Raw genomic sequence first — 144,179 nt, 5'->3', positions numbered from 1 at the left:
TAATACTGAGAGGGGGTTAAGTAACTTGGCCAAAGTTCACATAGCTAATAAGGGGCAAAATCTGGTGTCTTACGATCTCAGAGCCCCGTTTTTCTCCTATTCTAGAACAGTGTGGTAATGGTGACTTACCAGATGCCATTCCACGTGTGCACATCAGCATAGACACTTCTACCACAGATGAGAGATTCTTTAGATGATACTGAGGGGCACCGGTGCAGTCACGGAAATCCTTAATTTACATGTAAAAGTCTGTGTATTATCTTCTATGGAGATAGTGAAGTCTCTGACTCAAAAAAGATTGTGAATTGCGGCCACAGTTGGCAAAATAAACAGCTAGTCCACCAGACTAGCTCAGGTCAAAGGATTATAGCATTTGTGTGATTTGATTGTTGTTTCCTGTAGAATCTTTTGGTCATCTTTGAAATAGCCTTTTCTGCATCATCTTTAACATTTCACTGTATTTGTTTACAGGTGTCACCTGTGGGACTTTGGGGTTTTTGCTTTGGGAACAGTTCCTATTTCTTGATTTTGCTTGAATGTTGTTATGGTGTGATGGACCCAGTGTGCTTCACAGAGGCACAGGTTGCTCTTTTGTAAAATCATTCACTCTTGGTCGGAATTTCAAGGAAACGAGGGAAGGAGTCATGATGAAATGTAGGAGAAGACGGCATCACGTGGTTGCTTTATTTAAACCAAAGAGGTCTTTAAAAGTGGTTGTTAAAAGAAAAATTAGCCATAGATTTTTTTTAGAATTGTTAAAACTTTATTTCAGAGCAGCTGTACACAGGAACCAAGAAAGTAAATGACTCCTTAGGATTTTTATGGAAGGGGTTTGCTTTGGATGAGTTAAAGTATAACACATCTGCCTATATTCAGGTATAAGATTGGCTGCTGCTTAAACAGTATTGTACATCCTTTACCTGACCAGCCTTGCAACTGTCTTTTCTTACATCTTAAGGCTCCATTTTAGTATTCAGATTAGCATGGACACACATCTTCAATACAGTGGGGTTTCTTGTCTAGGATTTATTTGGGGCATCTGGGTGGCTTAGTCGGTTAAGCGTCCAACTCTTGATTTCAGCTCAGGTCATGATCTCACAGTTTGTGAGTTTGAGCCCGGCATGGGGCTCTGTGGTGACCGTGCAGAGCCTGCTTGGGATTCTCTCTCAGTCTCTCTGCTCCTCCCCTGCTCACACTGTGTCTTTCAAAAATAAATAAGTGAACTTTAAAAAAATAAAAGGATTTGTTTGATGAAGCATAGATGATGGTTATCACCACACTGGTGTTAACAGTATAAAAATTATGGTCCTTAATGTAAATGTCTTACTCCCAATAGAATCTGTGTTGCTGTGCAGCCTTGCATCATCTGCTGGCTCCTGCCTGATGCTTTGACCTTGTCTAACACCACAGTCTCCTTTACTTGCTGTGCTACTTCTGCCATATTCGCCTTCTTTCTATTCCTCACATGTGCCTCTTTCCTTTTCTGGCAGCCCTCGTACTTCCTATTCACTCAGCCTGAAAACACCTTCTCCTGGATCTTTGCCTGGCTGACCTCCTTGTCATGTGATGCTAAGCACCAAAGTTACCTGCTGAGAGAGGCTTCTCCTGACCACCCATCTAAAGTAGTTTCCCCCTTTCCTCCCACCAGCTGTAAGCACATCATCCTGGTTTACTCTGCTTGTAGTGCTTTTCACTGCCTGAAATGATTATTTACCTGTTAGTTTAAGTCTCCAAGAATACAAAGGTCATGAGGGCAAGGACCTTCTGTCTTTGATCCATCATTGCCTAGATCAGTGCCTGACACACTGATGAATTATTAAGTGTTGAATAAGTAGGCTATAATCACACGGTGTAGGGGCATGTGGGTGGCTCAGTTGGTTAAGCATCTGGTTCGATTTCAGCTCAGGTTATGATCTTAGGAATGTGAGGTTGAGCCCTGCGTCGGGATCTGTGCTGGGCATGGAGCCTCCTTGGGATTCTCTCTCTATCTCTGCCCCTCCACTACACGCACTCTCTCTCAAAAACAAAAAAATCACACAGTATAGTCTTACTATAAATCAGATACTCTTCAGGAGCTTTGTGTGTTGACCAGACAGTTTGAGGATTAAGTCCCATATAATCAACTCACGTAGTCCTTTTCCCCACTTACACTTTGTATTCTCATTTCCCCTCCCTGTGTCTTCATAACTCAGATTTTTCATCACACCAGGGTTTCAGTCAGCCCAGTATTCTTTACCTAAAGATAACCACCCAGTGATGTTTTGTGGGAGATCATAGCCAGTGACATTGCCTCTGAAGGTTAGCGAAGACCTTGTATATTTGTAGCATTTCCTGGGAACCTATTATGGATCTACTCATGAAATTATGAAAGGTCTTCTTGAATAAGTTAGAATTCTCATCCTTTCGAGTTTATGGGTCCCTTATATCTTTTACTATCTATAGAAATCAGTGGGAGAGAGTGATTTATATAGTATTGTAAACAAGACCCTTGTTAACATATATTTAGATTATTTTTAAGGAATTATTGCACAATAAGATATACTTGAACTGCACGGAATATGGTCGCGTATTTAAAAAGTACTTCAATAACATTGTGAGCTGATTCATATAATACAACTAAACTGAGCCTCTTTTTGTCTGGAATCTGAATATTGTTAGTGTTCCTTTTATTTGTATTTAAATGACCTTCATACTTTTATCCTCACTCTAGGATTTGAGATTAATTGTTCTACTATTTGCCACCTAGTTCAAGTCCTTACCTGAGGTGGTGATTGGTCTAGTGCACAGGGTTTTGAGCTTATATCTGAAAAGCATGATTTAGGCTCCACTACTGAATGTGTGATATTTGAGTCCTCTTCTGGGCCTCAGGGCTTTATCTGGCCTTGAGAATCTAAGTGTTATTTCTGTTTTAAAGGGTGGAAGGCTCCTTTCATATCCTATCCCACAGCCTGCTTCTAAAGATGAATTAATGGAGATCTGCCCTATCTATCTTGTAAGGGGGCTGGTGACGAATGAGAGCACCAAAATTTCATCACATTGAAATCAGCATTGCTGGAATAATGCTGTCAGCTGTGAACGTTCCCTTCCTGCAAGCATTATGACCCCTCTGAACTTTTGCACGGGACATAACTGACTGTAACCAAACCTGTTTGGTTCATCTCAAGAATCACACAGGACTCTTGGTGGTTTCTTAGTGTCTGATGGAGCTGATAATTGCGAGTAAGATGCAAAAACCATGAGTTTTGGTCTGTGTGTTTTCGTTTATTGGAGGAAATGGTTTAACAGATAATTATTTACTTTGCAGACACCACTAAAAAAAACCAAGGCTCTCATTGGAGAAATGGGGATGACCTTCTCCAGTGCTGTAAGTTTTGAATTTAATTTTGTGAGACTTCCTGTTCATGTTCTAGGAGGAAACCCTCTCTTTCGGGTAATCTAGTGTAATCTATGTGGTTTTTTTCCTAGTTAGATGCCTGATTTAAAGGAAGAACCTTATTTAATGTGATTTAAATTCTTTTAATTGAAGCATTACTTTTTACTGATTGAATGTTAATTGTAGATGTTGTCTAAGCCAGTTTGCTCTATAGCTCAGAACTAGAGAATTTTGTTTCAAAACGTCATTGTTGGAGGTTTGAAAATGGATGTTAGGAGTCATGTAACATTCATGCTATGTAAATTGCCTTGTGGTAAATGCTTGCAGGCCATGTTACAAAAGTCCAGTTAACCCTGATAGTCAAACCTGAGAAAGATAATAGCAACCAAACAAAACTGACATCTGTGTGTGTATGTATATTCACGTATGTGTGCACGTGAGGTACAAATATATACGTGTGTATAAAGACGGATGTAAAAATCCGTAATAAAATACTAACAAAATTCAGGAACCATGCACATAACTGAGTAAGTAGTAGTCTAGCTTAGCAGGAAATCCATTAAACACCAGCACAGTGTTGTGCTTAAGAGCACAGAGCCTGGAGCTGGATCACCTAGTTTGAATGCCATCTCTACTTCTTTTCTACCTGTGTGACCTTGGGCAGGTTTCTGGCCCTTGGTCTCCCCACTTGTAAATGGGAGTACTGAATCCTATCTCAAGGTCTTTGTGATGTTAAATTAATTGGTACATGTAACACAAGCACTTGACTCATAGTACTACATAATGGTGGTTATTATACTGTCCACCAACAAGATCAGTAGTTGAAAAATGAAAAATGTGATGTTCATGTTAATAGATGCTTGAGAGTCCTCCGAAATTTAGCATCCTTTCCTGGTAGTTTATTACGCTGATAAAAGTGCATCCTTACTGTGATGAGTATTTCAAACAAATAGCATATGACGCCTTATAGCTGAGGTGGAAGACTCAGAGCATTGCTGTTAGGAACGAGACAAGGGCTTAATACTTGTCACTGAATGCTTTTCTGAACTGTCTGGTCATGGGTATCTTGTGGAATTAATTGGAAGACTGGAAAAGACAAAATTATTATTTCTACTTCTTTGGATTTTTTACCTAGAAAACATGGAACTGTTGGAAAACTTTTTAAGTTAATTGAGTTTGGTAAAATAGAAATGAAAAAAACAAAAATAACTTTCTTCTGTATAACCAGTTAGAGAAGTACTGGGGAGGAGAGAGAAAAGATCCCATTCGTATAGCAGACTCTAGGAATAGCTGTTGGTGGCCAGTAATAGTTAAGACCTATATAAATAAAGGTACAGAACTTCATGAGTGGTATAATAAAAATCTTTAATATGTAGATACACCCATCATTTTCTGTGGGAAGACACAAGATTAATTTATTCTGATCAGAATCCCAACAAGATTTTTTTTAGGTTGAATAAAAGGATTTCAGATTTATCTGGAAGTATAAGTAGGTTAGAACAATCAAGGTAATTTCTTAAAGGAAGAAATTGCTCTTCCAGATAATAAAATGAAATATGAAGATACAGTAAACAATGTGACATTGGCCAAAAAATAGGTCAGCAAACAAAAATGGGAAAGGAATCCAAGGGTTGCCAATGTAAAGATTACAGAAGTCAAATATCTAACAAAATTAAAAGGCAAAAGTAAAAAATGGCAAGTATGTATTTGTAATGTGACTGAATCCTTCCTCAACTCAAATTTTATGTAACAAGAAGCTCATGCCCCAGGAGGAAAAAAATGTGCAAAGCTCGTGAACAAATCATTCACGTAAACATAATTGGTCAGTATGCATGTGGAGAATGTTCATCCTCACCAGTACTTAAAAATGCCAAGTCCAATTTGAAAGGCCAAAGAAATGCTGAGTATTTAAAAGAGATAGTGTGTAATTTTGGCAAGGGTGTGCTTGAATGAGCATTCCTTCCCTGCTGGTGCGAGTATAGGCTAGTATTACTCTCTGTAAAGTGGCTTGGTGATGTGTACTAAGACCTATACAAATATCGGGTAGAATGGGCTAAATGTATTGATGATAGGTGCTAACAGAAATACAATTAGAGCAGAAAAACTATGTCCAGTGTCTTAAGTGACACAGGAAATGTATAAAACTACAGATTATCCTGAAAACTGAACCTGTGCCTCTCAGCTACATTAGGTTCAAGTGATACTCTTTATCTTCGTTAAGACCCGGTTCCTACCTTGTAAATATTTCTTTGGCAGATGAGATTAGAATCACTGTTATTCTGCAGCAAGAATCCAACTGCAAAAGAAATCTGTTCTCTTGGTTTGTTTTATCTGATTTATTGTCTCCATTATGTGACTTAAAGCAGCTCTGAAGTGTGTCATGTGTTTAAAAAAACAAAAACAAAAAAACCTCTATTCCATGGGAAACTAAAAATTCAAAGTTAGAGTATTGAACAGCTTTCTTTATCCTGTTTAGAAATGCTAAGAAATCCATCTTTCTTGTGTAACTGGGTTTTTTGCTTCTGTTCCCTTTGTAGTATGTGCCAAGTGCTCTTTGCTGCCCAAGCAGAGCCAGTATCTTGACGGGGAAGTATCCACATAATCATCACGTTGTTAACAACACTTTAGAGGGAAACTGCAGTAGTAAGTCTTGGCAGAAGATCCAAGAACCAAATACTTTCCCAGCAATTCTCAGATCAGTGTGTGGTTATCAGACCTTTTTCGCAGGGAAGTACTTAAATGAGGTATGTTAAATGATCTAGTTATTCCTTAAAAAAAAAAAAAGCCTTACAAATGTGAATTAACGTAATGCATGTTGTTTTTCAATTAGTATCCATTTGAGTCATGTTAAAATGTTTTTGGTAGATGTTTTCTTCTAATCTTCCCATTAAACAAGAATTTACTTACATGAACATATTTGCATGATTTGGGTACTATAGTTATTTTTTTTTTTAAGTTTATTTTCAGAGAGAGAGCAGGGGAGGGGCAGAGAGAGAGGGAGAGAGAGAGGATCCCAAGCAGGCTCTGCCCTGCCAGTGCAGAGCCCAATGCAGGGCTTGAACCCACGAACATGAGATCATGACCTGAGATGAAATCAAGAGTTGGAGGCTTAACCAACTGAGCCACCCAGGTGCCCCAGTAATTCTTCCTTTAAGTAGCCTGATAGCATTTATTTAAAAATGGTCCTATGACTGCTGCTGTCTGATGCATCTGCCCCTTTTTCTTTAAGAATTTTGCTTGTCATGTGGCTGTTTGTCATTTTTGTTTACATTTCCCCTTTATCAAGATCAAAGTGAAGAATTTTTTCCTTCTACCATCTTTTCTGCATCATAACAACTTAAGACAACCCATGTCCTAATCTGAAAAAAATGGGAACAATATGTGGAGAGATCAGTAATGAAGGGAAAGCACTCAGAGCCTGGGATATTCAGGCCATTTAAGCATATGACTATGTGGTTGATATGCTGGCCTCTCGTGTGCCTGGGTGGAGAAATACCCCTTATAGCCTGCCAAGGCCAGATTTCATGGCCCCCACATTTACCACATTGGCCTTTGCTTTTAGAGTTCAAATTTAAAGGAATTATAGTTTATTTGAGTGTTTGGGTTGTCTCTTCTAGTAAAACTAGAAGAGAGGATGCAGGATAAAGAAAAGATGTGTATTTTCTTATACACTTTATCCATGGTTGCTGGAGATCCTAATATCTTATCTGAATTTTCTGTTCATTCTTTCCCTCCCTACAGTAATTTAGACAACTTGCAACCTTGTGAGTTTGAAAGAAGAAGAGTCTATTTAAAAAGAATCATGAGGGGCGCCTGGGTGGCTCAGTCGGTTAAGTGGCCGACTTCGGCTCAGGTCACGATCTCGCGGTCCGTGAGTTCGAGCCCCGCATCGGGCTCTGTGCTGATGGCTCAGAGCCTGGAGCCTGTTTCAGATTCTGTGTCTCCCTCTCTCTCTGCCCCTCCCCCGTTCATGCTCTGTCTCTCTCTGTCTCAAAAAATAAATAAACGTTAAAAAAAAAAATTAAAAAAAAAAATAAATAAAAAGAATCATGATAAATAAGTACAGATACTAGGTTATCGAGATAAGGATGTGGAACATAAACAGAACATGTACTACTTTGCATATCAAAGATCATATAATGTATATAAAATTAGGAGAAATTCACTAAAATATGAAGATCTCTTAGGGCGCCTGGGTGGCTCAGTCAGTGAAGCGTCTGACTCTTGGTTTTGGCTCAGGTCATGATCTCACAGGTCGTGGGATTGAGTCCCCAGTGCAGAGCCTGCTTGGGATATTCTCTCTCTCTCAAAATAAATAAATAAACATTTTTTAAAAAAATACGAAGATTTCTCAAGGATTCTTCCTTAAATGTAAGGCAGTAGTAAACCTTGTCAAGGAAAAAAGGGATGATTCTATGGTTATTTATTCATCTCTTCAAATAAGTTGAGCTCCGAAAGTAGATTTCATCATCAGCACAACAAGTTGTAGGCTGAGAGCTCATAATATTATTTTGGCCTTGTGAGCCACAAGGTTAGTTGGAGTATTCAGTCTATGCCATCAATAGCTCAGGAAATGAACCCTGTGGTGTAAGCCACATGGACTTTTTCTGGAAAGGGCCAGAAGTAAATATTTTAGGCTCTGCAGGCCATGTCTTTTTTGTGATGACAGAATTCTCTGCCCCCACTCCCCATCCCCTTACCTATGGGGGATATTTTCCCAGACCCCCGATGGATGCCTGAAATTATGGATAGTACTGAACCTTATATATACTATGTTTTTACCTGTACATATGTACCTGTGATAAAGTGTAGTTTATAAATTAGGCACAGTAACAGATTAATAACGGCTAATAAAAGAACAGTTATAGCAATATAATGCAATAAAAGTTATGTGAATATGGTCTCTCTCAAAATATCTCATTGCACTGTACTTTTCTGGCATGATGTGAGATGATAAAATACTACGTGATGAGATGAAATGAGGTGAATGACGTAGGCATTGTGACATAGTGTAAGGGGGGACTTCTGTATTTGACTCTGCTGTTGTAGCATGAAAGCAACCATACACATTATAAAAATCAACAGTGAGTGCAGCTGTGTTCCAATAAAAGTTCATTATCACTGACATTTCAATTTCACGTAACTGTCACATGTCACAAAATACTCCTCTGTTGTTTTCGTATTTTTTTAATGTTTGTTTATTTTTGACAGAGGATGAGTGGGGGAGGGGCAGAGAGAGAGGGAGACACAGAATCTGAAACAGGCTCCAGGCTCTGAGCTGTCAGCACAGAGCCCGACGTGGGGCTCGAACTCACAGACTGCGAGACCATGACCTGAGCCGAAGTCGGACGTTCAATCGACTGAGCCACCCAGGCACCCCTGTTTTTGTATTTTAAAGGTTTTTTTTTTCTTTTTCTAAATGTTTATTTATATTTGAGACAGAGCAGAGAGAGAGGAAGACAGAATCCAAATCAGGCTCCAAGCTGTCAGCATAGAGCCTGGCATGGGGCTTGAACTCATGAACGGTGAGATCGTGACCCAAGCCAAAGTCGGACACTTAACGTGCTGAGCCACTCAGGTGCCCCTGTTTTTTGCATTTTTTAATGGTTGGAAAAAAACTCCCAGCTTGCTGATCATATAAAACAGTTGGCAGGTTAGATTTGACCTAGTGGCCATTAGTTTGCAAACTCCTTCTTCAGAAATTCCTAGGATTATATTCTTTACTTTTAGACTGGTTTATGTTTTAGGAAAATTGAGCATCTACCATGTTTCAGTTTTTATATTTATTCATTTTTGAGAGATACAGTCGAGCAGGGGAGCAGCAGAGAGAGGGAGACATGGAATCTGAAACAGGCTCCGGGCTCTGAGCTGTCAGCACAGAGCCTGAGCCTGATGCGGGGCTCGAACTCCCAAACCGTGAGATCATGACCTGAGCTGCAGTCGGATGCTTAACTGACTGAGCCACCCGGGCACCCCACATCTATCATGTTTCAGGCACTGATTTAAAAGGATTTCTAGGGGCGCCTAGGTGGCTCAGTTAAGCGGCTGACTTTGGCTCATGTCATGATCTCACAGTTAGTGAATTCAAGCCCCGTATCAGGCTCTGCACTGACAGCACGGAGCCTGGAGCCTGTTTTGGATTCTGTGTCTTCCTCTTTCTCTGTGTCCCTCTCCCACTGGTGCATGCTTGCTGGCTCTGTCTCTAGTAAATAAATAAACGTTTAAAAAAATTAATAAAATTAAATGTGCCCATCTTCAAAAAAATTAAAATAGAGTAAAAAGATTCTAAAAGTTTCCTTTCTTTCTGATCTGGTCATGTCTAAGGATTTCTGATGCCCCACTTGTCTTGCTTTTCAGTATGGAGCCCCAGATGCAGGTGGACTAGAGCATGTTCCTCTGGGCTGGAGTTACTGGTACGCCTTGGTGAGTGATTACTGAAGTCATTGGCAATTACACGCAGCCCTACAGATGTGAAATATATTTACTCTCTAATTTAGTTCTGATTTTTCACATAAATTGCTTTGTGTTTATGAGTAGCTATTTTATCTCCTTAAAACAAAGTCTGTTGATTTACAAGTCACTCCCGGCAGGATATTTTTCCTGCATCACACAGAGTTTAACTACATTTTGCTGTTCTACCTGACCTACTGTGGCATTTTAAACTAGGACATGTTACTGAAACTATGTTAGTAGTTCATAAAACTTCAAAGAATCCGATTCAGTATTGAGATAATGTAAAATCCGATTCAGTATTGACTTAATTGCCTTTTTTTTTTTTTTTTGATGTCCTATCACTAATTAAACAGTATAGGTTAGCCCAGCACGATTTTGACTTTTGTTTGGGGTGCTGACCTCATAACAACTTTTACTTTCCTGTCTTAATAGGAAAAGAATTCTAAATACTATAATTATACCCTCTCTATCAATGGGAAGGCACGAAAGCATGGTGAAAACTACAGTGTGGACTACCTGACGGATGTTCTGGTGAGTTACTGAAGCCCTGTCCTTGCAGGTTTGTTTTACAAATGATTGAAGGCTCTGCCTAGGAAACCTTTGGGTTTGGTCATATTGAGTATGTGAATGAATAATAACTTCTTTTAACTGCCAAGGAATATTTCCAACTGATTAAAAACTCCTGAGGGTATTATTCTTTGCGTATAAGCCAGGCTCAAAGCTAATGTTCGTGAAATTCCAGCAACAAATCCCTTTTCCAAAGGCTAATCTCTAAGACTATAGAGATTACTTTGAAGAGGTTTTATTTTAGAGGTTTTTACTCTTGACCGCCGTTTCACTCACCAGCTATGAGATGGCAGCTTCACCATGAGGGTGGGGAGATAGGGATTGGGAGTTCTTAAGGCATTATGTATTAATATATCAAAATTACTGAAACTGGGTGAATTTAGGACTTTCCTATCTAAGGTGTTTCTTTTTTTTTTTTTTTTTTTTTAATTTTTTTTTTTTTCAACGTTTATTTATTTTTGGGACAGAGAGAGAGACAGAGCATGAACGGGGGAGGGCCAGAGAGAGAGGGAGACACAGAATGGGAAACAGGCTCCAGGCTCTGAGCCATCAGCCCAGAGCCCGACGCAGGGCTCGAACTCACGGACCGCGAGATCGTGACCTGGCTGAAGTCGGACGCTTAACCGACTGCGCCACCCAGGCGCCCCTCTAAGGTGTTTCTAATGACACCCCTCCATAGAGTATTCATTCAGCAAATATTTGAGACCCCAGCATAACATGTGTTCAGTAGATGAAGCAGAGTCCCTCTTGGTGATCCGTTAGAGAAATAAGGCAGGATATGGGGGTTACTTAGATAACACTGACAGAGGTGAGATTGAGCTGTGCAGATCAGGAGAGAGGTTGCCGCAGACAGAGGGAACAACAAGTGTGAGGGCCCTGAGGCAGGAGTATGCTTGGCATGTTGGAGAAACCACAGGCTTCTGACAGGGCTCAAGCAGGTGGGTGGGATGGTAAAAGGAAATCGATGCAGTCAAGTATCCTTTGACTTTAGTGATGGGGATAAATGAAAACATAACAACTAGAACAGTTTTTTTTTTAAGTTTATTTACTTATTTTGAGAGAGAGAGCGAGTGAGCAGGGGAGGAGCAGAGTGAGAAAGAGAGAGAGAATCGCAAGCAAGGTCTGTGCTGTCAGTGCAGACAGAGCTCAATGCGGGGCTCAAACTCACGAACCGTGAGATCGTGACCTGAGCTGAAGTCCAGAGTTGGATGCCTAACCGACTAAGCCAGGCACCCCTCAACTAGAACAATTAAAAGCATAACATGTATGTGAGATGTTTTCAGTTTCGTGATGTATCTCCAGATAAGCAAATGAAAAATATAGGTCAACATAAATTAAAAACCTGGTGTTTGTATTTGGATTTAATGTTGTTCATACAGCTTAGCTGCTTTCACTGGCATAACTTACGATATCTACGCTCTGTGTATTTTTTATAAGATTAAGGTAACTTGATCCACCTGTCCCACTGTTGTGAATTAGGTTGGCTCTTTTTGTATTCTTCAAGGTATCAAAGGAACACTCTAAGCTGTTTTAATATAAGCTAATACTTGAATGGCCAAAGTACTATTTCTTTTCTTATGGGAAGCATAACAATCTTTAGATCATGTAAAATCATTAGGATCTTCATTCCTTTCTTAGGATGGTATATCTTTACATTTTTTGAATAAGTATTGCCTGAAACCTAAATATTTGTTCTAACAACACACTTGTAAGTAACTGTGACATAGGTTATGTTTCGATTAAGATTGTTAAAATTCTTAAGATTGTTTAAAAGTGACTATGACTGTATACCTCCTGTTTACCTGAGAAGAAGCATCTCTCAGGTCCTCAACTGTTGGATAGGGTCGATGATGATGGATTTTATGTATCTCAGGCTAATATCTCTTTGGGCTTCCTGGACTACAAATCCAACTCTGAGCCATTCTTCATGATGATCTCCACACCAGCACCACACTCGCCTTGGACAGCCGCACCTCAGTACCAAAAGACCTTCCAGAATGTCTTTGCACCAAGAAATAAGAACTTCAACATCCATGGAACGGTAGCTTCCCCCAATCCTTGAATTAAACCATACTCAATATAAGTAACTTGTCAGGGAGCCATTGAGCCAGTAGTCAGTTTTCCTTCCAGGTCTTTTAAAGGTAATTGTACCTGTCTCAAGTACAATAGATAGTGTAAACTTACTTCTGAAGTACGGATAAGCTTCCTGCCGCATATGCAGTTAGCAGCTGGAGCGTGCACAGGGAATATTAAAGAAATGCCATCTTTCCTGACTACAGGCTCTCTTGATAATTTAAAAAAAAAATTTTTTTTTTTTAATATTTATTTTTGAGAGACAGAGATAGAGCATGAGCAGTAGGGGAGCAGAGAGAGGGAGGGAGACACAGAATATGAAGCAGGCTCCAGGCTCCAGGCTGTCAGTACAGAGCCCGATGCGGGGCTCGAACTCCCCAACCGTGAGATTATGACCTAAGCCAAAGTCAGACACTTAACCGACCGAGCCACCTAGGCGCCCCACTCTCCTGATGATTTCTGTGCTGGTTCTCCTCAGTGTCTGAGGCACATCCGTTGGAGCTGAGCTAGGCCTGCAGCAGCCTCCTATGGGTGGCCCTCACCAGGCCTGAGGCATGGGAAGGAGGGGGTGACTTAGTGCAGAATGATTGGAAGGGGAAGTTGAATGGAGAAATGAGCCAGAGCAGGGAATGTAATTAAGGACCACAACCTAAATATTTGCTTTATATGCAGGATACTTATACATTCCTTGGCACAGGGGATAGGCAGTTCACTGATTCAGAGACAGAAGTGCTCAACTGTCTCCTGTGTGTTACCCAGAAATCTTCATTGTTTGTGAACCGGTAGACAGAATGAGTCTTAGAGTAGACTCAGCATTACCGTTTTCTAGCTAAGTGACCTGAACATGAGCAAGATGCTTCACTTCTGCTTTTCTGTCTAAAGTGGGACATGCTCATTCCTCATGCAGCTGCTATATGGATTAAAGAACCTAGAAATGAGTAGCATGTTGCCTGGCACATTGTAGGCAAATGCTTAAGTATGATTTTTAAAGCTGAGAGAACAGAGTTTTGAACTAGAGAGTCATTCTCAGACTGTTTCAAAAGCAGTTAATAGAAGTTCCCATGAGCAAGTAAGTTGAGGAATTTTAAATAGGTCACTCTTACAGGATTTCTCAGAGATATTCCTGTTCTAACATGAATTCCCAGCAGGACGATACGCTGTATAGCATTTCTCAAACACGTTAACTAAGAACCTTTTGAGGATGGTAGTTTGGGAGATGGTGGCTTGGGACTTTATGAACAGGGAGGAGAGAATTAATGATGTATGGGAATGTTTTTGTTTTTTAGAACTGTGAGTGTTTTGTTTAAATGAGAAGAACCCTCTAGATTTGAGTTTGAAGTTTTAGGAAATTGCAATGATGAGATTTTTCCCAAGGCTCTAGGATGATCATCTTGGGTAGGAAAATAGAGGGTGATAGAATGATGGCTTATGAGGACAAAACTTAATGGAAGGTAAAGTTAATATTTACCCTTTTGGAGTTTGGGCAGTAGACCCAGAGCATAGACTTAAAGTTACAAATTCAGTCTCCTTTTAGCCAGTAGTTTCTCAGTATTTTTTTTTACTGAATCTGTTTTAATGCTGCTAACAAGGAGTCCAGGCCTTCTCTCATTAGGGTGGTAGTAGGAAGAAGCTAAAGAACAAGTGATGATCTATAGGACGTGTTTTTACAAACACATGGGGCAGGGGAGAGGAAGTCTGAAGTTGCTTAAGTGTTCCTCTTTGCTGAAGTATAAAACGGTCCTTTTCATTATCAACTCTGGTAGTTTATTTGATTGTAGTAACTTGGTGTTAACATTTTTTTTTCTTTTAAATTTTAGAACAAGCACTGGTTAATTAGGCAAGCCAAGACCCCAATGACTAATTCTTCAATACAGTTTTTAGATAGTGCCTTTAGGAAAAGGTAAGAGCTGCTGCTTTATCAGTCTGGATGGTCTTTGAGGACCTTTCCAAACCAGCCCATGAACAGGGGACTGCACAACATGGTTATCTTTGAGATAAAGTCAGAAGGTAGACTTTATCTGGTTGATGGGAGAAACTTTGGTTGGGGGTCCGCTGCCCCAGAAGCAGACTGAGATTCCTTTACATTCGGGTGTATAGGAGATGGTCTTTGGACCGCAGGACTAACATGATTGCAAACTGGAGCCATTTGGTTAAAAAAAAAAAAAAAAAAATTCCATTTGTCTGAAGAAAAGGTCACTTTGTGAGAATCAGGCCCAATATTGGTATAAGACCCAAAGGCTTAGACTAGAGCAAAGTATTTTCTTTGCTATTTGGAATTCCAAGGAATTGCATTAACTCAATTCTTAAAAATCAATTACACTCTCTTAAGATGTATTTGGATTATACCAGGGATTAGCAGACTTTTTCTATGAAGAGCCAGATAGTGAATATTGTAGCCTGGCAGGCCATACAGTTTTTATCACAGTTGCCCAGCTTTGCTGTTGGAGCCCAGCTAGGCAATATGTGAATTAATGAGCATGACTGTGTTCTAATAAAACTTTATATAAAAACAATTTGTTGTTTAATGGATACAGAGTTTCAGATTTAGAAGATGCAAAGGTTCTGAAGATCTGTTTCACTGTGTGAATATACTTAATACTACTAATTGTATCCTTAAAATTTGTTAAGATGGTAAATTTTATGTCGTGTATTTTTTACCACAATTTAAAAACAAACAAAAACAGTGGGCAAACTGTGGCCCATCACCATGGTTTGCCAACCCCTAGTTTAGACCCTTAAACTTTGTTGTAGCATAGGTCTGTCTGAATTAATCTGTATTCATCAGTGCTGAATTGACAATTTTCTCTTCCAGTTGCTTCTGCTGTCATAACCAGTGATGATAAAGCTAACTGGTTATTAAAAGCTCCATTTATTTCTCTAGAAATCATTAAATTTGTAATGAACTAATTACATTCTGGAATTTTTTTTTCCCCTTCTGGAATTTTCTAATTTAGAAATTAGAAAATTATCTCTGGTTTTTTCCAGTGAGGGGTTTGAGGAAAGGAAGTTTGGGATTTGAGCTTTTCAGGGGTGTGGTTTGGGGGCTTTGTATTGTTTTGTTTTGGACTTTGCTCCCACTCTTTTGGCAAAAAAGCATTCCCTCAGTCATTGTTTCTGAAGTCCCATTGTCACCTTCTGTTTACATCCAGGTGGCAGACTTTATTGTCAGTTGATGACCTTGTGGAGAAACTAGTCAAGAGATTGGAGTTCAATGGGGAACTTAACAACACATACATCTTTTATACCTCAGACAATGGCTATCACACAGGTAAGGGGCAGGCTGGGGTATTCCTGTGACCTTGATGAGGTGCCTTTCCTCTTTCACCCAGTCAGCAGCACTGGCAGGCAGCTCTGGTCTGTTATAGGGGTGCCCAAGCCTGGAGGGTGTTGTCCTCAGGACTCCTCTGCTTAGAGGCTCTTCTCATTAGCATGGAAAGAGGAGGTTTCGTTATTTGCTATTTCATATGCTAAAATACGTGTTGTTCTAGGAGTTGGGAAAGGAGAGTGAGCTTGCTGGGTTAGAGGCAGGCTTTATGAAAGAGGTAGGAAACAGAACTAGATTTAAAGGGCAAGTAGACCTTAGAGAATACAGGCGTAAGAAATTTTACGAGGAATGACCAAGATAAGGTTGTCTTGTGAAATTGTGAAAGAAGTTTTACTGATTTTGTGTGTGTGTGGTTTTATGTCTTGTCTTTTCAAAAGTGTATATGAGTCAGCCCTAGATCTGTGACTTTCCTTTTCTCCACTTGGATGTTCTTAAAAACCAATGGCTTCTTTCCCTACGTATAAATTTCACAAACTTCAAACTGCTAACCTGAGACTTGCTTGCATAGTAGCAGATTGATTAGGCATTTAATTTTTTTTTTAAGTTTATTTATTTTGAAAGAGAGAGAGAGAAAGCAGGAGGGGGTCGGGGGTCGGAGAGAATCCCAAGAATGCTCCTCGCTGTCAGCACAGAGCCCTTACTTGGGCTTGATTCCACAAACCGTGAGATCGTGACCTGAGCTGAGATCAAGAGTTGAATGCTTAACTGACTGAGCCACCCAGGTGCCCCTAGGCATTTAATGTTTTGTTGTGAATATTTTGAAGCACTCAAAGTAGAGACTAGTAAAATAACCCTCATTATCCAGCTTCAATTTTTAGCTACATGTGACCAGTTTTTTAAATTCTTCTTACCTTCCCCTTGTTTTTCTTTTTTTAGCTTGGAAGGCTTTGGAAAAACTTCAGACATTGTGATTCTGTACATCAATAATTGATTGTGTATCTGACTGGTCTGTTATGTATTGGGATGTAGACAAAGTCCACATGCTACCTGTACTTTTTGTGTGCCCTAAGGTTGTCATTGCCACTAAATTCATTGTGGAAAAATGTTTTTTGTTCTTTAACATCTCACATTCTAGATCTGGCTAATTGCGGTCTTGTGATGCTTGTTTATCTTTAGTCAGCGTTTTCCATAGATTGGTAATTAGGTCTACCATCTTAATAGAAATTCACGTTTCCAGTGAGAATGCTTTCTTTGGTGATACTGACATGTACTTCCTGTTGGATCACGTCATGAGGGTGTCTGCTTGGCCCACTTTAGCAAGGCTCCTAATTGATGGCTCATGTGGTATCAACCTGAGCCTCTCTTATGAACCTTTTGTGATTGAAGCTTCCATTGATGATTGTTACTTTAATCCATTCTCTCAAAAATTGCAAAGTGTTGACTTCCTAACTCTGTCCTTTTTGCATTTATTAATTGGAATTCCTTAGAAAAGAACTTCCTCACATCAACTGTTTGGTTATCTTGAAATTGATTCAGGAAAGGCCGAATAAATGTTTTTGTTCCTTTATTTACAGTTTTTAGAGTAACCTCGTTCAGTTGTGGTCAGGTTGAGTAACATACATAAATTATATTTGTTACAGTACTTTCCAGTCATTCTTTTTGCTGAATATGTCCTATGTTAGACCAACGAGTCCCCTGAGACATTTGTTTAAAGATGAGCTCATTTCCTGCCTTGTAGTAATAAGAGACCTGAGCGATTGTAAACTTTCCATTAAAGTGCCATAAATAGTAGGACAAAGTTGTTTTCATTCTTACTATCAATTAAATGAATCAGTGACACATCGATCCTGGCTCCATCTTTACCCCATGTGTTTTGTTTTCAGGACAGTTTTCTTTGCCAATAGACAAAAGACAGCTGTATGAGTTTGACATCAAAGTTCCACTGTTGGTTCGAGGACCTGGGATCAAACCAAATCAGACAAGCAAGGTAGGTGCCTGAAAAAATGATGGTGTTCACAGGTAGCACTTGCCTAAGAAAAGAAGGTTATTTCTCTGGAGAAGAGCCTAATTAGATTTCTCCCGCTATGAGGAGGAAGTCTGATTGGCTTAAGATCTTTTAAGTGTATTTATAAGCTTTGGAAATAGTGATTTCCCTTTTTATTTTCTGGCCACCTTCCATTAACTGTATTCCCCCCACCCCCATATATACACATCATATCAGGATAAATAACTTTTATTTGTCCTTCAAGATGTAAATCTTTTTTTTTTAATGTTTGTTTATTTTTGAGAGAGAGAGAGAGAGAGAGAGCGCGAGCGAGCAGGGGAGGGGCAGAGAGAGAGAGAGACACAGAATCCAAAGCAGGCTCCAGGCTCCAGGCTCCAAGCTGTCAGCACAGAGCCTGATGCAGGGCTCAAACTCATGAACCGTGAAATCACGACCTGAGCTGACGTCACATGTTTAACCGACTGAGCCACCCAGGCACCCCTGCAAGACTGTAAATCTCTACCTTGTCCTAGAACAGTGACTCTCCCGTGCAGTGCTCCTCAAAATCACTCTCTGAAATTGTGAAAGGTTCAACATCCACAATGGTTCTAATGGACTCACTTGGATGGAATAGAGACCCAGCCTCTGCTTTTTTTTCTTCAGTTCACAGATGATTCCGAGAGGCAGCCCGGTTTGGGGCCCACTACCCTGTAGATCAGAACTCCTCAGGCAGATTTCCCCTGAGGACCTTGTTAAAATGCAGGTTCTGACTCTGCATTTCAGACTTCCCAGCCGATGTCTGCTGCTGATCTGTCCTCACTTTGAGTAGAACATTCTAGAAAGCCTGTCTTGTAAGGATTTCGTTCCTCTCTCTGTGGGACTTTTCCTTGCTAATGTGTTTCTGCTTTACTGATTTTCCTAGAACTGTCATAATGTACCACTTTCTTTCGTTGCCATTTCCATTTGGTTTCATTGTCTTTTTCCAAACTTGGTACCTCATACTGAGGTACTTTGTTCCTAGATCCAAAACACTTTGTGGCACCCTGATTCAAAACACTTTGGTCTAACGCTTGGGAGATAAGAATTGATAAGCTCTACCAGTTATGTCTTTTGTTCCCTGATAACAGCTCTGTGAGGCAAAAGGAAATGAGCAAATACATCGTTTAAGCTAAGTTTGGAAAGTGGGCCAGACTTTCTGGGTATACTAGATACTTTAGTTTATTTATTTATTTATTTATTTATTTTAATTTTTTTTTTTTTAACGTTTATTTATTTTTGAGAGAGAGACAGAGCATGAACGGGGGAGGGTCAGAGAGAGGGAGACACAGAATCTGAAACAGGCTCCAGGCTCTGAGCTGTCAGCACAGAGCCCGACGCGGGGCTCGAACTCACGGACCGCAAGATCATGACCTGAGCCGAAGTCGGCTGCCCAACCGACTGAGCCACCCAGGCGCCCCGATACTTTAGTTTAATTTGGAGGTTTAATGTTTACTTTGTTTAAATGTCTGTAATTCACTTATTTCCTTTTGTAATGCTCAGATGGAATTCTGTTGAAATTCGTTCAGAAAGGTAAAGTGGCCTTCATAATTTCCTTTGGAGTTTTCTTTTTCTCCTAAGACCTATAATCCTAAAGCCAGTCACTTCCCAGTACAAATTCAGTTCCCTATACATGGGCCTTTTTTCAAAGGAGATAGGCGAGTTTGGAGGACCATTAAATCTTAAAAAGCATTTTATTGATCTCAATGTTGGGAGTTGATTCAGGGATGTGTCTGCAGCTGTGTACATTTCTAAGGAGCAGGGCTACTGGGGCCACTTCTAACCAGTGTGCGGAAGGAGGCTGAATGAGAACAAAGTGAAATGTAACAGCCAGCTGCCCATTGAACAAACCATTCCTTTTGTCTTCAAGTTAACAGTGGCAATGAGAAAAGTTCACCTTCTCTAAGCAGTCTAAATGAAACTTGGTTCTTAGAAAACCATTTCAATGATAACTATGATTTGTTGAATGCTTCATAGGTGACAGCTGTTATTCTAAGTGTATTAGCTATACCGACTCATTTAACTTTCACGGCCTTATGAGAAATATAGCTATCCCCCTTTTACAGATGAGGAAATTGAGGTACAAAGTTAAATGGTTTGCCCAAGAAAATGTAGCTAAAAAGTATCACAGTCTGGCTCCAGAGTCTGTACTTAACCATTACAGTATAGCTCAGAAAATATTTAAGAATCTTCTTGTGCCAGCAGCCCTGGATACACAGTACTGAGCAGTCAGGGAAGATCAGTCCTTAAGTCCCTGTGTGCAGGAGAACGAGATACTTTAGCTACACTTGTTAGAGCCTCGGACGCATTTGAGCAGAGACCTGAATGTTGAGAAGGATATAGTCCTGCAGAGATTTGTGGGAGGTCATTCTGAGCAGAACAATAAATGTGAAGGCACAGATATGAGAATGAGCTTGGCTTGTTCAGGGGACAGAATGTGGCAGTTATACGGAATTACTTTCACTTCCTAACTGAACCATCTCTCTGCCCTCCTCACCTTTGTATGGCTGATTGCTCCTTCTGTTTGGAATGCCCCTCTTGAGCACCTTCCACCTCACTAATTGTCCTTTAGAGCTTCGGTTTTGGACTCCTGTCTGGAAAGTCTCTACAGACCCCTGCCCCCACTTGGGGTAGGTGTTCTTCCCATGTTCTTAGCTGGCCTCACACTTACCACACCCTACTGAGTTTGTCTTTTATCTGGGGAGTTCCTAGAAGAGAAGCACTGTCTAAGCTTAGACTACCCAGCCCTTACACACACTGGGGGACATCCTTGTTGCTTGAATGGTTAATTAATTACCAAGGTCACATAGTAAGTGGCAGAACCAGGACTGAAAATTAAGTGTGTGGTTAAAATCCGTGTGTGTGTGTGTGTGTGTCTTGCACTGCTGTGCTGACAGATGTAGTTGGAGACGTGTGAAATGCTCAGCTTCCACCGTGCACAAAGAATGTCAGAGATGGTGGGTAGTTCATCATGTGTTGACAACATAGTTGTCTCAGTGCCAGTTGTCCCGTGTGAGTGGCACAGGGTTTTGAGTTGGGCATAATAAACTGAGCCTCCAGAAGCTGATGGCCAAAACAGGGCACGTTTGACCAGTGGGGCTTAGCTGTTGGGAGATCAGAAGCAGGTGGTATGTGTGAATGCCAAAGACTGGCTTATTGAGGTTTTCTCCCCTGGCTGGAAGTTAATCTAGCTTTAGATTTGGTGGTAGAAATTCTTCAAAAGGGTTTTAAGCAAGAAAAAGGTTAGCAGGAAAAAAATGACCAGCATGATCCAGGGGAAATAGAACTGAACCGGGAGTCAAGAAGACAACATAATGGCTTTAAGACTGGACAGAATAAGCCTTGTTTCCCTACGTGAAGTCGGGAAGACGGTAAATGAAAGATTCTCAGGTGTAACTTAGTGACACCCTGGCTTCATACTTGTAGGGAAGCTGGGGTTGAGGCGTCAACCCAGATGAAGCAGCCCAAGATGGGGAGAGTTCTCTGCTCTCTTACATGGTTCCACTGCTTTTCTCTACATGGATTTGGGGTGTTCTCTGGCATGCTTTGAGTCTTCCCTTGATAACTCTACGTGAATTCTTGATTCTCAGGGCTTAAATGTCTGTTTGGAAATCCGATGTATCCTCCTGAGAACCCTCTTTTTTTTTTTTTTTTCAGTAATTCTGTAGCACTGTCATTTTTTTAGAGCTAAAAAAAATAAGCAGCTGCAAGGCATGATATCCCTTGATTTCATGCCCCAGAATTTTCTCAGAGCTTTTACTTGATCAGAATGTCTGTATACTTCAAACCTAAGAACATTACCAAACAGTGAGGCTGTGATTTATGAAATAATTTACTTTTGGTCTTGTCAGTGCTTTTTTGGTTTCAGTCCATAAATGAATCTTTATACTTATAAAAGCAGTACCATTTTAGGAACTTGAATGCTAATGTTTCTAGAAGTCATTATGATCATGGGTCCATAGTGTCCATTCTAATTTTTATTTGTAAAAACCAGAGCTAGGTGTAATTCTGTGGAATTCTTTACTCCCATTTCCACTAGAAGTCTACCATCTCCTGACATAGTATGCTAATTTTGAGACTCTTTACCTCTTAGTCAAATAAAAGTCTAGAAGGTAATAGAATTTGTCCATTATTTTTATGAAAAATGTGATTATTGTAGATACCTAGGAATGGAGAGTCCTGGGATGGTGTTTATGGCACTTGGGCCAAATCTTAGGGACTCTTGATTTGTACTGAAACCTAAAAGACCTGTCTCCCCATAGAGCAGACTCACTCGAGAGAGGCCCCGCACCCCCGGTTCATACAGCTGATGGTTCTTGAGGCAATTGCTGTCACCATTTAAAAAAAAATTTTTGTTTAATGTTTATTTCTTAGAGACAGAGAGAGACAGAGCATGAGTGGGGAGGGGCACAGGCAGAGGGAGACACAGAATCTGAAGCAGGCTCCAGGCTCTGAGCTGTCAGCACAGAGCCTGACGTGGGGCTGGAACTCAACAGACTGCAAGATCATGACCTCAGCTGAAGTCGGACTCCCAACCGACTAAGCCACCCAGGCACCCCCAGGCAGTCACTATTTTATATCTCTACAGGCTTTATTATTTTGGTGTTTACTTTTTTTTTGTTTTCTTATGAAACTGCCTTGGTCCTATTACTAATACCTGTGGAATTGGCTTTACGTCATTTATGTTTTAGACATGACTGAAGATCTTTTAGTCACGTGTCAGGGTCTTGTTGCCTTGATCTGATTCCGAAGGTAACATAGGTGCTGCTCTTTCCTGACACGATCTTTTCTATATTCATACCCAATCTTCTTGACTGTGTTCAGAGCAGTTCAGTCTGTCTGGGAGTCTTGGAATTAGGCAAGATATTTCTTACACTGGGTCTTGTTTAATCTCTAGAGACGTCATTTTTGTGGGTTTTTTCCCCAGTAACATAGGATTGCCTTTCCCGTGAGTGGCTTGCCACTGAGTGGTAATTTCTGACAGCTGCAGCATTACACTAAATGATTCACAGCCAAGATAAGCATTTTGGTCTGCCCTATAAGAGCCATCATAGCCACAGGAGAGCTGGCCCCTGGATATTGCCCTGAAGATGCTTTCTTGCCTTTCATGTCTGTACTTTTGGTTTTGTTTTTAAATTAAAAGTTCCTGACTTGGTAGGAATCCCCGTTTGGCCTTTCCTAAGACGCTCTAAGTTTTCTCAACAATGTTGAAGACTTAATTTCCTTTGAGTAAATGGTAGCTTTTCCAGTTACGAGCTGTTGGCTTTGTTTCAGTTACTTCTCTTTCATTTTCTCATCTGTAAAATGGGGGAAATATACTGCATCCTACAGTTGTGGTGAGGATTAATTGAGGATAAACGGTAAATACTGGCACAGAATAGGTGCTCGGTAAACATTAGTGCCCCTAGTTTCCATGGTGGATTGTCTTCACCATTCTAAAAGGTTTTCCTAGCCTGTGACTGAAGTGACTTCAGGTGTATGCTTAGGTCCTGTATAGGCCTACACTGTCCCCTACAGTAGCCACCAGCCACACGTACCTATTAATGTCAAGTTAAATAAAATATATACAATGAATTTCCCCCTTTTTTTTTTCACTTTAATGTGGTCACTAGACAATTTTAAATTGCATATGTGGTCCCATTGTATTAGACTCTTCTGGTTTAGGTCCTAACAAGGATTTGTGTACAGAAAGAAAATAGTCTAATAAACTAAAGGAATAAGGCAAGGTATAAATGCAGGACAATAACTTTAATTTCTAGAATGTTTATGTAGCACATTTAAGTTCTGTGCTCTTTAAGGAACCTTTTATCAGTGCACTGTTGGAATAAGTTTTCTGTGGTCTCCAGCCTATTGCAAACATTTTTTAGTATGTGTTAATCACTTTAAGAAACTATGAAAAGGGCTAATATCCTCCTTGGTAAAAAGTATTTAACTTTTGGGACACCTGGTTGGCTCAGTCGGTTGAGTGTCCCAACTCTTGATTTCGGTTCAGGTCATGATCCCAGGGTTGTGAGATTGAGTCCCATGTCAGGCTCGGGACCCCCATTCCTGCTCCCTCTCCTCCTCCCCCTCCCCTTCCGCCCCTCTTCCCCACTCGTGCGTGCTCTGTTTTTCTAAAAATAAAAAAATAAATTTAAAAAGCATTTAACATTTGAGACTTTTAAAAATGTCAGGAGTTCATTTGAAATCAAATTTAGTGAACTATAGAAATAAGTTGTAAACACTTTGTATAAATTAATTAGCCCAACATTTTCTCATAATTCGTCAGACTTCAGGCAGTCCCAAAGAAGTTTTGAAAAATGTTTTGATCAATAACAGTATAGGTTGAATAAATACATAACTTCCCAGGGGCTTATATTACAAGTCTTATTAAACCTGTATGTGTTGTTGTTGTTTTTTAATTATTGTAGTTATGTTTGAATCAATAAGTCAGTAGACCTCAGTAAGTCTAGGCTATACAAAAATAATAATAGTAAATGCTGTTTGTCTTCTGGATGGGGTGGGGAACAGCTGTATTACAGGTAAAAAAGAAAAATCAGACAAACTGTGTTCTAGATTGCTTCTTTTTTCCTCATTCTCATAGATGCTCGTTGCCAACATTGATTTGGGTCCTACTATTTTGGACATTGCTGGATATAACCCAAATAAGACACAGATGGATGGGATGTCTTTATTGCCCATTTTGGTGAGTATAAAGCCTTCAATCAGGCCTGAGCCAAGACTCTGAAATAAATTCCAGGGTGTACAAATTTAGACTTAAAAATTTAAATCTTAAACTACTAAATTTGGGGAACAAAATAGAATTTTTCTCTTCTCTATGGTGGGAAAGAGTTTTCTAAAAGACTGATTGGACCACATATAAAGAGTTCTGTATCCTCCCTTCCCTCCCCACTGCCCCAAAAAGAAACCATCATAAACAAAGTGAAGACAGGTGACAAACTGAGAAAATAGTTGCAACATACATGAAAAAGGGTACTTGGTCCTAATAGATGAGTTCTTAGAAAGCAGAGATTAATATCCCAGTAGAAAAGTGGGCAAAAGAAGTAACAACTCATGGAGAAATGAGAAATGGCCACAGTAAATGCAAAAACATTGCTCCAGTGCTCATCCAAGAAATGCTTAACCGAAGAAGGCCTTTATTGCCTACAGTACTGGCCAAGATTACAAAGATTTATACCCAATATTTTCAGAAGTCTGAGAAAATAAAAACTACTCAGACTGTGTTCACAGAAGTGTGATCAGTATGAGCTGTCAGGAGGCTAAAGGTCTTTAACAAGACCTTTCACTTCAGAATATACACATTAAGAGGCTCCTGGCTGGCTCAGTCAGTGGAGTGTGCGACTCTTGATCTTGGGGTTGTGAGTTCGAGCCCCATGTTGTGTACAGAGATTACTTGAAAATAAAATCTTAAGGAAAAGAAATACATTAAGCAATTCCATCTGGGAATTTATTCTAAAGGAAACACACTTAACTCAAGAATATTTGAGCACCTCCTGTGTGTCTGGCACTGCACAGAGCTAAGGATATGTGGAAGGATCAATATTAAGTTGGGAGGATCAGTATTAAAATGTGCTGCGGTTTACGGTGACTCATTATAGGTGACTCTTACTGGTCTGAACCTGTTACGACATATTATTAGGTAGTATATGCTTCATATGAGAGGACTCCTGTCACTCACATAAGTTATGAGATAGAAGAAATCCCCGTGAACTCATCACCTCGTTTAATAACCTCGTTTAATTCCCAGTGCTGGTGCATCCCCCTGTATGCCTCTCCCCATCCTGCCTACCTACCTTTGTATGCCCTGTGGGAGTGATCCTTTTCCTGAATTTCATGGTTACCATTCTCTGCATTTTAATTTTTTAGTAATGATGTACATATTCCTAAATGAAATACCTTAGTTTTGATATTGTTTTGCACTCTAAAAATTATACCCTACTGAATGTAGTCTGGGACTTTTTTCAACTCAGCATTGTTTCCAAACTGATACGTGTTGTTCACAGATGCCTAATTTCCATTGTATGAATGCATCACAACTTAATTACCTGTTTTGTCAGTGGATAAACCTTTCTGTTATGCTAGTTTTGTTTTAGGAACAGTGCTGTTAGAGCATTTTTATATATTTCTTCCAGTGAACATGTGTGTATATACCAAGGTATGGGAACTGCACATTGTTCTCTTCTACAGATATTACCAAGTTATTTTTATAAAGAGGTCATCAGTTTACCTTCCCAGCAGCAACGTATGCGATTTCCCTTTGTTCTATATGAAACTGTCAGCTTAATTTTTGCCAATCTAGTGGTTTAAAAAGACCAAAACTTTATTTGGTCCTACTACTGTGTGTGCATTTCTTTATTTATTAATGAGATGAATCATTTTAACAGCTTACTTGACTTAATTCATACAGTTTACTGAAGTTGACAGTTCAGTAATTTTTGGTATATTCACAGTTGTACAGCCGTACATAATCTAAATTTAGAACATTCTCACCATCCCAAAAAGAAACCCCAGATATATTAGCAGTCTCCCCCCACCTTCGCTCCCTCTCCCAGCACCAGGCAAGCACTGATCTACTTTCTGTTGCTATAGATTTGTCAGTTGTGGCCATTTTGCATAAATAGAATCATATGTGGCCCCTGTGACTCGTTTCTTTTCCTGAGTATAATGCTTTCAGAAATCATGTTGTAGCATGTATCGGTATTTCATTCCTTTTTATTACCAAATAATATTCCATTGTATGGATATGTCACATTTGTTAATCCATTCCTCAATTGATAGGTTTTCCCTTTTTGGCTACTGTGAATAGCGCAGCTGTGAACACTGTGTACAAGTTTTTGTGCAGACAGATGTTTTCAGGTCTCTTGGGTATATACCTATACCCCTGGGAGTAGAATTGCTCTTTCGTATGGTGACTTATGTTTAACTTATTGAGGAACTGCCGGACTATTTCTTAAGCAACTGCACCAACGGTGTATAAGGTTTCAAAATTTGCTGTATCCTTGCCAACACTTGCTGTTATCTTTTTATTACATCGTAGCGGGTGTGAAATGGTATCTCCTTGTGGTTTTGATGTGCACTTCCCTAACGACTGATGATGTTGAACATCTTGGCATGTGTTTATTGGACATCTGTGTCTTCTTTGGAGAAACGTCTGTTCAGATCTTTTGCCCATTTTTTAATTGAGTTTTTGATCAGTGAATCCTTTTTCATTTATGCTTTTTATGTTGCTTCCCTTGTGAAGTGCATCTTTTTGCCCGTGATGTCCTCCCTGTTTGTGACTTGTCCTTGCTCTACATTAAGATATGAGAACACAGGAGTTAAATGTATAAATCCTCTCTTTTATCATTGGTGTTCTTTGTATCTTGTTTATAAAAAGGCTTCTGAACCTCGAGATCAAAAACAATTCTCCTAGGTTTTCTTAGAATAGTTTCATACTTCTCCCTCTTACACGGAAGTCTTTGGTGTATCTAGAATTGGTTTTTCTGGCATGGTATGAGGAATTCAGTTTCATTTTTTTCTCTATAAATACTCCGTTTTCTTTTCTGTTCCACACATGTGTCTTTCCTTGTACCAGTATCATTTTTGTCTTGTTATAAAGCTGTGTAATTAAATCTGTAAAGGCACACCTCTGTCATTGTCCTTGTGAGGATCTTAGCCACCTCTCATACAAACTTTAAAGACCACTTTTCAGATTAACTGAAAAAATTCATATTGGATTTTTGGTTGATATGCTGAATCTATAGATCAGTAAAAGGAAAATTTACATCTTTTAATGTTCTCCATACAAACTTTATACTATATGTCTCCTTTCTAGTTAGGAAAAAAAACACTTCACTATGGGGATGAAATTACTATGCAGTTGACCCTTGAATGAGTATGAATTGCGTGGGTCCACTTACATGCAGGTTTTATCCAGTAAACATTGGAAAATATTTTGGAGATTTGTGACAGTTTTTAAAAACTAGCAAATGAACTACGTAGCCTAAAAGTATTGAAAAAATAAGAAAAGGTTAAATATGTCACACATGTATAATTTATATGTAGATACTATTTTATTACTTACTACCATAAAATATATACAAATCTATCATAAAAAGTTAACACTTATCAAAACTTACACAGGGGCGCCTGGGTGGCTCAGTCAGTTGGGCGTCCAACTTCAGCTCAGGTCATGATCTCACAGCTCATGAGTTCGAGCCCCACGTTGGGCCCTGTGCTGACAGCTCAGAGCCTGGAGCCTGCTTCAGATTCTGCGTCTCCCTCTCTCTGCCCCTCCCCTGCTTGCATTCTCTCTCTCTCTCTCTCTCCCTCTCCCTCTCTCCCTCTCCCTCCCTCCCCCCACCTCTCAAAATTAAACATTAAAAAAATAACTTCCACAGAACATACATGACACCATTCGAGACAAGTGTAAAAAAATTTAACAAGGCAGGATTAAATCATAAGTGCATAAAATTAACTGCAGTACATACTGTATTTTTGTATAATTTCCTAGCCACCTCCAGTTGTTGTTACAGTGAACTCAAGTGTCATGAGTATCTGCTTAAAATGCCATGTGGTGCTAATCATCTCTGCATGAACAGTTTGTCTCTCTAGTAAACTGGGTATGGTGGTAAATGATTTTGGTTCTCGTGTATTTTTCATTGCATTTAGTATAATACCATAAGCCTTGAATAACACCATGGGACTCTTACAAAGTGCCACCTGGGATGCTAGAAATGCTCCCAAGAACCTGAGAAAAGTCATGACATTATAAGAAAAAGTTGAATTGCTGGATATGTACTGTAGATCAGGTCTGCCACTATAGTTGCTCACCATTTCAAGATAAATTAATCTAGCGTAAACACCACTTGGAAAAAAAATAAAAAAGGAAATTCGTGAGGCCATTACTGCAGCCATGCCAGGAAGCATGAAAACTTGACACCTTTTGCAAAATACCTTTTTATCTGGTATTGAAAATAATAGCTTTTATGTGGGTACAGGATTGCTATACGAAAGACATACCTATAGACTCTTAAAGTGATTCAAGAGAAAGCAAAGTTATTATGTGACAACTTAAAGCAAAAGGAAGTTGAAGGATCTAAAGCTGGAGAATTTAATGTCAGCCAAGGGTGGTTTGATAATTTTAGAAAGATATGTGGCTTAAAAATGCCAATGTAACAGAAACAGAAGAACCTGCTTCTGTCAACCAAGAGGCAGCAGACAAGCTCCCGATGCCATTAAGAACATCCTTGAGAGTATCTGCCTACACAGGATTTTAATGCAGACAGAGGTTCCCTATTCTGGAGAAAAATGCTATGAAGGACATGTATTAGTAAGGAAGAGAAGGAAACACCAAGATTTAAGGCAGAAACGGACAGGCTAACTCCTGCTGTTTTGTACAAATGCAGTTGGGTTTATGATCAGGACTCCTGAGCCTTGAAGGGAAAAGATAAACACCAGCTGCCAGTTTTTTGGTTGTACAACAAGAAGGCCTGGACAATGAGAACCTTTTCCTGGATTGGCTCCATCAATAGTTTGTTCCTGAAGTCAGGAGAAAGTACCTTGCCAGTAGGGGACTGCCTTTTAAAGTAAAGTTCTTTTGATATTGGACAATGAGGATGACCACCCAGAACCCCATGAGCTCAACACTGAAGGCATTGAAATGGTCTCCTTGCCCCCAAACACAGTGTCTCTAATTCAGCTTTTAGATCAGGGGGTCATAGGACCTTGACCTTCAGGGCTCATTACACACATTACTCTGTGGAAAGGATTGTCAACACTATGGAAGAGAACCCTGCCAGAATATCATGAAAGTCTGGAAGGATTACACCATCAAAGATGTCATTGTTGTAGAAAAAGCTATAAAAGCCACCAAGGCCAAAACAATAAATTCCTACTGGAGAAAACTGTGTCCACATGTGCCTAACTTCACAAAATATACAGTAGAAGAAATTGTGAAAGAGGTTGTGTATACGGCAAAAAGGAGGGGCAGGGGGTGGGCGGGTCAAGGGTTTCAACATATGGATCTTGGAGCATTGACACTGGACAATCTGGCAGAAGGGTTTCCATTATTCAAGACTGCTTTTAACGTCTTCAATGGCATGGACCCTTCCATGATACAGGCACTGAAGCTAACGTAAACAGTGGAAGAAGGATTGGTACCATATGGAAACGGTTTTAGAGAAATGGCAAGAAAGACAAAAATTACACTGTATTTCATAAAGTTATACTGAGTGTGCCTGCCTCCCCTTCTACCTCCTCCAGTGTGGAGACAGCAAGACCGGCCTCTCCCTTCCTCCTCCTCAGCCTACTCAACAAGAAGCTGGGATGAAGACATTTATGATGATCCTCTGTACTTAAATAGTCATCATGCCAGACGTTAAACTTGTGTAGGTTTTTGTCTTTGTGTAAAAATCTAGTAACTGTACAGCAAGAAATGTATCAACAGCATCACTTAAGTATTTACTGTGTGGAGTGTTGTGTACAAGGCTTCTACGGATGTGGATGGCCTATCCTTACATAGGCATAAGGTGAGTGATATTTAAAGTAAAATTAATGTGTTAGTTTTCTTGCCATTTGTGCTTTCAAAGAATAACGTTACCATGCTGTGTGCCTCTCTCAAAACTGGAGAAACTGGGTGTCAGCCTGTCACCACTGGTAAGAGTTTTTTAATGTAACCATGTTTTCAATGCTGTGTTATGAATATGCCTGTAATACTGTGTGCCATAAATTTTGGCCATAAAAGTTATATAATCATCCATTAAGCTAGGCTACTGTGAAGCGTTCGTGTCAGCTGTACTAGGTCACCATAAAGCAGCCACATTACATGTTGCCAATGCATAAATCATTATACCCGTAAATAGGAGGGGTTTTTTTTCACATTTTTTCATTGTTGTTAAAACTTCTAAGTTTATTTTGAGAGAGACCGAGCTGGGGAGGGGCAGGGAGAGAGGAAGAGAGAGAATCCCAAGCAGGCTCCGTGCTGCCAGCGCAGAGCCTGATGCAGGGCTCCATCTCATGAACCAGGAGATCATGACCCAAGCTGATATCGAGTCAGACGCTTAACCAACTGAGGCACCGAGGCGACCCTCGTTTTTTCTTTTTTCATGTCTAGTGTTACCAATATGTATTACGTGTACAGTGTGTTATATCCCTTAAGGTGCTGACAGATCATCTCGTAAACAGATGACAGGCTTACGATGCGAGAAATACAGTACCATAAATGTATATATTCTCTTCCTCGCGATTTTAATTATTTGCTTTTCTCTAGCTTACTTTACTGTAAGAACACATCATATAATAGGTATATACAGCATGTTAATTGACTTTGTTGTTAGTAAGGCTTCCGGCCAATAGTAGGCCATCAGTAGTTGAGTTTTTATTTATTTATTTATTTATTTATTTATTTATTTATTTTTAACGTTTATTTATTTTTGGGACAGAGAGAGACAGAGCATGAACGGGGGAGGGGCAGAGAGACAGGGAGACACAGAATCGGAAACAGGCTCCAGGCTCTGAGCCATCAGCCCAGAGCCTGACGCGGGGCTCGAACTCCCGGACCGCGAGATCGTGACCTGGCTGAAGTCGGACGCTTAACCGACTGCACCACCCAGGCGCCCCGTGTAGTTGAGTTTTTAAAGAGCCAACAGTTACACGCAGATCTTCAACTGTGCAGGGTGTCAGTGCCCTTAACCCCTGTGTTGTTGGAGTGTCAGCTGTCGTTAATTTCTCTGCATTCTTGTGGAAGCACTGCTTAGGATTCCACCCTTCTCTTTGTTCCTGTTTTGTTTTGGAAGTTACTCTGGTGAGACCGCTGGTGTATGAAGGTCGCAGAGCAGCTCGCAGCCCTAGCCTGCCCCGATTCAGGAGCTGCTGGCTGCGTGCGGCTATTTAAGGTCACAGGAATAAAGCGAGGATTCAGTTCCTATGTGTCACTAGCCAGACTGTTGAACAGCACAGATACAGTACATTTCAGTCAGAAAATTCTGGATGGTGCTGCTAGAGATGGGAGGTTGGCACACCCGTGAGCCAAATTTAGCCCACCCCCATCTTCCATAGATAGTGTTATATTAGAATACAGCCACGTTCATCCATGTATGTATTTTCTAGGCCTGCTTTCCTGTACAACAGCAAAATCAAGTAGCTGCAGCAGAAACTATATAACCACAGACCCTAAATAGTATCTGGCCTTTGGCAGAAATGTTTAATGACGCTTCCAGACCATTAGTATCACCTGGAGACTAAAATACAGTAGTCACCCCTTATCTGTGGTTTCACCTTCCACGGTTTCAGTTACCCATGGTCAGCCACGGTCTGGAAGCAAATGATCTTCCTCCTGATGTGTTATTAGAAGATCAGTAGTAGCCTAATGTTATGTCACAATGCCTGTGTCATCCCCCTCAGTTCATCTCATCACGTGGGTATTTTATTCCAAGAAGGGTAAGTACAGTACAATAGATATTTCAAGAGAGAGACACCGCATTCACATAACTCGTATTACAGTATATTGTATTCGTTCCATTGTTATTGTTAGTCTCACTGTGCCTTTTTTATAAATTACATTTTATCGTAGGTATGTATGTAATAGGAGTAAACAGTATCTATAAGGTCCGGTACTATCCACAGTTTCTGGCATCCATGATGGGGGAGGATCTTAGAATGTACCCTCCACAGATGAGGGCGGGACTACTTACTTTTGCTTGGGTCCCATCCCCAAGATTATGGTTGATTGACCAGTGATATAACCTGGCTGTTGGGATTTTTAAAGCTCTCCTTGTGATTTTAATATTCAGCAAAATTTTGAGACAACTGATGTAGACTTCTCAGATACTCTTTTCTCGTCTGCATATTAACGATGCGCAAGGGTGGGGTTTTAAAGTCCACTCGAGTTTGACAGATAAGCTATTCCCCTGACTCCCAGCTTCCACAGCTGAGAGTTGGTAGAGTGGGTACCTGCAGAGGAGTTGATGGCTTCTGAAATCCTGTGACTTAACGATTTCTGAGACCTTGACCTGTGTGGGATTGTTCAGGCTTCATTATAGGATAGTGGGTTAGTAGACGCGTTCCTGTCTATGCATCCCACTTTCCAGGCAGCTGTGGCATTCTGAGGCCTTGAACAGGCTACCAGTCCTTCCCACTGTGGTCAGCAAGTTAAGTGGGTGCACTGAAGTCCTTAGAGCAGCAGTTTTCACACTTGCATTCATCAGGAATGGTTTCCCGCCCCAACTAGGAATGAAGAGCTTGCATTTGCAGTAAGTTCCCACCTGATGCTAATGCTGCTGGGGAACACACCCTGAGAACCACTGTTTCAGAGTGTGCTTCTCAAGTTTTACTGTGCATATGAATCACCAGTGGATCTTACTGAAATACAGACCATGGCTCATTAAGGGTAGAGTAGGGCCCGAGATTGTGCATTTCTAACAAGCTCCCAGGTGTTACTGATAGACTGCTGTTAAAAATTCAGCTGAGTAAAGGTAAAGATCAAATTGGTTTCATTCAGTGATTTATTGCTTGGGCAGTGGCTCATCTGGTAATAGAAAGGAGCTCCACCAAGCTATAAAAAAGCAAAGGTTTTTAAAGGCAGAAAGAGGGCAGAAAAAAGTCGTTAGCAAAGAATGCATCGTTTCAGGCATGGTAGCCCTCCTAAGGGGAATGGAAGGGCCCAGTGGGCAGATTACCTCACTAGTACTGACCAGATAATTCCAGGTTGACTGGTTACAAGTACAAGGTAGGGGGGAGGGGGGGCTGTAATTAGGTATTAAGTCTTGGTTTGCTGACGTGGAGTTTATCACAAGTGACTCCATTTGGGGCCTGTTGTCTGTTTTTTTTAATTTTTTAAAAATTTTTTAATCTTTATTTTTGAGAGAACTGTTGTCTCTTTTTAAATATGTGTATATATATATGTATATGTATATATATTTTAATCTTTGTTTTTGAGATAGAGAGTGTGAGCGGGGGAGGAACAGAGAGAGAAGGAGACAGAATCCGAAGCAGGCACCAGGCTCTGAGCTGTCAGCACAGAGCCTGACGTGGGGCTCGAACTCACAAGCCGTGAGATCATGACCTGAGCCAAAGTTGGACGCTTAACCGACTGAGCCACCCAGGTGTCCCTGTTGTCTTTTTTTTTTTTTTTCTTATTAACAGTTACCCCTTTTTGATCAGACTGTCAGCTTAACTGAGAGTGATAAGAATTTAAGGCATTAGTGTTGTTCTCAGATACTGCTCTATAGTTCTCGCAGCTTTTGTCCATTCTTTATGTGATATTCATAGGTCATGACATCTTTTGCTTAATCTCTGTGATACTCACCAGCCACAACTTCAGGTTCATAATCTTTTTTTTTTTTTAATGTTTATTTTTTGAGAGAGAGAGAGACCAAACACAAGCAGGGGAGGGGCAGAGAGAGGGGGAGACACAGAATCCGAAGCAGGCTCCAGGCTCTGAGCTGTCAGCACAGAGCCTGATGCGGGGCTTGAACTCAGGAACCGTGAGATCATGACCTGAGCCAAAGTCGGATATTTAACCAACTGAACCACCCAGATGCCCCCAGGTTCACAATCTTTGAGTCAGTCATTCATTTCACTCCTTTTCTGACATTCCAATCTTGGAGAGATCATTTGCTTGATGGTTAGTGGCTGTGAACACACATTTAATGCTTTTGAGAGAATACAGTGCACCAGGAAGATTATGATGATTATTATGGACAGGATAATTCCCAATGTTTGTAGTCCCCAAGACCCAAACCAATCAGAATGTGTCAAAAAAAAAAAAAAATCCCACTGAAGGAGTCACCTTTTTGAGCAAAGTGGCTTGTTCAGGAATCTTACACAACTGAGTTTCAACTTCCCCAGAAGTGTTATTCCAGCTACAGTATAGCCATAGCACAGAAACCTCTGTGTTAAGCTAAAATACAATCAAGGGCTATTCTTTTAACAAGAACAACTTTAGCCAGAGAGTCTAAGGAGCTTTTTCCGGAAGCTATTGTTTTCTGCTTTCTCTGCCCCTCCCCTGCTCCCATTCTCTCAAAAAAAAAAAAAAAAAAAAAAATTTTTTTTTTTTTCTTGAAGAGTGGAGAGGTTTCTGTCGTATTCTAACTTATATTTACTAATAACCAGAAAAGTATCTGCCAAAGGAGGTGATTTCTGAGTCATGAATGTCTCCTGGCAATTTCTTTCTAACTTGATGTATAAATCCAAGAGAGTCAACCAGTGAGGTGTCTTAGTTCACTGTGGAAAGTCAAGGGCACAGTTAGATAATCTAAGACATTGCCTGGCTGTGTGCCAGCTCTCTCAGCATTCATAGGCCCAAGGAGAGTGAAAACCACCACAGACAAAGACAGACTGGATCAGGGCACAGATCATCTCCGTTTAAGTGGTAGTGTTAATGGATCATTCACAGGATTTGCTGTGTGTACCTGTTCAAACCAGGGGACAGTTAGGTTTTTAGCACATAGGGAAAGAAAATCTCCCAGCCTGAAATAGTCATTCTAAATGCCTTGCAGAGGTGGGTGCTGCTGGTGAGATATTTCCGTGAAAAGGGACAGGTCTGACCTATATAATCATGAGAACGTGAGGGAGCAAGTGTACTAAGATTTACATAAATACTTGGGTCTGAATCCGGCACATGACAGTCATAATGGAGAAATGTGAAACAAGGCAGAGGATGTTCTAGCTCTAAGAGTCGAACTTGGTAAAAGGCTTCTTGAAGGGGTGGGGGGCTTGATCATGGTTTGTAGTAACATTGGGAATAGAAGAGAAATTGGTCACAGGGAACACCAGAGGATCTCTAGCATCATGGGTAGATCAGAATCTTTGATGACAAATCCCGCAGTCTGAAAGGTTACCTTCCTTAGCACTTCCCTGAGAGATAACAGATCAAGCATGTTATTTTTATGGGCCAAGACAAGAGTAAAGGAAAGGAGGGGAAGGTAAAAAAATTTCATATTTGGTTAAAAGTATGAAGTCTCGGTCCAGGGGGAAGCAGTCTACTTTGATGTCATTTGCTTGTCTTCCTCATCAGTTTGATTTGGAGGTTTCCAGTGTCTGTATATGACCAGATGTCAGGCGGAGCCTTCTTAAGCTGTGAGGTGTATACCCAAGGCTCAGTGCCTTCTAGTTTTGCAGCAGTGTTAGTGATCAGGAACCACTTGGTGAGGACCTTTCCAGTGGGGTTTGAAGGCTGTTTTCTTATGATGTTTCCAGGACATTCAATCACCAGGCTCTAAGACTGTGACTGACAGGATCCTTTGAATTGGGATCCAGGAAAGCTTCATTAACCTATTGATAATAGGCTTTAGCAAAAGACGTTAAAGACTTAAAGTATCATGTCAGGCTAGCTTGAAACAAGGCATCAACAGAAAGTTGTATACCAATAGACATTGGTCTACCAGTAACTGTCTCATGTAGTAGAATGAGTTCGTTTCCCAAAGTGGGTGCTGTGAATAGTCATCAAGGCCAGAAGCGACGCCTTAGGTCAAAGGAGTCCAGTTTTTCAGCACGTTTAGGGATTTGTGAGTTTGAGGATCCCATTCATTCTCTCAGTCTTGCCTGATATAATCGAGGGTGATTGGGACAGTGATCATTTCAAGAGGTTTGCAAAGCTTTCATTAATGCTTGTATGATTTGCCCATTGAAGTGGGTGACTCAATCACTGGTGATTACAGAAGGTATACTCGAAGTGGAAAACAAGTTTTCTAACAGTTTCTCTGCTGCTGTAAGGGCATCAGCTTTGCAGCAGGGCAAGGCTTCAACCTATCTGGAAGACATACATACAAGAAAATATAACCCATGCTAGGTGAAAAATGAATGAAATTCAGTTGCATTTCTGCACAGGGTCTGGAAAGAGGAGGTTTGAGTTCTCTGAGAACAAAAATAGTTTTTTCAGGATTATGGTCCTGATAGGTCAGACATTTATAGTTCTTTAAAGAAGTTTCACCACCGATGTTTTTTATAATTTGCGTCATCTTAAATGCACCATGGTTGGGGAAGGAATGCAAAAGCCACAAAATGGGATTTGCCAGGGAGCCAGGAAGAAAGGTCTTGATTTTCCTGTAACCCCAGTCGTTTATTAAGTTTACAACCATTGTCTTCCAATCTTAATTTCTCTGTCTCGGGAACAGAATGTTGCCACGTTGCAAGGATGAGACCTCACCCTTTGCCCCACATGGCAAACTTCTGGCAACAAGATGTCATTTTTTGTAGAAGCAGAATAGACTTGATCCACATATGCCACAACCTGTACAAGTTCTGTCGCTGCTACCTTTGCATGAAAGCCAGCTAGGGTATTTCCCTGATACTCAGGTTCAGTCTTTTTAGTGAGAGCCTCAGTTTTGATGACAGCAGTTTCAGAGGGTAAAAGAATGGCAGTAAGAAGTTTACTTGCCCATTTTTGATTGGGGTCCCAGTGGACATAAGAAAACCCCTTTGTCTCCACAACATCCCCAAATCATGGGCCTGCTGGCTCTCAGTGTAACAGTTCTACCTTTCAGGAATTCGCATGCTGAGGTGGGGGCATAGAATAGAGCTCTGCTTATTGGGCCGAGTGAGCTTGTGGGAGATTAACAGCATAACCTGCTTGGAAGTTCCCTTTCTCGTATTTATAGTGTGACCCATCAATAAATAAAACTACTCAGGACTAGTCAAAAGGGGGATGGATGTCTTGTAAATCAGGATGCAGTGTCACAGAATGGGACATTACTACCCCACAGTCCCAGGCTCCCTTGCTCAGGCAGGGGCAGTAAATGGAGCAGGATTAAGAATGTCCTGACACTTACGATGCAGGTGAGGGGGTAGGAGTCGAAAGAGTTCCTAGGAGGTTAGTCTGCTTGCAGAAAAGTGTTGGAAGTGTGAGTCCTTTTGGAATTACGAAGGCTTTAAGCTGTGTTTGGGGTGTGTAAAGAAATGTCATTTCCTAAGGTTAAATTCACCGAGGCTTCTAACTGCTGCTGGAGCTGGAGCGTGGCTGCACAGGCTCTAGCAGGGGAGTCGAGCCGTATGCTGTAACAGGCCTGTATTTATTGCCTTGTTCTTGCATCAGCATTTCTTTCTTTTTTTTTTTTTTTAATTTTTTTTTCAACGTTTTTATTTATTTTTGGGACAGAGAGAGACAGAGCATGAACGGGGGAGGGGCAGAGAGAGAGGGAGACACAGAATCGGAAACAGGCTCCAGGCTCCAAGCCATCAGCCCAGAGCCCGACGCGGGGCTCGAACTCACGGACCGCGAGATCGTGACCTGGCTGAAGTCGGACGCTTAACCGACTGCGCCACCCAGGCGCCCCTTGCATCAGCATTTCTTGTGCTTGATGATCTCCTTCACACACAAATAAGACGTAAGGGTTTTGCTTTGGTTGGTTTGGTATCTCTAGGGTGGGCGGTTCTTCTGGTGCTTATTTTAGTCTTAAAAAGGCCCGTTCATGTTTATCTTCCCATTCAAGGGGTTCAGGGACTGATGTCTCGGTAAATTCATAGAGTGGGGAAGCCAACAGAGAAAAATTAGGAACCCGTAATGTGTAATAGCCAGCTAGGTTAGAAATCCACAAAGCTATGCTTAGCTTAATCCTTTTTGGAGATAACTGGATTCCTTTCGTGCTTAGATTATGACCTAGGGTAATCAACAATGTCTAGAAATGAGATTTTTTTCCTCAGAGACTTTATGTCCCTTTTCACCTAACTGCTACAGCAAGTCCGTGGAACTCTTTATGGAGACCTCTTTGGTAAACAAGCATAGAAAGAGATGGTCTGCATATTGTAAAAGGATCGATTTCCCAGGAACTGGTGGAGGATGAAATCTTGGTGGAATACATGGGGGAAATAAGGGACCTCAATGAATCCTTGAGGCCTGACTGTCCAGGTGTATTATTGATTGTTCCAAGTAAAAGCAAATGGATATTGGCTGCTGGAGTTCACAGAGATGCTGGAAAAGGTTGAACAGGTGTATAACATTGAACCATTTGAGTCTGGTAAAACTTAGGTATTTGAATTTGGGACAACTGGGAAATGGGGAAAACTTGTTAATAGCTCTCAAGTCCTGGACAAGTCACCATCCTCTCCCGTTGGGTTTCCAGACTGGCAAAATCTGCCTGTTGCAGGGGCTGGAACAGGGAACGATTAACCCCTGGGCAAGGTGTGAGTCCTTGGATAGCCTAATGCTTTAATGGATATTGGGGCAACATAAGAATAAGTTTAGTCCTATCTGTGAATTTCTGTAGGCTCTGCACTTGTTATCCTCCCAATGTCAGAATTAGAAGTGGCCCACAGATTTTCAGGCATCTCAGTTAAAATAGGGGGTTTTTGTTGGAAGTCTTCCTCATTTATATCAAGGACAAAGTATAAAGAATGGAAGATCAGGTTCAGGTTGGTCAGGAAATTGTAGGGTGAGGTCTTATTAGAAGCAAAACTTATTGGCCCTTTAAATTTAGAAAGGAGGTCTCTACCTAATACATTGGGGCTATATCACAGAGCCAAAAAGAAGGCTTTTTAGTAAAAGGTCACAAAGTCATTTGTCCTGGTTTGAGGTAGAAATTCTGTCTAAACTTGATTAGATACCCCTAGTATATAAACTTTCTTTTCACTCTGAGGAATTTGATGTCCTATGAGAGTGGGGTTTAAAGTAGAAAGTGTAGGGGCACCTGGGTGGCTCAGTCAGTTGAGCATCTGACTATGGCTCAGGTCATAATCTCGAGGTTTGTGGGTTCGAGCCCGTGTCAGGCTCTGTGCTGACAGCTCAGAGCCTGGAGCCTGCTTGGGATTCTGTTTCCCTCTCTCTCTGCCCCTCCCCCACTCACCCTCTGTCTCTGTCTCTCAAAAAATAATAAACATTAAAAAAAATAAATTTAAAAATTTTTTTAAAAATTAAAAAATAGAAAGCGTAGCCTTGTTAGCTATAGAATTTAGCAAAGTATACTTCATTAATTTTAGTTTCCCCTTGGATGTTCAAGGGTATTACTGGTAGGAGTTTCCCTGTCAGTTTTGGGAAGGGCCCCACATGGGAGCTCTCCCTTGGGAGCATCGAGGAATTTGTGTAGGAGCTTTCAGGACAGTTTCTCTAAAGTTTCGTAGTTAATTACAAGTGAGATAATGGCCTCCGGACCAGCCATTTGATGATGCACTTCTAGGAGGGTATGATATGGAAGACCCAGTAAAGGCCATTGGTTTGGCAGACTTCTGTTTATGATTTTGGTCCAAAGTCCTCTCAAAGTGTTTGGCTATGGTCACAAGTTCAGTCAGGCCAGTGGCCTCTCATCCTGTCTTTTTATTAACCCACGAATCTCGGGAAATAATCCATTTACAAATAGGGCAGCTTGAGCAGATTGTACAGAGTCAGAAGTGCCATAGAAGAACATTTCCAAACAGACTTCCGACTCTGCCATGGATTCATCTTTTATTTTCATATTTGATGAACAGACCAACTAGTGCAGGCAGGGAAGACTCTAGGAATGGCTTTTAAAATATCAGTTGGTGAGGGCACCTGGGTTGTTCAGACCGTTAAGCAGCTGACTATCGATTTCAGCTCAGGTCATGATCTCACAGTTCATGAGATTGAGCCCCAAGTCAGGCTCTGCGGTGACAGTGTGGGACCTACTTGGGATTCTCTCTCCCTCTCTCTCTCTGCCCCTCCCCTGCTCATGCATGTGCACTCTCTCTCTCAAAATAAATAAGCATTTAAAAAAATATCAGTTGGTATATTTCCAGCTCTTTATGGTCCTTAAGAGAGCTATGCTGGTGACCGAGGACCCTGAATATCATCATCCTTGGGATTATGCCATTCTACTTCCTGCATCCATTTTTGGCCTTCACAAGGTCCTGCCAACATATGTGGAAGCTGATAAATATAGCAGCCTGGGGTCATAGGCCCTGGTAAGGATTCTAAACTCTTCAAAAAAAACTTCGGGCTCTTCCCTGGCTTTAGGAAATTCTTTAGCTATGGCACTTAGTCTGGTCTTTGACCAAGGAATGAAATAGATCTGAGAAGGATCACTTGCAACCGCAGGTAGGTTTATTTTAAGTAACTTTTAAATCTCTTCAGAGTGGAAAGGCAGTTTTGACAGAATTAGTAAAACAAGAGTACTACTATAAAGAAGGATAGAAGTGTGGGAGTCAGGTCATTTGTGACGTCTTTTATTTGAGGTACCTTTGTCTTTAATTTTCCTTGACCTTTTGAAATGAATCTTTCAGTGAGGCTGTTTTGGAATCTTGAAGCCTTTTGGAAACCTACATATCAATTAAAATAGGTATCCCATTTTCATTTAATTCAGGAACCCTTTCAAGTACATCTCTTTTTTCTTTTTTTTTTAATTGAAGTGTAGTTGAGGTACAATATTATATTAGTTTTAGGTGTTCGACATTTATATATAATACAAAGTGATCACCACAATTCATCTAGCTGTCTTCTGTCACCAAAGTTATTAAGTTATATTTCCTATGCCGTACATTGCATTTCTGGGTCTTGTACATGTGCTGCCAAAGCGAGCACTCTGTGTCTTATTTAATAACCTGTAGTTGGTACCTTTTAATCTCCTCGCCTCTTACAACCACCAAACTGTTCTCTGTATCTTTGGGTCCATTTCTGTTTTGCTCATTTGGGTTTTTTTGTTTTGTTTTTGTTTTGTTTTAGATTCTACGTATCAGTGAAATTATATGGTATTTGTCTTTCTCTGACTTATTTCACTTGGCATAATACCCTCTAGGTCTTCCTGTGTTGTCTTAGATGGCAAGATTTCATTCTTTTTTTGTGGCTGAGTCGTAGTTTATTTTATATAAATATATGTATGTATGTATATACGTATATAAGCTTCATCTGTCCATGAACAGTTAGGTTGCTTTCATATCTTGGCTGTTGCAAATACTGCAGTGAACATAGGGGTGCATATATCTTTTCAAATTGGTCTTTTCATTTTCTTCGCCTAAATACCCTGAAGTGGGATTACTGGGTTCTAGAGTAGTTCTGTTTTCCATAGTAGCTGTGCCATTTTACATTTCCACCGACAGTGCATGAAGGTTCCCTTTTCTACACATCCTCACCAATACTTGTTACTTCTTATCTTTTGAATATTAGCCATTCTGATGAGTGTGTGGTATCTCATTGTGGTTTTCACTTGAATTTTCCAATGATGAGTGATGTGAGCATCTTTCATGCATCTGTTGGCCATCTGTTTGTTGTCTTTGCAGAAGTGTCTGTTCAAGCCCTCTGCCCATTTCTTTAAGTTTATTTATTTTGAAAGAGCATGAGCACAAGCAAGGGAGGAGCAGAGACGGAGGGAAAGAGAATCCCAAGCAGGCTGCATGCTGTCAGCGCAGAGGGGCTCTCACGAACTGTCAGACATGACTCGAGCTGAAACCAAGGGTTGGACATTTAAAACTAACTAAGCTACCCAGGCTCCCCTGCCCAATTTTTAATTTTATTTTTGCCTTCTTGCCCTTACCTAAGGAGACCAATCCAAAAAAAATATTCCTATGTTTTTTGGTAGCTGTTTTATGGCTTCTGGTCTAACATTTAAGTCTTTGATCAATTTTGAGTATATTTTTGTATATATGGTGTAAGAAAGTGCTCCAGTTTATTCTTTTGCATGTAGTGTCCAGGTTTCCCAGACCATATATTAAAGAGACCATCTTTTTCTTATTGTATATTCTTGCCTCCTTTGTCAAACATTGACTGTACGAGCATGGGTTTATTTCTGGACTGTCCTGTGCCATTGATCTATGTGTCTGTTTGTGTGCCAGTACAATGCTGTATTGATTACTGTAGCTTTGTAATATAGTTGGAAATCAGGGAGCGTAATACCTCTAGCTTTGTTCTTTCTCAACATTGCTTTGGCTATTTGGGGTCTTTTGTGGTTCCATACAATTTTAGGACTATTTATTCTTGTAAAATGCTGTTGGTATTTTGGTAGGGACTGCATTGAATCTATGGATTCCTCTGGGTAGTATGGACATTTTAACAATATTAATTCTTCGAGTCCATGGGCACAGTATGTCTTTCCATTTATTTGGGTCATCTTCGATTTCTTTCATCATTGTCTTAGTTTTCAGAGTATAGATCTTTCACCTCCTTGGTTAAATTTATTCCTAGGTATTTAATTCTTTTTGATGCAATTGTAAATGGTACTTTCCTAATTTCTCTTTCTTACAGTTCATTATTAATGAACAGATTAACGTGTATTAATTTTGTATCCAGCAACTTGACTGAATTCATTTATTATAATACTTTCTTGGTGGAGTCTTTAGAGTTTTCTATATCCTGTTGCCTGTAAATAGAGACAGTTTTACTTCTCTTCTAATTCGGGTGTCTTTCCTTTTGCTTATCTGATGTGGCTAGGACTTCCAACCCTATGTTGAATAAGAGTGGCAGGAGGCATCATAGTCTTGTTCCTGATCTAATCTTCTCTAGTGTATGTGTGTATGTATATGTGTATGTATATATGTATATATTTTTTTCATTTCATTTAGTGTATTCTTCAGCTCTGATTGGTTCTTGATTATATTTTCTGTCTGAAGTTCTCATTGTTCATCCATTCTTCTCCCTACTTTGGTGAGCATCTTTATGACCATCAGCTCTTTCTCTGGTAGATTGTTTACCTCCATCTTCTTTATTTCTTTTTCTAAGATTTTGTCTTGTTCTTTTCTTTGGAACATACTCCTTTGTCTCACTTTGCCTCTCTGTTTCCACGTATTTGTTCTGTTAAGTAGATCGGTTATATCTCCCAGTCTTGAAGAAGGGGCTTTATGCCAGAGGTATCCTATGGGGCCCAGTAGTGCCAACTCCCCTGGTCACCCAGGCCATGTGCCCTAGGGATGTCCCCTGCATGGGCTGCATGCACCCTCCTGTTATGACTGGCCTGCAGTTTATGTTAACTCACTGGTGTGCAAGGCAGTTCTCTGGTGCAGCTGGCTGTGGGCAGGGCAGCCTTCGGGTGCTGCTGGCTACAAAGTCCAGCTGTAGCTGTTGCGGGCACCAGGGCAGGGGCGCTCATGGGGAGCTCGAGTGCTAGACAAGGCAGCCCACTGGGTGTGGCGTGGCAAGAGGTCACTGGGGAAAGGTTCTGGTGCTGGCTGAGGCTGCCAGCCAGGTGTGGCAGAGTCAGGTATGTTTCTTAAATGAGTGATCTTCTCTACTTGTCCACATAAGGGCCATTTTAAGCCTGGGCTCTGGGTTGTTTTTAGGAAGATTTTGCTATTGTTGTAGATATTACCTCAGGTACCATAGTTGTTAGATATAAAATAAGCACATGTGCCAGAAGGTGGTACACTCGACTTAAAGTTTAAGATGCCCATTAGCTAAGGCTTTGGATTTCTCTGAGCTAGTCTAAATACCTAAATGGGATGTACCACTGGGTTGGGGCTTGGTGTTTTACAGTGTAGCTCATTGGATAGAAGTTGGTGGGTGACCACCTGTCCATCCAACCCATTCCGTGACCGGTTTATCCTATCACAGGAGTCTTCTTGAGGTGGCAGGCGCTCTAAAATACTTGTGTCCACCAATTTTTCAGGCTATTTGGCTTCAAAGATCCTCATTAGCAATAGTTTTTATCTACACAAAAGACGACAAACACACACCTTAACATAACAGCAGGAACCACGAAATGTTTACTGCAGACTGGCCAAGAGAAGGCCATATGTACCACCAGCGATTCCCAGCGTGGACTCAACCAGTAAACTCCAGTAAATGGGGATTATGGACTGGAAAGAGATTGCAAATAACTGGGGAACTGCAGATTGTACCAAGGGCTGGGGAGTTGGGTTCTGAATGGAACATTCTGCTGTCTCAGGGTGACCAGCTGAGCCCTGGACTAGAAAGCCAGTTAGACCAGGAGCTTAAGTCAGACCCTCAGCCCTCAGAAATGGCGAAAAGATCGTGAACTCAAAAATGGATTTGCGATTATCACGCCTGTGGCTTTCATGGTCCCTAAATGCTGTCAGAAGTTTGCTTCAGCTCCTGGCACCTACTACCCAGTCTGTTAAAAATTTATTCAGTGATTCATGAATCAGGCAGCAACTTCTCTACAATAGAAGGGCACTCTGGAGAGGTGTAGAAAACGAAAGGGTTTTTTTAAGGCAGGAAGGCAGCTAAAGGAAATTATTAACAAAGAATGCATCGTTTATGCGTGGTCACCCTCCTGAGGAGAACAGAAAGACCCATCGGGCAGATTACCTCCCTAGTACTAACCAAGTAATTTCAAGTTAACTGGTTAAATAAAGGTTACATTCCTGGAGGGTTGACACTCAACTGGGTTAGGGTAAGTATTAAGTCTAGGTTTGTTGATGTAGGGTTTAGCACAAGTGACTCCATTCTGGTACTGCCGTCTCCTCTTTAACACCGCAAAGCAGACTTTGATTAGTAAGGCTGAAGACCATCTTAAGAGCACATTCTAACCTGATCTCCCTAGCTCCATCTCTCCACCCCACCTCTAGACTCTGCTACTGGGATGACTTTTCTAAAGGACAGCCTTGATTGTGTTACTTCCCTGCTTAAGAGCCTCCCGCTGCTTCCCACCACCTGCTGCTGTTTACAGAACAAGTGGGCAGCCTCCTGTCCATGCCGTTTTCTGTGTGGTTGCCACCCTTGTCTGAAAGCTGGATTTGGAGAAACCTTACTAGCCCATGTTCTTCCTTCCAGTACTCCTGTTGTCCTTTTGATCCAGAACTTTTTACTTCTGTCGCCTTCCTCCTTTCACCATGTGTGAGCCTGTCTTCAGCGCTATTTCAAATGCTGGTGCTTCTTTCCTTTCACTACACGGATGTGCAGTGAAGACTAAATGGGTTCATTTACGTATGGTATCAACATTCTAACCAAGAAGAATTTTGAACCTGTTATAGCCCTTAACGCATAAGCTGTGTTTAATTTTTGTCCTTGTGTGTATTAGCCTGTAAATTTCTTCAGATGAGTTAAGAATTCTTAGATATCGTTTATAGTTTCCATTCCTGACCTGCTTCTCAGAAGTAGTCTTGGGAAGTAACTACTAAATGCTCAAAGTATTTGACCATCACTTGGAAGGGCTCTGTAAATACCAAACATGATACTCAGAAGCCTTCATCTGCATTAGTTTTTGTCATTCTCTTTAGGTGCCGAATGCACAGTCCAACGAGCTTTGACTCACGTGTCCCCTGAAGTAATAGAATAAAACTTTGTGATCCTTATCACATTCTGTATGCCTCATAGAAACCATTTTTGTTCTTCCTTCCAGAGAGGTGCCAGTAATCTGACGTGGCGGTCTGATGTCTTGGTGGAGTATCAAGGAGAAGGCCGTAATGTCACCGACCCAACATGTCCTTCCCTGAGTCCCGGAGTATCTGTGAGTTGGCTTAGACGGTTTTCTTACCAATAGCACAGCAAGGCATTGGTTCAGGCATGTCAGGTACTAAAACCCCAAATCTGAGTCTTGCTCCTCTTTCACTCAACTTTGGAGATTAGTAGATGAAGAGTAAATTCAGTAGTCCTGAAAATGATGCTTCTGATCTATTGGCAGAATGTGCTCCTTGAATTCTTGCAGTTTTTATAACAAGTGCATGTATCTATCTGCCCATATTCTTATCTATACCTCTTCCCAATAGCAGTACCGTTTTTTATTAGGGAAGCTATCTATCAGTGGCACTCAGTAGAGAAGTGGGGTTGCCACGGTTCTGTGTAACTGCCATCATAAGTGTCTTGCATTGGTGGCGGTCAGACTGGTGACGGAGGTGGTAAGAGCACGTTGGCTCCACTTTGGAGAGTGGGAAATAGGAGAGTCGACTCTAGATAGAAACCTAATACCAACGTGTAAGGATGTAGTGAAGAACCGACCAGAAGTTGGTAAGGAAAACATGAAAAAATAACTTACCTGCAACTGGTTCCACAAAGCTCGTTTAGCCTTTTTATCCAAGTGTTTAGAGCGAGCGCTCTTTAATATACCATAGACACGACTCACAGGAGATTGATTCTGTCTCCTTACCATCTGTGCCACCCATTTTACAGTCGCTCACTACCACGAATTCTCGGCAGGAGATTAGCAGACAGGGATGGCAAGAGTACGAACAGAACTACCACCAACACATGTTCCTTAGGTTGGCCAAAAGAAACAAAGCCCCATATCTATTGATTTGCTTCTCCATGGAAGGTTGCCTGATTTCGGTCCAGTTGTAGGTCTGGCTTGAGCCAACTTGGTTGCCCCTGTAGGCCGGTATTACATATTAGAAGAACTGTTTTCATTTAACTCTTTTTAAATCTCCCTACAGCAATGCTTCCCAGACTGTGTCTGTGAAGATGCTTACAATAACACCTATGCCTGTGTGAGGACCATGTCAACACAGTGGAATTTACAGTATTGTGAGTTTGACGACCAGGAGGTAAGAAGGTCCCCACTTCCCCCACCCCCTTGTGTCTCGTGCCAGTGCTTTGTTGGCTGGACCTGGTAGCAGAAGAGCAAGTCCAAGGATGTTCCCCGGGGAAGATAGGTTTCTTATCTGTACTTCCATTCAGGCTTCCTTCAGTGAAGAACATGGAATCCACGAGGCCATACTGCGCCTCTGTAACTGTGATCTTTCCGGATGGGATTCTCTCCACGCCTACCACCACCCAAACACCCTTTAAATGCACAGTCCACTTTTTCAGATTGTTGCATGCCTGGTCTGTTTGCTTCTCTGATAGTTTGGGGTCAGAGTAAGACACCTCGACTTCTGTGGAGCTGTAAGGAGTTTGGGACATTTCCTAGAAGGCTTACTGGCAGCTAGCTTGTTCAGAAACTTCTGTCCCCACAACAGCACAGTCCAGAGCTGCTCATTTAAATAGATGAGCAGTGGGGGGCAGGACCAGGAGTTTCCATCCTCATAAGAAGGTGGCTTTTAGGGGCACCTGGGTAGCTCAGTCAGTTAAGTGTCTGACTTTGGTCAGGTCATGACCTCGCAGTTTGTGGATTTGAGTCCCGCCTGCCTCAGGCTCTGTGCTGAGAGCCGGGGCCTGCCTCAGATTCTGTGTCTCCCTCTCACTCTGCCCCTCCCCTGCTTGCACTCTGTCTCTCTTTCAAAATAAAAACATTAGGGGCGCCTGGGTGGCGCAGTCGGTTGAGCGTCCGACTTCAGCCAGGTCACGATCTCGCGGTCCGCGAGTTCGAGCCCCGCGTCGGGCTCTGGGCTGATGGCTCAGAGCCTGGAGCCTGTTTCCGATTCTGTGTCTCCCTGTCTCTCTGCCCCTCCCCCGTTCATGCTCTGTCTCTCTCTGTCCCAAAAATAAATAAACGTTGAAAAAATAAATAAATAAATAAAAACATTAAAAAAAAAAAAAAAAGGCAAGGTGGTTTTTAGCCAGCACAGATCAGTGTGGGTCGTCTGAGGATCTCCTGCACTGCAGTCCCTTGTGCTTTCACACTCTATCTGCCTGTGCTCACCTGCCTCATCGGCAACCCACATCTTGCCACGGGGAGCCGAGGCTCATTGTGTTTCTCAGAAATGGACTTGCTCACCATTTGTAGCTCCCGAGCACTTTGAAAGAAGCTCTGTTGCCTATTGTCCAAAGCCCATTCTTGTTTCTCCTTCCCCCATGATGTTTACCTGTCATCTTCCTAGCCTATCACTTAACTCCACTTAGGAGAACACAGTACAGAGTGGGGGGGATGGTGATATTAGATAGAGCTAATGTTAGAAACAATAGGGTTAGATCCTTCCCCACTTGGGAAGCCATCCAACACTGCTTTTAAAACAGGAAACTTTAGCATCTGTACAGCACGAGTGACTGTACTTTCAGATCTGTTCTCATTTGAATCTTAACAGTTCTAAGGCAGAAACCCTCAAATGTCAACTCTCACTTCTATAACAATAGTACTGTTAAGTCTAGTTTCTGAGACTCGCTCTTTGAGGGTCCTCCCTTCTGTTTTGCTTTTATTACATAAGGTCATAAATGTCCCCTCCTGCCTCTGCTTGAAGCCCCAGGGTGTGCCAAAGGCTCCTCTCCAGCATGGGCCACAGACATGAAGCATTTTTTTTTTTTTTTCAAAGTTTATTTATTTTTGGGACAGAGAGAGACAGAGCATGAACGGGGGAGGGGCAGAGAGAGAGGGAGACACAGAATCGGAAACAGGCTCCAGGCTCTGAGCCATCAGCCCAGAGCCCGACGCGGGGCTCGAACTCACGGACCGCGAGATCGTGACCTGGCTGAAGTCGGACGCTTAACCGACTGCGCCACCCAGGCGCCCCGACATGAAGCATTTTAACATAGTCTCATGTATACCCATGGGCTCTTTTAGGATCTTGAGACCAGAAAATGTTCTCCTGGGCGCTGCTCTTCCCTTCCCACTTAGAAATAATTCACACGAGGGGCACCTGGGTGGGTCGGTCAGTTAAGGGTCCAACTTCAGCTCAGGTCATGATCTCACTGTTTGAGAGCTCACTTTTCAGTGAGTTCAGGCCCCCTCATCGGGCTCTGTGCTCACAGCTCAGAGCCTGGAGCCTGCTTCGGATTCTGTATGTTCCTCTCTGCCCCTCCCCCGCTTATGCCCGCTCTCTCTCTCTGAAAAGTAAACATTTTTTTAAAAACTCACATGAGGAATATTTCAAATATAATGCTTGCTCTTCTCTTTCCTCCGTCTTCATTCTTGTAGGTGTTTGTGGAAGTCTACAACCTGACTGCAGACCCAGACCAAATCACGAACATTGCTAAAAGTATAGACCCAGAGCTTTTGGGGAAAATGAACTACCGGCTAATGATGTTACAGTCCTGTTCTGGACCAACCTGTCGCACTCCAGGTGTTTTTGACCCGGGGTAAGTTCCCATTTTCTTCGATGGCTTTGTCAAGCTGTCGGTGGCAGGGTGGCAGTCGTGTGTGCTTGAAGGCAGAGGAAGCCTGAGGGGTCCTTTTGGCTTTGAGCTAAGCTGTGTTTCTTGTTCTTCTGCTTTGTAGTAGGAGTACTGTGTGTTAGTGCGTTTGCCTGTTGTGCTGGGGAAATGAGCCCTTTGAAACTTCTGCTCTGTGGTGCCAGTAGCTGCTTTAGCTGGAGGCCTAGCCCCGCTCCCTGCCACATGGGGCTCTTCTTCCTCCCCTTCCTCCTGTGACTCTCTTCATGGTACCCACTTGATTGCACTGGTGACAGATAGAGTTTCTTTAAAGTGAGCTGACTACCTGCTACCTGTCTCCCTAGCGCCTCCAAGAGGTTATGCCTTCATTTCATTTCTCAGAAACCCTGATTAGAGGAACTTGAATGCTTGCCAGTAAACTTAGTAGGCTGAACACACAAAATAAATTAGAAGGTACAGACTTCAAATGTTTAAATATGTAAGCCCACTGTAGTATATGAAGGCAGAAAAGGTTATCACCTACTAAGCGGGCTCTGTCCCTCCCACTCATTCCTCTGGAACAGTTACCCTTCCCCAGTGACGTGGGGTCTCAGCACACCATGCATTTCAGCTGCATGTAGCAAGAAACCTGTCATTTTGGGTTTAACATTATGAAATTTAAAGTTGAATTTTCACCAGGAAAGGATTATTTTAGTTCTTACATTGATTGTAGGAGAAATGGGAGATTGATGTCCTAAGCTGATGGAAAAGAGTAATTTGAGTAGTAACTTAATTATTTAGCCAGCCTTCTGTGAAATATTTTCAGTACACATTAGAGAGTAATAGATGTGAATGAGTAGAGACACTGGATAATAGACTTTTGATGAAAGAAATGTAATACTTTTGCTTCTAAATACGGTATACATAATTCTAAATCCATGTCGGTCAGGAGCTCTTCTGCAAGATAGTGAAATGCATCCTCACTTACACCAGTTCCTTGAAGCAGGAAGGAAGTTCAGTCTCTAAAGTAAAAGGCACAAGACTTTTAGTTGACACATGCTGATTTTGCAGTTTCCAACAACTGTGCTCAGAATGTTTTATCAAATCAAATTAGATGTCTAGGGGCACCTGGCTGGCTTAGGAGGTAGAGCATGTAACTCTTCATCTTGGGGTCGTGAGTTCAAGCCCCATGTTGGGTATAGAGATTAGTGGAAAAAAAAAAAAGTAAAATCTTGGTAAAAAATAACCTCAGATGTTTATAGCAGTCTCTGGATGACTTATGAACTTAGATGATGGATTTAATCTTTTAATGTTTATTTTTGAGAGCGAGCACAAGTGGGAGGTGGGCAAAGAGAGAGGGAGACACAGGATCTGAAGCAGGCTCCTGGCTCTGAGCTGTCAGCACAGAGCCCCACATGGGGCTCCAACCCACGAACCATGAGATCATGACCCGAGCCGAACTCGGATGCTTAACCGACTGAACCACCCAGGTGTCCCATCCTCTATTTAAATCTTGAATGGAGAGTCAGGACTTAACACCTCTTGAAGTACGGTGTTTGGCCAAACAGTCCCTGACCGTGCTGCTTCTAGAGCGTGGACCTGCTGTGCTGGCAGCCGGTTGGCCAATACGGCAGATCCCTTCGGTCTTCTGAGCATCAGCCCTTAAGTGTTAGGACTTAACCACAGAATTTCCATACAGTCTTTAGAGCCCAGAGGTAAATGTGCCCAAGGGTCACCCTGTTAGGACTGATAAGCAAGATCTGACTCCCAGGCAGGCTTTGTTTTGTAACTATAATTTAATTGTCTTGTTGATATTCTAAGAAGCTTATAACCAAGACTCTAGGTACTGGCTTTACTAATGTCAGCCCCAGCTATTTAAACTTTTTAAATTCCTTATCAATAGCATATTCCTTCCCACCAAACATTTAGGCTTATACACTCTCTGAAAATGGAGGTCAGCAGACTAGGTCCTCAGGCCCAATCCAGCCACCACCCTTTGCAAATAGCCACATTCATTTACATACAGCAACAGAGTTGAGACATAGTTAGGACAGAGACTGTATGGCCTGCCCTTGTTCAAAAATAATGCTAAGTAAGAATGAGTTTATCCCTAAAGATTGCAGGTAAAAGGAAAATACAACATTATTTCTAGCCTGCCTGTGTAAAATGTCTTTGCAAACTACCCTCTTTAGTTTAGTAAATGCTGACTGATAACGTGACACTGGGCCGACTGATATTATGTGCCAGACATATTACGTGAATTGAATTCCCTTAAGATTTTATTGGTAGCTAGAGAGGTTAACGACTTACCTGAGTTCATAATGAGCCGGACGGAAACGTCTGTCTGAGGTGCACACCTGTGCTCTTGCCTGTTGGTCTGTGTGAACTGTGAGAGAAGGAAGGGCTCTGAAGCTGCTGGTCAGGCTCCGACAGGGACTAGCCTCTGCCATCAATTACTTTACACCTTAGGGAGTCCTCCTCCCCCTCAAAAACCAGCTCAAATCTTGTCTCCTCCTAATGCCTCTCAAGATTATTTTACATCATTTTGTGCTTGCTTGCTTGTGATGGGAATGCTCTTAATTAGTAAGTTCTTCTGTTTTGTACTACAGACTTTGCCACGAGATTCCTTTCTGGGGACTTAATTGTTCCTTTTATCTTCCTTCCTGCCATCCTTTCCACCGAACATTCTGAATGAGGAACATGGCAGCTAACTGGAGTTGATGTAACATCCTTTTTCTTTTTTTCCTCCTCAGATACAGGTTTGACCCTCGTCTCATGTTCAACAATCATGGCAGTGTCAGGACTCGAAGGTTTTCAAAACATCCTCTGTAGCGACCTCTGCAGTTGGGTCCCAGCACACCTCTGTCTGATGAAGTGATTGTAGTAGGTTTCTGTAGCTAGTCCTCAAGACCACGCCTTGAAGAGTTTCTGGACTGGCTCTAAGTCCTGTTTGAAAAAGCAACCCAATCAGCTGACTTCCTTGTGCAATGTGTTAAACTGTGAACTCCGCCCACACGTCAGGAATGGCTGTCCCTTCATTCACCTAATAACGAATGCTCCTGAGGTCTTTGTCCTCACCCACCCCCTTTCTGTCCTGGGGTCACAGTTCTTGATTATTCCCCATGTGGTCATAGTCTGAATTACTTGCTTGGGGGCAGAGGGGTGGTTTACAGCTTAACCACTTCACTATCAAAAATACCAACATCACATGGCTTGAAGAATAACCCTCAGAGCTGAATCATCAGAGCAAGAACACGTACCGCCATTTTCAGATTAGTAGAAATACAGTGTGTATAATACCCATCACAATGTGATAAGGTCACAAGTTCAAAACCTGTCAGCCAAGCACGGTTCGTGTTGTTTTGGTTTTTTTGTTGTTGTTGTTTTTTATGCATTCTGGGCTGATGCTACACTTAAATAGAACAGTTTTTGGTACAGGCTAATAATTCGAGGTAGTTCTAAAAGTGAAAGCCGTGGACTTCCTGGTGGCTGCTAACCACATGGAGTACCAGTCAACAGAGGTATCAAGGGAATGTTTCTTCTCCTGATAATTACTCCTCTGAGATCCCAAAAACAAAATGGCTTAGGTATCCTATCCTAATATTTCTCAGTAGAGGAAAAGAACTTCCAAGGGTTGGTGAAGGTTGCATTTTCTGAGGGCCTTCTATAGACGGGGCTCTTGGGTGGACAGGTTGAAGGGCTATTGTTGGGATTTAGTAAGTGCCTGTCTAGCAGGGAGCCTGGGTTTCAATTTTGACTCTCTGCATTTTGTGGACATTGTGTTCATTTGTTACAGTTTTTACAAAGTTCCAACTGCTTTACCCTACCTTGTTCCCTTTTAGAGAAGTTCTGCTGGAGGGTTTGGAGTCTTGCATAATTTGAGCCGCATTCACTGTTCCCCCTGGCAAAGCCAGACCTTGTTGAGGTTTCCTGTATAGAACACCTACATTTGTATGTTTCTGGGCTCAAAGACCAATCCCGTTTCTACTGTTTTCTTCACAAGAAAGTTATCTGTGGTGGGACAGCAGGGGGAGGAGGAAGAGCTGTGGTTTATAACCTGTTCAACTCAGGCATTAGTGATTTTAGCTTTATGTAAGGTCTTAGGTTGAGCTTTAAGCACTTTGTAAGACATGGCTGTAAACAACTTCTCTATCAACTCTAGAGAGCCATGTTGGGTTAATAGCCATTGGGTTTATTCCTTTACCTCATGCAATCCCAGTAACTGTGGTGGTATTTAGAGGTGAAAGAGGCAAGTGAAAGAACACCTCTGCTGTGAATGTTTTAGGGAAAGAAATTCTAAATATTTTGTAACTAAAAGCAAACTACACTGTTAAATATGGGTATTAGCTTTATTCTACACTTTGATTCTTAACATTAATCAGTCAACTTCTACCTTAATGAAAGTTGACCATAGTTATTCCCGAATAAAAAGACACCAATACTTACCAGGTCTTATATTGTGATGTCCTGTTATTCAATTTTAGGTTGCTGGTTCCTGAGAGCAGGTAAAGTTGTAAGAGCAACACAAGTCAGCTGCCCATAGTGTCCCTGCCACACTGTTCTTACATTCAGCGATTTCTGTTTGGGTGGGGGGATCGGGTGCCCTCCCTGTGTACCTCTCCTATATGTGGTGCACCTCCCACTAACCTTGGAGTGGCCTATAATTTCACTTTCTCTTAGACTGGCTTCATTCTGGATCTGTGCTAAAATCATCTTTTGTGAAGAGGCCTCAGTTTATATAGCCTAGCAGACAACAAAATGCACTGAACTTTTCAGAATGTATATGTACAAGGAACCCACTGCAAGAGGTTTGGCTTGTTTCTCTCTCAATTGTATGAATTTGAATTTTGATTATTTTCTCTTTTAAAGAAGGCCAGGTCTGGACTGGTTGGTACCCTTCAGAGTAGAAAACTAACCCTTAGGAGGGATCCAAGGCCATAGGAATGAATAGAGATTCTGCCTTACAAAATTTCCTATTACAGAGGTCTCCCTCAAATACAAAGTGGGGAACCCCTTTTTGAGTATCTCTGAATTTGACCAGTGGTACTGTTACAAAGTACGTTTTTAATTCACGATACTAAGGTTTTTGTACAAAATCGTAACAGTAGCCATGGAAGTCATAGCCTCATCTCTGAGAAACATTCTTAAATTTATTTTTAGCATCTAAATTAAATATTAGTGCTTTAAAGCACTAAAGAAGGATTTCTCCAGGGTCCTTATTAAGAGGAAGCAAAGGGTACTTCTGATCCACCAGTGACCTAGGTGGGAATATTTGGGTTTTCTACTTACACCACCACTTGGGTCCCACACTGAGTGTTGTGAATTCCTGCGTTTGCATCTTCTGTTCCCAGAAGTTATTCTGCCTTGGCTTTGTGTCATCTCAAGTCACCTGACTTAGAAAGTGCCCTTCCAAAGACCCTGTTCACTGCTGCACTTTTCAATGAATTAAAATTTATTTCTGTTCTAGTGGGAAATGTGTCCTTTGTTTTAGTCCACAAGTAATTTTGACAAGATTTTTTTTCTTTGTCATGCTGGTTAATGTTGTCATCACTCACCTAGGACTGGAGAATGAGCCGTTTCCTCTCTAGGTGCTGTAGTCTCTACCTCGAAAGCTCTTTTACATGTGATCTGCTGACCAATACCCCTGAACGAGCACCCCTAAATGAAAAAAATAAGTCTTTGTGCATTTACGGCTTTGCAGGAAAAAAAACCTTGGCAGGCTTTAAATTAGATAAAACTAAGCTTAATTTCCAGGGTGCTTTCTCTTGATGTCCAGTCATGTGATCCACTGCCCTAAACAAAGAAGGACTTTTTTTTTTTTTACATTTATTTTTGACAGCACTCATCGGGGAGGGACAGAGAGAGGGAGACACAGAATCCAAAGCAAGCTGCAGGCTCCAGCCTCTGAGCTATCAGCACAGAGCCCCACGAGGGTCTCGAACTCACAAACCGTGAGATCATGACCTGAGCCAAGTCAGATGCTTAATTGTGCCACCCAGGCGCCCCATTAAGGACTTTATACAGGTGTTGACAAACATTCACTTAAAGGGAGGTCTCTGTCAGAACTACTTACCACTGCTGTAACACAAAAAAGTACTCAATACTTAAATGTATGAGTGACTCTGTTCTGAGAAAATTTTACTTACCAAAACCGGCCAGGATTTGCCAACAACCCCAGACCTAGTAGGTTGCCTCGTATCTTACAAATCATAAAAACCTGGGGCACCTGGGTGGCTCAGTTGGTAGAGCATCTGACTCGATTTCAGCTCAGGTCATGATCTCACGGTTCGTGACATCAAGCCCCGTGTTAAGCTCTATGCTGACAGCACAGAGCCTATTTGGTGTTCTCTCTCTGCCCCTCCCCCATTTGTGCATGTGCTTTCAAACATTTTTTAAAAATTATGAAAACCAAGTAGAAAAGATGTTAGAGGACATCCGTAAACTTGCCAGATCACTATACAGAAAGTAATTTGAAGGGCGCCTGGCTGGTTCAGTTGACAGAGTATGCAACTCTTGATCTCAGGGTTGTATGAGCCCCATGTTGGATGTAGCAATTACTAAAAATCTTTAAAAAAAAAAAATGTCCAGGGGCGCCTGGGTGGCGCAGTCGGTTAAGCGTCCGACTTCAGCCAGGTCACGATCTCGCGGTCCGTGAGTTCGAGCCCCACGTCGGGCTCTGGGCTGATGGCTCAGAGCCTGGAGCCTGTTTCCGATCCTGTGTCTCCCTCTCTCTCTGCCCCTCCCCCGTTCATGCTCTGTCTCTCTCTGTCCCAAAAATAAATAAACGTTGAAAAAAAATTAAAAAAAAAAATGTCCAAATAAAAGTGTATTTCTCTATGCTTTCCTAATGCTTGGCTAAACTATAAAAATGTAATTTGTATCAAAAGGTGAGGCCAAAAAGAAAACATTTATTTGTACAAAGTAAGGCTAAGTACAGACTATACCAGATCATTTTTCTACCTTATCTCACCTCCCAAGGAGACTACCCTGCCCTGTAGAACCAAACTCCCTACAGAATTAATCTTTGTTTCATTTTCTTCCTCCATTAGCAATGGGCTTGAAAGGCTGGTCACAGGTATACCTTTAAGTCTGCTGTGGGAACAGCAGACTCAGAGAACCCGAAGGCCCCAAGCTAAAGCCCCTACAGAAGGGCTAGGAATTCCCACAGAAGAGCTTTAGATGTGGGACATGGGTGCCTGCTTCTAGACTAGCATAGAGCACATAAGCATTCTAACACTTCATCTTTCAGAGGAAACTTCCATGACCACCTTCTGCCCAGGAGAACCGAGGTCCACAAATATTCCCATAACCTGCAGGTCTGACTGATGCTGACAGGATAGAGAGATACAAAGGATGCTTATAATTAGTACTTATTGTAATAAAGCACATCTGCAGAGTAAGTGTTTTTCCTTCAGCTGAATTTATCCAAGGTCACATAGCTAATTAAAGAATCAGGATTTCAAAGAAGTTCTGGCTTCAAAGCCAACTTGGCTGTCTCTGATCTAAGAAGGATTTTTCCCTCCTCCATTTTACATCTGAGTACCTACTCACTGCCTGGTAGTGAGCTTGGTTATGAAGTGGAAGTATTCTATTCCTGAATATTCTATGTCCTGTCTATTCTAGGACAGTATATAGGTTGGCAAAGGTAAATATATAGTAAATGTAGTAGATTAATTCATAAAGCTAGTATAAGGTTAAAAGGCAAAGGTAGTAAAAAAAAAAAATAGTACAATTAAGGGATGCACCAAAATAAAATGTGACCTCAAAAACATTAAAAAGTGGGGGGGGGGCAAAAATGTGTTCAGCCTATCAATTTAAAATAGACTGGTATAAGTTCTTTATAAGCCTCATGGTAACCACAAGGCAAAAACCAAAAGTATATACACATCCCACTACAGAAAGTCATCAAACCACCAAGGAAGAAAGCAAAAAGAAACAGCTATAAAACAGCCAGAAAATAATTAACAAATGACAATAAAGATAAAATTAAAAAAGATTTTAATAGCAGTAAGTACATACCTACCAATAACTACTTTAAATATGAACTAAATTCTCCATTCACAAGACACAGAACAGCTAAGTGGATTTAAAGAACAAAACAGGTGCCTGGGTGGCTCAGTTAACATGACTTTGGCTCAGGTCATGACCTCACAGATCGTGGGTTTGAGCCCCGTTTCAGGGGCTGGAGCCTGCTTCAGATTCTGTGTCTCCCTGTCCAACCCTCTTCCACTTGTGCTCTCTCAAATATAAACATTTAAACAATTAAAATTAAAAATAAAGTACAAGACCCATCTACATGCTGCCTACAAGGGACCCACTTCAGCTGTAAGGATACAGACAGACTGAAAGTGAATGGATGAAAAAAGATGCTCCATACAAACACAACCAAAAGTGCCCGGTTTTGGGCTCCGTGCTGAGCATGGCGCATGCTTGGGATTCTCTCTCCCTCTCCCTCCCTCTCTCTCTCTCTCCCCCCAACTCCCCTACCCAAACTCTAAAAAAGCAGGGGCAGCTATATATGCATACTTTGTTTCCAAGTCTATTTTGTCTAATAAGAAACAAAATAGGGCATTACATAATGATAAAAGGGTCAAGCCAACAAGAGGATGTGTTCCTAAACATTTCTACAACATCTATGCACCCAACATAGAAGCATCTAAATACATAAAGCAAATAACAGACTGCAAAAAAGAGAAAACTTGTCCCTGATACCTGTATTTACAGGGAAACGAGTTTCAGACTAAGACGAGGAGGTGTCGCTACTGTGCAGGTGGTTTCTTAATCCCATCCCACAGCATGGCTTTTGGAAAAGAAGTCAAAACGGAGCTCCTCTCTTCACACCTCACGTAGCTATTGCAGAATGGCTGTGGTAAGCCAGCAGCCGAGATGGTTCCTAATGACCTTGTGTAGTATCTTTCCACGACGCATTGGGGTTGGCCCACGTGACCAGCAGGATGGGAGATGGGACGTATGTGACACTGTGTGACTTCAGGACCTGGATCATAAAAGACGTGACCACTTCCCCTTGCCCTCCAGTGGTTCTGGAGGAAGCCTGCTGCCACATCATGAAGGCACCCAAGCAGTCCTATGGTTAGGTCTGTGTGGAGAGGATCTAAAGCCTCCTGCAAATGCCCAGCCCCAGCTTGCCAGCCAGCCATGTGAGGGAGCCATCTCAGAAGCCTGTCCTCCAGCCCCAGTCAAGACCCACCACTGACCTTGGCGGCAGTCGTCTGAAGTGTGATCTGAAGAGACGCCCAAGCAAGAACCATCCAGCTAAGCTGCTCCCAAACTCCTGACGCACAGAAACCAGGTAACATAATAAGTGTTGAATGTTGTTTTAAGGTGATTTTGAAGTAATCTGTTGTGCAGCAATGTATGACTAATATAAGGACCAAAAAAGCTGGTTATCAAGACAAACTGAGGCAAGCCTTTTGCCAAAACCTATTCAAAACCTATTCAGCCCAGGCCCCGCGAAAGCTGTCTAGTGGTAGAGGTTCACCTTGTCTCCACAGCGGGAAAAAGTCTTAACGTGTGTTACATACGAGAAGAACATAAACCAACACTGGCTCCCAGCTATCATTCCAAAACCAAGTAGAAGTTTCTCTGTTGGAATGGTCGCTTAAATGTTCTCTCATGTTGTCAAAGACTTTAATGGATGCTCTTGGCTGGCGGGCTCCAGTCACAAATCCAATCCTCCCTCCAGCAGGTGTCTGGAACCTCCAGAAGCTGGCGTGGGGGAGAGAGCCCTGCACGGGGCAGAGCGGCTCTCTCAGCTACAGCAGCAAGCCCACATTCCGACTTGATGCGGGAAGCGCCTGTTGTCAAAACCAGATCGGCACTCACCACTGCCTTGCTCATCCCAATGCTAGCAAAGTAGCTCAGAAGCAAAATGCATTCTGTTCCTGCTGAAGTCTCTGAGAGAGCGGCTCCTTCGCGTATTTTTCTTCCCCTGTCCCCCCATCTCCTAGCACCTCCCAGATTAGGTGAGCCGTAACTTCACTGGGCCTGAGATCAACATGACAGCCTGGATTCCTTTAACAAACTTTGTCACCTATCCGGGTAGCCTTCAGCCTTTGGCTACGCCTTTATGGATGCTCCCAGGGAAAATGAAGCCTGGGGTGTCAAGTCTGGTCCCCTATGCAGCACAGGAGAACAAAATCTGGGGGCCCCAGTCATCCCGCCCTGTTATTCCTGTAGTGCTGCCGGAGGCCCTAGCTAAGTTCAGCCAAGGAGCTTAGTTCTGCCTGCATACGAACACCTGCCTGTCTCAAAGCTGCCCACGTGGCTGTTTCCAGACAAGACTATGAAATGTTGAGTCTTCCAAATGTTGTGCCCTGCAGCTGAGAGAGCCTCAAAAAGTAAGCTGAAGATATGGTCCAGCCCCCAAGGAGAGTTGTATGGAAGGGGCGGGTGGAAGAGCATTCACATGTTTGACCACGCTGACCAGAAAGAAGGAGAGGCCCCAGAGTGCACCTGCACGTGGCTCTCTGGTCAGGGTGTCTCAGCATCACTCGCCCCACGGTGATGGTGACAGGTATCCCTCGTCTTAGCTACTCTGAGCATTGTTACTCTAACTTGTCAGGGAAGAAAGACAACATTCTGCCACTGTATTTACGGGGAGCGCAAGGGGAAGTCAATGAATGTTGATTTCATGGTCTACCAATTGCCCTAGAATCTTGGGTGGTTTGCTTAGTTTTGCTTTAACTGTTATCTTTCCGAAGCAGGGGTTTCAAAAACAAAACAAAACAAATGTTTCTGCTTGGAAAATGTCCCTTTTGGAAACAGCATCCTAGGTGACGCTTCTAGATGAATTTTAGTGTCAATGCCATAGGTAAGCATCTTAGCCTAGTGGTAAAGCAGCTATTAACAACACTGCAGGACCAAGAACTTGGGAAAATAATACCACCTTATAGGACATTAGGCTTTATGGCCTAGAGACTACCTTCACAGTTACCATTGTATTTGGTCTTCATATCAGCCCTGGGGGTAAGGGGGCAAGGAGCAAACAGGTGATGCTCTATTTCATAGGGAAAAAAAAAAAAAAAGAAAAAGAAAAAAGGTGTGATCCAAAGCAACTGCCACTGTAAATTTTAACTCTGCCCTTGCCAAATAGAATTATTTAATCCTGAAGTTCCTGTCTCAGAATAAAGGAAAAACAGCAAGACTGATGCTGATAGAACATGCTGCCGAAAGGACTTTAGAAACCAGCCCCCACCGTGTAGAAGACATTCATGTAAGTTATGGAATCTACGAGGCAACCCCTCCTCATCCTTAAGATCTCAGGTCTAACTCACTCTCACAAGGAGGCCTTCTCCAGCCGTGTAAACACTCATAACAGTCTGTACTTTACCATCACAACACTTACCAGTCTGTATTACACATGGACTCTGGGTTCCATGGAAGGGCCATGAGGTTATTTCTCATCATAATCCACCCAGTACCTAACATCTTCAGGGTGATCTATACAGGTACGTTGAATGAAAGAAGTTAAAACAGGGGCACTTGGGTGGGTCAGTCAGTTAAGCATCCGTCTCTCGATTTCAGCTCAGGTCATGATCTCACTGTTCATGGGTTTGATCCCCCACATCGGGCTCTGTGCTGATAGCACGGAGCCTGCTTGGGATTCTCTCTCCCTCTCTCTGTACCTCCTCCACTTGGATGCACACACGCCTCTCTCTCCCAAAATAAATAAATGAAACTTTAAAAAAAAAAAAAAAAAGAAATTGAAACACTTCATGTTCTATTCAAGTTTCTTTTTCTGCAAAGAACAGAATAAAGTAAAAGGTTAAAAAAACAACAGGTAATTATAAGAATACAGATATCACAGAACCCAACAGTAAATCAGATTTTAAAAAATAAATAAATCATTTTTCTTTTGTAACTTGTTTTATTTTTTTAAGTAACCTCTACACCCAGTGTGGGGCTTGAACTCACAACCCCAAGATCAAGAGTCACATGCTCCACTGACTGAGCCAGCCAGGCGCACCAGATTAACTCACTTCAAATATAATTACAATTAATTCCAAGCTGTTGACTGAGAAAGGAAAAAAAGGAGGGAGGAAGAGGAGGAAGAAGGAAGAATGGAAGAGAGGAGGGATGGGGAAGGGGGGCATGTAGAAGGGATGGAGAGAAGGAAGCAACCATAATCATAATTCTCATTTTAATAAGCATAAACCCTACTGTACTTCCAATAATATGAAAGTAAGTTTAAATGTTAAAGTAGAAAATTACTGGGGAACCTGGGCGACTCGGTTAAGTGCCCAACTCGATCTTGGTTCAGGTCATGATCTCACGGTTCATGAGTTCGAGCCTCACATCAGGCCCTACCCTGACAGTGCAGAGCCTACTTGGAATTCTCTCTCTCCCTCTGTCTCTGCTCCTCCCCCCCTCTACTCTCACTCTCAAAATAAATAAAAGAAAAAAAATATTGGTCACATGCATAAAAGTTACATACTGCAGATAATTCCCAAGGAACCAATATGTTGGTAGCAGTAGTATCATCTGCACTTGTCATTTAGCAAGCATTTCAGAAACTAGGCAAAATTGTAGGCAAAATATGTAGAGCTCTTTTTTTTGCACACAATTTTTTTTGTTTATTTATTTTGAGAGACAAACGGCATGAGTTGGAGAGGGACAGAGAGAGGGGGAGATAGAGAGAATCCCAAGCAAGATATACACCATCAGGGCAGAACCCAGTTCAGGGCTCAAACTCACGAACTGTGAGATCATGACCTGAGCTGAAGTCAAGAGGTGGACACAACCAACCAAGCCAGCCAGGTGCCCCACAAAAACAGCAATTTTTAAGGAAACATTTCAACACAAGAACCTAAAACATGAACATCTCGAGTAGATCTGTACAATCTGTAGTGATGTCACATTCGCCTCTTATTCCTGATATTGGTAACTTGCATCTTTCTTTTCCTGACCAGTCTGGTTAGAGGATATTAACTCTGCTGATGTTCTCAAAGAACTGGCTTTTGGTTTCATTGGTTTTCTGTTTTCTATTCCACTAATTACGACTCTTTAGTACTTCCTTTTTCCTGCTTACTTTGGGTTTGCTTTCCTTCTTCTAGTTCTTAGGGTGGAAGCTGAGGTCTATTTGAGCCCTTTCATCTTTTCTAGCAGGAATTTAGTGCTAAAAATTTCACTGTTTCCACTCTTGATCCCATTGTAGAAATGGGCACATTAGTATAGAGCTCACATAAACAAAGATGGTTCTTTACTGGAGGCAGAGGGATAGCTGAAAAATCCCGGGTAGCTTCTGGATTTACTCTCCATCTCACAGAGACCACAGAGCCTCTCCTCTGCTTCCCTCTGCTCCGTTCTCCTGCTTTCTCTGCAGTCTCTCTCCCCTGCTGACACAAGGTCCATGAGGTCTGAGTACCCACTGCTGACTAACTAGAATCCCTGTGTTTACTTTAAGATTTTGAGAAAGTTTAATTGATCAACAGCCCATATCAGAGGTCTAAGATCCAACTAGCCACAGTCAGGGCCCAGGGTCATACTGTATGTAAAACTGTCCTTTCCAGGGCTAGGGAAGGCAGGTCAGGGAGCCTCCTCTCAGGCTAGCCATTACTCTCAACTTAAAATCAGTTTGTTTAAACACATGCCATGTGTTTAACACAAAATAAATGAACAAAAAAGCAGAAACAGACTCATAAATACAACGAACTGAAGGCTGCCAAGAGTGGAGGTGGACAGAGGATTGAGCAAAGTGAGTGAAGGGAGGCAGGAGATACAGGCTCCTAGGTATGAAATGAATATGTCTGGGGAGAAGAGACAACATAAGGAATATAGTTCCTGGTATTACGATAGTATTGTATGGTGCTACATTTGTGGTGAGCATAGCACAACTATAGACTCGTTGAGTCACTATGTTGTACACCTGAAACTAATGTAACATTGTGTCAACTACACTAAGTGTTGTGTTTTTGGGGGGGCGCCTGGGTGGTTAAGTGGGTTAAGCGTCCAACTCTTGATTTTGGCTCAGGTCATGATCTTGAGTTCAAACCCAGCTTGGGATTTTCTCTCTCTCTTCCTCTCTCTAAATAATCATTTAAATAAATAAACTTAAAAAAAAAAACAAACCACAGAACATTTATCTGGAAGAAAGGCCGTGGAACTTGGACTTTTCTGAAGGCCAACACCTGAGTTCCCCAATCACTGTGGCTGCCCTTGCATCCTTTATTGATACGGCATTAGATGATATGCCTGATTTTACCTAAAAATCGTGGACTCTGAACATTTTTCTTGAGAGATTACACATGCAAGAAAAAAATATTTGAAAGGTTTGCCATTTTGAAAAGAATTTGAAGACCCCATTTATGTGTAGCTCAGAATCAAACATCTGAGTTTAAGCTGTTGCCTTCCAGCTGCCACAGTAATAATTCAAGGATTGTACTATATGTACGGTTTGATGCTCCAGAATTCCTAGAATTTAAGCAAATCTTAACTGCACTTGAAAATCAGAAAGCTCTGGAGAGCAAAGCCCCTTGAACTCCACTTCAGAGAAGAGGAAGCACACAACAGGATTTCATTAATCTCTCTTGCCAGTAAAGGTGGCGAAAACAAGGGGAGGCTGCAAACACCCCCAATCTGTGCCACTAAAGCCGCATTCAAGGTAAGACTCATTTAGAAAGATTAAAAAGAACTACTCTGGTTAAAATAACTCCTTTCCAAAAACAAAGCCGAAACCCCAACTTCTTTGGAAGTTACAAAGAGCCCTGGTGTTCTGCTGTTTGTGTGCAAACGTTTAAAAATTCCAACCTTCACGGTTCTGTTTGGAGAGGAGCTTGTGGGGTTCGGCCGCTGCCAAGTGCGACCTCAGCCAAACAGGAGTCCTAAGTGTCTTTGCAAACCGTTATTTAAGATCAAAAGGGCCCGTCCTCTACCCTGCCATTCTCTCTCACCTTGTAGAATTATAGGGAAAGGTCTGCCAAAAAGCAAAATGAAACCAAAAAGCGCCACCCAAAAACCCCAAACAAAACAAAAAACAACCTGCAGATGACATTTCACCTGAAGGCTGTTATTTAATGCTGCCCACTCCCCTCCCCCTCCCCCATTTCCTCCCCTCACCCCTGTACAGAGCTGTTCCTCTGCACGCTTGAACATGTGGCGATTCACACCACACAAGTGTGTGCTCTAAGGACTTTGAATAATACTTAGTGCCCTGGGTTCCTGTGGAGAGAGGCTCATCCATCCTTGATGGGGGAGTAAAGCTCCAGCCTTCTCCAAGGGGAACAGTGAATTCTCCCTGAAGCTATTCTTCCGGTGGTTCCAGGGAATTGCCGTGCTAATTGCAGTGAGAACGCAGGCCTGGCTACCTGCCCTGTCAGTCTCCAGCACAACAGAACCTGCAAATGAAAACACAGGCAGACGGTTCACTCTAGGTAACTTGTAATCACTTCAACGGAATGCTAAATGCCCAACAACAACAAAGGAGGATAAAGCACTCTGACATCAAGGCCGTCCTTTCATTTCCCACAAATCCCAGCTGCACCCGGACGCCTGGTAGCAGACGAACTGCCCGTTACAAGCAACATAAGTGGGTTTTCATTGGCAGTTGAACTGGAAGACCGCATGGAACTTACAGGAAGACCAGAGAGGCGGGGCAGCTCGGCTGCAGGGAGCCAGCTCTGCCACCCTCGGAGAGGCCATGGGGAAGCTGCGGGACCTCAGCGCATTTCCTCATCTGTAAAATGGGGATGTTGACGGCACCTACCTCACGGAGGAGAAAATGAGTTAATATGTATTAAGGTTTTGGGATAATGCCTGGCACATCGTCAACACTTTGTTTGAATTTGCTATTATAGTATAGAGACTTTCCCTCTTCTTTTTTTTTTTTTTTAGTTTTTTTAACGTTTATTTTTGAGAGAGAGAGAGAGCGCACGCGCGAGTGCAACAGGGGAGGGGCAGAAGCGAGATGGAGACTCCCAAGCAGGCTCTGCACCGTCAGCACAGAGCCTGATGCAGGGGCTCAAACTCACGAACCATGAGATCATGACCTGAGCTGAAACCAAGAGTTAGATGCTTAACCGACTGAGCTACCCAGGCACCCCTCCCCCTTCTTTCAAACACAAAATGCAGTATTCACCATTCTTGAGGATTTTTCAAAATAAGAAAATTTAAACAAGTTATCAATTGGTAACTAATTCTGAAAAGGAAGAAAAAAAAAAAAGCGCCTACGGCAGGCAGCTAACTCCCTTTAAGTGATAAAAGTTCCAAAAAATTCCCCCTGCACCTTGGGTAGTAACCCAGGCTGAACTCCTAAATTCCTTTGGATGGTTCATCAAAACACACCTTTATCTGAAGCCATCATTTTGTTTTTATTTTAGAGAGAACGTGAGCAGGGGAGAGGGGCAGAGAGAGAAAGAGAATCTTAAGCAGGCTCAGCACAGAGCCCCACGGGGGCCTCAAGCCCACAACCCTGGGTTCATGACCTGAGCCGAAATCAAGTCTGACCCTCAACTGACTGAGCCACCCACAGGCGCCCCACACCATCATTTTCTACCATAATATTTTCACTTATAAAAAAGCTATGGTACTTGGAATGTTTCCCCCTCACCAATGGGTGCAGCCTCGCTATTTCATCAACGCCTCTAGGGGGCAGTGTAGCAGAAAAAAAAACACTTGCCTCGGCGGGCATGGAGGTCTGCACACAGAGCATATTACCCAGTCACCATTGCTGACCACCAACCACTCACCATCCCACCATACCGTGTAAGACAGTCATGCTGGCCAAAAAACACAAATACCTTTAATGTTAACAGTGGTCTGTTTCAAGGACAGGAGACCTAAAGGCAGGAATGGAGGGTAGAGGGAGAGGATTTCTAAGGAACTGATGATAGCCCTCCCATTTGGTCGTGGCCACAGGCTGCCCACCTCGTGTCAATTCTTTGTTCACATGCTTTATATGCGTTTGTGTTTTGTTGTCTTTTTTGTGAGAGAGCGAGAACGCATGCACGTGAGCCAAGAAGAGGCAGAGAGAGACGGAGAGAGAGAATCCCAAGCAGGCTCTGATGCCAGGCTCGAACTCACAAATCATGAGATCCTGACGGGAGCCAAAATCAAGAGTCAGACGCTTAACCAACTCAGTCACCCAAGTGCCCCTTATACACTTTTGAGTGGATGTACGTTTCACAATTAAAATGTGCTGTATGGGCAGACACTCGGCTAGGGTTATTTTCCCCAGAGGATAAGACAAATGAAACAACCCCTGGGGGAACAAATGTGCCCCGCTCAAACCCAGTAAATCATTGCATTCCCGTATGGTCCTCACATATCTGCAGAAGTTCGCCCCACCCCCGTGACCTTCTTTCACCTGGCATATTATTAGCCATAAATAAAAACACATGAACAAACATCAACAACTTCGACTTTTAATAATGGAAACAATTTGCCATTCCAGAAACAACTGTAGGGAAGAAAAATCTTCCCTATAAAAATAAACTCATCAAAATTATAAATATTATAACTTTTTACTTCTGCGATTTAAAATGCTCCCCTGCAACACTACGCCCTTCATTTAACAACATTCCTGTACCATCACATACTGAAGAGAAAACAGTATTACAGCAAAGCTTAGTTTAATTTAACGTAAGAATTTGTACAATGATTTTTAAAAATCTTTGGCCTTAGTGGCCTTTCTTCTTTCGCCCATGAAAAACGCTGCTGCGGTAACCAGTGTTTGGGAGAGAATATCAGTATTCAAACAACTGCATACTGACAGAATTTCAATACAGCAACTTTTCCAAATTGCAAATTGTAGTGCACACGAGAGTGAGCGAGGTTCCGGGTACTGCGGATGAGGATGCCTATTTTAGACAATCTAGTTCAAGTAAAAAAAAAAAAAAAAAAAAAAAAAAAAAAAAAAAAAAAAAGTGTTTTTGTTTTTTTTTTTCCTTCACAGATAGCCATCAGCTACTACTTTAGGTTCTAACAGTGTCTTAATCGGAGAAACAAAAGCTTCACAAAATATAAGCTTACTGGATGGGCGAATAGAAGACCAGGTGGTTGATAACAGTACGCTCAAACCCAAGCCACAGTCTTGAATAGTAAAACCAGTATAAAAATCACGAAGGCATTCCCTGAACAAAAAAGGTAAAGTATTAGATGACAATGTCACTAAAACCTCATCGAGGCACTAAAAAGAAGTTACATGCAAAATTAAACAAGTTGTGCCATACATATTTTATAGCTAGTTCTACTTCCCCACCCCACCCCCCAACTCTCCTTAAAAAGCTTAGGAAGATACGATTGTCGCAGTAACATGTGTGGCACAGCATGACCGCCACTTACACCTGCCTCCAACAAGATGGGTGTTCTCTGAAAAGTCAGAAGTGCCACACCAAGAGGGGAACAGAAATGCGATAAAAGGCACAGTTCACGTAAGAGGCAAAGAAATGAAGCACCTTGGAATTTCAAAAAGAATCCATTAGGTGTCACCAAAGTGTTGACAATTCCTTGGGAATTTATAAACAAAACCTATCTAGACTAAAATAGACTACAAGGCCCCTCTAGAACCAAAGCACACCTTTCCCATTGTTTTCAGATTGCTGAAAAAAGAATGGGGTTATTTTACCTGCTTTCAGGAAGGCTCCTATTGCACATGCCTTTCTTTGGTTGGGAGGAACATGCACGTTTGTGAAAGCATTTCCAGAAAGAACCCCTTTTGTGTGATCAGCTGCGGGGCGGTGGGGGGTGGGGGTGCGGGTGGGGTTGGGGGTTCCCTCCCTTTCTCGCCACCCTCCTCCCTACAGCCAAGTAGTCCTAGGGTCTATACAATCCATATCCCGATTCTACCTTATGTCAGAACAGACTGTAAGAGGAAGGGGGAAGGAAAAGAGGGGAGACGGAGAAGGAGGAAGGGAGGGAGGGGAAGGGGAGGAAAAGGGGAAAACGGGGAAAAGAGGGGAGTGATTGTCACAAAAGTATGCTTCTGCGAGCTCTCTACCTGACAAGCCGCTCCCTACCCAGACTCCTTTTCAATCCAGAAAACAGCTGGGGGGCGGGGGCGGGGGTGGGGGTGGGGGGGAGGACCACAACATAACAGAGTTAGCAAATGGTCATCGTCCCACCACCCTGAGAAGAGAGCACTGGGACCGTCCACAGGGAGGGCAGCCCCAGCGGCGTGACTCCTGTATGTATGGGTCTGCGAGGTCCACCTGCCGGAATGTTCTGCTCAGCTGCAGACTTCCCAGGTCCCTCCTTTTGGTCTAGCTGCTACTTTCTTTGGCTCTGTTCCCATATTTTACTCACCAGGTAATCAAGCAATACTACAATGGGTTTAACATCTCAAAACCGAATGCGTCCACCTCATCAGCAAATACACCTTTCTCCCCTACCATCAACACCTCATCCAAACCACATTCCTGCAGAGCTCCCCAACTTCCACTGTCGCCTTCTTGCAAACTTGCTCTTCACTTCCTTTGTCAAACTCCTACGAAACCCTTCACAAAGTCCTCAGAGTTCCTAGCTTCCTGTGCCTTACAGTTCACATGGATTGCTTCCTCTGACATCTAAAAACAAAACACAAACAAAAAACACACAAAAAACAAAAAACAGGTAGTTTCAACACAGGACAAGTGTTCAGATAGATTCCTTGTTAAGCCTTTAAAAAATCATTTGCACATCCTTCAGCTTAACAGCATCATCACATAATTAAAGTAACTAAAGGAAAGTAAGGACTTAAAAACAAAAACAAAAACAAAAACCCCAGAGTCCATGCTTCAAAGCAGTCTGGATGGCTCCAGATGAGACTACAGATTCACAGCTTGCCGAGAGGTAACACCGCAGTGCCGTAACAGAACAAGCTTGCCGAATCCCTTACAGAAGATGCCTAAGGTGCGGGACGCTGCGTGACCAGGTTTTGGGAACTAGATCTAGCGATCGAAGAGGGAAGACCCTAGCGTCACGGGGCAAGAAGACAGCCCTCCGACGAGAGAGACCCTTGCGCCGGTTTGTACACAGGTCCTGCGCCTTTCCTTCCCGAGCGGCAGGGAACCCGGTGCCTTAACCGGGTTTCCACACCTCACTGAGGGCTTCTTCCAGCTTGTGTCTGTAGGCTGCGTAGCGCCTCTTCAGACTCTGCAGCTGCTCATCTTCCTCCTTGTCCAAGATCCGCAAGAAATTCTGTAGTTCTGGAAGGCTGAAGGCTTCCCACTGTGAAAGGACACAAAAGAAAAATGCCAGGTGTTGAAGTCAGAACTCGGGAATGCTGGCCCAGAGCAGGCGGGGGTGTGGCTGCCCCTCCTACTCCAGCCAGCGTTTCGAAAGGCCTGTTTTACAAGGTTACAAGGTTTTAAGGCTGTCTTACGCAGCCCTCCCACGGAATGCGGCCCCTGCCCTCCAGATGGCAGCCAGGCCAACCCCCACACTCTCACCCCGAGTCCTTCCCTCTTCCCACTGGCCTCCACAAGGGCTCCCACAAGAGCCAAAGTGCTCTAGACACTTTCACTGCTGATTTGGCCCCTCTTCCTCTGACCCCAGAGGCTCCCCTACCCGCCCCCTCTCCCTGGAGTCACCACTGTCACTGCCTTCTTCCTCACCTCCCACAATCTTACCGGCGCCTAAAGCAGCTGTCCAATCGGCCTGCTTTTCTCTACCTTTACTGCCCCCGATTTATCCGCCATCCTTTTCTCCATTCCTGGGAGAGCCTCGCCCATGTCCTTCTTACTCCGGTCTTAGGTTCCCCACTCTGTTCCCCCAACAGTGAGCCTCAATACTCTGTAAGACGCAAATCTAGGCCTCACCCTGCCCTGCTAGAATCATTCGGTGGCTTCCCCTAGTTGCTCTTGCTAAGTCTGAAAGACTCTAACCCCTCTAGCACCCTCCGCACCCCCTCCCCACCCCACCCCGCCATGCTGTGGCCCTCACCCATAACACTACCCTCCGTGGCTGGGCACATGTTCTCCACTCTGCCTGGCGAACTCAACTCAACCTTCAAGCCTCAGCTTAAATGCCACTTCCTCTAAGAAGTCTTCCATAATTTCCTCCCTCCCTTCCCACCCACAACTACATCCCTTAGAAGCTCTCACTGAGCAATGACAGCCACGATCACAAAAGATTTAAAAGTTATGACCATTATTTGCTTAGTACCTCCCTCACCTACACTTTACCTACACTGCAGCTGCTGCACCTCTCACTATTTGAGGTTTGTCTCTTGCCCTCGAGTCTCTGAGTTGTTTCCCCAACAGCACCTGGTACCTAGCAGGCACAAAATAAACACCGGTGGGGTTTAAATTTTGTTTTAATTAAAGCAGTCAAGAAAGGTACTTGGCATCATGGGGTAGTTTTTGTTTGCTTTTCGACACATCCTCCCCTCCCAAAAGGGGACCCTGGGTCTTCTGCTGAGAGTCACTGCCTCCGTCAGGAACAATTTCCAACGGGGACCTCCCAGGAGTGTGGGGAGGAAAAAGACTGGAGATAACCTAATACAAGTAGAACAGATGGATCAGAAGGAATAAAACCGCCAAGTGGACACATGGTAGAAGGCTTTTTGGAGAGGAATCCTGACCTGGTTATTAAAGAGAATAAGAAACATGGAGTAGGAGAACAAAATTTTCTACATTAGAATACGCCATTAATTAAAACAGCACTGTCAGGAAAAAGGGTGGAGGAGGGCGCCTGGGTGGCTCAGTGAGTTAAACGTCTGACTCTCGATTTCGGCTCAGGTCATGATCTCACCGTTGGGAGATGAAGCCCAGCATCCGACTCGGTGCTGAGAGGTAGAGCCTGCTTGGGATTCTCTCTCTCCCTCTCTCTGACCCTCTCCCTCACTTCTACTTTCTCTCTCTAAAATAGATAAAATGGAAAAAAAAATTCCTTAATAAAATAAAACTGGGGCACCTGGGTGGCTCAGCTGGTTAAGTGTCCGACTTGAACTCACAAACTGCGAGCTCGTGTCTGAGCTGAAGTCCTGCATCAGGCTCTCTGCTGACAGACGAGAGTCCACTTTGGATCCTCTGTCTCCCTCGATCTCTACCCCTCTCCCACTCGTGCGTACGCTCTCTCAGTCTCTCTCTCTCTCTCTCCCAAAAATAAATATTTTTTACATTAATAAATAAAAATAAATAAAATAAAATGTTTAAAAGAGCTCCTGGGTGGCTGAGTGGGCTGGGCGTCCACTTTTAATCTCAGCTCAGGTCATGGTCTCACAGTCATGAGATCAAGCCCAGCATTGGGCTCTGTGCTGAGCATAGAGCTTGCTTGGGATTCTCTTTCTCCCTGTCTCTCTGTTCCTCCCCCGCTCACACTTTCTCTCTCAAAATAAATTTAAACAATAAAAAATAAATACATCTGGGCGCCTGGGTGGCTCAGTCGGTTAAGCGTCCGACTTCGGCTCAGGTCATGATCTCACGGTCCGTGAGTGTGAGCCCCAAGTCGGGCTCTGTGCTGACAGCTCAGAGCCTGGAGCCTGTTTTGGATTCTGTGTCTCCCTCTCTCTCTGCCCCTCCCCTGTTCATGCTCTGTCTCTCTCTGTCTCAAAAATAAATAAACGTTAAAAAAAATTTTTTTTAAATAAATACATCTTTAAAAATAAAAAATTTTAAAAAAAGCACTGTCTTCCTAAAACCCCCCAAATAAACTTCCAATTTAGACATATGAACATAATTTACAAGGCACGTTTACATACATTTTTAATTTGTGACTCAAAACCACCTTTTAAAATCTTTAGTCCCACTCTACAGATTTTAAAACTGAGGACTGAAAAGACTGGAAGATTTACCCAAGGTCATGCTCCCAATCTAACAAGAGGAACAGTAGGAAGCTGAGAGTTGGTTTCCTTTCCTTTTTTAAATTTTTTTTTAATGTTTATTTATTTTGGAGAGAGAGAGAGAGAGAGAGCGAGCTCACGAGCAGGGAAGGGCAGCAAATGAGGGAGACACAGAACTCAAAGCTCCGAGCAGTCAGCACAGAGCCTGATGTGGGACTTGAACTCAAGAACCGTGAGATCATGACCTGAGCTGAAGTCAGACACTTAACTGACTGAGCCACCCAGGCACCCCACTGGTTTCCTAATTTTAACCTGGAAACTATTCTCATTGTATCACATGATGTTCTACATGGATAACATTTCCTGTTCCAGACAGAAGACGGAGACCCAGGCCTTGCAAGATTTACTCAAGCATCATTTTAAACCTGACATTTGATCTAGAAAAATGGTATAAAGTGCTTTTTCCTTCAACAGAACTGGCCTAAATTCAATCCTCCCTGGAGAGAAAATGGCAAATGATGCATATACCAACATAATTTCTAAATCATTCTGGCAAGAGGGAAAAAAGATTCTAGAAAGTTAAAGGTCTTTCATGGTAAAGAGATTCCATTTCCTTTTATTTCTCTTTAAATGAATAAGCCTGCAGACGTTTGTTAGTAGCAAACATATGGAGAGTGTCGACTTTCATAGTTTAACTGGATTGGGGCAATTTGGAGGTAGAAGGGGTGATAAGCGCTCTTTAGGTGGGAGGCAGCTTTCTTTCTTACTCTCTTCCCACCTCTGAAAACTACACACCAAGAGAATGGATATTGTAAAAAAAAAAATTATATCGTAAGCTAACTTCGGGTCTGTTTCTGAAAACTGAAAAACACAGGGATGCCTGGGTGGCTCAGTCGGTTAAGTGTCTGACTCTTGCTTTCAGCTCAGGTCATGCTCTCTCTCGGTTTGTGGGATCAAGGCACACGTCAGGCTCCACAGTGATAGCGTGGAGCCTGCTTGGGATTCTCTCTCTCTCCCCATCCCGAAAGAAAGAAAAGAAAGAAAAGAAAGAAAAGAAGGAAAGAAAAAAAGAAAGAATGAAAGAACGAAAGAAAGAAAAAGACAAAGAGAAAGAAAGAAAGAAAGAAAGAAAGAAAGAAAGAAAGAAAGAAAGAAAGAAAGTTAAAACACACACACACACACCACACAGAAAGGTATCGTCCACAGACCAGCTCTCCCCCTCCCAAGAGGTACAGACAGCCAGACACTCATGCAGAGACACACACATTCTCTCCCTTTGTCCCCCTCCCAAGTGGATAAAAAATCACTCCACTACAGCAGTAAAACAGGACCGGCTGCTCCGTACGGTTTAAAGCAAGAATGAACAACTACTCACCTCTCCGATTTCGTGCTCACGAAGAACAAAACTAAGGGTGTCTGTCCTGGGCCCAGCCACCAAACGCAGGTAGAGCGGATGTTCCCGGTCTGAGAGCTTACAGGCATAGACTGGGTGAGGAGACAAGCGGCATGTGACAGAGTACTGAACCGTCCCCTGGACCATACGCCCCGCTTACCAGCCCCTCCTCCAGATCAACACAACAGCCCATGTCACCCAGCTACCAAGTCACCGTCCTCCTCCTCTTGTGACCAGAAACAGCCTATAGTGGAATGAAATCTACACTATTTCCACCGTATAGACAGCTGCACAATATACGCTGCGCCTTGATCAAAAAGGAAATAACTCTCGGGGCACCTGGGTGGCTCAGTCAGTTAAGCGTCTGACTTCGACAGTGCATGAGTTCGAGCCCCGCGTCGGGCTCTGGGCTGATGGCTCAGAGCCTGGAGCCTGCTTCGGATTCTGTGTCTCCCTCTCTCTCTGCCCCTCCCCCGTTCATGCTCTGTCCCTCTCTGTCTCAAAAATAAATAAACATTGAAAAAAAAAAAAAAAGGAAATAACTCTCCAGAATGAATTTAAATGGGTCTTAGTTAGTTCCCAAACGGGCTTAAAATTCATTCTGCTCCTCCTTTCAAAAAGCATCTGCAACCCCTTTCAGAAACCGTAAAAATAATACACCATCCAAAGAACACAAAATTGGAGCACTAGGAGCAAATCAGTCTACAGATCTAGAATTTTAGCAGCTGCAAATAAACCGGGCGGTCAGGATGCAAGCTCTGGTGACTTCAGGAGCACAGCTGTATGTGTCTCCTCCCACACACTCACACCGCCCGCCCCCCGCCCCCTCCAGGGTACCAGCACTGCCTGCAACGCTGGACGATTTCGCCAGCCGTCAGGGTACTATCTCAACAGGCCGCTATCACACTATTACTGCCCGTGTGTGCCACTCCAGTCCAGGTGGGCAGGCACAGCAGCTGGCAGGATAAAATGCCATCTGAGCTCTTTTACGTTATTTTGGCACTTCTGGAAACAACTGCATCGCAGGTCCTGATTTCCCTGCGGACGGAAACCCCCACAACTCTGAGCCTGGGGCCTCTTGAGGGTAGGTAGGAATCTTGGCCTGCCCCTCTTCGTATTCTGCAGGTGGCCTGTGCTCAAAACAGTGCGTGCATACCTAGCGACTAGCTGGATTCCATCCCCATGCAACTGAAGGGCAGTTCTCTCGTGTCAGGTTAGTGTATTTTCCTCCATGGCTCTGCTGGAGGCTTTACCCCCCAAAAGCACAGTTTAAGTACCCGATCACCCACACATGGTTACCATGTGCAAACGAGCTCTTGGTGAATCACTGGATCACAGTGGTTATCGATTTCTGCTTCGAGTGCCTGCCCTCGACTACTGTGTGTTCAGGTTCACGCAGTTCTTTAATATTCTCTTTCTATCCACTGAACGTGGGTATTAAGTTCAGACAGGCAGACCCCAGATCGGAATGTCATTCATCCAGCGGAATGGCCTCTGGAGAGCTACGTACCAAAATGCCCCAGTGTCAAGGCCAGTGTGGCAAGCTAAAGAAACTGAAGAACTCAGGGCTGTGCCACTCCAGGCTGATATGTTCAGGCACACGTGTGCCTCCCACCCTCAAAGTCTCTGAGGACGCAGCCCCCCCCCCACGCCACTCCATGTTCGGATGCACATCAAATGTGGGATGTGCTAATGAAGCCTTCAAGCACAGAGGCATTCCTTTTCATCCTGAAGAGCATCAAAATCAAGGCGGGGAACAAAAAAAAAAAACAAAACAAAAAACCAAAAAAACGTCAAAGCTACCCCCCTGTGCACACATCACAAACTCCTCCACAAAGGCCCATCACATGTGGCTGCCTCGGGGCTCCTCAAACCCCCAACTAGCCAACTCAAAAATACGGAAAGCCAGCAAACATCAGGTGTACCAAAGCTTCCAGAACCATCCCAGGGCTCTGACACCACCGAGGTACAGACACCCAGCAGTGTCCTTTCTGCGAATGAGGACAGAGACCTAAAAGCAGAGACCTTTTCATCTCACGCGCGGCAGCATACCTTGGTCTTCCCTGTGACAACGCTTATAAAGTGCAAACTTGGCAGGGCTCTCGGTCACGAGAAACTTCTTGAGCAGGGCCTCGATCACTTCCCCCACGGTGTTCGTGCTGCTGATGTGAAGCGTGTTTGTGCAGCCATTGCTACTGGGAGCAAGCTTTCCAAGGCTCGGAGAAGTCTGTGGGGGTCTGCAGAGTTCCATCTGGACTTTAATGAAGCCAGTGTAAATCCCATTTGAGTTCTGAAGCCGGAAGAGAAGCACACATTTAGTTGCGCTGACTGTGGCATTCGGCATTCTGTGGCATTCAGCATTCGAGGGAAGCACCCCGGCAAAACAAGAGAAAGAATGTCTCGCCTTCCTTCTCTTGGTCTTTGTTTTTCCTGCTCTGTGGCAGAACTTCAGTAAAGATCACCCCTGAGGGAATGATCTCAGAGGGAGGGAACACCCCCAACAAAGTGCTTCCAGAGCAAGGTCTGTAGGGCAGATGTGGGACAGAAGCCTCCCCCTGCTTTGGGGACCCGACGTGCCCGGAGCTACATGTGAAAGGTCAGGGCCCGTTGGAGAGGTTACAATCCCCTGGGGCAGTGGCCAGCCAAATCCCAAGACGCCTTCACACATGGGGGCCGCCGTCCTTCCGCAGCTGATGGCCAGCTATTACACAGAAAAGGAAGGTCACTGGGGGTCTGGGAGACACACCCAAGTAACCTGGAGTGGTCAATGAACAACCTATTTCATTCCCAGTGGCTTTATGGTATGTCCTCGATTACCGATCTCACTCAAACTTTTGTACACAGCACACATGCCATATACAGCGTGGGGTACACGATGATGTGATCCCGGCACCTTGAGCGGCAAGATGTGCAAAACAACCTGAAGCTACGATGTGAACTACAGAGATTGTAAGGACTTGTCTTTCTGGTCTGACTTATACCTCCGTCTATATACTATTTCCTAACAGTTTTACTGAGGTATAATTTTTATTACCCCCCCCCCCAAAAAAAAATCACACATATTTATACAGACAACTTGTTGAGTTTAGCGTTTAACCGAGAGCAGAATTACTATTTCTTAGTCGCCAAAAATAGTAATAACGGTCTGGTCTTCACTTTTTCTTTTTACAGCGGATATATTTAGAAAAAGTTTATTCTAACGTTTTATTAAAACAAATCTTCAGGTGTTATATCGATAAATGAGACAGTTAAAGTCAAACATTAAAAACCTCCTTTTTGGTCCATATATTTCTTCCTTTCCACAAGGTCAACTTACAATGCCAATTCGTGTGTTCATTCCTGTGGAAAGTATTATACGACACTTAAAATTTCTATCTATGAAACGAATGGAAACCTGCATGTTTTAATCTCCATGGCGGGAAGGGAAGAAGAAACCATGGCAAGTGGACTATTTCTCCTCTGATGAAAAACGCGTTTGAAAACAGAAATGTGAGCGTTGGAATGACGAAGCTGGGATCGTCTGTCCCACCCCCCCTTCCGGGGGAGTCCGCTGGGGAGGGGTTCTTTATCACAAGGGCTTGGATTTAAAGGCTCCTCCCCAAAGGTCAGAGATCTCAGTAGGGCCTGTCCTAAACGGGTCAGCCTAGTCTTTGCTCAGCTGTCAGTTCACGGTCAACAGACTGACAGGCCGAAGTCCAAGGGCCCTGGAAACCGGCAAAGGGATGGCAGGTGCCTCGAGGAAAGTCACCAAATGCGAGGACGAGGCACAGATGCCAGTCCAGTCTGTAGGCACATGAATACTGTGGCTTTGTTGCTGGCTCTCCTTGTACTGTCACTAAGCCCTGGGCCTCCTTCCTCCTAAACCCTCACCCCCGCTGAGCGTCAGCATTCAGTACCACACTGTTGAAGCCCGAAACGGCAACGTGTAGGACGCTGAGCACGACCTCCCTCATCTTCCACAACAACCAGCTGAGAGAAATCTTAGTTCAAGTATATTCTGAGCCATGGGCACGAAATCCTTTTGCTGACACTTCCAAACTTATCTGCACAAGATAAAACTTATCTAAAGCCTTATTAGAATCTGAGTCACCACCTGTATGTGAAACAGACAGCGGTTATACTCAACGCTAAACATCCTTTGGGGGGGGGGGGTCACAAAAACGTTTACAATAAAACTGTAAAGTGTCCACCGATGTTCAGCTACTTCAACATAGAACTTTACTTTGAAAGCTGCGGAAACACTCCACTTTACCGTCCTGCACACCTTGGCCATTCAACCTCTACAAACGCTACTCGGAGATTTTATTTATTTATTTATTTATTTATTTATTTTTTCAGCATTTATTTATTTTTGGGACAGAGAGAGACAGAGCATGAACGGGGGAGGGGCAGAGAGAGAGGGAGACACAGAATCGGAAACAGGCTCCAGGCTCTGAGCCATCAGCCCAGAGCCTGGTGCGGGGCTCGAACTCACGGACCACGAGATCGTGACCTGGCTGAAGTCGGACGCTTAACCGACTGCGCCACCCAGGCGCCCCTACTCGGAGATTTTAAAACACGTAGACTGTAGTACCAACAATTTACATTTATTTGCCTTTCGACCTGTGCCAACGTAGACAGTACTGTGGGTGCTTACCAAAGTCATCTTCAACTTGTCTGTGACGGCTAAGTTGTATTTGTGAACTTTCTCTTTGATTTCCTCTTTGCTGAGGTAATTGTGGGTTTCCTTCTCTTTCTCCACATCCTGGAAGGAAAACAAGGCATGCCACACATGAACAATCATAGAAAAAATGCAGGTAAGGCAGGATTCTTTATACAGTCCCCACAAGAACTCTGGGGCACTTCACCTCGAAACACACACGCAGACACGAACACACACACACCCTCTCACTGTCAAACTCTCAGGGTCATCCACCAAATATGGTTCTCATTCCTTCAGACTACCATCTTCCTGAGGGCTACAACTAATTTGTCAGCAGCTAATGGCAACGCTTCATTCATTATTATTTTGTGAAACCGCCTTTGCTAAATTTCCCTTCTGCACAAACACCATTCTCTCAGAGTGCCTGTAGGATTGACTACTTCCATTTATTTTATTTTTTTGAGAGAGAGACACAGAGAGAGAGTGCACACGCACAAGCAGGGTAAACGGGCAGCAGGATGGAGAGACTCCCAAGCAGGCTCCATGCTCAGCGTGGAGCCTGACGTGGGGCTCGAACCCACAACTCTGGGATCATGACCTGAAGCGAAATGAAGAGTCAGCCGGCTCAGCCTCAACCAACTGAGACACCCAGGTGCCCCAGGCTATTTCCATTTTAAACAATATTTAAAGACACAAACCAAAAGCTCCTCATTAGCAAATTCTACGAACTTTACGGTCTTTACAGCTTTATACCATATTTATAAGCAAAAAGTATGGCAATTAATCATGTTAACTGGCACTAATCAATGACCTAATTACACACAACTACCACAGGGTAATTGATCTTCCAAACAAATCGTCATGTCAAGATACAAGTAGCCAGATTTCCCCTACTCACCCACTCGCAACCCATCCAGTCTCGACCCCGGCTTGGACTGTCCACACTGTGGACGGGATTATAGTAAACCCTCTTTCCACTGAAGAATTCCATAACGGTTTCTCGTCTAAAGAGCTCGAGCAGTGCGTGATATGATGTAATGGCTAGATGCAATCACAGACGGCCAGACTTCAGTGTGCTGTGACCCCCAAGAAGCCAAGCATACAAGACACCTGGCTTGTGTTGCATTTAATTCTCCCAACAACCTAACCGAGTAGACATTATTATTCCGGTTTCCAAAGGAAATCAAGTTCTAAGTAAATTCACCTGCCAATAGAAACTTAGCGGTTCTGTGGCAGTGACAGAACTTCCCTGAAGCCTGGTTCCAAAGCCTACCAACCCTCAGTAACTCCAATTCCTGAGATCCCTCGGGAAGTGTGTGGTTTGTCCGGGGACACCTCAACTAGTTAAGAGATCAAATTTAATTTTAATCCGGGTCCTCTATGTTGCTTCCACTAACAAGAATAGGGGGCGCCTGGGTGGTTCAGTCCGTTAAGCGTCAGACTTCAGCTCAGGTCATGATCTCACGGTGCATGACTTTGAGCCCTGCATCACTCTCTCTGCTGTCAGCACAGAACCCACTTCGGATCCTCTGTCTCCCTCTGCACCCCCCCGCCACCCCACCCACCCCCCCCCATGCACTTGCGCATGCTCACTCTCTCTCAAAAATAAGTAAACATTAAAAAAAAAAAAAGTAAAAAAATAAAAAAATAACTTTACAGAAGCTTCAATGACCATTTCTAAGGAAATTCAAAACATATATTGTAACTCTCGGCTTGGCCCTGCTCTTTCCAATCCACAATTAGCTGGCCATGGGCCATAGCTGAAAAAAGATCATGAGTCTTTGTGTCGACTTTGATTTTTCAGTACAGACTGTCCAAAGACTCTTCAGAGCAAATACTAAACAGTGAACCTAAGAGATTTCCACTTCCTAACGGGTGAGATGTGGCACTGGCAGAGCTAGAGGGTGCTGTGAAAACCGTGCCCAATTCCAGCAAGATGGGGGCTCTGGTCCAGAGTCTCTCACCAACTAATCCCGTGCCCTCCACTCGTTGACCTGAGGCCACTCCCTCATTTCCTAGGAAATAAAGGGACCAGAGTGAATCATCTCAACGGTGCTTCTTGACCCTAACAGGACAATTTTGCAAAAATCTGACACTGCTCTCACTGGTGGGACCTATGGGGCAAAATGGTTCCATTTGAGGAATCAAGGCAACCAAAGACCCACCATTAAAAATATACAAAGTACCCAACTACACAAATACCGTAGCATACGTCCACCCTAGGGGCTTACCCCCTAAATAAGAGAAGGGGGAAATGGAGTGATTAAGAGCAAAGAGCAAGGTCAAGTCCATTTAGAATTTAGTGAGGTTTTTTTTTTTTTAAGAATCTGTGTGATTTTTTTTTTTAAGATTTTTTTTTAAGTTTATTTATTTGGGGGGCAGGGAAGGGCTGCAGAAGAGAGAGAGAGAGAGAGAGAGAGAGAGAGAGAGAGAGAGAGAGAGAGAGAGAGAATCCCAAGCAGGCTCCACGTTGTCAGCACAGAGCCCAACGCAGAGATCAAATCCACTAACTGTGAGATCATGACCTGAGCCAAAACCAAGAGTTGCTCAACTGACTGAGCCACCCAGGCTTTCCACACCCAACACGGGGCTCAAATTCACAACCCCAAGATCAAAAGTAGTATGCTCTACTGACTGAGCCAGCCAAGTGCCCCTAGTGAGTCTTAACTGTCCCTAGGCCACCTCATGTCAGCATTCCCAGCAGCTTGAAGAAAACCGAAGGCACTAGCTGGCCTGCAAACAGAAACTCACCCCAGCTTGCCCACAAAAGCATAGCTGAGACATACTTGTGCAACAGCTATCCTTCCTTCTCAGAGATTAAAAACCAAGGAAACTGAAAGGAACAATAACAGAAAAGAGTTGGGCCCAAGGACCTCCACGATCCTTTCAAGGCAAAACACCTTGTTATTAAAAGATTAACTGGAAAGTAAATCCCAGAGAAGCAGCTAAACCCTAGAAGGCTGGGACCCTGAGTCTTTTACTGAGATATAATGGACATATAACACTATTTGTTTTAGGTGTACATCATAAGGATTTGACATATGTATATACTTCAAACCAATTAGCCCCAGTTTAGTTAACATGCATCATCACTTCACATCATTAGGATTTTTGTTTCCTGTAAGAACGGTTAAGATCTACGCCATCTTTTTAAGTCAACTGACATAGCAATTGCCCACAAAGGCCACAGACCAAGGCCTGCTCACTGAGCAAATATTTACTGAGCTCCTGCTGTGTGCCAAGCGCTCGCCTGGGCGTGGGGACGTCAGGCACCACACCTCCACCCTCATGGCACTTATTGTCCAGCGAAGCCCGAGTCTCAGTGAAGAATGTCAAGGAAAAAAAGCTTCTGAAATGATAAAAGCAACGCTCTGAGTGGAGTGTAGAAGCAGGGGGAAAGGCACAGAAGTCACGAGCTCAGGCTGTGGAGTGAAGGACACTGGTTCCTGTTAGTATCAGAATGGGAGGAAGTCTCTAGAGCTGGAAAACTTCCAAATTGTTATCCCTTTAAGACCCCCCCCTTCCTCTCACATAGGGAAGGATCCCCCTGCCCTTCCTCCAAATACAATGTCTTTGGGAAGCTGGCCTTACGAGCAGAAAGAAGGAAAAAAACATGCAACACTGAAGGGACAAAGTAGGTACAAGGGTGCAAAAGGTAAAAATAAGGAGGAGCTTTTAAAAACCTGTGTGGCAAGTGCAAAACAGATCAAATAGTATAGACGTTAACCTTGAACTGCGATGGCAAGGACAGGAAATGGCATGGGGCGCAGCAGTCTGAAGTATCCTTATTGTTCTTGGCGGCCGAGGCGGTGACGCCACACCCAAGTACTTTCTGTCTGGGTAGTTACAGGTCCTCTTTTTTATAAGCCACCTTTCTTTTATAGTCTCCCAACCCTCCAGTTTCTCAGTTCTTCCATGAAAAATTATCAACCCTAGACTCTTCCCTAGTGTGTTCATCCTGCAAGCCCGAGGGCTGCTCTGGGGTTCGCTTTGGTTCCTGGGTGGGGTCACCGAGACGTTTCTCCACCGGTGAACTTTCTCACAGGGCCACACCCTGCCTCCCAGACGCGGCGTGGTCCTCGTGCAGCGTGGCCCCATCCCATTTTAAATCAAGACTGTCTGAGAACGAACGCACCGCTTTACAAACCTGTTTATACCCTTTCTTGCTAACTCTTCTGTAATTCGGCATTTTATCTCACCTTAAAATTTTAAGTCCAAAATATAACAACAGCAAAACAGAAAGCATCCAGGAGGACTGTGACCGCGAGCGGGGAACGAGGGCTGGACCCCTTGCACTGGGGAAGGCGTGTGGCCTCCGGCGTGGGCATACACGGGTCTGATTCACAGCTTCGCCACGTCCTCGCTGTGTAACCCAAGGCAAGCTCTTTAACCTCTCGGAGACCATTTTCTCATCTCTGTAAAACGTGCAAGCCAATACGTACTTGACAGAGCTGCGACGAAAATACGATACAACTCATTATCCGACAATTCTACTGAGTGCCTGCGGGCGGGCCACGCACTTACGGCTAGGACAGACGGCCGTGGCCACTGCCTTTCTACCTTTCGGTGGCTGACAGCCTAGTCAAGTTTGACCCTCTCCCGCCCCACTCCCTCACGTGTCTTCTTTAAAAAAATAAAACTACTGACCCTTTAAAAAAGCAACTAGCACAGCTTCTCTGATTGGGTAGGGGACGCCCCGGTAGACGCACGGTGCCTGATGACAGACGCAGTAGATGGTGTCAACACCTCCCAGTCCCACGGCTCTCGTGTGGAGCTGCTCTGACTCCTGGCCGGGTTTGAGGGCTAGCGCGTGTCAGTGGGAAAGGGTGAACTTACCGGGCCAGCAGGCGCTTACTCTAAGTGACGCTAGATTCCAAACTCACGAATTCCTACTTTCAAGCTCATCTTCCGGTGGTGGCAACTGGCAGTCACCTAATGATGTCCCGAACAGACGGGGATACCCAGTGCACTACACACGGAACCAGTGCAGGCCTGGGTATGGAACAAACCACAGGGACCCCGCAGGCTGTAACCGCACTGTCCGGGGGGCAACGGGCCCCCGCTGCAAATGGAATGCAGGGACAGCTCGAGGGGAATGGAGTGCTGGTAGTGACTTCTTTAAATGTCCTCCTCCCAGGCTCCGTTCCCACAAAGACAGCAAATAAAGTGTTGAGGACCTAACCAAAACAGAAAAATCTTCTCTGGGAGAGATCTTTCCACTGCGGTCACAGACAGACCTAAAAGCAAACCAAAGCAGGCTCGCACTTAAGCACCAGTATCAAGCAAGTGATTTCCAGCAGCTGGTGAGCAAGCAGTTAGGGGACTCCAAGGCAATTTCCAGAAGGTCCAGTTAGATGCTCCTGAACTAGGTTTTAAAGTATAACTAGCAGGGGGCGCCTGAGTGGCTCAGTCGGTGAAGGGTCCAACTCTTGTTGTCAGCTGACGTCTTGATCTCATCAAGGTCGTGAGTTCAGGCCTCAGGTTAGGCTCCACGCTGGGCACAGAGCCCACTTAAAGATTTTAAAAAATTAAAAAATAAAGGGGCACCTGGGCGGCTCTGTTGGTTAAGGGTCCAACTCTTGATTTCAGCTCAGGTTATGATCCCACAGTTCGTGGGAGCGAGCCCCACATCGGACTCTGCACTGGCAGCGTGGAGCCTGCTTGGGATATTCTGTGTGTGTGTGTGTGTGTGTGTGTGTCTCTCTCTCTCTCTCTCTCTCTCTTTCTCTCTCTCTCTCTCTCTCTTTCTCTCTCTCTCTCTGCCCCTCCCACTCCTGCTGTGTCTCTCTCTGCCCCTCTAGCTCCTGCTGTCTCTCTCTACTCCTCTCGCTCCTGCTCTCTCTCTCTCTCTCTGCCCCTCTCTCACTCCTGCTCTCTCTGCCCTTCTCGCTCCTGCTGTCTCTCTCCCTCTCTCTCTCTGCCCCTCTGTCGCTCCTTCTCTCTCTCAAAATAAATAAACTTTAAAAAACTAATAAAGTAGAATTAGCAGGGAAAAACTGTTCTGAAATGTCTTTTAGGTGTGCAGAACGGAAACCCTGTGAGGAATGTAAGAAAGGCCGTCACACAGAGCCAACCCCGCCAAGTCCTTAGAGGGTCTTTTAGGCTAGGATCGTGCCCGGCGAGAAGGGTCACAGGGGACAGTTGTGTACTTACATTAGATGCCTGTTGGGACATTCTTCACTTTTGGTACCACAACCTCTAAGATATAAAAGTAGACAGAGCAGACAGGGGAGCTGGGTGAGCCCAGAAAGTTCTCTCAAATAAGGAGCGGCACCGCTGAGAGACAACAGCACTTTCCACAACGAGGGAAATGTCCTATAACTGCTGTCCAAAAGAATAGTCACTAGCCACATGTGGTATCTGAGCAAGTAAAGGGAGACAATGAATTTCCATTTGAATTTTCAATAATTTAAGTGTAGGTAGTTATGTGTGGCTCGTGGGACTCCACCCGGCCATGTGAATCTGGACTGTAGTGGGCGCCGTGCAAACGAACAAGGTGGGGAAGCCCACAAGAAAGCAACGTGAACTCTGTGTTTTAAGTAAAAAGACAACCTTTCTGGGACAAATGAAATTCTCTTCCTGAAGAAAAAAGCAACTGTGTCCAGGGGGCCTGGTGCTGCCGTTCTTGACCTTAAAAGTACAGGGTGCTGCTTGCTGCCACGTTCTCACGGCACCAGTGTTGACAATCGGCTGGGTGCCACGTCTAGAGACTCGCGCTTATCTTGGTGAACGGCCTGCTGATTCACCCTGGCCAGTCCAGAGTTTTTTCCCCTGCCGGATGAGAAGATTTTTTTTTTTTTTTAACTGCGGGATATAGAGCTGGGATATATTACGTCCCATTAGGTGAGGTTCAGGGATTCACCTTGCCCACTGTAGGCTTCTCTGCACCCATAAAAGAGGTCTGCTGTTCAGGTTTCCGACGGCAAAGAAAAGGCAAGGGAAAGATGTCCCAGCCCCCTCCATCCTCCTGTTACGGAGAAACGCATCTCTGTTATCTCAGGGGAGGAAAAGCAGGTGGAGGGACGGGAGGGCAGCTAAGAGGACAAGGTCAATGCGCACAGTGCTGCCCAGTGGCCGGGTGCCAGGCTCCCCGAGTGTCCCCCCCAGAACGCTAATCCCTCAGCATGTTCTGTGGGCAGAAAGGGCTCCTCGCCTCCCTCTCCCACCCCCCTAGCGAGTCCCAGAGGGACCGAGATCTGAGAAGACCCGAAGGTTTAAAACGAAACAACACACACACAAAAAAACCCTGTATCAGTACACAGCAAGAAAACTTTGAAGAAAACAGGCCTGTCACAATGTTGTAACTGGGACATTCGTTAATTATGAGCAAATGGGTACATTACACAAGAACAGATACTTCTTTTCTTAATTATTCACTTAGTGAGTAGATTCTGTACTCAATTCTGGGATATTAGCACACATGAACCACATCTGTTGAACTTGACAATTTTAAACAACTTCTTTGTCCCAAGGCTACTTGTTAAAACAAGAGAACAGCACGAGAGCGTCGATGTGGGCATTTTAGAGGAGTTTTTAAAAAATGGGCTTCAAAAATAGAAGCAGGCAGCACCCTTATAAGGATGGAACACCATAGTAGGCTCGTCTTCCATGCACTTGAGAGGTCACTGTGCCACCCACTGCCTTTAAATTCTCCCAGCCTCACCCCTACCACTCCGCCACAAGCCACTGTGCCCTGAGAACACCTTGTGGGCCGCCTCCTCGAGGCCCACCCCCCCAGGAAGCCATCCTAGCCACAAGAGCCCTCACTCACCCCTGTATGTTAGGAACCCCTGGGGTACCCCATCCCTGCCAATTTAGCACTCACCACACACACCTCCACAGTTTGCTGTTTCCTATGTTTGCTCCTGCCTCCCCATGACCTGACAGCATTTTTAAGTCTTCCACTCACTCTGGAACACGATGCTGGAACTAGCTCGATGTTGGGGGGGCGGGGAGGGGGGGCGGGGGGGGGGTTCCTTTTCAACTGATTGATTCTATCTGGTCACAGAACCCGCATCTACAAGATTGCATTTACAACCCAGCCTCGCAACATCTTATCTGCACGAGGTTTTCTGTTTGCTTCTCCAAACTAAATGAATCTGCAAGGGCACACAAAAGGCCTTTATAACAGCAGATACAAAGTTTTACACGCTTCTGTTATGCATCTGCACCATCAAAGGAGACAGTCCTTCAAAGCCGGCCCCTTAAATACCCTCACACACCCGAGGCAGTGAGAGCAGGCACGGGCCCAGGATGTTAATAAGATTAATTGCAGTTGTGATCCACGCGAAGAGAGTTCCATCTGGGCCTTCCATGACCTCACTTTTTAAACCCCCTGGTTCCCAGTCCGCAATACCCTATATGGCTGTGCTTTCAAAACCCGGGTCGCGTGCCAATCGTCAAACAGCCACTCGTTTGTTTGGAGCCAGAAAACAAAGTTGGAGGTGGACGAGTCTCTTCAGAGTGCCCCAGCCTGAGCGCCCAACCTCAAGGGGTAATAGATTACACTCAACCTCAGCAATCCCAGTTTGACGTGCTTTCAAAGGGAGTCAATTAAGATGCTGTTCATTTCTGAAAGGTGATACATTTTCACAACTGGTTTAACTTTCTCAAATTCTAGGCGAGCTAGGTAAGAAAGAAAGAAGATTATTACAGCCCTCAGAGCCAAGCACATCCAAATCCAGCTAATCAGCTCTGATAATTAGAAAAACAACATGGCCGCAGGTGAGTCAGCAGGCCTGCCTCAGGCCCAGCTCTCTGAGGTCTCAGAAAGGAAGCCGCAGTGGATTCTCAGGTTTCCAAAGGAAGGTGGGTCCTCAAGGAGTTTCCCTGATTATTAAGAGAACATTGGACTATGGTCCCTGTCCTTTTCAGCAGTGAGTTTTCTAATATTTTTGTCTTCATTTAAGTAACCTCTACACCCAACGTGGGGCCTGAACTCACGACCCCAAGATCAAGAGCTGCACACTTTTGTAACTGAGCCAGCCAGGTGCCCCAGTTTTCTAATATTCTGTATTATCTATACCACTGTCCTAATCAAGTACCTACAAAGTCAGTCCACTGAGTATTAGGAAAATTAACTGGAACAATAATATGAGCGATCGCTGAGAAGCCAGGAGAGAAGAAAGACACTACAATGGCAAACGGTGACACAATGTCCACCCTAAATTCTAGATTAAATCATCTCACTGTTCAAGGTTCTAAGGGTAATTCAGCAGCCAGCCACTTCCTTTGGCTAAGAGCAATTACAATTGTGGCCTTGGAGCCCATCGTCACTAGTTCAGGTTAGCCCAGGGGCACTAGAGGCTCTTCCAAAGGTCAGATCTTGTGACTTCCACATCATTTGAGTGGTCATGGAACCCTTGTACCTTGGCTGTAAGGGGAGGTAGGTTCCGGAGAAAGGAAACAAGCAGGCTCATTTGGAAGTGAGCCAGACAGGAAGCGCGAAGGAATGCTGAAGCCACCAGGACCGGGCAGGTGGAGCCCATCTGGGAAGCTGAGCGGGCTCCAGCTCCACCTACGGCGGGAATGTGAAAATCAAGGGCAGAGGCTTACAAGCAAATAGGAGTCGTCACCTAATCTGAACAGGGACAGAGTGTCTCAAGAAAATCAGAAGTGCCTATAGGCCAGCACTCCAAGAGAAGTGATCAGAAGCAAGCTTATCTAAAAGATACCTGGTGTTCTTCCTTGCCATCTCTAATAGGAGTCTAAGTTGCCATCACATAAAAGATTTGAAAGCAACTTAAAGTTCTATGTTTTCATGTAACACAATTAAAAAGTGTGGATGACAATTTGTTGAGGAAGAGAATGTCCAGGAAGTCACATTTGACTCCGTAGGGTCTGGATTTGCAAATCCTCTATTCTTACCCAGTGTAGCCTTACTAATGCACTAGTCCAAACACACTTGTAAAGCTCCTTTCTCATATCGTCTGAGGAATAGGGAGAGACTCGTCGGTCCTTTCAGGCCAGATGTCCAGACCACGAAAGATTTTAATTAGACAAACTTAAAAGTCTGAAGGGGGATGCAAGCTTCAGCTATTTTCTATCACTCTTGTTCCCGTCCCCCCATCCCCTCTCCTGAAGTCTCCTTCTCTATGCTCCACTCGAGGTGGCTCTTTTAAGTCTGTTCCTAGCCCTTAAAAGGCTTAGCTGAAGTACTACTGTGTGTATGAGGACTCACTCTTCTACACCACAGGCAATACACAGAGGACAGAGAAAGATACCCCACTGCTGCCCTCCGTTCTCAGAAAGACACCTGTACCTCCAGCTCCACCTCAGCGGCCCCAGGTTTTGGTTTCATTTGAGGAATCACCTTCCTCCTTCCTACCAGGGAGGCGAAAGCACTCTGGAGTAATTAAAAGATGATAGAGCAATTCAAATAAAAATCTGGTGGATTATTACCTCGAAGGGTTTCACCCAGGAATTTGTAAAGACACTCTTTTTCTACAGAAATCCGCTCCTGCCCTCCTGCTTAGTTGTAGATGGGGTGAGAACCACAAAAGTCACAGGAAGTGTGTCAGGGATACAAGGCTGGTCACAGTCAGAGGTGTGGGGTGAGTTAGGACACCCAAAGAATGACCAGAAGAGAGCCCAGGGAGGCAGAACCCCGTGCAAAAACGCCCAGGGGCCTGGCACTCCTGGCCAACCTCACCCACCTCACTGAACCCAACCCCAGCAGTAGTGGGGTAAAGCAGCACCACTGCCTTTGAGGGTTCTGGCAATCTCTGAAACAGTTGACCTTTCCCTACACTTGGGTGGGGGGGAGGCCTTCTCGATACACCGCCCCCCCCCCATTCCGCTTCTCCTTCTCTTCTGCCCACTCTTCCAAAACAGGACAGAATTAGCCCACCCAAATCCCTAGGAGGGGCTGAGGCGGGGAGGAAGGTGGTCAGCAAAAGCCCTTAGTGAATCTTGTCACCAAACCCCAGACACCGTGCCACCCCATCACAACCTGACTCGGGATTCTTAGAATAAACCCAAAATTGGGTACCACTATTCTCCCTATTTTGCAATTGGAAAACAGAAGCTTACAAGGACACGAGGTTGGTTCGTGTAGAAGCTAAGTAAGGGTTGTGCCGGGTCCATCTGATTCAAAGCCCATTAAGCCAGGAGGAGGGGGAAACAACCAACCATGTGCTGGGACAGAGAAAGTGAGTTGAGAGACCCTCAGGTCTAGCACCGCTGGCTCCTGGAGGCTTAGTTGTTGTTTTATTTATGAGAGAGACAAAGAGAGAGAGGGAGGGAGGGAGGGAGGGAGGGAGGAGAGAATCCTAAGCAGGCTCCACACTGCTAGCGTGGACCCCCACGCAGGGCTCGAACTCACGAACTGTGAGATCATGACCTGAGCTGAGGTCAAGAGTCAGACACTTAACCAACTGAGCCACCCAGGCACGCCTGCTTAGTTGTTTTAATACACTGTGTTCAACTTGAATTGGGGTGGGGGGCGGCTACCAATACAACCCAGCAATTTATCAGGGAATTAGTAATCTGGCCAGGACCACAGAGAATTCGTTTAAAAATCAGAAACTGTATTCCCAGCATTAAGAAAATAGCTAAGTAGGGGCGCCTGGGTGGCTTGGTCAGTTAAGCGTCCGACTTCGGCTCAGGTCATGATCTCTCGGTCTGTGAGTTCGAGCCCCTCGTCGGGCTCTGTGCTGACAGCTCAGAGCCTGGAGCCTGTTTCCGATTCTGTGTCTCCCTCTCTCTCTGCCCCTCCCCTGTCCATGCTCTGTCTCTCTCTGTCTCAAAAATAAATAAATAAACGTTAAAAAAAATTTTTTTTTTAAAAAAGAAAATAGCTAAGTAATACTTCCAAATGTCAAGATGGACCATATAGGAGCTGTTAACATGAAGCCTACAGAAGAGTTTTTAATGGGAGGAGGAAAAAAAAAAAAATCAGAGGAACTGTACATCCACTATGACAAACTATGTGCCTGTTGGAAAAATGGAGTCACTTTTGCTAAGCCCAAGTCACCAAACTAAGATTTCATACCTAACTTACAGTTTCAGCTCCCCCTGCCCCTCCCCCCCCCCAGTGGAACCTCAAACTAGTCAACTTGGAATTACCTGGTCAGCACTAGTGAAGTCAGCAGCATGATAGATCCCTGCTGTCCCCTAAAGGAAGGTGACCTTGCCACAATCTGCTTTTTGCTTTTGTAACTTCCCTGTTAGTGTCCCCTACGCCCTGCGTGCCCCCCCCCAACCCCTGAAAACCTCTCATTTTGTACAGCTCTTTGGAGCTCCGTTCTATCTGCCAGATGGGATGTTGCCCAATTCATGAATCATTGACTAAAGTCAATAAGATCTTATAAAATTTACTCCGTTGAACTTTGTTTTTTAACATGCCTCAAAGACTAGAAAGAAAGATTCCAAAATGTTCACGGCGCTTATGCCAGTCTGGTGAGATCGGAGACGGTTTCTTCTTTCTACACAAAACTTTCACAAAATTTTCAAAAACTTCTCCGAGGTCTGCATAACTGTTAATCGTTAATCGGGGTGGGGGCAGGGCGGGGCAGGAATCTAGCAAGGAAATAAAAGACTTCCACGTATAAAAAAAAAATTCAAAATAACATTAAAAACAAAAGTAAACACAATGCAATTCAGCCCCCATCAGCATAAATGGACACACTTTGATGTGCTGACTGCGCCTGGGGGGCAGGCCACCTCTAGATAAACAACCCCACATTAAGAACAGAGGCACCAGTGTGGCAAGGCTGTTATCCATTTTCCCTAATGTTGGCAGCCAGCTGCACAGACACCAATGTAGGAAGTTGCTAGAGAGCAAACCAGAGATCTCCTAGGTAAAAACAGGCTTGCGGTCTGGGGAATTAAAAAAAAAAAAAAAAAAAAAAAAAAAGCCCCTCCAGCCACTCACAAAAAACGAAAATCTGCTACTGCCAAAGACTGTCAAAAAGAAAGCATAGGTTTTTAACATCACTCGACCAAGTCAACAATTTATAAATTAAAAGCGACTCTCCAAAAAGGGGGGGGGGGCGGGCAGGGGGTTCAGCATTTCAGTCGTCTTTGTTGTGGAGGAGTGTTCGTGTTGTTGGTATAACCTGAGGGTTCACACACCCTCCAGCTCTGTTTTCCTCCAGGCTTGCACAGGAAGCCCAAGGCCCGGAGGAAGTGCCCTCCCGCCCCACCTTTCCTCAGTGCTGGGGGGGGAGGGGGAGGGGGGGTCAGGGACCCAGCCGGCTCCACCAGCCACCAGCCAAGACCAGGTCGGCTAGGCCTGCAGGGGGGCGGGCAGGGAGCTCTGCCTGCCAAGTGTGGGCTGGAAACACACAAAAAGCAGAAAGCAGACTTGAGGGGGAAGAAGAGACACCGAACGTAGTTGAACGAACGTATGTTAGCATCAGGGGTCGAGACAGATGTGTGTGGATCACGGTGGCGTGGACTTCAGAGCAGCATTCACTAACCTGAAGACCTGGACAGGAAGCAAGTAGCGGACACGGAAAGAGGAGGTCACCGCACAGTGTTCAAGCCCGGATGTGCGCCTGCTTAGAGCTGCATTCTTTTCCCTGTGTGGGGCATCGCCTGCAGCAACCGTGTCCCTGAGGGCCCGGCACAGACTGTTTCATCCAGGACACCTCAGGAAACATGGAGACAGGACTCCATCACATTCCACATGTTCTAGACCAGCTCCCCTGCCCACAGATCTGAATGTTTCCCCTCTCACCCTTTCACCTAGCCCACCAATGCCCCCCAACCAGGAACCTTTTAATAGACCACTCGTACGTTTAACAAAACAACTTTAACACAACAACAAAAGACTTAAAGAACGTCCTAGAAAAGAAGTACGAACATTTAAGACTTGAAAGGCATTTGTTCCCCAAAGTTAAACAGGCCACACTGTTCAGTTCCTGACTACAAATCAATTCCAGGTGTGACACAAGTTCTTCTACGGTGGATAGGACACATGAAATTCTTTCCAATTTAACACTGTACTTCCTTAGGAACAACTGTTTTCCTCCCAAAATATCAAATTTACAATAGTCAATTTCCAGGACGCCTGGGTGGCTCAATCAGTTGGGCGTCCGACTCTTGATTTCGGCTCAGGTCATGATCTCATGGTTTCATGAGTTCAAGCCCCGCAGAGGCTCTGTGGAGCCTGCTTGAGATTCTCCCCTCCCCCTTTCTCTGCCTCTCCCCGCCCCCCCATCTCAAAATGAATAAGCTTAAAAAAAAAAAAAAAAACCCTCAATTTCCAAGTCCCACTCTGAGAACCACCTCCCCATCACCAAGTTTCCCAAGACTCTAAGCCAGGATTTAAGAGAAATAACTCGTGGACAGGCCTGGGGAGATTTGCATTGCTGATTAGGGGGAAATGGAGTACTGGCCCAGGCTATTAAACATGGGTTAGATCTACTGTAACCCTCCCAAGAGGCCTTGAGGTCGGAAGTCAAATCCCATTGTTCAGATACATAAACCAATGCAAAGGTCACAGAGGTAGCATGTGAACATGAGGCCTGGCCAGCTCCAAAATCATGCCCTTTCCATGCATTCCAAATGGCTTCTAAAGCCCAGGAGAAAAATCCGTTGCCAACTAGCTGTGTGACTTTAAGAAAGGATATCACCTCTGTGGGTGCCATTTTCTTACCTCTTAATAGAAAAGGAAGGCCTCCTCTCTCCACCCATGAGTCTGCCTCCTCAACAAGGGAGGAGAACAGCATCAGTGGGTCTGGAAGGAGAAAGCAGGAGTGCACGCGGAGTCCCCCTGTCCCTCTGTCCTCACCTGGGGGCTAATGTTCTGCGCTCACCCTGCAGAGGGGGCTACTACCCCCAGCAGAGCACCAGAGGCCAGCCTTGGGAAGGCCCTCTGCCCATAAGAATAAGCCACATTCTGCACACCAGCATCCTCTGCCGTCAGCCATGAAGGCAAACTTTGGCCTCCACCTTCCTTACCCCAGTCTTCCTTCTCAACTAACTGATCCAGAACTCAGGCCGGGAAATGGGGTGGCACATGGTCCTCCGAGAATATACCAAGAGCTGTAAAATGAGAACATTTCTAAGACAGAAATTCTACTCCTTAAAAGAGAAGCCAGGACCCCTCCCTTCAAGGAATTTGTAACACAAAGGGCACACTTTCGCACAACTGGAAAACAGTTTCAGAAACGGACAAATGCAAACTGTTGACCAAGTGTACCTAACTTTCACCAAGTCAATGTTTCCCATATGAGGCAGGGAAACCACATTTTTGGAAAGCACAGACAGTATTTTACAAACATAAACACACCTCAGAAAGGCCCAGTGCTATCTACGGCCCAGGCAGAGGAAAGGTAGGCAGGGAGGTGTTCTCAGGAGCCTCTCGGTCAGGCAACAGGCTTCTGTCACTACACCCTGACGCTGGCCACGATTCTGAGCCACTCCCAGCCCAACTAGCTTCTCTCCCCCTTTCTCTTCCGTTCCCACTTCCTTAATTTTCATGTGAAGAGACAGGTCTCTTTGTCAACACCACCAACAAATAATATTTCCCTTTCTTTCTGCTCAGTAAATGGACCAACTTTTTAACGGTGGACAAATATTTGTTAGGCGCCTAAATATTAAGCAAATAGTTGTATGAGGCACTGGGATACAACAGCAAGCAGAGCACAGGTTCTGCCCTTCGGGGTAGGACAGGGGTGGGACACAGAAAGCTGAGCTATTGAGAACGACAGGTGAGATGAAAGAGAGCACAGGAGGGGTGCGGGGTGGGGGGGGGCTCAGTCTGTTGCTTAAGCGTCCAACTCTTGATTTCGGCTCGAGTCTTGACTGAGCCCCTTGTGGGGGTCCATGGTGAATGCAGCCAGCTTGGGATTCTCTCTCTCTCTCTGCCCCTCCTCCCCACTCCATCTCCCCACCCCACCCCCGCCGCCCCCTCACTCTTTCTCTCTTTCATAAGAAAGCACAGGAAACACCTTGGGAAGGCCTCCTGGAAGAGTGAGCCCGAAGCTGGAGCTCAGGTACTTGTAAATTTTTGTATAAAAGATAAAGTCATTCCTAGTTTGCATCCCCCAAACATGTTACCCACAGCTCGTAAAACGACAGAGAGAAGCGGCTAGAGCACCTGATGGAAGGATTTAGAAAACCAGACTACATAGCTCAAATCAGCTAATTTTAGACAGAGAAAATACTTGCTGTGCTAACGGGTATTTTTAGAAGTCTGTTTCAGTTAACCACTCTGAACATCTCAGAAGACAGAAAAAAGAAAGGAAGAAATTTAAAATTCACATAGCAAGCAAATGGTTTTCCTTCCTTTGTGCTCCAGCTCTTTCCTCCTAAACAGAAAATAAACAGCACTCTGTAACGAATTCCATTCTATGCCTAAACACTGAAGGTACTTGCTTAGCACTTAGGGAAGAAAGTTCACTACAGCTATCATTTCACGTTGCATTTCTTGAGGGGGGAGAAAAAAAAGCACTGAACAATGTAAAAGAGTATGAGCAATAGGCAACAAATTAGCACAAAATGGTAAATTTTCCTTCCCTTCCCCAAATCACCCAACAGCTTAAACAACACTTCATAACCTGACAGCAATCCCAAGCCTACCCACTAGCCTCTTAAAGCCTCTGGCCCAGCCCAAGAGCAAACCAAATTCCAAAGTTTGGGATGGGAAGTTCCAGAAAGCTCAGCTTTCACTACACACAGTGGCACCTGCTTATTTTCTGCAAAAATACATCAGTCTTGGAGATCTGAACTGGACCACCCAATGCCCTGCCGCTCCCTTGTCAGATTTGTAACAAAGTCGGCCTTATTTTCTGAAAAAACCCATGAGGAGCCCAAAAGACAGAATGCCCCCCATTCTTGGGTTCCTGCCAGTCAGTAAGTCTGCAAGGAAAACAAAACAGCTCACTTTGAAATGGTCACTGCTATTACTTTCAAATGGTGGTGCTATTCACATTTTTCCCATTCATTCGACAGAGATTAAATGAGTGCCCAGGACTGCGCAAGGTGCTTCGGGAAGATTCAAAGATAGACCCTGCCCTTGAAGAGCCCAGGGAAGGGGAAGAAGCAGGCGAAACGGCGCTGGCTGGTTTCTGGGGAATGGCTTCCCGCTCAGCAAATACTATGCGTGCTACTATGTGTCAGACGATAGGGCAGATGTGGTCCCTGCCCTCCCTGCACTCAATTCCAGCCCTCTGTAGGGAGTGAACGTTATTTATTTTGCAGAACCATTTCTCCATTGCAGACATGATGACCCTCTACCCCTCCATCCCTAAGCATGCATCTCTGAGGAAGGCCATTCTCCTACATAATCAAAACCACCTCCATCATACCTAAGAAAAATCGGTAAGAACTTCTTAATATTCCTTTCATAGTAAGAGTTCCCCATCTGTTCCAGAAATAATCTTTTACAGCCATTTTTTATCTACTCAAGGGGCTCATATTGGTATGTTATGTCTCTTTGGTCTTATTTTAAGAAAAACTGTTAAATCAACTTCTCTCCATATTCACTAAAATGTCAACATTCAAAGAGGAAGCACAAAAGGAGACAAAAAATAATGTTGCATTCTAGAACTTAGAATTTTCCTTTCCAGGTAACTAGAGTATCAGGTGTATCAAAAGTTCTAAATTGCTAGGTGTAAGGACAGCCAATTGCTGATTCACCCCAAGTTCCCAGCTGCCTGGAGAACCCCAACATCAGGAATCCCGAAGACGGAGAAGGTGACACACATCGTGACCGTCTCAGGCCTGCCCAGAGCGTCTGGTGACCAAGCTGTCTGCTGTCATTTTCCAGCCTACTTCCTTCCCTGCAGAACAGAGATTACAGGCCCGGCTCTCTCGTTCCTATGGGAACTAACAGCCATAAGCCAGTTGTTTCCCGGGTGGACAGATCAATTTAGAGGAAAACACAGAAACTCTCCGGGAATTTTCAGGGAGACCATGCAACTACACCCAACCTGTGGGATTCCGTTCAACTGGCATTCGAAAAACCCAATACTGTGTGCATGAAGCACGGTTAGCTGTTGTGGGGGCAGGCAGAGCAAAGACCTGGCTTCTGTCCCGCAAAACACTGAACTGCTTCCAAAAGAAAGTTCTTAACTGCCAACTGTTATCAGCAACCTCCCATGACTTTTTAACTCATGTTGTCTGGACCAACAAAAAGTGATCTCTTAACATTTTTCTTTCCTTACTTTTCTTACTTTCTAAATCTCTTAATCGGCTTCTTGTCAGCAAAAAGATCATCACAGAAATACATGCCCTCAGAGTGTCCCTGTTTCGAGCCACCGGGGTAACTAACACACATGAAGCCCTTCACAGTGTCAGGCTGCCTACGGCCATCATCATTCCCACGACAGCGATTGGCAACATTCTGTTTTAAGATTTTATTTTTCTGGGGCGCCTGGGTGGCTCAGTCAGTTAAGCGTCCGACTTTCAGCTCAGGTCACCATCTCGAGGTCTGTGAGTTCGAGCCCCGCGTCGGGCTCTGGGCTGATTGCTCAGAGCCTGGAGCCTGCTTCCGATTCTGTGCCTCCCTCTCTCTCTGCCCCTCCCCGGTTCATGCTCTGTCTCTCTCTCTGTCTCACAAATAAATAAACGTTAAAAAAAAATTTTTTTTTTAATTAAAAAAAAAAAAAGATTTTATTTTTCTAAGTAATCTCTACAACCAACGCAGGCTGGGACTCACAACCCCGAGATCAAGAGTTGCACGCTCTACCAACTGAGCCAGCCAGGTGCCCCCGCTTAGCAGTATTATTAAAGCCAGTGTTTAACGGTAACATTAGATTAAAACTGAACATTAAAGGGGCACCGGGGTGGCTCAGTCAGTTGAGCATCCAACTCTTGATTTTGGCTCAGGTCATGATCCCAGGGTCATGGGATTGAGCCCCGTGTCGGGCTCTGTGAGGAGTAAGGAGCCTGCTTAAGATTCATGCTCTCTCTCCCACTGCCCCTCCCCACCCCCAGATAAAAAATAAAAACCTAACATAGGGGCGTCTGGGTGGCTCAGTCGGTTAAGTGTCCGACTTCGGCTCAGGTCATGATCTCACGGTCCGTGAGTTCGAGCCCCGTGTCGGGCTCCGGGCTGACAGCTCGGAGCCTGGAGCCTGCTTCAGATTCTGTGTCTCCCTCTCTCTCTCTGCCCCTCCCCCACTCATGCTCTGTCTCTGTCTCAAAAATAAACATTAAAAAAACATTTTTTTTAATCTAACATAAAAATTAATGTTTATCAATGGGGCAACCTGACTGAGGGCTTTCAAAGTCAACATCAGGAATGAACAAATTTCCTTCCTCACAAAAGCCAAATCAACCAGATTTAATTTTAACATCTACCTTGTGTCTCACACTTACACCTACATTAACCCATCAAATCATCGCCACCACCTTTTGAGATCATTACATTTACTTCACGTGTGAGACAACAGAGACGCACTAAGATTAGCCTCAAATTTTATACAATGGTTGAGAAAGAGGCTGACATCTAGATCCATGCTAAACTTTCCACTGTACTTCATTGCTTTTCTAACTGTAGAGGATACTTTAGCTCGCAAAATACCATAACCAACAGAGAGCACTGTGTCTTTTAATTCTGGGCCTCTGATTTTTTTAGGGAGAGGGGATAGTTCTAATATTTTCTTTCTTTTTTTTTTAAGTTTATTTATTTTGTTAGAGTGAGACAAAGATCATGAGTGGGAGAGGGACAGAGAGCGAGAGGGAGAGAGAGAATCCCAAGAAGGCTCTGTGCTGTCATCACAGAGCCCAATGCAGGGCTGGAACTCACAAACCGTGAGATCATGACCTGAACCGTCAAGAGTCGAACGCTTTAACCAACTGAGCCACCCAGGTGTCCCTGTAATATCTTCAGTGGACATTTATTTACTATTAAAACTGACTTGGTGACCACTACTAAACTGGGGCAGACATGATGTATAGAGAACTGAAATAATTAGCAGTAACCTTCAGTAAAATTTAATTTGTTAATACCAGTAGTAGAAATCCTTACTTCTTTTTTTTTCTATTTTTAAAAAATTTTTTTTTATTTATTTTTGAGACAGAGAGAGACACAGCATGAGCAGGGCAGGGGCAGAGAGAGAGGGAGACACAGAATCCGAAGTAGGCTCCAGGCTCCGAGCTGTCAGCACAGAGCCCGACACGGGGCTCGAACCCACAAACCGTGAGATCACCACCTGAGCTGAAGTCGGACGCTCAACTGACAGAGCCACCCAGCCGCCCCAACCCTTATTTCTTAAACTAAAAAAGCATCACTGAGAACGAGAAATTGATGGTATACCATCACACAGAATAAGCTCACATCCCTGAATGGAATTCCGTTACTCTCCAAAACCCACATTTAGTCGCTCAATAAGATATGGCTCAAGTTTAGGAAAAGCACTGTTCTTGTCTTTCCATCAGTCAGCATGCACCACACCTTTACTACAGTCTCTTATCCTCATCCCTTTATCGAAGTACATTTTTAGAAACTTGACTATGCTTTGAGAATGTGCTTGTTCCTTTCGCCTATTGATTCAACAGACGTTAAGTAACACACAGCCTCTGTTACATACATTGACCATGGCTCCTGCCTTAAAAATTTAGTCCTCCAAATGGCCGCAAGGGCTGAAAGGGGAAAAAAGATGAGAGAGTGGGAAATCAGGAGGAGGAGGGTCCACATCATATCTGTGCTCCAAATCTAACACTTGCGTAATTACTGCTTCTAGCACCAGGCACTTTTTCCAAGAAAGCGGCCCCTCTGGTTTCTATTTAAAACTTTTGAGTTTTGGGGCACCTGGGTGGCGCAGTCGGTTAAGCGTCCGACTTCAGCCAGGTCACGATCTCGCGGTCCGTGAGTTCGAGCCCCGCGTCAGGCTCTGGGCTGATGGCTCAGAGCCTGGAGCCTGCTTCCGATTCTGTGTCTCCCTCTCTCTCTGCGCCTGCCCCGTTCATGCTCTGTCTCTCTCTGTCCCAAAAATAAATAAACGTTGAAAAAAAAAAAAAAAAAAACTTTTGAGTTTTATAACAGGAGACAATAGCTAAACAGTGTTAACATAATAACTAAAATTTATTGAATGCTTGACACTATTCTAAGCACTTTCCAGGATAGATCCAAAGACCACACATACACGTACCTCTCAAACCCTTCGTTACTAGAACCTGTACTCCCAGCCAGGCAGATCAGAACTCACCACTTCCTCCCGAAAACACCATGCCAGGGGCATCAAGGAAGTTCCACCTCAACAAAGGGACAAGTTCTGGCCTCCAACTGGAGTATCAAGATCCCTTACACATGGAAACAACATGCAGCTACATTACAGGTTAAATAACTGAATTATTTCCTCCTTTCCCCTAACACCTGCACACATACACAGACTCCTTCCACGCTTGTACTCTTTTCTCCTTAGTACCTATCACTACTTAATGTATCATATATTTCAGGCAATTATCTTGTTTATTACTGCCTTCTGAGCTCCCTGTGGACAGGGTATTCTTTTCTCCGTTTTGGTGTCCAGTACCAAGGGCAAGGCCTGGCATGCAGGTGATGCTCCACAAACACTGCTGAATGAAAGAAACAGGTTTTGGTGGGTACACCATCAATGGAGGTAGCCTGTTATGCATCAAGTCAATCACATAATTTTACCTAAAGAACGCCATTATTAATGAGAAAACCAAGTTGAGCTTGTTTGTCACGGCTACAATTCCAGTGCATCGTGGAGCCAGAATCTGAACCCAATGCCTACCACTGGAGGGCTCTTCCCTTGTACAGAAAGCCTTCTGATTGCCCCAGATTTAGAAACAAACCCCGAGAACACACATTCGCAAGTACAGGGTTGCTGCAGTATATTCTGTTGACTTCAATGGGTTGGTTTGTTGTTGTTGTTGTTTAAGATTTTATTTTTAAGCTCTACCCCCAAAAGGAGCTCAAACTCACAACCCCGAGATCAACAGTCCCGGGTTCCAACGACAGGTGCCCCCTGTTGACTTTAACATTTAACAAATGCAAAATAAAGCTCCTTGTGCACCCATGGAGAAGACAGGAAGTTGACGGGGTAAGGCCAGGTGACTGCCTCCCAAATCCTCCACATTCAAGAGACCAGACAGGAGGCAGGAAAAGGACAGTGGTATACCCTGACAAGCCCTTCTCCAAATACATCCTCCAAAGCAGAAGGGGTGGCTAGGCTGGATGAAAGCAAACCAACAGGGAATCAGCTTGCTCAAAATATCCCCAGCAGTTATCCTGAAACAGACTGCCTGAAAGGAAGAGATTTTCCAGAAACTTCTCCATTTTTTTCCTAACTTCCAAGTATTGTGCATTGAGCATGTATTATCTTAGTCACCAGGGAAAACATATTTTAAAGATGTTTCCCTGCATTTAAAATACAAAATAAATGACAGTATCATAGCCTGTTTAAAAAAAAAGAACAAAAGAAATGATTTGTGACCTACTCCTTAAAGGTCAAGAAATCAGATTAATGACCAAGTAGAAACTTACTTATGGGGGCGCCTGGGTGGCGCAGTCGGTTAAGCGTCCGACTTCAACCAGGTCACGATCTCGCGGTCTGTGAGTTCGAGCCCCGCGTCAGGCTCTGGGCTGATGGCTCGGAGCCTGGAGCCTGTTTCCGATTCTGTGTCTCCCTCTCTCTCTGCCCCTCCCCTGTTCATGCTCTGTCTCTCTCTGTCCCAAAAATAAATAAACGTTGAAAAAAAAAAAAAAAAAAAAAAAGAAACTTACTTATGAAATATGAAATTGTATCTGTCCCTAACAGTACCTAGCCAGGTTTAGGCAACAGTTTCCTTATAATACAAGCCAACATAGACTCAGTATTCATACCCTTAAACACAATAAGATAGCTCTTTAATAATTTCCTTTTAAATGCCTGTTACAACAGCTTCTAAATATAACTGTGAATGATAATGGAATTAGCAAGTGGAAAGAAGTATTGCTTTTAGTGTAATTATTTTCTAGTGTCCCTTTTCTAGGGAAAAAAAAACAATTTGTTTACAGGAGCATTGTTAATAATACCTAATTCTTAGCGTTTTTCATTCCTTTTTTTAAAGTTTATTTGAGAGAGAAAGCGAGCGTGATGACAGAGGGGCACAGAGAGTGGGAGAGAGAGAATCCCAAGCAGGCTCCACAGAGCCCCACAAAGGGCTCAGTCTCATGAACCGTGAGATCATGACCTGAGCCAAAGTCAGGCGCTTAACCAACTGAGCCACCCAGGTGCCCTAGCATTGATTTTTCTATACTTCTTTTCAAAATTTGCTCTACTCTGAATAAGTGCTTTTCCATATGGAAAAGTGACAGGGAAATTTACTTATGAAATTCACAAACAAATCAAATCAAAATAAAGTACTCCACAAAAACTGATGCCTCCCTGATCCAGAAGTGAACTTCAAGTGGGCGTAGGACATGACCTGGGAATTCAGCACAAGAGCTAGGGACCCAGTTTTTCTAAGCCTGTCCAGTTTGCGTGGACTTCTTCATTACTAAGAGAGTGACCACAGTTGGGGTTTCGCTTAAGAGGAACTAATCTTATCAGGAAATTACTTTGTATTTCAAGCTGTTCCAAAAATATCACATCCTTGCCTCCCTTCACCTCCCTACCTCCTCCCTCACCTCCTCCTCCTCCCTGATAAAGAATTTATTTAACAGATGAAGACCGCCTCTGAGAATGAGCTCTCCCTAAAAACACTGACAGCATATAAAGTGTGTTTTGAAACTAGACTGTCCAAGCTCATGATCAATGACCCATCAGACTTTCATGTTTCCCTTCCGTCATTTGTTCTTAGCAAATCAATTTTCAACTAATTATATATGGCTTCTGTGCTACAGACTGAATGTCTGCATCCTCCTGATACTTGTATGTTGAAGTGCTAATCCCCAGTGGGATGGTATTAGGAGGTGAGGTTGTGGGACTTGATCAGGTTCCTGAGGGATTAGTGCCCTCAGAAAAGACTCCAGAGAGCTCCTCCGCCCCTGTGAGCACCAGGGAGGACACAGCAAAATACTGCTGTGAAGCAGGAAGCAGGCCCTCACCAGACACCCAATGTGCACGGCCCTGGTCTTGGCCTTCTAAGCCGCTAGAACTGTGAGACATAAAATCCTGGGGTTTATATGCCACCCAGTCTACGCTATGTTGTTACAGGACACTGTAAACATGTTTCGTCTCGGGTTTGTATTCTTGTGTCCTCCACTGACTGCCCCGTCAGTTCCTGAAGGAACTAGCAGTGTGTCTGGCCTTGTATTGCCCCCGGGAAACAGGAGAGCCGTCAGGTAAGTCTGCCTCTTCCTCATCCTGGTGGCTCCTCACAAAAGTGCACAGCTCCTGTGGCACCATGAGGACTTCTTTCTTCCATGATGAATTTTCAGGCTATAAACAAGTCTTACTCTTCTACTGACACTGTCTTTTTTAAGAGTGCATCTGTGGGCATCAAATGTCAGCTATGTACTGATTTGACTACTTTAAACCGGGTTCCAGACATTTCACTGCCACCCCCCAAATACTACCTAAATAGTGCCACCCACACTTACTACCACAGATGAGCACACTATGCGATGGGACACTCAGCAAAAAGCAAATGCATCTCTCCCAACCTCCCTCGGGATTATCAACGCCTCGGGGCACACGTTTACCTTTCTCCAGGGCAGAGCTCAATTTCTGGGACACAGGAGATGCTCCAGGAATGACAGGTGGGAGGATCAGAAGGAAGGTACAGTAGGCGGAGACCTCGCTGAGCATCTGGTTCGTCCCTCACACATACTCGGGATAGTGGCAGAAGCTAAAGCTACTGGAACCAGTGCTCAGTCTGGTGGAGAATTCAGATGCCGTGTCCCACTCTCTTTTCTTCCAAAGTGATTTTACTCTTAATTAATTTCTCTCTGTGTGTGCGAGTGTGTGTGTTTAAATATACATAACATAGAATCTAAAATTTTAGGGGCCCCTGGCTGGCTCAGTGAGTAGTGCATGTGACTCTTGATCTCGAGATTATAAATTTGAGTCCCATGCTAGGTGTAGAGATTACTTAAAAGTAAGTCTTAGGGGCGCCTGGGTGGCTCAGGCGGTTAAGCCTTGGACTCTTGGTTTTGGCTCTGGTCATGATCTCACAGTTCGTTGAGTTTAAGCCCCGAGTCAGGCTCTGCGCTGAGAGCATGAAGCCTGCTAGGGATTCTCTCTCTACCTCTCTCTCTGCCCCTCCCCTGCATGAATGTGTGGGCTCTCTCTCTCTCTCTCTCTCAAGATAAACATTTTAGGGGCACCTGGGTGGCTCAGTTGGTTAAGCGGCCGACTTCGGCTCAGGTCATGATCTCACGGTCCGTGAGTTCGAGCCCCGCGTCGGGCTCTGTGCTCACAGCTCAGAGCCTGGAGCCTGTTTCAGATTCTGTATCTCCCTCTCTCTGACCCTCCCCCGTTCATGCTCTGTCTCTCTCTGTCTCAAAAATAAATAAATGTTAAAAACAATATTTAGGAAAAAAAAAAGATCAACATTTTAAAAAGATAAAAAAAATACTTTATAAAAAAAGAATTTAACATTTTACCCATTTTCTTTTAATTTTAGGTAAGCTCTACACCCCATGTGGAGCTTGAACTCATGACCCCAAGATCAAGAGTTACCAGCTCTACTGACTGAGCTAGCCAGGCACCCCACATTTTACCCATTTTTTAAAGTAAACTCCAAACCTGACATGGGGCTCAAACTGACCATGAGATCAAGAGTCACACGCTCTACTACGCCAGCCAGATGCCCCTCATTTTACTGATTTTTAAGTGTACAGTTCAGGGGCATTAAGTACAGTTTCACACAGCTCTGCAACATACCAACACCCATCTCCAGGCTGCTTTCACCTTCCCGAACTGAAACTCTGTATCTGTTGTATCTCCCTATTTTCCTCTCCCCCAGCCTCTGGCAACCACCATTCTACTTTATAAATTTCACTACATTAGGTAGCTCATGTAAGTGGAATCCTGTAACATTTGTCTTTTTGTGCCTTAGCTTAAGGTCTCCACGGTTCATCCACATTAGAGCATGTGTCAACTTTAGACAACTACTTTGTTGACAGCCTGGAATGGTCCGTAAATTAAGGGACCAATATCATGAAGTCCCAGATTTTCCAACGGGCAGACAGGCCCATTTCTCTGATCGCTTTTTGCTCAAGCGAGCCTTCAGCCTGTTTTTTCTGGTCTCTGGGCTAAAAGACACAGGCTTGTGTAAACAACATTCACTGCACAAATTCAGGGCCACTCAGCATTTCCTTACCACCAGAAGATAAGAGCGTTAAAGGTTCTTTATCTTTCATTTCAACTACTTTGGGAGATCTGGCAAATGGAAAAAGGAAAGCAGGAAATCACAAGCAATTTGGGAATCTTCTCTGCGCTAAAAATTAGTAACATCTCTTTTTTAAAGTTATTTAGATATAACTCACATAACCATAAAATTCACCCACGTGAAGCACACAAGTCAGTGGTTTTAGTATACTCACAATGTATACAACCATTCCCAAGATCTAAATTTACAATATTCACAGACCCAGAAATCCTATCCCCATTAGTACTTGGACCCCACTCCTTCCCATTATGCCATCTCAAAGTTAGTATCTCGTCAACAGTCTTCCATTCCAGGGGCACCTGGCTGGCTCAGTCAGTGGAGTGTGGGACTCTCAATCTCAGGGTTGTGGGTTCTAGCCCCACGTTGGATGTAGAGACTACTTTAAAATAAAATCTTTAAAAAAGTCTTACATTCCTTCTACATCTTCCAAAGTACTTAGCAAGTACTTAAAAGTCCGGTACATACCTGTCCATCACCATCAGATGCATATACACCTATGCCACAAATAACCTCAAAAATAATTCTGTCTAGTAAACATTACATTCAGAAATTTTGTAAGTAGGCATATCCCAAGATCTCCTCCTCCGACAATGAGATTCCAGTTAAAAAGAGAAAAATTGGGGGGGGGGTGCACCTGGGTGGCTCAGTTGGTTAAGCTTCTGACTTTGGCTCAGGTCATGATCTCAGGGTTCATGAGTTTGAGCCCCGTGTCGGGCTCTGTGCTGACAGCTCAGAGCCTGGAGTCTGCTTCCGATCCTGTTGTCTCCCTCTCTCTCTCTCTCTCTGTCCCTTCCCCACTCATGCTCTGTGTGTGTGTCTCTCTCTCTTGAAAGTAAAAATCTTTTTTTTTAATTTTTTAATTTTTTTTAAAATGGAAGAAGTTTTTAAGCTAGATGTATGTTCCTAAAACAGCACCATGTTCTGTTTTTTGTTTTTGTTTTCTACAATTAAATAATTTTAGAAGACATAACAATGGCTAAAACAAGCATTTCAGGAGTGGACTCCTCTCCATAGCATCCAGGACTCTCTTCTCAGTTCCCTGCCTCGCCACCACCCCAGGAAACTAGATCCGGCCAGCTGTTCCATGAAGATTCGGCCTCATTCCCTCCAAAAACAACACATACAGACCACTGAATACTTCATTTGATAACGTGCATTTTTTTTTTTTTTAAATTTTGATACCGTATCCTCTTAAATGAAGCCGTTTCGAAGAAATGGGATATCGCAGGGCACCTGGGTGGCTCTGTTGTTAAACACCTGACTTCAGCTCAGGTCATGATCTCACAGTTCGTGAGTTTGAGCCCCACATGGGGTGAGCATGAGCCCCACTTTGAGTGAGCTCGTGCCCCACTTCGGGTTAAAACAAAAACAAAAACACAAGCCCTGCTTTCTCTCTTTCTGACCCTTGTGGGATTCTCTCTCTCTCTCTCTCTCTCTCTGCCTCTCGCTCACTTGAGCGCTCTCTCTCTCTCAAAAAAGGAAAAAAAAGAAATGGGACATCACAAGATTTTAAGGTAAACTATTTGGTCACAGAAACACTAAATACGAAATAAAATACCTGTGGGCCTTATGTAGATCTGAACACCTCTACAGATTTATACCAGTGTTGCTCAGAGGGAAGCATGTGCTTTGTGCACAAACTACTTTATTAAACAGTGAACCATCATGAACCTGTAGGTCATCCTTGGGCAGGGGCCGTGCTAATCTTCTCTGCATCATTCCAATTTTAGTGTATGTGCTGAAGTGAATGTGTCCACAAACCATCTGTGAATTAAGCATCTCCCCTTGCTCTCACTTCACTCTGGAGCAGATTTCTCCTGGGACGGGTATCGGTGTCATTAGCTCTTAAGACAAGTAAGTCATGGCACATAAGTAGTTTTGTTTTGTCTTTTGAATAGCATCCATGGAAGTTAATGCAAAAACAAAGATGCACATGACTGAAATCATTTACTTGGAAATGAGAGAAGGGAACCTTGGTGAATTAGTTTCAGATGGAAGATAGTTTTAATTAAAAATTGGACTAGTGGTGGGGCACCTGGATGGCTCAGTTGGTTAAGTGTCCAACTCTTAATTTTGGCTCAGGTCATGATCTCACGGTTCATGGGTTTGAGCCCCGCATCAGGCTCTGTACTCATAGTACAGAGCCTGCCTAGGATTCTCTCTCTCTCTCTCTCTCTCTCTCTCTCTCTCTCTCTCGCTTTTTGCCCCTCCCTGATTCTCGCACACGCACGCTCTCTCAAAATAAAATGTTTAAAAAAAAAATTAGACTAGTGCCTAGATGATTATGCCAAGGTAGAAAATACTCCTCCTAGTGCTACTAAAGTGATTTTAGCGGGAGTCAGAATTGAGAGAACGGAGGGAAAATGGGCAATCTGACACTGGAGCGATAATATCCTTCTCCAACATGAATTTGCTCTTGGATCCAGAGGAGCTCCACTAACAACTGCCCTCTACCAACCTGGTGATCCTGGAGGGTGAACCGGAGTTAGGACCCGGTTAGGTCATCCTCAGTCATCACTCCACAGACATGCTTCTGGTTGAGTACTGAAGACACCAAGACTTTAAAGAGAATTTGGGGCCCCTGGGTGGCTCAGTCGGTTAAGTATTCAACTCTTTGATTTTGGCTCAGGTCATGATCTCATGGTCATGGGTTGGAGCCTGCATCTGGCTCTGCACTGACAGCATGGAGTCTGCTTGGGATTTTCTCTCTCCCCCCCCTCTCTGCTCCTCCCCCGTGTGTGCATTCTCTCTCAAAAAAAAAAAAAAAAAGTCTGAGCACCTACCATGAAGCAAGCACTGTGCTACAGCATACACAGAAAGGTGGAGAAAGTTTAAAAACAATGCCTTTAAAGAAGTCACAGATCTGGTTGTACAAAGCAAAACAAAAATATGTCATCATTCAGAAAATTATACTATTCAAGAAACCTTAAGATTACACTGTTTATTTTGCCATTAGAACCTCAGCTAATTTGGAGTCACGATGCCACTCCTCTTCATCCCTATTCAAAAAGGATATTGCTGATACACTGAAAAGCATGATAATCTAATGTCTAACCACCAACTAGTCTGTTGTAAATCTCAAGCTGCTGCCTTAGATCTTCCAATATTTCAAAATAAGAACGTTTGGGGGTGCCTGGCTGGCTCAGTCAGTGCTATGTGCAACTCCAAGTCATATAGTTTACAGGACTAAAAGTAAATACTCAGAGCAGGGACTTTCCAAGAAGTGCGATTTACTGTAAGCAAATACGTGTAAGAATCCATAGGAAGCACCCAAAATGGCAAATCACTTTGGTGCAAGTTTAGTGTAACTGCTTCTGTAAGGTACAGGAAGAGGCAGGACCCCTAAAACTCCCTAGTAAACATCTCCTGGGGTGCAAAGGCAATTTTATTTTAGCCACAGAAGACAACTCATTAGCCAACTATTGATTAAATATTTGAATCTGATCTTCTCTGTCAGCTCAGAACTCAGCACATTATGGGAGTCGTGAGATTGGGACATTGAGGCACTGCTTCAGCCTGGCTCGGAGGCTCTGCTTCCTCTTCTCCTTGGGGAGGATCAAATTTGCTCATCACGCTGGCGAAACGACAGCTGGGAGGGTGGGACAGATCAAAGTTAACATCCAGGGGCTCAAAGAATAGGATGAATCCAAGATGAACTAAAGGCACATGTAAGGTCTACACTTGTGATCCCTCCACTCCCCCTCAAAAAAGACAGAAGTATATTATTATCTTTGTAACAAGAGAGGAGTAAATGGTCCCACTCTACTTCGTGCTCATCAAAAAACGCCTAATTTGGGGGATGCCTTATTTAAAGAGCAATAGTGGAAAGAGGACCAATTGACAGACGATGGTAACAAAGGCTCTGAAAACTCCACAGGAGGAGTAAGCACTGGGGAGGTTCAGCATGGGAAAAGGAAACCAGGGAGATATGAAGTCCACTCTGCAAAAGCAAAGCCCACTCTGTGAAAGCTACACAAGGAGACAGTTTGGCTTGTTTTACCAAAAAGCTTTTCCGATCTTCCAAAAACGGCTGCCTGGGAAACTGGCAAGCTCTCTGTTCTGGAAGTGTTTAAGCAGGGACATCATGACCACTTTGGAAACCAGACACATTTAATACCGCTCTCTTGCCTAGCCAGGTGTCAACATTTCCATCTTCTGACTCTCCTGGGATCTGTGTCCTAGAGGGGAGCTCAAGACCCATTTTCCTTACTGATTCTAACCTGCAGCATGGGGAGGGAAAGTACATTAGAATAAATAGAGGCATTTTTAAAAATCCAAATAGCAGGGCGCTTGGGTGGCTTAGTCAATTAATAGTCCAACTCTTGATTTCAGCTCAGGTCACTGTCCCCTGGTTTGTGAGTTTGAGCCCCACATCACGCAGATTCTCTCCTCTCTCTGCCCCTCCCCAGCTCACATGCTCTCTCTCTCTCAAAATAAATAAACAAAAATCCAAGTGACTGCTGTGACCCCAGAACACCCATCAAAGCTTCCAGGTAGGCCCAGCCACTGTATTTCCACGAGTTTTATGAGCAATTCTGACAACCATCCCGGATGAACCCCACCACTCTAGAGTTCCAGCCAGGAGCCCCAGTCCACTTCCACAGCTACAACCAGTTTTGTGTTCATTTTCTCCAGCCCAGATCTCCCTCCTGACCCTCAGTTCTACATGGCCAACATCCTACTGCAATGCCATACCCGCTGCCCAAAGAACCTTTCCAAAGTGGGAAATATCTCAAAGGTTGCAGGGCCAGACATTCAGGAAGTGCCTCCGTGACCTGCTCCAGGTTTGAGGACCAAATTTATTCCTGCCATCAAACACAAACACCTGTTGGGAGCCCAGATTCCATCCCTTAGCCCAAACTCTAGTGCCCATCTGCCTGAGGTCCAGCCACTTTCCAAAGTACAGGTCTCATTCCTTCTACACAAAGCCTGGTACCAGAGCAGCCACAGCACATCATCAGGAGTTTTCCTCTGCACTCTCTATGTCATGGTCAGCCATATGCATTTCCTACCTTCAGTACCTCACACAGGACTCTTAAAACTGGACTGATTTCTCATGTACTGTTTAATACTCCTAAAAGGACCTAAAAACAACCCCACGAATAAAACAAATATGGGCTTCATTTATTTTTTAAGTTATTTATTGAGAGAGAGAGAGAGAAAGAACGAGCAGGGGTGTGGCAGAGAAAGGAGGAGAAAGAATCCTAAGTAGGCTCCACACTCAGAACAGAGCCCGATGTGGGGCTCGATGCTACCATCCTGAGATCCCGACCTGAGCCAGAACTAAGAGTCAGCCCCTTAACCCACTGAGCCACCCAGGCACCCCAGATTTCATTTACTGTTGACTAATGATAAATCACATGTGGATGAATCACATGACATTGCATTGGGCAAAAGCTGTCAGCTACAGAAAGAGACTATACTCCAGATTTCATTTATATGAAGCACACAGCCTGCTTCAGATCCTCTGTTCCCCTCTCCTTCTGCCCCTTCCCCACTTGCATTCACGCTCTTAAAAAATAAAGAAATAAACTTTAAACTAAAAGTACAGTGGTTCTAGCGGAGAGGTGAAAATATTACTGATTAGGAATGGATACAAAAGTGCTCGCTTCAGCAGCACATACACTGGGGGGGGGGGCTGGAATGGACACAAAAGAACCTTCTGGGGTACCAGAAACATACTCTATTTTGAGCGGGAAATAGCTGGGAGTTGGGAGGGGCAAGAGGGGAGGGAAACTGAGGGGAAGAGACACACATTTAGCTGTACAATTAAGATTTATACATTTTACTTTATACTAGTCATACCTCGATTTTCAAAATTCAAACACCTACACAAATAAAGATGAGGATTCTGTGTCTGAAGATAAACCACACTCCATTCTTAACCTCAGGAACAAAATATCTTTTGTTTTGGGTTTTTGTTGTTTTTTGTTTTTGTTTTTTTTTTTTTTGGTAAAAGATGACAGAAGGCTAGTAACAAAAAGTTTTACTTAATAAAACAACACAGCTAAAGAACACAAACTTTCAAAATGGCAATATTTAAAAACAAAATTTTTTTAATGTTTATTTTTGAGAGAGAGAGCACAAAGAGGGGAAGGGCAGAAAGAGGGAGAGAGAGAGAGGATCCGAAGCAGGCTGCAGGCTCTGAGCTGTCAGCACAGAGCCCGACGTGGGGCTCAAATCTACAAACCGTGAGATCATGACCTGAGCCTAAGTGAGACGCTTAACTCACTGAGCCACCCAGGTGCCTCAATAAACATTTTTTAAAAAGGATAAATTCATCTGTAATACACCGTCCTGTAAATGGTGGGTAACAATACCTATCTCACAGGGTTGCTGTGATAGTTGACTGAGGAGATCACAAAATAAAGCACTTAATACAGTACCTATTCATCAATAGGGTCCATACTCATCACCCTTGATTTGCCATAATTATCTGTCCATCTCCTTCAATCCCTTTCAGCCCATCCCTCAAAAATTCTCAGCCCAGCAGGCATTCAGTATCGGCAAAATAAACTCAGAGGCTCTCTCGGAGCAGGCAAACCATCAACAACTCCCACCTGATTCCGCAAGAAAATACAAAGCTGTTGAGGCTGTGCTTCTGACACCAGTGTCTATACAAACCTCGGGGCTTACCAAGGTGTACTGGAGGTCAGGTAAATATGGTATATGTACCGGAGGCGGTCTCACTTAAAACCTCGAAGAAAACGTAGGTGTTTTTAAGCAGACGTTAAGAAGGCTGCGACGTTCGCCAAGGCAGCACAAAGCACTGCTGAGAAGTCTTCGGCGCCCAGCCGCGGGCACTGAAGTGTGGTTCGCTGGCCCTCATTCTCTCTGACCCACCCCACGTCCTCTCCTGCTCTCCCCACCTTCATTTCAGGAACAGTTTTCACAGCTCGGGCACCAGGAATTTAGAATATTCCTGCTCTCTACCTTATAAAACTCTAATCAAGGTACTCCTGGCTTCTTAAAGCAATTTTAACTGATGATGGCTTGGGCTGTTTCCTTGAATTGTCAACACCACTCTGTCTGGCTTACTAACCCAGTAAAACAAAATATTTATTTTCAGCAAGTCGACACGCAAAAATCGAAACAACAGGAAACTACAGTTAAGAGAAACAAAATACCACAGTAAGATTAACAAACGATATGCACTTTTAAGGATGCTCTTAAGAAGTCGCCATTGTATGAAAGTGTATTTTGGACACAACCATATGCATGCCACAACGAATGGTAACTTTATTTAAATAATTAGTCAATCAAGGGGAACAAATGAAACTCTAAGAGAAACTGAAAAATCAAACTGTCCTTTTTAGGATTAACCTGCAGGAACCTCTGGCTGTTTCTACCCAGAATAAAATTCATATGCAAATTTTTTTCATTTACAAAAGAAAAACAAGACAATTATAGGAGGAAAAAAAACCAACAACACAGAAGCCAAATGAGATTTATCCTATCACCCAGAGAGGTAAACCCTTTGGGGTTTTCTTTTTCCCTCTCTATTCTTGCATTTAACCTATACATGCCTTTTTTTTTTTTTTAATGTTTATTTTATTCTTTTTTTTTAATTTTTTTTTCCAACGTTTATTTATTTTTGGGACAGAGAGAGACAGAGCATGAACGGGGGAGGGGCAGAGAGAGAGGGAGACACAGAATCAGAAACAGGCTCCAGGCTCTGAGCCATCAGCCCAGAGCCTGACGCGGGGCTTGAACTCACAGACCGCGAGATCGTGACCTGGCTGAAGTCGGACGCTTAACCAACTGCGCCACCCAGGCGCCCCAATGTTTATTTTATTCTTGAGAGACAGAGAGTGACAGAGCACAAGCTGGGGAGGTGAAGAGTGAGAGGGGTACACAGAATCCAAAGCAGGCTCCAGGCTCTAAGCTGTCAGCACAGAGCCCGACACGGGGCTCGAACTCACGAACCGTGACCTGAGCCGAAGTCAGATGTTCAACCAACTGAGCCACCCAGGCACCTGTATACATACCATTTTTAAAATCTTTTCCAATTAAAAAATGTCGTGAAGATCTGTGTATTGAATACTTTAACAACTGTTAATGTTTGTTGGTCAAAAGGTACAAAGTTTCGGTTCTGCGAGATGAGATTAAAGAGTTAACGCACAGGCAGGATAGGATGACTATAGTTAATATCATACTGACCCCAGGAAATATGCTACAACAGATTTCAGGTTGCTGGCATCACAAAAATAATGGTTAACTATGAAGAAATGACACATTAATTAGCTTGACGGCGATAATTCACTGTGTATATCAAGTCATGATGTTGTAGGTCTTAAATACGTAACAATTTTTATTTAAATGAAAATATATATAATATTTTGACATCTGAGTATTACTAGGGACTAGGCCATGACTATGCTTTTTACATGCATGACCTTCTTTGACATTCAAAACAACCTCAAGAAAGCCGCGATGACAATGATCAGTTAAGAAACTTGCCCGCACAACAATGTGAATACACTTAATGTCACTTAATTATACACTTAAAAAGTGTTAAAATGGTAAAAGTTATGTTATGTATATTTTACCGTAATTTTTAAAAGAGAGAAAGAGACTCGCCCAAGGTCACACAGCTCTAAGGGGCAGCACCAGAGTCAGAATTCACAGTCTGGCTCTAGAACCTGAAGTTCTAGACACTGTAGCCTACAAATATTTTTTTTCCGATATAAATATTTTCAAATTGTTGAATGTCTATATATTGGACAGGTTTGATGTTGGACCTTTACTCTGTTTCCAAATTTCCCACTATTAAAAACAATGCTTTGATGAGCCACCTTAGAACAGATTTTTCATACATCCTTGAGTTTTGGGGGTTTGATTTTGTGGTTTTTGTTTTGTTTGTTTTTTAATTTAAGGGTACGCTTTTAGAGGTAGAACTGGTAGGTCAGAGCAGAAAGCAAACAATTTAAATAACCAGGTGGATGAGCCATCAACCAGAGCTCATTTTGATCAGCTTACAAAGAAGCCTAATACAGTAAGTAGATGATTTGCAACAAGTAACTGTAATTCGATGGCTCTAAGTCTCAGGGTAAGAATGGGGGGGGGGGGGGAGGCAGACAACATGCCCATGTGGCTCAGTTGGTTAGGTGTCCCACTTCGGCCAGGTCATGATCTCGTGGTTCATGAGTTCAAGTCCCGCGTCGGGCTCTGTGCTGACAGCTCAGAGCCTGGAGCCTGCTTCAGATTCTGTGTCTCCCTCTCTCTCTGCCCCTCTCTGCTCATGTGCGTGAGCTTGCTCGCGCACGTGCTCTCTCTCTCTCTCTCAAAAATAAATAAACATTGTAAAAAAAAAATCAATAAACATTAAAAAAAATATTTTTAAAAAAGGAGAATCACTAGAAATTCAGAGAGTCACAAAGGAGGCTGTCCATGACTAAAGAAATGCTGCTATTGAAGAACACATTAACTGCCCATGAAATGTCCCTTGGAGTCCCCACCCTGACAGCTGTTCAGACTCGTGGGACCCCACCTCCACAGGGGTTCCCATTTGTTCTCTACTTTGACCACCACCTGCTTTAAAGTTCTTAGTTCAAACTAGCAGGACAGTGAAGAATATGTAAGAGGCCCTAAGATTAATCAGTCGGTGATCTGATCGACATTAAATCCGCATAAATGCAAAGCTCACCCCTCACCCCCTCTCCTACAATGGCAAGGAGACCTTTCATGTTGTATTCCGGCATAAAGTTTCTGTCCATAATGACTCATCATAGAACTTGTAACCAAGATCCATGAGAAGTAGCTCTCTTACGGATTCCTGCCAGAAGGAAATAAATGTTTGGGGAAACAACTAAACCATAATAGCAAATGGTTTTAGGATCTTACTGAAAAGAAGAGTTACATAAAAGTTCCTTTAAGAGACGTGGGGAAAACATGAAGAAACTGATATTATCAGCCCAAAGCCAGTCCAACAGGTCTCTTGGAAACCACAAACTAAACCTAGGCAGCTTGAGGAAGACTATAAGAAAACCTAACCGAACCCCCCACCCCCCCTTTGCCCAAAGGGAGCACTCCCCAGGTTATTCCAAAAAGATGCCATCAGGATTTATGCCATTCTTCATTCCCTTCTACTTGATCACTTTGAGACAGAAAGAGGACTGAAGAAGTTTTCAGTACAGCATGGACACTAAAGTTAATAATACTGCAGCATATATTTGAAAGTGGCTCAGAGAGGAGCAGTTAAGGTAGTTAAGTTCTCCTGACAAGAAAAAAAACAAGGTACTGCCATGTGATGATCATTTTGCAACATATACAAATAATGAATCGTAAATTACCAGTCTACAACTGAAACTTACACACATCAGTTACACCTCAAATATGTTTTTTAGTTTACAAAGACAGTTTCAAATAAATTATAGAAAATTTAAACACCACAAAAAAATGTTATTATCTACTCAAAAGTCTCCCCTGCCCCACCAAGCCATTCTTTTTTTTTTTTTTTTCAACGTTTATTTATTTTTGGGACAGAGAGAGACAGAGCATGAACGGGGGAGGGGCAGAGAGAGAGGGAGACACAGAATCGGAAACAGGCTCCAGGCTCTGAGCCATCAGCCCAGAGCCCGACGCGGGGCTCGAACTCACAGACCGCAAGATCGTGACCTGGCTGAAGTCGGACGCTTAACCGACTGCGCCACCCAGGCGCCCCCCCACCAAGCCATTCTTCCTGTACCTTCAGGTGAGCACAGATAACCAAAGAAATACAGTTTAGGAATTTCTTTTTTATAGTCTTTCTTTGCGATTTTAGGTGAAGATATGCAACCATATATCCAGTTAAGTGGAATTTTACACAAATCACTGAAGTTACCAACCATGAACACATAATAAATATTATCTTCTGTATTCCAACTTGTCCCCAAACCACAAGTTTCCACAGGTCCATTACAGTTTCAAGAAAATATTAGCATACAAGTTAAAAAGAAATAATTAAATCCTCAAGCTTCCCAACTCAAAGATGGAACTGAAGTACTAACCCAATGAACATGAAGATACACATTCCCCTCCCTGTGACTAAGCGATTCCACTCCTGGGGATGACAACCTACAGAAAAGTTTCGCATACACGTGAAAGGAGGCACGTAAAGAAGTGTACTGCAATGTCATTTGTAATAGAGAAAAATGGGAGGAAATAGTAATTAAATGTACATCAACAGGAAAATGGACACACTGTAGTGTATAGCAATTAAAAAGAATGAACTAGAGTAGCAAGAATCTCAAAAACAAAGCTAACAATAGACGTTGAGCTACAGAAGAAAATATGCAATAGGACACTACAGCCAGAAGTTAAAAAAAAAAAAAAACGTAAAGTAACACTCAACTATTGATGATTAATATTTACATAGACACCAGTAATTAAAGTATTAAATACATGGACAGCAATGATAAACAACTGGAGAGAAAGGGAGGGGGAGAAAACATGGAGCTAGGAATACCCAGGGGCTTCAACTACATCTGCAATGTGTTATCTTTAAAGTTGGATGATCAGCGGGGGCGCCTGGGTGGCTCAGGTCATGATCTCACAGTTTGAGCCCCGCATCGGGCTCTGTGCTGACAGCTCAGAGCCTGGAGCCTGCTTCGGATTGTGTGTGTGTGTGTGTGTGTGTGTGTGTGTGTGTGTGCGCGCGCCCCTCCTCCACTCATGCTCTGTCTCTTTCTGTCTCAAAAATAAACATTAAAAAAAAATTTTAGGTTGGACGATCAGCTATAAAGGCATTCATATACTTTTACATAATCACTGTATTCTGAATAACTGTATTGTGAATTACTGTACTATGAATTACTATATTCTGCATGAATTTATTTTTTTTAAGTTTATTTATTTACTTTGAGAGAGATAAAGAGAGTTGGGGAGGGGCAGAGAGAGAGGGAGAGAGAGAATCCCAAGCAAGCTCCTACTTACTATCAGCATTGCTGAGCCCTGGCATGGGACTAAAATCCATGAACCATGAGATCATGATTTTAAGATCTATCCCAATCTCACAGATACACTTTGTAGTGTTTCTAGAAAGCCACCACTCATTCTGTGCACCTATCCCTGGAGACCATCCCTATTAGAGACACATGCCATTTCTGAAAATTCATGTTTTTGAGGCAATCTAAACCTTTTCCAAACACACATCAGTGCTTCTTCTACAGAAAAATAAGTTGCACACCCAGTCACTGGCTGAGCTTCTACCCTTCCAAAACCCAAATCCAAGTGTCTACAACCTCCAAGAAGTACTCCTAATTAGGTCTGCCCTTTTCTATTCAGCCTCTTGGTGCCACTCACCCAACAAGAGTTGTACAAAACAAATAAATCAAGGGTACTATTGTATTTATTTTAAACGTCTCTTAAATGTATTTAATCTCTTTTGAGTTGTTCTGTGCTCATTTATTACAGCTGTTACCATTCACAAACTGCATATTATATGTTGGTCTCCTCATATAATCCCAGAGAGTTCCTTATAAGGAAGGGAGAGTCTTTTATAATAACCCAATTGTATGTAGTACTAAACCCTGTGCATGGTCCGTGCTCAACAATACGTACTGCAAACATCTGAGCAATCTCAGTGTGCCAATAAGGATGTGAATGACTCAATTTTTGGAACTCACCCAGATCCTTTACATTTTCTTTCTGAGAATATACAGCAATATAGAACCAGCCTCTAGAACTTCATTTTCCACTCCTTGAAACAAATCTCCAAAGCTTATTAATTGCAGACTGCTCTTTAAATCACAACAAACCACGGAGAAATCCCCAATTTCTTACAAGTTGTGACATTCATTACAACCACTATCATTTACACCCGTGTAGTGCATATATATGTACTTTGTTAGATGATAATGAACGCAACCGGTATGAAAACAAGAATGCTAGAAATTCAAAAGGTAACGTAAATGGGGCGCCTGGGTGGCGCAGTTGGTTAAGCGTCCGACTTCAGCCAGGTCACGATCTCGCGGTCTGTGAGTTCAAGCCCCGCGTCAGGCTCTGGGCTGATGGCTCAGAGCCTGGAGCCTGTTTCTGATTCTGTGTCTCCCTCTCTCTCTGCCCCTCCCCCGTTCATGCTCTGTCTCTCTCTGTCCCAAAAATAAATAAAAAACGTTGAAAAAAAAATAATAAAAAAAAAAGGTAACGTAAATGTACAATATATGCAAATCTATACATACATTTGTAGGGATTTCACAGTAAATCTTGATATGCAAGGAGACACTGCCTTATCTGGTTCCCATCCCCCTCTCCTATTCCACTACTTGAAACAAGTCTACCCAGGCTTAATTTAACCATAAGCCTATGACTTCCCTTCCCATTGTCCCCCCCAACCCCCGGCCCAAGCTCCAAGCACTAAGCACTGACTTTTGCTAATGTGGCACAGTCACCCCAACGAGACTGCTGCTTTCCCTATTCTTCATCGCTTTCTTAAAGCATGGGTTCTCACACCAGACTGCCCATTTTCTAACCCTAGTTCCTCTGTTTACCAGCTACTGTGACCCTCTCTGTGCCTCTTCTCTACAAAGAGAATATCCACGCCTACCTCACTGGGTTAGTGTGAGGAGGAAATGAACCAATAAATGTACAATGCATTGAGCCATCGTTGTTATCAACAGTAAGAGTATCCCTTCCACGTGCACGGTCTCTTCCAACAATGGTCTCTTTATAGCTGAAAAGAAAAACTGGACTGTCTACTCCACTACTCACAACACTTCGCTTCTGACACCAGAGATGCGGGGCTTTCCCTCACACCAAGCAAGCAATTCTTCGGTTCTCTGCAGACACCCACCCGGTGTCCGTCCTACAATTCAACTCCATTCTGACACCATCCACCTGGGGTTAGCATAGATACCACAAGTGAATTTAAGAGCTTAGTCCCACAAGACACCGTCTACACACACACTTTACGTGCAATCGCAAATCCAGATAGTTATCTGTGCTTATAACTGACCAGGTATAAATCAGGGATTCCCCTGACGCCCTTCTCAGGTTCAACCATTTGCTAGGATGGCCCACAGAACTGAGGTAAGTACTCTAATCACTATTACCTGTTTTTTTTACAAAGGATACAATTCATGAACCGGCAAGAGATACTTAAGAGGAAGTAGGTGGGAAGGGGCCCAGAGCTTTCATGACCTCCCCACAAGTGCCACTCCCCCTTCACCTCCCGTGTTCACCAACCCAGAAGCTCTTTCAAATTCCTTCCATTATATATACTATACGTCACAATATCACAATGGCTCTTTATGACTTTCTACTAGACTGCATGCTCTGGAGGTGGGATATTGGCCTTCCTTCTCTTTAAATCCCAGGGCGAAGCACAACACCAGCTATAAAGCAGGCACCCAATAAATGTTTGTTGAGACCATGGAAGCAGGAAAGTAATCTCTCTGCTACAGCATAAACCATACAGTAGTTGCAGATAATTCAGAAAAAAGTAGGAGGGGGCTAGGGAAAATAAGCGGAACCACCCACATCCCCATACAAATTCTAGAGCACCCACCACACTATTGGAACTTCCAAAGGATCTAAAACGTTTGCTTCTGGGCGCCCGGTGCCTCAAGCCGGTTGACTGTCAGATTCTTGATTTTGGCTCAGGTCAAGATCCCAGGGACGTGGGATGGAGCCCGCGTTGGGCTCTGTGCTAAGCATGCAGCCTCTTTCTCTCCCTCTGCCCCTTTCCGCAGGCTCATGAGCTCTTTAAAGACTTTATTTCCCCCCTCCCCCCAAAAAAGGGGGGGGCGTGCCTGGCTGATTCAGTGGAAAGAGCTTGAGCCCCATGTTGGGTGTAGAGATTACTTAAATAAAAATAAAATTAAGAGAAAAAAAATAAAGACTTAACTTCTCCTTAGTAAACATTTCCACAGATCAACAGGATTGTGTGCTTCTACATTTTGGGAAGGAAAACAGAAAAACGTGGATTTTATGGAAGATCCAAAGTAAAGGTCTACAAACCAGTATTGAGCTAAATATAAATTGTAATCAGCATATTTCCCGAAAACCACTTTAGTTTGGGGTTTTTTTTAATCCATCTAAGGACACTGCATTAGAATATTAATTATTAGGTATCCATTGATGTCAAGCCTGAGGAATACAATGCAGTGATACCACACTCAAGACAGTATATTTCATATTCAAAGAGGTTTCAAAAATACAACCAGCTAGTCCCCAGTTTTCTCAAGTTTCTTATCAAAAATAATAAACACAGATTAAGAAAGCGATTTTGACCTGATAGAAAAAAAAGAAAACGATCAAGATAAAAACATTTCTATCGAAACTTCTTGAATTTATTTCCTAACATCTTTTTGCCATTAATTTTGAGCTATTTGGGGGGCGGCGGGGGGGGGGGGGGTTGGGTCACATCCACATTCTGGTCATCAAAGGCTTTATTCTAAGAAAGTTAATAATACACTGAAATGGTCTAAGAAGTTTGCTTTCACAGTCCATATCCACATCAGGATTTATTTTTCTCTTGTTCCTTCAAATAAATCTTAACCACTTCCAATTCAAGGATGATGACCTCATGCTTCCGATCTCTCTTGCAGGGACCTCTGTCTTGAGCTTCAGAATCCTGATTCTCGTAGCCAGCTGGGTGCTACACAAACGCTCTGTAAATGTGCCTGAAATTGAACTATCCCACCACCTGGCTAGACCTGCCTCTCTTCCTCCTGTGTTCTCCAGTTCCCCAACGGCAGGGCCATCCTCTCAGCTGTCCCCTTCCCCCCCACACACACACCTTTTTCCTCCTCTCTCCCCCCGCTTGGTCAATCAGTCAATCTCAGGAATCAGTCAACCTCAGAAATCCGCACCTCTCCCACTGCAACTGCCCCATTTCAAGCCCCAATGACCGTCACCCAGGTTACCGCAATGGCCTCCCGAACAATACCCCTGCTTCTCTCTAAACTCTTCCATAAACTGCTCTCAGCTCCCAAATCCTAGATCTGACCCTGTTACTTCTCCCTAAGTGGCTCCTCCCCACCCAGGAGATGCAGTCCAAAGTCCTCAGCCTGACAAACAAGGCCCCTTTAGAGCCGGCTTCCTTTCCCAGTCGTTCACCACACCCACCACACCCGCAGGTGTGTCCTTCCCCGACAGCTCCACCCAGGCCACCTGGTCCTCGAGACACACCACAGAGCTCCCCTTCTGCTTCTGTGCCTCCGGCTTTCTCTCCACACAACAGCACTTGCACACGCATACCCACCTGCTTGGTCAGTGCCCAACGGCCAGACTCAAACTTCTAGTCACCCCCCACCCCCCAACCCCGTATCAGGTACAAGTTTACCAGACTTAACCCTGCCCACCTTCTCTAAGAGGACCTACCCGCTTTCTAAGCAGTCCACCACTTCCGGTCCAAACACCACCCCTTCCGCTGCAAAGGCAGCCATTTTCTTGAGGGAACCCTAGTGCCTCACCTGTATCCCCATCCGCCTTCTTTCTACTGAGGTCTCTCATCTAAAAATGATGCCAACACACCAAAGACTCCCTCGCCCCATGGACTCATTTTAGGGCACTATCCTTTGTAAGAGCGAGCAGTTTGCACCCACTTTTCCTGTCTCTTCCACAGCTGTTCAGTCCTCCTCCCTCTGCAGTCCGACTGCCTCTCCAGTTTAACGAAGAGGCTCTCCTCAAGGCCTCCAGAGGCTCCTACTGGCTCAACTTCAGTCCCTGGCCTTTCTGAGTGCCGCACTTGCCCTACTGACCACATGCCTGTTCTTGAGGCGGCCCGTCCCTGGGCTCCCAGAACACCATTCTCCTGGCTTTCTTCACCTCTCAAGTCACTCACTTTGGTTATCTCTGGAGACACACCCTTCTTCTCTGCCTACCCTTTAAATGCAAGGGGCACCTGGAACACTCAGTTGGTTGAACATAGGACTTTGGCTCAGGTCGTGATCTCACCGTTGGTGGGTTTGAGCCCTGTCTGCGGCTCACCACTGCTAGTGGCAGCCTGCTTGGGATTCCTCCACCCCCACCCGCCCTCTCTCTCTCCACCCCTCCCCCACTTGCATGCTTTCTCAAAATAAAGAAACTTATAAGCAAACTTATGAATGAACGAATGCATGCTGGTGTATCCTCCTTGCTTGGGTCCCCCTCCTCCCATGGCTTCAACAAATCCCAGAGCTCTCTCCCCAGATCAGCTATACCGCCAAGAAGCTCAGGGAACACTGACACCCTACCGACAGCTCAAAAAAAATACACCCAGATTCATTCATTCATTATTTATTGACTGCCTGGAGTCAATACACGGTCTGAACTTATCCTCCCTCCCCAATCTCATCTTTCTTCCATATTCCCTTAATTGGCAAGTGATGACATCACCTTCCCAGTCACCCAAGCCAAGAAACCCACAACTCATCCCTGTCCTCGTTCTCACCACCCCCAGTACCCACATCCAGACCTACCCCATCCCAATTCACCAATATCTGCAACCTGGCCCCTCTTCCTCTTCATCCCCACTCTCACTGCCTTCCTTCCACCTCAATAACTGGGCAGCCACGGAGGCCTATCTAGAAGTCACTCCTGCAAGTCCCGATAGCCACAAAGAACAGGTCAGTACTTTGTACGGCTTTTTAGCTTCATGTGTCTACCTTTTGTGGGGGACATAAATTATGCAGCTGGGGAAATCCACTGCTTCACACTTCAGCCCACATTTTCTTTTCTGATCACTAGAATTGTTAAAATCAATCACTGCCTAAATGAATGTAATGCCTATATGCAAATTCAGAGATACTTCAAATAATGTTTAATAACTGTAACATTAAGGGTCTGGAGTCTTGATACTCTGCTTGCCACAAAATGGTAACGCAACATTTTAGTTCACCTAAACCATTTTGACAACACTCATTTTCACAGAGCCTACATTTCAAATTAAAATGAACACAAATGTGAGCAGCTACTAAATGTGCCATCTCTTTGTATTATCGTATCACACATTTTCCAAATCTAAAATGCACCACAGGGGCAGCAGGGTGGCTCAGTTAGTTAAGCCTCAGACTTCGGCTCAGGTCATGATCTCATAGTTCGAGAGTTCGAGCCCCGCATCGGGCTCTGTGCTGACAGCTCAGAGCCTGGAACTTGCTTCAGATTCTGTGTCCCTCTCCCCCTGCCCCTCCCCTGCTCACACTCAGTTTCTCTGTTTCTCAAAAATAAACAAAACATTGAAAAAAAATTTTAATAAATAAGTAAATAAATAAAATGCACCACAGAATTTCAGGGACACTACAATGTGCTTAATGAAAAAAATGGGAGTCGCTACAAAAATAATTTTTTTGTGATTTCCATTCCTAAAAACAAAGCTTCCTATAATTATGTGTTTAAGTATGTTCCTTCTAGCTAATTGCAGAAAACCAGACTCTTCACATTAAAAGGAACCATTCCACCCAGGCCATTCCTTTAGAGATAGTTATGTCTTTCTAAATTATCAATAATCCCTCAAATGTTTAAAAGTCAAATTTTAAAGAATTATCTTTCCCTATGGGGTCTTGCTGAAGTATCTCCTGAAGTCTGTATGAAATTAGAAACAGATGAAAGTTCTAAATAAATTGCTCAGATTGAAAATAATTCTTCTTGGGAATGACAATGTCTCAATTATGAATCAGGTTAATCATCACATTCACGAATCATTCAATATGGCCTCTATAAAGCAAAGATCCCTAGCCCTCAAGACTTTTCATTCTTGTCAGGAAGGCGATACTTAAATATGCCTGTAGCAATCAGAGGACAAGACATTGTTGTAAGAAATGAGCCTTGAACTGGGTATCCATGGATCTGTGAATGGAGAAGCTGAGTAAAGCACTCTACACAGGGTGTGGGCAAGGGGATAGAAGCCTCTGGAAGTCTCACATTTGGATATATTGTATTAGGCAAAAGACTCTGAGGTTTTATAATAGAATTTAAAAGAAACTGATTTGGAACGTTTACCTGGCAAGGGTCAATGCAGACCAACTGGAATACAAGAGACACTGGAAACAAAAGACAACATTTAATCTTCCAAAGGAAATGAATACACTTCCCTCACTCCCAAATGTGAATGCACACCTGCCTGTAAGCACTCGTCCTTCAGTAAGCACGGGGGCTAAATTACCCACACTACCCTAGCATTCTCTGTAAGCACAAGACTCTCCTACATTCACCCTGCCCAGTTTCTTGCTGGTGGGCTCCTTCTTAAATAGTTCTTGACATCATGTTTACAACTCCTGCAATAATTAAGGCTTTCCTTTGGCTTGCATGAAACCCATTCTTGTTGGAACTATATAGGGATGAATTCAATAAACCATCAGGACCCCCTTGATTTCTTACCCAAGACATTCCCTCTTTAGGAAAAGGGATAATTCATATTCTGCTCATATTCCACATATTCTACTCATTTCTCAAACACCCATGACTAACCAATTCACTTAAGTTCAACCCCACCCAACCAGATATGACCTAATGCAGCTATTTCCTAACTAATTCATTTGGCATCGCAATACATTTCATGGAATCCCTTTCAAGCCCTTTATCACCGTTACTTTCCCTCCAGTCAAGAATTCAGCTCTAGAATAAATCAGCCATTAAATTCCAAAGCTACTTCTTTGGAACAAAGTAGAGGCCTTGGACCCAGGTCTCCACATCCCCAGCCCAATATATGTTCCGTTTCGCCTAAATGGCTCACTTTCACATGATACAGAATCTATTACCATTATTTATTTTAGGATTACTCCCCTTGAAAAAAAAAAAAAGAAACATGTTTCACCGCTTTCAACCAACTTATTTTTCTTGATTAGGATTCTGACACAAATCTGACCAAATGAAAACCACATGGTCAATTAACAAATAATGACAGGGCACCGGGCTGGCTCACTCAAAGGAGCATGTGACTCGATTTCAGCATGCGGGGAGTTGGAGCCCCACATTGGGTGTAGACATTACTTAAAAATAAAATCTTTAAAAAACAAATAAAAACAAATAACAATAGACCCCACTTGGTGCCCTGTGCCAAGTACCACACTAGCAATGAACATCTAGTGGTGAACAAGACAGAAATGGCCTGCCCTCATGAAGCTCACAGACAGGATAATCTGGAAGGACTAAAACTAAATTTACTCAAAGCCCCTGATGCATTCAATCAATAATAAGAATGGAATATCGTCTTTCTCCAAAGTATCGGAGTGCTTCATAAACACAATTCATTCATAAGGTAATTTAAACTTGCTGCTTAGATATAAAATGCTCAGATCATCCAGGGTGCCTGGATGGCTCAGTTGGTTGAGAGTGGGACGCTTGATTTCGGCTCAGTTCATGACCCCAGGGTCGTGGGATCAAACCCCACATCAGGTTTCATGCTGAACATGGAGCCTACTTGGGATTCTCTTTCTCCCTCTGCCCCTCGCCCCTCTCCCCAGCTCGTGCTTTCTGTCCAAAAATATTACCAAAAAAAAAAAAAAAAGTTCAGGTCCCCAAATACAAATCACCATTTTGCAGATAAAAAGAGACATACTTGGGGGCGCCTGGGGTGGCTCAGTTAAGCAACCAACTTCAACTCAGGTCATGATCTCGCAGTTGTGAGTTCAAGCCCTGCATCAGGCTCAGAGCCTGTAGCCTGCTCAGATTCTGTGTCTCCCTCTCTCTCTGTCCCTCCCCTGATCACACACTGTCTCTCTGTCGCTCTCTCAAAAATAAACAAACATTAAAAAATGTTTAATGAGGGGCGCCTGGGTGGCGCAGTCGGTTAAGCGTCCGACTTCAGCCAGGTCACGATCTCGCGGTCCGTGAGTTCGAGCCCCGCGTCGGGCTCTGGGCTGATGGCTCAGAGCCTGGAGCCTGTTTCCGATTCTGTGTCTCCCTCTCTCTCTGCCCCTCGCCCGTTCATGCTCTGTCTCTCTCTGTCCCAAAAATAAATAAACGTTGAAAAAAAAAATTAAAAAAAAAAAAGTTTAATGAAAATCAAAATTAAAAAAATATACATGAATGAGATGGGGGAATAAATTCATTTTTCAATAACCATTTATCAAGTATCACCTCCAATACTACCATAGGTTGAGAATTTAAAATCAATTTATAAGACACAATATATGTTAAGAAAACAATTTTATACTAGTCTCTAAACACTAATATTTGCAATTATGTAACAATTCATAACTTGGGAGTACTTTCACACACATTATCTTATATAACCCCTCTAGAATATCTGTTTTAAAGATTAACAAGCTGATACTCAAAAAGTTAAGGAACCTCTTCAAAGCTCCCAGAGCTAGTGAATGACAGATTCAAAATCAAGATGATTTCCCAATTCTAGATCCCTAGACTTTCCCATCATATCACACCATCTTAGAGCTCCTACGAAATTGTTTTTAATGAATAATGCTAATACTACTAGAAATAATAGTCAACATTTATTGACTATGTACTCACATGCTGGATAATGTCCCAAGTCTTTTATATTAACAAGAGAATATTTACGTAGGAGTATCAGTAAAATTTACGGTTCAGCTAAATTTACAATTGAAGTGATTAAAAATATTCACAATGGCATTCAGAATATAAAGCCAGCTTTAGACAACCAATTTATTGTAAGAAACACAACCAAAGGAAGGGGAGGCGGGGGACAGAGAGGGAATGGCAAACCCCAAGAGGCTCACATGGTCTGAAGGAAGAGGTTTCCCACCAGATTCCAAAACCCATGCCAGTTTTATAGAGCATAAATGAACTCTGAAGAGTTAGCCAAACAGATCACGTGACTCACTGAGCTTCTTTAATGCCTGTGTTCAAACTGTGCACAAGCAAAGCTTACTTCCGAACTGTGGATGTGTCCAGCAATGCTCAAACACTGAGTGGGAGACCAGAGGGCTGGGAGCCCAGCCACGGCGCGTGGAAATGGATTCAAAGGACAGCAACACATCCCCTTTGCCATGAGTTACTCAGTTCACATAAATTGCCCCATTCAATTTGATCTCATGAAAACCAGAAACAAGACAGTGACTAAGTCCCTAAACAATGAGCACAAGGCAATTTACACCTTCTGGAGGAAAAAGGGAAGCCCCCCAGGAAGAAGCAAAAATCTGTCACCAGGTCAAGCCAGTAGCCTCCAGCAGAAAACTGCAGCCAGAATCCTGCAGCCAGAGGCAGATAAGAGAGGGAGAACAAAAAGAAGTTGAAAGAAAAAAGGAGAAAAGAGGAAAAGAGGAAAAGAAAAAAGGAGGAGAAAGAAAAAAGGAGGAGAGTTGGTATACACCAACTCTTGAGCAAAAGAACCACATTTTCCTATGTCTGATCTCTCTTTCCACTGGGGTGGCTAACTTTAAGGGGGAAAAAGACATTAGTAAAGACTTTGATAGGTGGCCTCAGGCTTGGTCAGGAGACAACAACTCCTTTGCCAGAAAACAAAAGCACTACAGTGAGACTGAAAGTGGTTTCAAAAAGAAAAAAAAAAAAATTTTTTTTTAAGCCTCCAGCAATGACTAAAGCTTCCTCCTGATCAAGGACATTGAGATTCCCAATTCCTTTTGGTCAATAAATACAAGGAGACGCACCTAATTACCTTTCATTCTTTGGCTTCAACTCTCCCAGGCACGGTCAGTTCTCCATTCAGCCCAAAACTCAAATGAAATACATGACCATATGTGGAAGAACCTTTTAAAAATAAAAGGTAATTTTTTTTTAATTGCTAATACTTATTACTGTTTATATGTGCCAGGCATGCTGCTACTTTACAGATGAGGAAATCGAGGCTCAAAGAGGTGCAAGGACTTGCCCAAGATAACGGTGGGCAGATTTAAACCCAGGCTGCCTTACACAGCTGCTTATTATTAATCAAGGACACACATCCTTTTAGCCCATAACAAAATCCAGTTCCCCCTCTCTTTTTTTTTCTTTTAATAGCCCTCACCAGAAAAGATCAAGATCCACTGTTAATTAAAACTGTTCAGGGGCGCCTGGGTGACTCAGTCAGTTAAGCATCCCACTTCGGCTCAGGTCATGATCTCACTATGAGTTCAAGCCTATGAGTTCAAGCCCCACGTCCGGCTCTGTGTTGACAGCTCGGAGCCTGGAGCCTGCTTCGGATTCTGTGTCTCCCTCTCTCTCTGCCCCTCCCCTGCTCTCACTCTCTCTCTCAAAAATAAACATTAAAAATAAAATTTAAAAAAACTGTTCAGAAGTACCTCCAGTGTGAATGAATTTTACGCTGATTTGCTGATTTGGGTGCTGTATTTGCCTTTTTGAAAGGTATTACTTTCCCCTACATAACCTACCTCCAGTCCCCTGCACCAAATGGCAGGAATAATTGCACTCTGGGTACAGTTCATAGAGCAAATTTCTCTAGCACAGATCAGCAGGACAGCCAAGAATCAAACCCCACACCTCAGCACAGTACATCACCACCACACTCCTTCCCCCCACCCCCACCCCCAGGGCACCACGAGGGCCTGGTCATTAGAGAAAGCAAGAAAGCAATTTTCAAACTTCAGAAAGATCTGAAAGGGCAGTGACTCTCCCCCAAAGGAAAACTGGCAAGAAAAAGCTATCCACGAGCCTGTTTAAACAAACAGAAACAGACCTTAAATGGACAAAAGTGATATTATTGTTTCTTTAAACCACCTACATAATATTTACATTTTCCCATAGCTGAGAAATCACGGACTACAGTCAAATACCTCTGAATTCACCTCCGCAGTGCCATTAAAACCTGGATCTGGTGAAGGTCTAAACCAATAAAACTTCTGTTGGTTTAATTTCTCATTTCCAAGTTCCACTGAAATTAAAGTCCAAATAAATCAACTGAATGTTAATTCTCTTGGAAAGCTCCATTAACTATAAAACACGATGGAATGTTAAACTTCATTTTTAGTACTGCTATTTTTTCCCTATGTAATGCATACAGCTTTTTTATATTTTCATAAAAGTTTTTGGTTTTTGTTTTGCTGCTCAAGAACTGTATCAGATACACATAAATTTCTAGGACTTCACTGGCGAAGTATCAAAAAAATATTCCTCGAAACAAGCATTTGTAGGAAATTTTCAGAGTAAACTTGTTTGAGTTGCCCAAGAATATGAGGATTAAGGCGGCTTCATAATCCATCTGAAGTCAGAAATAATTATTTCCGTCTCTTTAAAAGATTCACTTAATTAAAATATTATGAATGAAGAAAAAATTAAATGAGGACAAACTACGGGTTCATCAGATTATAAGAGATTAAGCCAAAATTTTCATCACAGGCAAGCCTTTAGAAGGATGCCCGATTCTATCTAACTGCAATGTTTCAACAAAAGACAGTAGGCCAATAAGTAAACAGTATAAAAATCCTTTTTGGTAGGTGGGTTTTTTTTGTTTTGTTTTGTTTTTTTTAGCAGTTTGTCCTGCAATCCTTTTTTGCAAAATCTGGTCTGTTTATAAAACTTAGGTTCCTCTGAATTCTCCCGGGGGCTTGGAAGACTCACACTAAATGTACTGAAACTCAAAGATAAACGGCCACCTTCAGTCACTTTCTTTTTTTTTTTTAACATGCTTAGTAAAAGGCACATCGTCCAGCTCCCACCCTCTGTATTCCACAGTGTATTCACAGGACACTGATGCTTTCTTAGTAATGCCTTTCCTGTGTCATAATTATAGGAGTAAAGTGGGTTTTTTTTTTTTTTTTTTTTTGCTTGGAGTTTCAGAGTGATGTCAGCCTGAGACAGACTCTAAAGGATTTCAAAATGCCAGAATATGTAATGTCCTTTTGGTACAAACAGAGTAAGTCAAAAAATAACCTGGAGTTTAGCTGACCACAAAAAAGGGGAACCATCTCCCCCGCTAAACATGCACACGACTCAAGAACAGAACTCTTGTGAGATTTCCGGCCTGCCTAACAAATGGTCAAAGGCCATGAACAATGCTCACACCAAGAGGAAGATCTACTTAGAAGTACAGAAACATATTAAATTTACTGTTAAAGGAATGCAAGTTAAATAACAATGAGTTACTCTTTGTCCTCAGAGTCACATGCTCTACTGACTGTGCCGGCCAGGCACCCCACTTTTCCCTCTATTTTAACGACGATGCCCAGTGGAGCTAAGGGCACAATGAAACTAGTTAAAAATACAGCCTTCAGGAGCACGTAGGTGGCTCAGTCAGTTAAGCATCCGACTCCGGCTCAGGTCATTATCTCACAGTTCATGGGTTCAAGTCCCCATCTGGCTCTGTGCTGACAGCTCAGAACCTGGAGCCTCCTTTGGATTCTGTGTCTCCCTCGCTCTCTGCCCCTCCCCTGTTCACGCTCTGTGTCTCTGTCTCTCTCAAAAACAAACATTTCAAAAAACGTATCTTAAAATTTTTTAAAAATTTACCATATGATTCAGCAATGCCACTTCTGGGTATATACCTGAAAGAATTGAGATTCACCTAAGACAGATCTGTGTACCCATGTTCCTTGCAGCATTACTCACCATAGCCAAGAGTTAGACGCACCCAACTAGTCACTGACTGATTAATGGATAAACAAAATGTGGTACATACATGGAATGCAGTATTCAGACTTGAAGGAAATGCTAACACATGCTACAGATGGATGAACCTTAAGGACATTACGCTGAGTGAAATAAGCCAGTCACAAAAAGACAAATATTGTAGGATTTCACTTACAGGAGATATCCAGAACAGTCAAACCCATAGAAACAGAAATAGAATGCTGACTGCCAGGAGTGTGGTGGGGAGAGGGTTGCACTTTAATGGGGACAGAGTTTCAGTTTCCAAGATGAAAAAGTTCTGGCAATTGGAGACATAACAATGTAAATATACTTAACACTAGATGGCAAATTTTAGGTGTATCTTACCACAATTTTTTTAAAAGTCAGGACAAAACAATTATATGTATGTAAAAGGACAAATGAGGGGTGCCTGGCTGGCTCAGTCAGTTAAGCATGGGACTCTTGATCTTGGGGTCATAAATTCGAGCCCTACGTTGGGTGTAGGGATTACTTAAAAAAATAAGACAAATGAAAAAAACTAGAAAACAGTTCTGCAAAATAATATTCGAATTAGGATATTGACCTGAACTTAGATAATGGACCATTTTCCCCTCAAAGTATATGATGCGATTTTTACAGCACTCTTATTATCAAAAAAATTGGGGGGGGGGGCAACTGGGTGGCTCAGGTGGTTAAGCATCCGACTTCGACCCAGGTCATGGTCTCATGGCTGTAAGTATGAGCCCCATGTCGGGCTCTGTGCTGACAGCTCAGAGCCCAGAGCTTGCTTCACATTCTATCTGTGTCTCCCTCTCTCTCCACCCCTCCCCCACTCGTTCTTTCTCTCTCTCTCAAAAATAAACAAATATTAAAAATTCTGGAAAAAAAGATTTTTAAACATACTGCCCCAGCTACCAATAAAACCTTAATATCCTTTGAGTAAAAATGCCATGCCTATGATAAAGTACTTTCCTCACATATACAAAACAACCATGGAGCCAGATCTTGAACTAAGACCTTGCTCTTTACCATGGACGAGAAATGACGTATACAGACTACCAACTCAACTTTTTAAAAGATTTTAAGTAATCTCTACACCCAAAGTGGGGTTCAAACTTAGAGTCATACAACCCTGAGATCAAGAACCACATGCTCTATCCCCCCGAGCTAGCCAAGTGCCCTAAGACTCTGAACTCAACTTCTAAAGTAAGAGCAGGTTTCTATCTGTTTTGTTCATCAAAACCCTAGCACCAGTCTATCACATTGCGAACATTCCATGAACACTTGGGAATGAACGTAGAAAACTACCTTCACAATCTTAACACACACAAACATTGCCTGACCTGCATTAATTTCATGAAAAAGTTTGCTGATTGCATTCTAAACCTCTTAAGTCCAGATCTTCTAAATCTATTCTTCTGGTCTCCAATTCCCAGATTCATCCTTCTTCCTGCTCTAATTATCTCACTTTCCTTAGCATCTGAAAAAAGAACTGAGTGCTACAATATAATTAGTAAATTATTCTTAGCTGACTGAATCACGTAGCAGCAGTTAGCAATTACAGTCCATAAAATGTGTATTACTCTTGCTGTTTTAATACCCTATGAAATAATGAGCTCCATTCTCTTTAAATTCAAGGCAGGGTTGCAGTTTGAATGCCATTAGGACAGTTTTTATCCTATCAGCTCATAGGTCAGAAAAAAGGGAAGTTCCCCACACAAAAGTTTCACAACCTCAAAATGCTGGTATGCATGACCCTCGATAGGCTGAGAAGAACTATTCCCAACAGTAAAGGGCAAGTTCCCCTTCACAAAGAAAAATCTTCTCAGGGCACCTGGCTGGCAACCCATCCATCCATGTGCAGAGGATGGAGATCGAAACCCCCGGCAAGAGTTAGCAGCTTTGCTTTAGCAGATAGCATTGCCCAGCAGAAACAGAATGTGAGCCACATACAGAATTCTAAATTTTCTAGTAGCCAAGTTAAAAAACAAACAGGTAATAATTTCATTTAACTCAGCATATCCCAAATATTCAGCATATAACCAATATTAAACAATCATTGTTTACATTTTATATTCTCTTCCCTTGGTCTTAGAAATCAGTGTATATTTCATACCTCCAGCACCTCTAAGTTCAGGTCAGAAACATTTCAAGTGCTCAAGAGTCACATGTGGTAACTACTGTATTACAGTACAGTTTTAGAATGATGACCACTTCTATTCACAACATTTTTATGTGCATATCACATCTTGATCATTTTTTTATGGGCTCTGACATCCTTCCCACTGCATATCTGGCCCTGTCCTTTAAAAAAATAACAAGTTAGGGGCGCCTGGGTGGCTCAGTCAGTTAAGTGTCTAACTCTTGATTTCAGCTCAGGTCATGATCTCATGGTTTGTGAGACTGAGCCCCAAGCATGAAGCCCACTTAAGATTCTCTGCCTTTCTCTCCCTTTGCCTCTCCCTGACTCATTCTCTCTCTTTCGTTAAAAAAAAAAAAAAAAAAAAATAGACATTCTAACTTTTGGGGCATCTGGGTGGCTCAAGTCAGTTAAGCATCCGACTCTTGATTTCAGCTCAGGTCATGATCTCAGGGTTCGTGGGATCAAGCCCCACATCAGGCTCTGTGCTATTAGCAGAGGGATTCTCTCTCTCTCTTTCTTTCTGCCCCACCCCCCTCTCAAAAATAAACTTTAAAAAATAATGATAATAACAAGTAAACAAAACCATTTCACTAGCCACTGACAACCAAACCAGAACTATTAAGAAAAACCTGAAAAACTAACACTATTTGGGAGAGTTTGATCAACTCTGGTTAGTGTTATTAATATGAACTCTGTTTAATGCACTTCATATCCTTGAGGATGATAATGTTTCTGTTGGAACACAATCATCTACAGCTTCTGGACAGATGTCAACAGGAAAATGTGGCTTGTCTTACAGAGATACACTTCTCCGTAAGCCTTTCCATCTAAACTGATGTACAGCTTTACCACACTTTACACAATACAAGTGTTCTTAAAAAACTGTCAACAGGTACAAGTTTCCTTTACACTAAAGGGATAAGCTCTTTAAAGAAAAATTAGAGAGCTGTTCTATTTGGTAAGCTTTTAAAAAATATTACTCAATGGAGGCACCTGAGTGGCTCAGTCGGTTGAGCATCCAACTTGACTTTGGCTTAGGTCATGATCCCAGGGTCATAGGATTGAGCCCCACATCAGGCTCTGCACTGAGCATGGAGCCTGCTTGAGATTCTCTCTCCCTTTGCCCGCTCCCCTGCTTGCGTGTGCTCTCTCTCCAAAAATACATACACACATACATAAAATAAACACTTAAAAATAAATAAAACCTTAAATAAAGGCAAAACAAAGTAGGCATCCCTCACCTCTTAAGCCCTCTGCTCCTTCCCTTCATAGCAAAAATAAATTGTTGGCGAAATAAATTCAATAAATGTTGAATGAATGAATAATGGGCTTTCTTAAAATAAGGGGGAAATATATAGTGAGTTATACCTAAACCAGTAATAACACTGATTACCAATATCATTTATTGTTAAATGACTATTAACGTGTAATATGCTTTTAGAAACTTTTGGTCCAGCTGGGAGAGGAGGAAAAATTCTGTATACTTGTGTATAAAGGAAAAGTCACAGTACCAAGGACTGGAACTTCCATCCAAAATCAGTAGGTTTTCCATAAAAGACTCTTAAAAACTGAGAACAATCTGAGGGTTGATGGGGGAGGGGGGGATGGGTATTGAGGAGGGCACCTGTTGGGATGAGCACTGGGTGTCGTATGGAAACCAATTTGACAATAAATTTCATATTTAAAAAAAATCAGTAGGTTTTCATTCCTTCAAAAACTAAGTACGGGGCATTTATTTATGTGCTGGGTCAACATGGTAGTCTCTGTCCTCATTAAACTAAATAGAACAACAAAATTATAATTTTTGCTATGAAAGGAAAGAGCAGAGGGCTGTAAGAGGAGAGGTTGCCTACTTCGGAGTGGTGATTCTGGAAGACTTTTCTGAGGGGACGGAGAAGGGAGGGAAGCAATCCCAGGCCAAGGTTCTGTGATGGCAAATCACACGACTCCAGAAAGGAAGTGAAGACTAGTATGACCAGAGTCCTAGTTACATGCAGTTATTTAAAAGTTGTTGCAGAGGAGCCTGAGGTGGCTCAGTCAGTTAAGCGTCCGACTCTTGATTTCAGCTCAGGTCGTGATCTCATAGTTCAAGAGTTCAAACCCCGCATCAGGCTCTGTGCTGGCAGTGTGGAGCCTGCTTGGGATTCTCTCTCTCTTCCTCTCCTCTGCCCCTCCCTGGCTCTCATTTTCTAAATAAAATAAATAAATAAAAATAAAAATAAAATAAACAAACATTAAAAGTTGCTGCATCAGGGGCGCCTGGGTGGCTCAGTCCATTAAGCATCCAGTCATGATCTTCAGCTCAGGTCATGATCTCACAGTTGGGGAGTTCAAGCCCCTCATCAGGCTCTCTGCTGTCAGCACAGAGCCCGCTTGGGATCCTCTGTCTCCCTCTCAGTCTGTCCCTCCTCCACTCACACTCTCACTCCCAAAAATAAATAAGCATTTAAATAAATAAACAAACAAAAGTTGTTACATCCGAAAGTGAACAAGAAGCAGGGCCTCGTCACATAGCTAATGCTTATTCAGTATTAAACCTCTTACTAGGCACTGTGCACAGCTCTTCAATGAGACAAAGATACCAACAGGTGAATTTAGCCAAGATACAGTATATAAAAGCAGCTCCTTCCCAGGCATCTATCTCCTGTCCTCTACTGTCTTTTCACCAGCACTTCTGAACAAGGGCCCCAACTAGATAATGGCCTCAAGCCAAATCAGAAGCGAAAAGCAAGCCTCAAACAGGGGCCTTTATCAAAGGACAGCTACTTCTGTGGGCAGCTGGGGGTGAGCAAGAGCTGATGCTCATGGCTAAGAATTGGGGCCCACACCACATGAAAAAGTACTTGGTCTGCCTCGTGTTTTTTTCCTCCCAGAAAATGAATGTTTACAGTATGACATGCGTGGACTGCCAAAGGAAGTCTGAAAAGAATAAGCACATTATTGGATATTTTTAGCTTTTCTTTTCATGAATGTTTTCTGTCACTGCTTTCCAAATAATCCCAAATCTTTGCAAGTTAGCCAGAAGAAGAAACGGGGAAGAGAATGTATTTTCATAGAAGAGGTGACTAATGTTCTCTTGAAATTGAGTTAAAGGAATGTGTCTTTGTGAGTCCTGTTCACACAAACACAAAATTCCAATGGATTAATACGTACTGTGTAAGGACAGGACACAGCAAACACGGAAACGAAACGTGCAAATCACCCCGCACCAGGCAAAAGGGCCGGTAGGAATACTTACGTTTGACAATATAGGGATTAAAAATCCGTGTAGAAAGGCAATACAGTCAAAATACTTTTGAGGTTGTAAACCATTATTCTTTTATCCCCAGTGACCTACCGCCAAAGCTTCTAATGGAAACACTGAAGAAAAACAGTGTGCCTCATTACTGCTGATTCTAACGATGTGACACAGAACCAAACAAGCCAGAAAAAACTTTATACTAAGGAGAGAACCCATAGGGCAAACTTGAGCCCTGTTATATGGGGTCTCACAGGCTTGCCTTATTAAACAATTTTTCAGGGTAACTTCTTTTAGAAGTGTGAGTGGTTCAGAGACAATTTTTTAAGTTTAAGACTTCTTGACTATTCTGCTAGAGCAAAAACAGGGTCTCCTTTCCTTATTCCTATTGAACTACCAAAGGCCCAGAAAGAAAAGTAGTTACCTTAGCTGGGGGTAAGATATGCTCCAATAGATTACATTAAGAATTATGAACACTGTAATGAAGATATATGCAGAATGGGGGGCGGGTCCCCAACATTTTAAGAAACTCCTAAATTATAGATGTCCATATGTGCGACAAGAAAACTGAACTTTAATTTTTTTTTTTTTTTTGGCTGAGAATTAACAAAAAAGGAAAGTTTGTGGGCCCTTCGGTGAATCCCTTAACAAGGCCTTACCTTTCATTAATTCTCCAGGGGGGTTCTGGGGAGAATCATAAAATAGGATGCATTTGAAAACCTGTAAAGAGCCGAGTACTATGAGGGCCCCTGGCTGGCTCAGTCGGTTATGCTTCTGACCCTTGATTTCAGCTCAGGTCATGATCTCATGATCCATGGGATGAAGCCCTGTAGAGCCTTTTAGGATTCTCCCTCCCTCCCTTCCACCCCTCTCCCCCGTGTCTGTCTGTCTCTCTCTAATAAATAAACTTAAAAAGAGCCAATTATTATCAAACCAGGAAAGGAGTCACATAACTAATATTCACTGAGCAACCACTGTGTATCAGGTACCAATGGAGACCCCAGACATACAACAATACACAGGACATCCAAACTGCCACAAAAAGGCCATGTGTTCATTCCTGTTTATATCCTCCAGACAGGTTTTTCAGTCTTTTGCTTTTTTTAAAGAGGGTACCAACATAATATAAGAAAGAAAACAGTAACATTTTCTTTATATCCATAAGATTTTTGTTTTTGTTGGAGATAGAAGTTGGGCTATATTCCTTTGCCTGGCAAGAGAAGAAAAGAAATTCCTCACTCCCCTCCCCCTTTTTCTCCATCCTGAATTTACCACAAACATCTTGCTTTCTCTGGATATTTTCAAGAGTCCTAGAAACCATATCTTCCTGGCTTTTTCACCAGGTGGTTCAGCACCAAAAAAAAAAAAAAAAACCAAAAACAAAAACCCACAATTACCATTATCAATAACAAAGCCTATGGCAACATCTCTCTTTGCACCTCTCTAAAGAAAGGATAAATTTTAATTTCACTTTCACACTTTGTCAGATATGCTTATCTTATTCTTCTAATCACCAACATAATAAAATGAAAAAGGTGGGGTGCCTAGCTGACTCAGTTAATATAGCAAGCGACTCTTGATCTCAGGGTCATGAGTTCAAGCCCCACATTGGGCACAGAGATTCCTTAAAATAATAAGATAATAAAATGACAAAGGCTTATCTATCATCTAACCATAGGCAAAACAAATGTTCTATATTTAGAGTGCCTTTCTTTAGAAGTTTTACTTCTTTGCGGCGCCTGGCTGGCTCAGTCGGTTTAACACCAACTTTGGCTCAAGTCATGATCTCACAGTTCGTGGGTTCAAGTCCCGTGTCGGACTCTGTGCTGGCAGCTCAGAGCCTGGGGCTGCTTCAGATTCTGTCCCTCTCTCTCTGTCCCTCCTCTCCTTGCACTCTCTCAAAAACAAATAAACATTAAAAATTTTTAAAAAGGGGGCGCCCGGGTGACTCAGTCGGTTGAGCGTCCGACTTCGTTCGGCTCAGGTCATGATCTCACAGTTTGTGAGTTCGAGCCCCACATGGCCTGCTTCGGATTCTGTGTCTCCCTCTCTCTCTGCCCCTTTCCTGCTCATGCTCTGTCCCTCTCTCTCTCTCAAAAAGAAATAAACATTAAAAGAATTTTTTAAATAAATAAATAAATAAATAAATAAATAAAATTTAAAAAAAAAGTTTTACTTCTTTAACTCGCAAATCCTATCAGGAATTTAACACACTCCTTCAGGCACTTTAACCAAAATGCCCACAAAAATTCAGTTGGAAAAACTTTTTCCACCTGGCAAGTAAGTTCCAGAAGTCAGCGCCTTCCATGTGTTATGTTAGAAGGGGAAGTACACAGGCAATAAGGCTTCAGAATATACAGAACAGGATCTTCAAGCAAAGAACTAGGTCTTACTGTCCCGGTTTTCAGCACAATACTAATGAATGTCAGACTAATTCTAAATGCTAAATAAGTATTAAACAATACGAACGCTAGATCAACAAGCAGAAACACTGTAAACCCAGAGAAAAAGAGAGGCTTTTACTTTCTAAAGCACTGAAACATTCTCACACTATTCTAACCTGGATAATCTGGCCCTTGGGAAGGAGCATCGCATACCTGGAGAACCTGAGAACCAGCAAGTTTTCTGGAGATCAAGAGCCGCCTCTGGAATGGACATCAACCCAGCACAACCACCACTGTCAAATTCTAGTGAAAGTTGTCAAGCAGTGACAGCAATGTAAGTGGCAGGAGAAAATACAAAGAGAAGAGAAACAAAGGAGAGATCAAGAAAGAAAGAAGAGCCAAGCGAAAGAAAGAAGCATAAGGAAAAGCAATTAATTCTTCCCTCAAAGACAGAAGAACAGTGTTTCTGCCTTCTAAACTTCACAGCAAACGCATGCCATTAAAATACGCTCTATTGAAAAAGAAGGATCAATTGCTATTAACTCCATGTGGACCCCCCCACTCCAAAATTCAAATGATGAGCCCTAAACGTGACAGGATTTGGAGGTGGGGATCTGTGGGAGGCAATGAGGCCAGGAGGGTGGCCCCCAAGATGAGAGGCCCCCTTATAAGAGGAAGAAAGCTAGCCCTTTCTCCACCTGAGGTCCCAGCAAGAGGTCGGCTGTCTCCCAGCCAGGAAGCCCAAGCCAAGAAGGGGTCTTCACCAGAACCCCACCATGCACCCAGATCCACCTCCAGCCTCCAGAACTGTGAGAAATATTCGTGTTTAAGTCACCTAGTTTACTGTATTTGTTACAGCAGCCTGAGCTAAGCCATCGCTCAAAGTGACTAGTAAATAGTGCAACCCTAAGCCTTAGAAACAATAAAGAAGGCGGACTGCCGCCCCAGGACTTCACTTAGGATTACCTGCTTACTGAATAAGGGCACTTGACTTCACTCTTGCCCTTCACCATCCCCTCTCCCCCTCCTTCTGGTTTGGGGGTTAAGAGGCTGAGAAGACTAGAACTTCCGAATCTGGAAATCTGACCTCAGAAAGTGGTTAAGTAAACTTAAAAGGTCTGGCAAGGAAACCCTGACACATTACTCCGTCCTCACCCCTCCCATAACTCCTCTTCCGGCCCTGAACGATTTTCCTTGCCTCTAGTCTCCAGGACTGTCTAATAGCAAAGTTTGGGGAGCGCCTGATGTTATTTAAGGGCAACAAATTTGTTCCATTACAGCCTTCACTAATCTGATGTGGGCACGGCTTGGTTGGCGGGGCTCCCTGGTGTGGTTCCCAGGGCCAGGAGGCCGCAAGTTCACGCTCCAGACTGAGAAGTCCACCCCAAGTGGCCCGTTTCGAGAAAGCCTCCCTGAATAACACGGTCACGGTCGGCGAAACCGGCCCAAGTTCCCTTCCCATCTTTTCCAGAGTCCTACTTCCCACGGCATGCTTCCTCCAAAAAAGGAAGAAACCGGCCTAAGGCTCAGCTCTCGCCGGCTGGTATTTACCTAGCACCGGAACTTGTTTGCAAAACACTGGAGGCACTCACAAACTTGACTTTGCAGGAAACGCACAACCTTGCCTCCCGCAACCAAGATCTAGTGAGCGCCTTCTATAGTCCCCACCCCCACCACCAAAGTCCCGGACCCGGAAGGTAGGGGAAGCCAGGTCACCACCGCCACCCCTGGCTATTACACGGTGCCCAAGCCACTCAGTGCCCACTGACCCGACTCACAGTGAGGGCCGGGGCCAGGACCCGACCACGGACTGCTGGGGCGCAGAGGAAACGCCGGGATGGGCGAGGGACGCCTCCACGCTCAGAACTGCTTGCCCGCAGCCTGAAGCTGGGCCGCAGAGGCCATCTGGCGCGGAAGGCAGGAGACGGCCCCCGGTCTCCTGCCCTTCCTCCTCTTTCCCTAGTCCTGGCCGCTCTCCGCGCGCGCACGTCCGCACGCCCATGTGCACGAGCTCCAGGCACGACCCTGGGATCCCAAAGGGCAGGAGCCCCTTCTCGGCCGCCCCCTCCTCCTTCCCAGCCGGCATCCCCAGCGAGCCTCGCAGGCACACGTGGATTCAGGGACCCCGGGAGCGATGGGCGCGGGCTGCGGCGCCCACGGCGCGTGCCACTCACTTGCTGGCCGGCGCGGGGCTTGCCCTGGGGCGCTCTCCTGAAAAAGGAGGTCCTGGCGGTGAAGAAGAAGTCCTCGGAGTCCTCCTCCAGGCTGCTGTAGCCGCTGCTCATGCTGCTGGTCCCGTCGCGCGTGGGCCGCCTCCCCCGGGTGCAGGCGGCCAGGCAGGGGGTACCGCGCCCGCCCGCCCCGCGAGGTTCCAGGCGCGCGGCCCGAGCCGCCCGCGGGCCGTCCAGCTGCAGCTGCGGCCGCCGCTCACTCCGGCCGTCCCGGCCCCTCCCGCCGCCTCCCCGCCAGGCTCCGGGCGCGGCTTTAGCCTCCGAGAGCCTTACGACCCCGCCTCCCGGGGCCCCGCCCACTCCCGGGTGCCCCTCCCCGGGAGGCTGGGGACTGTGCCCACGCGGTCGGGGCACTCGGCGCGTGGCCGCAGGTGGGGGTGGTGCAGCCCGCCCTCCCTGGCGCCTGCTCTATCCCGGAGGTGTCTGTGCCACCTAGAACGTCCGCTTCGGCGACTGCGTCTGGCCGGGCTGTGCTCGGGGTCGCTTCCCCAAGCTCCCGGAAACTGCCAAGTCCTCCGTGATCCGGCTACCCGCCCCCCACTCCGCTAGCTCGGGCTTTGGGGAGGACCCGGGCAGAGCAGGGAACTGTCTCCGCCCTGCTTGCCCCTCCCGGGGTCCAGGGGGCGGCAGTAGAGATTGTCCAACGGAGGAGCCCCCAGACCGTCGGGCCTCCGGCACCCCTTTCGCCGCGTCCTCAACCCCGCATCTCGCCCCAGCAGGAGGGTTAAAAGTTAGCGGAGATGAGTGGGGAGGTAACAACTGGGTAGTTTATTCAAATGAAAACATCCTTTCTGGTAATTCAGTTGAGTTTCGGTCTTTCCTTCCCGCCTTCTCTCTAGCGAAGGTTCATTCGCCTAGGATGACCAAAGAACGGCCAAGGTCGTTATGATCTTAGAGGCCACTTGGTGAAGGGGGTGGGGGTGAATTAGTTCGAGTGCTTATTCATTAAACGTGTGTTTTAGACCTCCCTTCCGACAATCCTACAAAGGCGTGGTTTCAGTGATGGGGTTCAGGGAATTCTATTCACCTCCTACAAAAAAAAAAAAAAAATCCCTATTTTCTGAAACCCTTCCAGTCAATTAATCCTCTTTTAGAATGCAAAATTTTCCTTCAAGCCACCTGTGGGTACCATTTACACCTTGGTGTTAGTTAACTGATTTAAGTCATACTAGCTTCCGTGCTGACATCTTGACTGAAAGGAGGTTGTGAGGCTTCACCACTGCCTCAAAGCAGTGGTAACCAGGCTTTAAGAGAGGTTTTATGAGGAGAGAAAGAGAAGGGTTAGAAAAGAGAATCTTCACCCATTATCGCTAAACTCTCTTGCATTACCTCCTTTCAATCCTGAAAACAACTGTATAAGATAGTTAGCACTTACTTATGTTCATTTCATACCCAGAGCAGCTGAGGTTTAAAGAGGAAAGTAGCTGTGGATGGTAGGGCGGGGGCCATTCCGATCTGCTTTCTGTTTATCTCAAAGTCTGCAGAGACCCTTCTAGATTGGCTTGGTCCCCAGTCAGCTGTGCTTCTTTGTGCACTAGTGGAGGGGAGAGCTGGCTCTTGAGTCAGCCTACCCGCAGGCAAAAGGAAGGCTTGCAAACCCTCTCCACTTTCAGGCTTACACATCCAGCTTGCAAAGTTGTGCGTTACCCCAAGTGATTCACAACTGCAAGAGGCAGGCCTCAGAGTTACAGCCCATCTTAAAGATCCTGCAACATTAAAGCCTTCTTCCTGGCCACACAGCTACTGAATAATTAGAAACCAGGAATTCTAACTCCCTGCTGTTTTACCCAGACTAAACTGATCTGCTGGTGCCATGCACGTAAACTAATGTCAGAGAATGAGACAATTTACTTACTTTATGATAGATTTGTGTTACCTGGTTTCTGTTATTACATGAACGTAATCTTTATTATTAAATACTTCCAATTGAAGAGTAATGTGTAGGTTAAAGAATTGAAATAACTTGTTTTATTATGGGTGGGAAGAGGGAAATAACCCCAACCTGAACTAATTAAAGTTTCAGAATACTTGGAAGAAAAATATTAAAAGGAAAAATACACTTAAGTGTTTTATGACCCACCATACCATAAAAGGGATTTTTTCATGGTATTAAAGTTCCAAAGGACTAAATTTTTATATCCGTCAGCACACCATCAGAATCAGTTATAACAAAAAGGCATAATTGAATAATGAAGTAGAAGCACTGCTTTTAAACAACATAAAGTAGGGGCGTCTGGGTGGCTCAGTTGATTGAACGTCCAACTCTTTTTTTTTTTTTTTAATGTTTATTTATTTTTGAGACAGAGAGAGACAGAGCATGAACAGGGGAGGGGCAGAGAGAGAGGGAGACACAGAATCTGAAACGGGCTCCAGGCGCTGAGCTGTCAGCACAGAGCCTGACGCGGGGCTCGAACTCACAGACCGTGAGATCATGACCCGAGCTGAAGTCGGACGTTTAACCGACTGAGCCACCCAGGCGCCCCTGAACGTCCAACTCTTGATTTGGCTCAGGTCATGATCCAAGCCAGGGTCATGGGATAGAGCCCTGTATCATGCTCTGTGCTTGCTGAGCATGCAGTTGGCTTGAGAGCCTCTCTCTCTCTCCCCCTCTCTCCCTCTCTCTCAATCCCCCCCCCCCCGACCCATGAGCTCTCTCTCCCTCAAAATAAAATAAAATTTTAAAATTTTAAATAAAAACAACAGGAGCGCCTGGGTGGCTCAGTCAGTTAAGCCTCTGACTTCGGCTCGGGTCATGATCTCACAGTTCCTGAGTCCAAGACCTGCATCGGGCTCTATGCTGACAGCTCAGAGCCTGGAGCCTGCTTCGGATTCTGTGTCTCCCTAGCTCTCTGCCCCTCCCCCACTCACCCTCTGTCTCTCTCTCTCAAAAGTAAATACACGTTAAAAAACAATTTAAAAATTTTAAGAAAATAAAATAAAAACAACAAAAAGTAAAAAACATGAAGGAAGGAAGAATTGGCATTCTACTTCCTAAAAGCACCATAATAATCATATTTCTAAATTTTTCTGATAGTATTTTTTTTTTATTTTTTTTTCAAAGTTTATTTATTTTTGGGACAGAAAGAGACAGAGCATGAACGGGGGAGGGGCAGAGAGAGAGGGAGACACAGAATCGGAAACAGGCTCCAGGCTCTGAGCCATCATCCCAGAGCCTGAGGCGGGGCTCGAACTCACGGACCGCGAGATCGTGACCTGGCTGAAGTCGGACGCTTAACCGACTGCGCCACCCAGGCGCCAGTATTCTTGATAAAATAATATTAAAATTTGGCTCATGAAATTAGTATTTGTAAAAATTCAAAATGTCACATTAAGCAACTAGCATTTAAAATTCAAGGAAGGAGGTGGAATAAATGTATGCAACTAAGTTCAGTTTTGAAAGAACTTACTGTCAAACACAATAGGATTTGTAAGTGGACTCCATTACCATAAATGTTCCAGTGATACAGAGCCTAATGATTTAAATTTATAGCCTAGTAACCTTTTATTTCCATATTAAATGAGGAATATATTTAAAACTGAATAACTAAATGCAAAAACTATAAATACACACAAAATGTTTTATAATTGTAATCATCCTGTGCATCAAATCATTTTCCTTGAATCAATGTAAAAGGAGCAGCTATAGTAACAGTTTAACTCTTCTTGTTCGCCCAATAAACCCCTCCAGAAGAAGGATGCCTGGCTGGCTCAGCCAGGAGAGCATGTGACTCTTGATTTCAGTGTTGTGAGTTTAAGCCCCACACTTGGGTTAGAACTTACTTTAAAAAAACAAAAAAAAACAAAACAAAACAAAACAAAAACAAAAGGAGAAAAATAATCCTATAAGTATGATTATAAATCAAAAGTTTAAATCATTATTCAGATACTTTAAGCACTATATATCCACAAATAGTAGAAACTCAGATATAATCAATGTAGGGGGAAAAAAAAAAACGTTTTAAGCACATCTCACCTTTTAACCAAATACATTTAAAAGTAAAATCTTTCGGGGCGCCTGGGTGGCGCAGTCGGTTAAGCGTCCGACTTCAGCCAGGTCACGATCTCACGGTCCGGGAGTTCGAGCCCCGCGTCAGGCTCTGGGCTGATGGCTCAGAGCCTGGAGCCTGTTTCCGATTCTGTGTCTCCCTCTCTCTCTGCCCCTCCCCTGTTCATGCTCTGTCTCTCTCTGTCCCAAAAATAAATAAATGTTGAAAAATAAAATAAAATAAAAGTAAAATCTTTCTTTCAAGGGGTGCCTGGGTGGCTCAGTCAGTTAAGCTTCTGACTTTGGCTCAGGTCATGATCTCACAGTTTATGAGTTCAGGCC

The 144,179-nt window shown here is 43.6% G+C and overlaps 2 protein-coding genes and 1 non-coding gene across 3 annotated transcripts in view; 1 reads left to right on the top strand and 2 right to left on the bottom strand.

The window, feature by feature from the left end:
• GNS (glucosamine (N-acetyl)-6-sulfatase) overlaps window positions 1–54,936 on the top strand; it is a 57,414-nt gene extending 2,478 nt beyond the window's left edge. The window contains exons 2-14 of the mRNA XM_047064864.1: window positions 3,305–3,364; window positions 5,911–6,117; window positions 9,731–9,796; window positions 10,259–10,357; window positions 12,267–12,434; window positions 14,284–14,366; window positions 15,616–15,734; window positions 17,615–17,718; window positions 24,335–24,436; window positions 45,906–46,013; window positions 46,933–47,043; window positions 49,290–49,450; window positions 52,216–54,936. Coding sequence (XP_046920820.1) covers window positions 3,305–3,364; window positions 5,911–6,117; window positions 9,731–9,796; window positions 10,259–10,357; window positions 12,267–12,434; window positions 14,284–14,366; window positions 15,616–15,734; window positions 17,615–17,718; window positions 24,335–24,436; window positions 45,906–46,013; window positions 46,933–47,043; window positions 49,290–49,450; window positions 52,216–52,294 — 1,467 coding nt within the window. The 3' untranslated portion in view covers window positions 52,295–54,936. The remainder of the gene's footprint in view (window positions 1–3,304; window positions 3,365–5,910; window positions 6,118–9,730; window positions 9,797–10,258; window positions 10,358–12,266; window positions 12,435–14,283; window positions 14,367–15,615; window positions 15,735–17,614; window positions 17,719–24,334; window positions 24,437–45,905; window positions 46,014–46,932; window positions 47,044–49,289; window positions 49,451–52,215) is intronic.
• An 11,890-nt stretch (window positions 54,937–66,826) lies between these two features.
• On the bottom strand, window positions 66,827–140,019 carry RASSF3 (Ras association domain family member 3). The gene is made up of 5 exons (XM_047065886.1): window positions 139,796–140,019; window positions 78,206–78,313; window positions 75,622–75,859; window positions 73,552–73,661; window positions 66,827–69,622 (listed from the first exon to the last, which is right to left on the bottom strand). Exons 1-5 carry the CDS (start codon window positions 139,904–139,906, stop codon window positions 69,473–69,475), a joined length of 717 nt encoding a protein of 238 aa, XP_046921842.1. The 5' UTR covers window positions 139,907–140,019; the 3' UTR covers window positions 66,827–69,472.
• Window positions 106,100–106,209, bottom strand: LOC124502756 (U6 spliceosomal RNA). Its single transcript, XR_006960017.1, has one exon. It is a non-coding gene; the product is annotated as a U6 spliceosomal RNA (small nuclear RNA).
• Window positions 140,020–144,179: the final 4,160 nt, after the last annotated feature.

The sequence above is a fragment of the Lynx rufus genome, unplaced genomic scaffold (genome assembly GCF_022079265.1).
Source record: "Lynx rufus isolate CCGP_SWC_20201006 ecotype Redwood Valley unplaced genomic scaffold, mLynRuf1.p SCAF_7, whole genome shotgun sequence".
Lineage (NCBI taxonomy): Eukaryota > Metazoa > Chordata > Mammalia > Carnivora > Felidae > Lynx > Lynx rufus.
Note: the sequence above shows the minus strand (reverse complement) of the source record. Positions and strands in the feature narration are given on the sequence as shown.

Excerpts from the sequence above, each read along its gene's own strand:
- RASSF3 (XM_047065886.1), bottom strand. The coding sequence starts at position 139,906 with ATGAGCAGCGGCTACAGCAGCCTGGAGGAGGACTCCGAGGACTTCTTC. Across the intron at positions 75,860-78,205 it reads ACAAGTTGAAGATGACTTTG|AACTCAAATGGGATTTACAC; the intron begins GTAAGCACCCAC and ends TTCCGGCTTCAG. Across the intron at positions 73,662-75,621 it reads TTGTCACAGGGAAGACCAAG|TCTATGCCTGTAAGCTCTCA; the intron begins GTATGCTGCCGC and ends CTCCTCACCCAG.